Source organism: Eubalaena glacialis, chromosome 2, assembly GCF_028564815.1.
Source record: "Eubalaena glacialis isolate mEubGla1 chromosome 2, mEubGla1.1.hap2.+ XY, whole genome shotgun sequence".
Classification (NCBI taxonomy): domain Eukaryota; kingdom Metazoa; phylum Chordata; class Mammalia; order Artiodactyla; family Balaenidae; genus Eubalaena; species Eubalaena glacialis.
Window position 1 is genome coordinate 166,979,746 of NC_083717.1, and position 121,896 is coordinate 167,101,641.

A 121,896-nucleotide genomic window follows, 5' to 3' on the forward strand; every position below is an offset into this window, starting at 1 on the left:
TTCCATCTAAGAAACAAAGAAAAAAAATAGAATTAGAACATCACAATTTTACAAGCTCTAGGGAAATAATCAATCTAGGTCATGATCATCAACAGCTGCTAACGTTGCAGAAACAGAGCCAGGAAGATATTATATGCCTCCTGTTAGATGGGCACACTGCCTCTTATAAAGTAGTTAGAGATGAACTTCAGATAAATAATAAATAATGTTTAGTATAAATTGGTATCAAATAGTCCATGAGATATACTAAAAATTATTCATTATTTATCTGAAATTCAAATTTAACTGGGAATCCTGTATTTTTATTTGCCAAGCCTGGCAACACTAGAAGTAGTCTAGCCAAAAAAGTCTAAATCTGATTAAGCCTCAAAATCTAACTACCAGGAAACATGATGAGACAGTGAAATATGTTAAAGGACACCACCACGGCAGTGTCATCAGCAATATGCAGACTGTGAGGACAGACTGCCCAATTTTTTTCAACAAATAGGGGAGAAAGGGGGAGGAAGGAGGGAGGCAGGAGAGAAGTTTATTGGATTCTGATTCAAAAATCTAGGGTAGGTGCAGCCACTATAAAAATGATCTGGCTTATGAAGTCCACATTACTCTGACTCCCGGCTTGGTCTCTGGTCTCACGTCCCCTGCCTTACACTTTACAGTCCGGCAGCACCAGACACACTGAATCAAGGCAACAGAAGCAATCTTGAGACACTTGAGATCAAGTCTTGTTTTACTAAGCCAGGTTGCAAGAGGAGGGGTCATGAGGGGAGGAGAGAAAAAGCTAAGATCCTGCTTTGGGGGTGAGACGAGGTGAGAGACGGTTTGGGAAACGAGCAGAGATGCTTTAAAGAGGGGGTGATCAGGAAGTTTCATTGGTGGTGAGTGGTGTATGCCCCTCCTTGGCCTGCTTGTGGAAGGCCTTTGGAGCACGGTGATTTAGATGCTGGCCTAGGTCTTCAAGGTATAGTAGGGTGGCTCAAAGTCCTGGTTACATTCACGCCATATCACACCAGGTTCTGTTTCTATCTCTTTCCCTACCATGAGCCCCTCAAGGGTAGAGACTGTGTTTCCAGCTTTGGCTTTCCCACTGCCTGTCAAAGTGCCTGTCATTTCATACATATCTGGTGAATAAATGAGTGAATGAATGAATGAATGAATGAATGAGTGAATCCCCCTTCACCCTTTGCAGAGATGGTTGTCTTCTTCTGATATACCAAAATGTGGTTAATAGATAAATTGCTTCATGAAACACTGAATTTAATCTTTGCCGTTTCTATACATCATAAAGGAATATTTTATTTTTTATAATAATATTTATTCTTTTTTAAAAATTTATCTTCCTTTTTTTTTTTTTTTTTGGGGGGCTGCATCAGGTCTTAGTTGCGGCGCATGGGATCTTCGTTGAGGCACGCGGGATCTCTTCGTTCCAGCACTCGGGTTTCTATCTAGTTGTGGTGTGCGGGTTTTCTCTCTCTAGTTGTGGCACGCGGGCTCCAGAGTGTGTGGGCTCTGTAGTTTGCAGCACGTGGGCTCTCTTGTTGAGGCTCGCACACTCAATAGTTGTGGCATGCGGGCTTAGTTGCCCCGCGGCATGTGGGATCTTAGTTCCCAGACCAGGGATCAAACCCACGTCCCCTGCATTGGAATGTGGATTCTTTACCACTGGACCACCAGGGAAGTCCCATAAAGGAATATTTTAAACTGAGAGATAAGGGTCAGCTCACCGAGGCAGAAGCTCAGGACATTCTCCCAGACATATTGAGATATTTTTCTCAGTGATGAAAAGCCCAGCTTGCTTCCTGTTTTCACTTGCATCTTCAACTCTGAGCGTTTGCTGTATATATGTCTTGTGACATGTTATGTCAGCTGTGATGAGGCTCACATCACAAGTAGATGACAACCTTGGAAGAAGATCCCTGGACAAGTTCTCACTCTGGGAAGTACTAGCTGTTTTGAAAGTTCTGAGCCCTGAACTAGTCACCATCTATTTACTCAAGAGTAATATCAAGAGAAAGAAAGAAGAGATAAGGAGAAAGAAGAGAGAGAAGATCCTGCTCCTTCACCTGCCCCTTTATCGAGGGCAAAGGAAAGACAAAGAAAAAAGATGAGGGCAAGGCTATTGAGTGTGGACCTTAAGCTTGAGATAAAAGGGTCTCCTTATACGACCATGATGTCATAAGCATTTAAAAAAATATCCAAATAACATTGTTCTTCCACATCATCACCTTCTGAGTTATGAAAATATCCCATTGGTATTGTTAGTAAAAAAAAATTTTTTTCTGAGGTTTTTAGGGGAAAAATAAAGACCTAGACTTTTTTTTTTTTCAGTTTAATCATACACCTCATTCCCCAGACACGGCTGTGAGGACTCTGGGTTGTCCAAAAACTCATCTCTTCCTTCAAGGATAGAGGTTTGTCACCACTGAGGATATGCTATGAGTTAGGTAGGCGTGACTCAGTGAGGAAGCCTGGAAGGGTCAGCAGCAGTGGAGCCATGTGAGGCTGCCCCTGGACAAGCAAAGTCCTCTCTGTCCATCACTGACATGCAGCAGGTATGCAGTAAGGGTTTGATGAATGAATGAGTGACTGAGAAAGACTACTAATGCATATGGAAGTGTAAGTTGGGCAACGTGTGTGAAAAACTAGAAAAAAGAAGCCCAATTTTTTCATTCATTTGGTCTCACGTTGAACCTGAAAATGGCATTTCCAGGTGCTTCTCCAGGAAGCCATACCACGGGAGTAAGAGGATTAGAGCCAGCACCTGACTCTATCCGGACACTCCAGCACTTTCAAAAACAGCACCAGAGTCCAAGTGGATTTGAAAAAAAAATTTAGGGAAAAAAAATGCCAAAATTCTGCCCTTCAAATAAAGACTACAAACTGTTTTTTGTGCACACTGATAAAACCTCAGCCTTGGGAGGTTGTATTAGTTTCCTAGGGTTGCTGTAACCAAGTATCACAAATTTGATGGCTTAAAACAACAGAAATTTATTGTCTTACAGTTCCAGAGTCTAGAAGTCCAAAATCAAGGTCTCAGAAGAGCCACAGTCCCTCTGAAACATGCAGGAAAACCCCTCCTTGTCTCTTCCTAGCTTCTCGTGGTTTTCTGGCAATCCCTGGCACTCCTTGGCTTGCTGCTGCATCTCTCCGATCTCTGTCTTCATCTTCACATCGCCTTCTCCCAGTGTGTCTGTCTTCACATGACCATCCTCGTATAAGGACACCAGTCATATTGGATTAGGGGTCCTTCCTACTCAGCTATTACAACTTAACTAATCACATCTGCAATGACCTCTTTCTAAATAAGGTCAGATTCTGAAGTGCTGGAGTTAAGATTTCAACACATGCTTTTGTGGGGAACATAACACAATTCCTAACAGAGGCATTTTTGGAACATGGTACAAGTAAAACAGGATTCAGTGACTCAATTGACCCAGAGAATCAAATTGTTACCTGCTTGGCCACTACCTTCTGAAAGTCAATACAAATCATCAGGCTCCAGTTGATCCAGTTTCCCAGTATATTAGCCAAGACTGATTGGCCAAACATTTCTGTCCTGCTGGTTTTTAGAACTCTAACCCCAGGGTCATGCTAACTGTGGGTCACTCATTTCCGGGAGACAATATTTCTCTGCCTTTTCTTCCTGAGCAGAAACTCTATGATCAAAGATGCATCACTAGGGCAAAAAAGTCATTTACCTGTCAATTTCTGGCCCTTTGTGGTAAGAAATAGTTTGAGTTCCAGGGTTGGCAATGCCACTGATGCTATATCAATGCTTCCCATTTTTATTTACATCATGGCACACAGTAGGGGTGGGGGGGAAAGGTAGGATTTATAAAGCCTGGGGAAAGGGACAGGGCCCCTCTAGCCACCGCAGGCCCTGCCCAGCTTTCTAAAGACTAAGGAGATCACCACCTCAGGCCACCTGGCACCTAGCTACTCATAGACACTGGGAGGGAAGCCTGGGTCTAGACAATTGTACTCAGATGTCACCTTAGAGGCAGGACTCTGACTCCACCACCACCATTCCCCCCCTCAGTGGATCTTCATTTGGTGTCTCTAGACTTTTTCCTCATATGCACGAACACCTGACTCAACTGAATAAAAGGAAAGAACTGACCTAAATTATATCACCTCCATGAAGAATGACCACAGTTCTAATTCCTTAGGGGAGGAAATTGTTCACAGGTAGAATAGATCTAAGGTGTCTAAGATGACAAAGCAGCCCAGTGCCTGGTCCAGGATCAGAGCTAGAACCCATGACCACAGTCTTCTTCCCCAGGTTGGAGTCCTTCCTCACGGATGATGGAGGTCTCAGCACAGAAGAGATGGCTGGATTGTGAGCAGGGAATGGGCTCTTATGAAGCCTCTATCCTGGATTGTCAGCTTCCCTAGGCTGCAGTTTCCTGAAGTAGCAATATCTCCTGAAAGGCACGGATACCTCTCAAGTGCCTCCTCCCCCAGGCAGCCCTCCTTGACCATCTAGTCTGAATCTGGTGACCCTTCTCTGTACTCTGGAACTCACTTTCACCATGGCACCTATTGTGCTATAGACTGACTGTCTCTCTTCCCAGGCTGCAAGCTCCTGGCTCTTACATTCCTTTTATTGCCTACAGTTAGTCCCAGGTAGGCACACAATCTTACTGAATAAAATGAGTGTCACAAATCACTTTGTGGGCAGTGGATGACTACTTCCACAAGCCAGCCTCCTTAAAAACCACACAGTTTCTGCTTGGTGCCCTTAACCTCTCCCTGTCTGCTCACACCTGGTTCCAGGCAGCTATAAAATTGGCTGTGCTCTTAAACTCAGGAAATACCCTGGCTCCTCCTCCTTCCTGCCAAGCCCTCTTGCTCAATTCAGGTTTCCTCAGTTTCCATGGGTCGCCACCTATCAGGATCTTCCCACTGAGAAGTGACTGTCTTGAAAGGCACCGGTGACACCTCTGCCCATGGGTGTCTCCTCCTGCTCGTTCCTCACTCCTCCCTTGCAGCTTGTATGTGGGCCAAGCCTGGCCACCCCACCCAGGTCAGTACCTGGGGCCTCGGGCTCCTGCTTATCAGGGAGAGGGTATTGGGCTGTCAGTGACCTCCATTCACCTATTCATTCATTTATTTATGTCTCTCCTAATTTATTTATGTATTTACTATAACAGCTTTATTGAGATATAATTCACATAACCATAAAATCCACCCCTTTAAAGTGTGCAATTCAGCAGTTTTAATATATTCACAGAATTGTGCAACTATCACCACTACCTAATTCCAGAATATTTTCCTCAACCCTGAAAAGAATCCCGAAACCCATCCCCTTCCCATTCCCGCCCCCCCCAAGGCCTTGGCAACCACTAATCTACTTTCTATCTCTATGGATTTGCCTATTCTAGACTAGCTATGTCATATAAATGGAATCATATAATACGTGGCCTTTTATATCTGGCTTCTCTCACTAAGCATAATGTTTTCAAGGTTCATTTACCGTAATATTTATCAGTAGTTCATTCCTTTTTAGAGATGAATAATATTCCGCTGTAGAGGCACAACGCATTTTTATTTATTCATTCATTAGTTGGTGGACATTTGAGTTGTTTCCACTTTTTGGCTATTTGAATAATGCTACTATGAACATTCACGTCCAAGTTTTTATGTAAACATATGTTTTCAATTCTCTTGGGTATATACCTAAGAGTGGAATTGCTGGGTCACAAAGTAACTTTTTGTTCAACTTTTTGAGGAACTGCTAGCCTGTTTTCTAAAGAGGCTGTACCATTTCACAGTCCCACTAACAATATATGAGGGTCCAGTTTCTCCATATCATTGCCAATACTTGTGATTATCTGTATTATTTTAACCATTCTAGTGGTATGAAGTGGTATCTCATTGTGGTTTTGATTTGCATTTCCCTGATGGCTAATGATGTGGAGTATCTTTTCATGTGCTTATGGATATGTCTATTTAATTCCTTTGCCTACTTTAAAAATTGAGTTATTTGTTTTTTTATTGTCGAATTGTAAGAATTTTTAGGGACTTCCCTGGTGGTCCAGTGGCTAAGACTCCATGCTCCCAATGCAGGGGGCCCGGGTTCGATCCCTGGCCAGGGAACTAGATCCCACATGCCTCAACTAAAGATCCTGCATGCCACAATGAAGATCCCAAGATCCCGTGTGCTGCAACTAAGACCTGGCACAGCCAAATAAATAAATAAATAAATAAATTTTTTTTAAAAGAGTTTTTATATATTCTGGCTACAAGTCCCTTATCAGATATATGATTTGCAAATATTTCCTTCCATTCTGTGGGTTGTCTTTTCACTTTTGTGATGTTCTTTGAAGCACAGAAGTTTTAATTTTAATGAAATCCAATTTATTCATTTTTTTCTTTTGTCACTTGTGCTTTTGATGTGATATCTGACAAACTATTGCCTAATCCTCAGTCATGAAGATTTACTTCTCTGTTTTCTAGGAGTTTTATAGTTTTTAGCTCTAACATTTAGATTCATGATCCCCTCCCTTCATTGGTTTATCATCTCCCAAAGATAAATGCATTTTACAGCACATTCGTTTGGTGTAATAGTCTCTGCATCATCTGTTGCCTTTATACTGTGATGAGACACTTCCTTAATAAGGTTATTCATATTTAGTTGTTCTGTGAAACTGACATTTACCTTCAACAACCTTTGGCTTCCATTATGTCAAAAACAAACACATATGTAATAAAATACGTTTTCCAGACTCCAATCAGGCTTTGCCCTGCCACAGAACAATACTGGAGACATCCTAGACATTGAAAACTTTGGAGGTAGTTGGAAGCTTGGTAGGTTAAACCAGAACAGATAATCTCCTGTGACCTCAATCCAGAGGAAGAAGGAATATAAGTGCAGAACTCTTCAGCGGGGGGCTTGATGCTTGGCAAGCTGTTACCGCACCACGAGCCCGACCACCCAGGGCCCTTTCTGCGTCTGTGGCTCATTGTTCCAGTGGTTTTGATTATTCAATTCAGCCATTATCTGAGCCATTGTCTGCCAAGATGTTTGGGTTTGGAAATCCCTCATTATGCCTCTGAGCAAATGATAGCACATTTTCTCTCAAATCTTGCATTCGTTGCTCTTTGACAGTTGGTGACAAAATTAGTTTGTTTCCTTGGACGTTAGTTTTGTATGGTTGTTGATCTTCTTCAAATGGTATGTTTGTTCCCCTATTTGTCAGCGAATCCTTCAACTTATTATTTATTTGAATCCCTTCTGAAACAAGAAATAAATTCATTAAAAAAAAAAAATCAAACTCTACTTTTCATCTGGTTAAATTTCCTGGGATTTAGATTTAGCACAACCGGAAGAATAGTGCCAAAAAGAAAGTTTAAATCCAACATATCTTTACTTTACCCTTTTTTGAATCAAATCTCCCCCAAACAATGTAATTAGCAAGGGCTACATTTATAAATTTCTACAATGAGATAATTACCTTCCCTAGGGAGAAGCAGCTAAAATCTGGCCATCCAAAGTCTTCACTTTCTAGTAAGCCAGCCCACACAATATGCAGACAGACAGCTTGGTCATTCTTCCAAGAGAGATTTTGAAGCTGATCTGTGATTATCTTCTGTTATCCAATAAATGGAAATAACATCCATCACCCAGGAAGCCACGTGTGAGGAAACCTACAAAAGACCACAGGACACATAAGCTCTTGGCTGTCAAAACTCCATGCCATTTCGAGGCGTGGATCCAAAGATGGGCTTGGCTTCCTCTGCTGTTGATTTGCTCCTAGAAATGCCAGGCCCTCCTGGTCAGAACAGAACCAGACCTGAATCCCAAACAATAGTATGGAATCTTGTCCCCTCTCACTCGGCATCAGGATGTTCTTTAACAGAAATAACTGGGTTAATAACATGCCTGTAAATATCATTTAATATTGAGTCCTTAAAAGATACCTATGGGGCTTCCCTGGTGGCGCAGTGGTTGAGAATCTGCCTGCCAATGCAGGGGACACGGGTTCGAGCCCTGGTCTGGGAAGATCCCACATGCTGCGGAGTGACTAGGCCCGTGAGCCACAATTGCTGAGCCTGCGCGTCTGGAGCCTGTGCTCCGCAACAAGAGAGGTCGCGATAGTGAGAGGCCCGCGCACCGTGATGAAGAGTGGCCCCCGCTTGCCGCAACTGGAGAAAGCCCTCGTACAGAAACGAAGACCCAACACGGCCATAAATAAATAAATAAATAAAAATTAAAAAAAAAAAAAAAAGATACCTATGAGATATTATTGATCTAATTAAAAGGAGCAGCTATAAAATGGTATGTATATACGATGGCCCTTTTGGTAAAGTGTTTATATATGTTTTTAAAAGTCTAGAAAAGAGATACATTAAAGTATTTTCTCCAGATAAACTACAAGTTTTCCACTTTATACTTCAAAAAAAAATTGTAATGAATACATTTTACTTCCATAATAAAAAAAGTAATTGGACTAAATCTATTTTTTTTAAAAAATAGGTCTTACCCTGAACTCAAATGCATGTTCAGAATTTTTAAAACATGTGGCAAAGATTACATATTCCAATCCGCCACTCTGCAGGAAAACTTAAAAATAATCAGCCTTTAATGGTGGAGAACCAAGCCAAATGTCTGCTGCTCAAGCAGGCAGGGCCCAGCCCTAAATTCCAGGTCACAGGGCAGTTTGCCAGGGCAGCTGGCTCATGGTGCTTCTGCCCCCTGCTGGATAACTTAGGAAAGGGCAGTCTCAGGTCTAGGGAGTTTCTCCAGGGCTCAGGCCATGGAGAGATGAATGTTTAAGAGCCCAGTGACACTTGGAAAAACTGGCCTCATTCCTCAAAACTATTCTGGAAGGTCTTGCCACGGGGAAACTAAGCATGTAGCAACCCATTCATGCTCTCTCCCTCCTTTTTTAACACATATATTTATTTTTTAAATGTCCCAAACCTCATTCTAAGTATTTACATGTGCATAGAACTTAGATTTGTTTTTGTGCCATGCTCTATTTTATAGTATAAATTGTATTGTATTGTACTTTTATTCTTTGACTTGCTTTTTTCACCTATCAGTATATCCTGGCAGGGTCAGGACTAGGGTGAGGCAAGAGAGACCTGTATGACTCTGATAATGGCTTCCACATTTTGGGCCCTTTGTCAGTACATACAGGCCAGCTTCACTCTTTTTGACCCTTAAACAGTATTCTTATGGTATGAATAGGCCATTATTAACCATTTCCCTCTTGATGAACCTTTAGGTCGTTTCCAATTTTTAGCTATTACTGAAATACTATGTTGAAATCCTTATAGATGCCTCCTTGTGGATATAGTCAAAGTTATAATTTTTTACTTTATGGTTTGTGTATTTTATATCTTGTTTAAGAGGCCTCACCTACTTTAAGGTTACATAGTGTCTTCCTATATTTCCTTTTCTTTCTTCTTTTTTTTTTTTTTTCATTTTGGACCTCAGGTGCAGAGTTGAGTTCATCATATTCCTCACCTCTTCAATTCATACTCCACATAGTTGTCATTAGTCTATATAAGACATTTTAAAAAAATTCCTTTTTATCTCCATTTTCCACTCCCATTCCCCCTGCCCACCCTAGACAATCCTTCTGATGTGTTTAATAGTTATGATAGTGTTTGTATGTTTCCTTATAAAATATGTAGTATATATATGGAATATTTATATAAATGATATTGTGCCGTAGACCTTATTCTATTTCTTACTACTGTCCTTCAACACTGTTTTACAGGCTGTCCACATGGCTGTGGTACATGCAATTTCTTTTTTTTTTTTTAATTTTATTTATTTATTTATTTGTTTGTTTATTTATTTATTTATTTTTGGCTGTGTTGGGTCTTCGTTTCTGCGCGAGGGCTTTCTCTAGTTGCGGCAAGTGGGGGCCACTCTTCATCGCAGTGCGCGGGCCTCTCACTATCGCGGCCTCTCTTGTTGCGGAGCACAGGCTCCAGATGCGCAGGCTCAGCAATTGTGGCTCACAATTGCTCACAACGGACCTAGTTGCTCCGCGGCATGTGGGATCTTCCCAGACCAGGGCTCGAACCCGTGTCCCCTGCATTGGCAGGCAGATTCTCAACCACTGCGCCACCAGGGAAGCCCCCACATGCAATTTCTTGCTCCTAATTGCTCTACTCATCCCTTCCCCCAGGAGTGAGCCCCTGGAGCCTTCAGATCCCATTAGCACAAACAGCCCTGCAAGGGACAACCTCATGTATGGTTGGTCTTACGTGAGAAGTTTTCTAGGGTGTATTTCCAGATTGCTTACCTTTTCTTCTAATACGTTTTTATTTATTTTTTTCTTCTATTCACATGTTCATCCACATTTGGTTAGTCTGTCTGAGCACATTTAGCTTTTGCTATGATCTTGACTCAATTCATTCTTGAAATTTTCTTTCAGCAAAAAACATTCCTAATTTCCATTTTGATCATGTTTCTTTGACATTGTTTGAGCTAGGGTTTGGGGTGGGGACGTGTTTGTTTTGTTTGTTTGATTTGTGTTAGATGATAATAATGTGACTTGGTTTGGGTCCCTCCTAAGGCAAAAGTGAAACAAGGACTTTGGTGACAATGGTTTGTTTGGGAGGATATTCCAGGAAGACAATGAGGAAGAGGGGAGAGTGATACAAGGGAGAAGAGAAAGCCAATGAAAGATGCATTACTGAGCTGGTTATCACTGTGGACAATTGGCACAATCTCCCTGGAGACCCTTTGAAGAACCATATAAAAACCACCTAGAATTGTCCCTCTGAAGAATGGGAGGTTGGGACATTTATCCATTAACCTTCATTCTCCACTGGCTGAGAGTTGCCCCTTGGGACAGACAGAGACGCACACACACACACACACACACACACACACACTTTCCTGCTGTGGCCATGCCTGCGAGTAGACTGAGCAAGCTTCCAAGCTAGGAGCAAAGCTGAGTGACTCGCTGGTGCTTGAGACGGGAGGCCATCAGCATTCACAGGAACCTTGACTTTCGGCTGCCCTGTGGGTGTGCACGTCTTTGTCTGCCAACTGCTCTCTGACCCACTTCTTTCCCTGCACTTGCTATTCATGTATTGACTACATCTGACCTCTCTGTCCTGACCCAGCAAGACCCCCTCAAACCTCTCCCTGGGCTGGACCTATTACAGCATTCCCCCTGCCTCCCTGGCTTCAGACCTTCTGCTCACCCCACTGTCTGGCCTTCAGCAGACCCCTCTGAAAATTTGGCACTTTCCTCCCGCCCAGCAGATGTGCCCTTTTCATTTCTCTCTCCGGCTTCACTTTTACTTTCTTTCCCTCCTCTCTCCCCTTTTACACTGTAAGCCTGCCAGGATCCCCAGTAGCATCAGTGAACCCTACTCAGATCATTTGCTTACCTGCTCTCACAGAAAGTGCCCATACTCAGCTTCAAATAATAAAAATAAACAGAACAATATCTAATACTATTTGAGCACTTACTAAGTAGCAAGCACTGTGTGAAATGCAATTTAGTCATTTCCTTATTTTATCTTCACAACAATCTCCTGAAATAAGTACTATCACCATGTTAATTTCACAGACAAGGAAGCTACCTTGGAGAAGACGACTTACCTAGCTGATGGTGATGGTCTTCAAGTGTGGACATCTGGCCTTGAGGATTTCTTTTTGACCACTCCAGTTAGCTCAGCCATTAACTTCCAACTGACCCTGGGAGAAGGGACTTCACTTCCTGTGCCTGGTTTTTGACTTTTCAAATAGAACTGTCTTTATGGTTCCTTTTTTTCCCCTCACAAGATTATTGAAAGTATGAAGTGATATTTTTTAAAATAATCAATATAACAGCTTGGCTTTTTTTTCTTATTTGTTTTGTTTTGATTTTTGTTTGTTTTTTGTTTTGGTTCATGGTGTTACCACCATGTGATACTTTCTTCCCAGGGCCAGTCCTAATGGATTTCTCCCCCAGCCTCCAGATACCTGAAATTCTACAATTAGAAATTTATTCATTTAATGTCAGCACACAGTTCTATGGGAGAGGATAGGGAATAATATTTCTCAGCCATTCCTACCTTAGCATGAGTGAATTTATGACCTTTTCTGAGAGCTAGTTTTGAAAGAGGAGACAGGGAAGAAACATGAATGCACTAAGCCTGGGTTAAAGGGAAGCCACACTAGGTCATCACCCTAGAAAAGCTCTTGCACCTGTGCACCAGGGTTTACATACAAGAATGTTCTTGGCAGCTTTGCTCCTAGTAGTCTCAAATTGGAAACAACCATATCCATCAAGAATAGAATGGAAAAATGCATTGTAGTGTATTCATACGAGGGAATACAATATAGCAATGAAAATGAGTGACCTACAGCTACAAGGCCAGTGACTTGTTTGAATCTCACAGACATAATGTTGAGGGAAAGAATGTTGACCCAGAAGTATGTATTCAGTAGAAATCCATACATGTAAAGCTTAAAGATAGGTGGTAAGATTATAAAGAATAAGAGGGACATTACTATCATGAATGTCAGGATAATAGTAATCAATTCTAATGGGGAGGGAGGGGGTCGTGACTACTCAGGGGACACACAGGGGCTTCTTGGATGCTGATAGTTACTATTTCTTGAACTGACTGTTGGTTACGCAGAGAGTTGCTTTACAGTTATAGTCAGCCCTCCAGTGTCCATGGATGCGGAACCACGATCCAGAGAGCTGACTGTACTACACCATTTTATATAAGGGACTTGTGCATCCGCAGATTCTGGTATCCGTGGCGAGTCCTGGAACCAATCCCCACAAGATACCAAGGGACGACTATTAGTAAACTGTTTTATCTCCCTCTTTTGAAAAACAAAAAGAAAGGAAGGAAGGAGGGAAGGGAGGGAGGGAGGGAGGGAGGAAGTGCAGGAAAGCCAGCCCCCCAAAGCAGACCTCATTTCTTTGTATAGCTAATCCAGACAGGTTCTAGGAGACCTGGAAAAGAAGTGGTCGGGTTTGGGACAGGTGGCAGAAGGCTCTGTACTTAGCATCTGTGGATATTCAACTGCACTAGATACTGCCAAACAGTTTTCCAAAATGATTTAACCAATTTGTTCTCTCACCAGCCAAGAGTTCCCATTGTTTTGCATCTTCACTATCATTTGATATTGTCGATTTTAAAATTTTTGTTTCTTTTGTAAGATGTTTATAGGTATCGCATTATTGTCTGAAGTCGCTTTATTCTAGAAATTAATGTATTTGAGCATCTTTTTGATATTTTTTTTGTCTTTTGTGAAATGCCTATTCAAGTCTTTTGCCCATTTTTTTCTATTGGGTTATTTGTCTTTTTCTTATTGATTGATTGGAATATGTACATTTTAAATATTAGGGCTTTGCTAGTTGAAAATATCTTTTCCCATTCGATGACTTGTTGCCTGTATTTTTCTAGGTGGGAGGGACAGAGGCAGCAAGTGTTTACTGCCTCTGAATTCCTTTGCCTACTGCTTGGGTGCCTCAGGGAGTTTGCTCAGCCTTCATGGGCAGTGGCTGCCATTTCTGATGCAACTTAGAGTTCCTGTTCCCACAACCAGTGGCTCTGCTGTCCCTTCCAGAGGCAAGCTGCCCAGGAAGCAAGTGACCCCTGTGAGAATAACAATGTGAGCCCTGTTTCGTGTTTTCTTTCCTCCTACTCTCTTTCCATTAGCAGAGAAAATGAAGTTTTGGCACTGTCTCCACCGCATAATCCTTTACTTCATACATCAGTGCCAAAGAGAATAAAATAGGAAAGGACTTAGAAGTCAGCCAATTTCTGAAGCCCTTTGTACTGGCCTGGATTTTACTCTCAGGATAATAGGAAATGCTACCTGAGAACAGTGAGCACGGCTGGGCCCGGGCGGATTGAGGTGCTCACACCTTGCCAGGGGGCAATGGGTCACATTACCCGCGTCAGCCTGTGAAGCTGACATAAAGAATGTTACTAATGGGCTAGGAGGTCATTAGCAACCCTCCCCCGCGATACCTATTTGAACTTGGAACTGGCTTCCAGAGAAGTGAGAGGTACTTGAGTGGTAGATGTACTATTATTCTATGCTAATTCTCCCTGAGAGGAGGCCTGACTTTCTGGTGAGGAGTATGTGGTGGATCCTGAATTTATGGTCAATTTAAATCATTAATTTTCACACGTGACAGGGACAAAAATTTTTGAAGTGTAATTCATCAGCCCCCCACCCCTTAGTCCTCTACAACATTACCCCTTCTCTCACCCCAAACTCTTGAGGACAAGTCTTGGTTTATGTGACCTGGAAATCCAGTGCAGACTGTGGGGTGGGGGAGAGTGGAGAGAGGCCATCACAGGCTGCTGCCCTGGAGATCTACTTCGAGTCTGGAGAACTTGCTGTCTTTCAGGCCATATGGACAATGTTAGTCCTTCCTCAACTGACCTCTCTGAGGAGGTTTAGTAAAGGCTTTGCTGACCTCAGAGATATTTAATAAAGGTTTTGTTGCTTTCAAGGCTGTCTAGAGTCATCTTCTTTTTTTTTTAAAATAAGCTTCTTTTTTTTTTGGCCACACTGCGCGCTATGCAGGATCTTAGTTCCCCGACCAGGGATCGAACCCGTGCCCCCTGCAGTGGAAGCGCAGAGTCAACCACTGGACCGCATGGGAAGTCCCTTGGGTTTCTTTTGACCAGGATGTGGCGCTAAGGTAGGACTTAAGGAAGGAAACGGAGGCTCAAATGTATCTGGGTCATACTCAGGTGCCTCCCTTTATCTGCACCAGCAGATCCTCTACACAAACAACATGCATTCTTCTGGTACGGCTGGACAGGATGTAAAATTCTTGGAAACTGGGACCCATGGGCCCCCTTGGACTTCCCCACAGGCACAGCCAGAAGTCTGCTCCAGCTCTGAAACCTGCAGCTGCCCTGCTGGCACCCATGCTGCAGCAACGATTAGACCTGTGGGTCCCCCATACACATGTGAATTGTTTCTGAAACCTTAGGACAGAACTTTACATTGAGCCTTATCAGATTCAGTCCATCGTTCCATCCAATGAGGTCTGTTTTAGGTTGGTTTTTCTCAGAAGCCACCCCTGAGATGAGAATTTGAGTGCAAGTACTTTATTTAGGAAGCATCCTGGGAAGCACCAGCGGGCGCTAGAGGAAGAATGGGCCCAGCTGCTGTCCCTCACCAGTGACGTGAGCCAAGGAGGCCAGCGATGGTGGGTGTGCGCCCAGCGGCACCCAGAGCCCTAAACCGACCTCCAGAGCATCTTGGCCACTGCTTCTCTTCTGCCTTCCAAATCTCTTGTGATTTTTCTGTCATGGCTAAGCCTAACGTGTACAATACAGGGGAGGGAACTCTGGAAAATGTAGCTCCAGCTGAGCTATGTTGACAGGGTACAAAACCCTCCACAATTCTCCCAGTGACTACAAAGAGGATACGGTTCTGAGTCCACAAAGTCTGACTTGAAGAACAGCATTTTCTTTGTTTTCCATATCAGTTGATTTTCTGCCTCTGAGCCCCATTCTGACAGAAAAGCAAAATACAGTCGTCCCTCAGTATCCTCGGGGGATTGGTTCCAGGACCCCCCGCAGAACCAAAACTCTGTGGATGCTCAAGTCCCTTTTATAAAATGGCTAGTACTGTCAGCCCTCAGCATCCACAGTTCCACATGAGGTGAAGATTCCATGATCTGCCCCAATTCCAGTCAGTGACAGTTGAAGGTTAACACGTAGACAGACATTGTGCCTTTCCCAGGACCCTTCGGATCTGGTGACAGCTTTGTTCCCATGCCCCACTTGGGACATGGGACTTGTTTGCACGGCTAAGGGCCCCAGTGCCTTTCCTCTCCAGGGCTTTGCCACCTCCCTGGGGGCCCTACCAGGAAGCCAGGACTAAAGGGGATCAGTTCCCTTCAACTTTCTTATTAAAGACATTCCACTGTAAAATGAAAGACTCTGCCTTCTGCCCTTTCATACACCTTCTCTGAGGTAATAAAGCATAAAGCTCCCTGCTTGATGGGAAAGAGAATACCCAGGGAGAAAAAATTCATCTTTTAAAATGCTATCCAAGCACCTGGGGCTGTGGTGGCTCTTCTTCTGTGTCCGGACAAGGACACTTAAGTGGTAACAGCAACTGGAGCTGGAAGCCAGTGTTCCCCTTGGCTGTCACCACCCTCTCTGCCTTGCCCCCAGCTCAGGACTATTCTCCTGGCTGTGCTGAGGCAATGGGCTGGGAAGGGAGTGGCATCAGAGTGAGGCCTGCAGTGGGTAGGCGACTCCTGGACACCCTGACCCTGAGGGACTGAGAGACACATGCTGTTGAGGAAATGATGCATCTTGCTGCCAGCAGCACTGCTCCTGGTTTCTATGGGCCTGGCAAGCCTGCCCGTTCCCGTGACCCCGCCGTGAGAACTGCTGATCACTTTGGTTTATATTCCCCCCAGCAAAGAAAATGCTGCCACTCAGTCAGCCACCATCGCAGGGCTTGAAAGAAGCAAGATCTGCTAAATGAAACACACTTTCATATGATAACTGATAGAAGCATGGAGATTTTAAAAAATGAATTAAAGGAAAAAGCCCATCTCACTGGATCTCATAAGTGTGGCTACCTGGATGCCTGACCCACACAGGCCAAGCCCTGGGAACCATCAAAGCAGCTGGATATAAGGCAGACCTGTGGGTCTCAGTTAAAGCTGCAGAATTAAAGTTAGTGCAGGGGCTTCCCTGGTGGCGCAGTGGTTGAGAATCTGCCTGCCAATGCAGGGGACACGGGTTCGGGCCCTGGTCTGGGAAGATTCCACATGCCGCGGAGCAACTAGGCCCGTGAGCCACAACTACTGAGCCTGCGCGTCTGGAGCCTGTGCTCCGCAACAAGAGAGGCAGCGATAATGAGAGGCCCGCGCACCGCGATGAAGAGCGGCCCCAGCTTGCCGCAACTAGAGAGAGCCCTCGCACAGAAACGAAGACCCAACCCAGCCAAAAATAAATAAATAAATAAATAAAGTTTAAAAAAAAAAAACAAAAAAGTTAGTGCAGGGAGGCCTCCAGGGGAAAAAAGCAGCAGGTTTCAAGCATTCCAATGATGCTGATATGCAGTGAGCTGGGCCTTATGCTGTTCTTTACAGTAAGAAGTGATGCATTGTATGTACATACATACATACGTGGTATATGGAGACTGTGTGTGCACTGGGGACCTCTGTAGCATTGCATGCACCACAGAGCACAGAGAACAGAGTTGCATGATTCCATCACCTATTGAAACATCTGTCACTAAAGAGCTACTTAATGAGAGTTTCTTCTGGCTGAGCCTTAAACTATAAAATTCTTGTTTTAATTAATTAATTAATTAATTAATTTGGCTGCACCAGGTCTTAGTTGCAGCACTCGGGATTTTCGTTGCAGCATGTGGGGTCTATTCCCTGACCAGGGATCGAACCCGGGCCCCCTGCATTGGGAGCGCGGAGTCCCAATTACTGGACCACCAGGGAAGTCCCTAAAATTCTTAATAATTTACTCAGAGCAATATAACTTCCAACACACAAAAATGCTTACATCTTCCTTCATATGTTCATCTATCCACTTTGACTGCGTAGCTGTCATTTAGCTGTTTCTCAGGGTGATGTTGAGCAGTCTGCTGCTTAGCCATCCTTTTCCAGCTAGTTTCTGAAAATAGTTGCTTAACTGAATGTTCTCTCTGAGAGTAATTTCATACCATTGTCAAGGATTTGGCTGCACACTGTGTTTTAGACTAGTTACACTTGACACCCCTTTCAGTTTAATTCCTGATTTTCTTATACATACCTCTTCCCCCTGCCCTTCCCTAGGTGCATGCTCCACACCCCCCATGCCCCGCACAGGTACTCGGTGGCATTGTGCTGTCAGAAGATACTATTGTAATGTTGGTTTAATGATTTTGTGTTCAGGTTGATGAACTCCACTAAAGGAGGTTTGTTTATAACAATGTTTTTATTAGTGATATCAGAAAAAAATGGAGAACGGCTGTAGTTGTGAAGGGATAACTGATTAAAAACCTGAGTTTGCTGCTCAGGTGACACGTGTGCTATTCACGTGCACACCAGTGAGCATCTCCTGGTTCCAGTACAGCACCATTTGGAGCATAAAGACACCTAACTGGTACCATAAATACAGTCTTTAGCTATTTGTATTTCTATATAATCTGTACATCTCTACATCTTTTATGACACTGTCTCTTGCCATGATAAACGCTGAAGCAGCTGTTGATTGCCTCACCATTGAGTCTGGTTCTGATGAGAATACATGCTGAGGTGTGGATTGGCAGCTCTTAATCCACCAGCTCTTGCCCACTATTTTCCCAGCTGCAAGGAGGAGTAGCTGGGCAGTCCTCTCCAGAGTATCAGAAGGTCCATGAGAGGAGCCTCACAGGATTGGTGGAACAGCTGGGGGAGAAACGAGAACTATTTAAAAGAAGTGTTTGACAAATGAACTAATCTATGAAACAGAAACAGATTCACAGACATAGAGAACAGACTTGTGGTTGCCAAGTTGGGGGGGGGTGTGGGGGAGGGATGGAGTGGGAGTTTGCAATTAGCAGGTGCAAACTATTATGTATAGAATGGATTAAAAAACAAGGTCCTACTGTATGGCACAGGGAACTATATTCAATATCCTGTGATAAACCGTAATGGAAAAAAATATGAAGAAGAATGTATATGCATATGTGTGTGTGTGTGTGTGTGTATATAACTGAATCACTTTGCTGTACAGTAGAAATTACCACAACATTGTAAATCAACTATACTTCAATAAAATAAATTAAAATAGAAAAAGAAACGTCTGAGGCTAAATGATGCTGGGCTTCCTCTTCTCCTGGATTCTCACATATTGAATGTGGAAAAGAAGAGGAAAAAGGAAAAAGCAAAACGACAGCATCTAAAGATGTTCCTGTGGCACATGCTTTTTCTCTGAAGTTCTCTCCTCTAAGCAATAATTCAGCCAAACTCTTTGTTTTAAGATTCTTGTGAAATGACAAGATCACAGTGAGGATGTTATTACTGCAATAATGTATGCTTCATTTTTCTGTTACTGAAGGAGAAAACTCTCTAGGGAGTGAAATTCAACACTTAATTTAACAATAGCATCTCATACTAATTCACATTGAAATGTGAAACCAATCCAGTTAATAAAACGTCCAGATAAAATGAAATGGGCCATGATAATGGTATGGTCTTTCAGTTATGGGTCTCATGTTGTGAGGATTCCAAATTCTGTCCTAAATGTTAAGTAAGGTTCTCAGTATCTCTGGTGGTAAATATAAAGGCAGTCACTTCACAGATGAGAAAATTAAGACAAGGGTCTCTGTGACTGGTTCAAGATGAATGAGAAGTCGCAGAAAGGATGCAGATACTGAATTCCTGGTTTCAGCTCCTAGCCTCAGCTGCTTATCTAATGCTGCAAATTCTGACCACAGAGTTAGGAGATTTGACTGAGACACTGCAGACAAACTGAATTGGGAAAAGAGCCCCTAGACTTTCTGCTAAATCATAAATATATGTCGCACTCTCACTCTTTACATATGTCAAAGATTGTGCTAGCCACTGGGCTTCTAAAAATGAATAAGATCCAATTCTTAGGTTCAAGAAACTCAAGTCTAGTAGTGGGAGAAACATGCAAATAATAATTACTACACCCATCTGCTCACCCTACCCCCACTCCTGGCCTAATTTGGCCTAAGGTCTTTCCGATTTCAGTTGAGATAGCCCTTCCTCCAGGAGGTCTTTCTAGATCCATCCCTCGCACCCAAGTCAAGGATAGGTTGTCCTCCTATATACTCCCATAACATCCTGTACTTCCCCTATATATGTAGCCCTGACAACGCAGTACTGTATCTGCCTGATTACTTGTCCTAGTCCCTTCTAGACTAAGGTTGGTAAAGGGAAAATTTGTGCTGGTCTTTTTCACCATGTATACCACAACACCTGCATGTAATGGACAATAAAGAAGTACTTGCTCAATGAATGAATGAATGAAGGATTTATCACCAATCTCACTCACTCCTTTTGATACTTATCACATATTGCATATATTGTTACTTCCCTGTCTTCCAAACTGGATTGTAAACTTCCTGGGTCAGGAACTCTCACTAACATATGATATACCACTTAGCACCTACTCTGGTGTTAAACACACAATAGGCATCCATTCACTCGCTTTTTAATTTGACAAGTGTATATAGTGTGTTTACAATGAGGAAGATCAATGTGGAGTTTGGGAGAAGGGAGGTTGGAGAGGAGGAAGCTGGAAATGAGTCTGATTGAACCCCGCTAACTACTTAAATTTTTTGTATCATACAGTGGGTATAGATGTGGCCTTAATCACAGAAAAAAAAAACTTATATATTACCTGCTTAGTAAAAGATGTTTGTTGTATTTCCAGTTGCTAAGGGAGCAAAGAATCAACGTTTAAAAATAGATTTTTGCAAAGCATCTACCATGGAGGAGCAAAAAGAAGAGAGCAGGAGAGAAATAATAGCACCAAATAGTTCCAAGGGACCAGCGTCTTAGCAAGGGAGGAGCTGCCTCATGTATTCTGTAATATGTGTGGTTTGGCAGAGATGAGATGAAAGCGTCCTCTTCCCTCCTGTTAAAGGATAATTATTTTTAAAAAGTAAAATCATGACTCATACAAATGGAAAATTAGCGTGTATCCAAGATTTATTTAACTCATTAACTAATGAGGGAACCAGTAAGATACTACAGCTGATTCAAAAGATAATCTGGAGAGTAGACACATATATTTCAGCAACGCTGAAATTAATTTGCTTAATAGACACAGCACTGGTTTCTTAGGTGAGTGGGAGAGAGATCAACTGTACTCCAGGAACAACTTGTATTTATATTTCTGTGGACAAGGATCATTTGCACTGCTATCAGTTTCTTTGCAACACACAGAGTTGTAAATTAGCTCAAAGACAATGAAAGGTGGAGATATTCTGCTAGACTGAGCACCTAGTAATCTTTCCCACCAAGTTCCGAGTCTTTCACAATTTTTCCCGACACTAATAAAGCCTGCAACTTGTCCTCCAACATAAGGCTTCACTGTGTGAAGGCTTAGTGTTCCTCTGAAAAGATTTCAGAAAAATAAAGGGTTTTTAAAGATTAACCATAGGAAGATAAAATCTCTGGGCTACACGGATAAAACCATTGAGTGGAATAAAAATCTCAGTTCTATATAGATGCTTGTGTGTTCCAAAAGCCGACCTGATCTTTTTTGGGGGGAATGTAACTCTCATGTCCTCCTAAGATAATATATCTGGCATTTAATTTTTTTGTTATCATGAAATATTTTATGAATACAAGAAGTTTATAGGATAATATAAGAAATGTCCAGGGAATTCCCTGGTGGTCCAGTGGTTAGGACTCCGAGCTCTCACTGCTGAGGGCCTGGGTCTGGGAGCTAAGATCTGGCAAGCTGCGAGGGGCAGCCAAAAAGAAAAAAAAAAAAAAAAAGAAACATCCAGATACCACTCAGTTTGAGAAATACAGTTGTATTTTCCCACTTCCTGGATCTTATTTCTCTCCCTCCAGAAGTAACCATTCTCAATGTGGATTGGCAGTTTATCATTCCCTTGCATGTTTTTACGCTTTTACAACAGAAGTTGTATCCATAAACAACATACAGTATTGTTTTGCATGTTTTTAAACTTTATATAAATGGAATCATACTGTTGTTTCCTTCTGTAACTTGTTTTTTCTGTTCAACATTATGTTTCCGAGATTTCAGATTTGATATTATTTTTGTTAAAAATGATGGCTTAGGGGGCTTCCCTGGTGGCGCAGTGGTTGAGGGTCTGCTTGCTAATGCAGGGGACACGGGTTCGAGCCCTGGTCTGGGAGGATCCCACATGCCGCGGGGCAACTGGGCCCGTGAGCCACAACTGCTGAGCCTGCGCGTCTGGAGCCTGTGCCCCGCAACGGGAGGGGCCGCGATAGTGAGAGGCCCGCGCACCGCGATGAAGAGTGGCCCCCGCTTGCCGCAACTAGAGAAAGCCCTCGCACGAAACGAAGACCCAACACAGCCAAAAATAAATAAATAAATAAAGTAGCTATTGAAATGCTACCTTTATTAGTTTAAAAAAAAAAAATGATGGCTTAGAAACGAGTGCTTGGTTGGGAACAAGAATGGGAACCAGGTATAATTTTGATCCATTATTCATTATTATAAAAGTCCTGGTCATATAGGCATAGAAACAGTACATGGAAAGGACAGAGGTGATCAACTGATGGCAGTATTTTAAAGAATTTCGAAAAAATGTTCTAGGAAAGGTAACTTTATTCACTACTATTTAAACAAATGGTAGCTTAATTTACTACTATTTTAAAAACTAACCAAGTTATTAGATCTTGGGAAAATCATATAGTTTTTCTTCTTCTGTACAATGAGGGAGCCGAGTTAGATCAGAGTTCCTCAGAAGGTTTTTTTTTTGTTTTTTGTTTTCCCCATGCCTCTTTTGATGCACACAAAAATCTCAAGTCCTTCTCTAAAATTATTTGGAACTAAAAAATAAACTACATAGACTTCCAGTAATGGCCAAGTAAGGAGACTGGCAAATCCACTCCCCCCAAAACCAAACTATAAAGAGGGACAAAATTAACATGAACAACCATTTTACACTCTGGAAATTGACCAAAGGCACATAACTACCTGAGAAGCATTTATGCTTGACATGAACTGCTGAATTTCTGGTAAGAACAAAGGGAATTTGAGATGTTTTGGCCTGGAGCTACTCCTATCCCCCCCACCCCCAAGGGAGACGTGTTTTTTAAAAAAATTTATTTATTTTATTTATTTTTGGCTACGTTGGGTCTTCGTTGCTGCGCTCAGGCTTTCTCTAGTTGCGGCGAGCAGGGGCTACTCTTCATGGTGGTGCGCGGGCTTCTCATTGAGGTAGCTTCTCTTGTTGCGGAGCACGGGCTCTAGGCACACGGGCTTCAGTAGTTGTGGCATGTGGGCTCAGTAGTTGTGGCTCGCGAGCTCTAGAGTGCAGGCTCAGTAGTTGTGGCACACGGGCTTAGTTGCTCCGTGGTATGTGGGATCTTCCCGGACCAGGGCTCGAACCCTTGTCCCCTGCATTGGCAGGTGGATTCTTAACCACTGCGCCACCAGGGAAGCCCAGGGAGACGTTTTATCTGGAGCTTTATCTGGTCCACACTCAGAGGTACTGTCAGTGGAAGCGACATCTCCAGTGCAGGTGAGCAGGAGAAGGTCAACAGCTTGGCCCCACTAGCCTGAGGCTGCAGCTGTGGTTGGAGCAAAGCATAGTCCTAATTGAGGCTGCATACACCCAGAGTGGAGACCAAATTTAGCTCAGGCAGGAAGAAAGCCAGTGAGCAAGAAGGAAGGAAAGGAGGCAGGAAAAAAAGGAAAAACAGGAGAGAAAGAAAGAAGAAAAAGAGAAGGGACGATACAAAGAAATAAAAACGGCAGAAACAACAGCCCCAGGGTGGAAAATTTCAGAATCCATGTTTGTTACAATATATTCTCTAACATGTCAAATTTTCAACAGAAAATTATGGGATCTGCAAAGAAACAGGAAAGTGTAACCCATACTTAAGGGAAAAAAGCAGTTAATAGAAATGGCCTCTCAGTGTTCCCAGAGGTTGAAGTTAGCAAAGACTTTAAATCAGCTTTTATAAACATGTGCAAAGAACTACAGAAAACCTTATTTAAAGAGCATGACAACAATGCATCAACAAATACAGGTTCTCCATAAGGTTACAGAAAATTCTAAAAACAGAACCAAATGAGAATTCTGAAACGGAAGAGTACAATAACTGAAAAATTCACTAGAGGGGCTCAACAGCAGGTTTGAGGTGGCAGAAATGAACTGGAAGATAGATCAATAGAAATAACTCAATCTGAAAACAGAGAGAAAAAAAGACTGAAGAAAAATGAACAGAACTTCAGAGACCTGTGGGATAACATTAAGATACTAACATACATGTAACGGTGATTCCAGAAGGAGAAGGGAGAGAGAAAGGGGCAGAAAAAATTTTTGAAGAAATAATGGCTGAAAACTTCTTAAATTTGATGAATGACATTAATCCACACATCCACAAAGCTCACTAAGGGAATACTAAGACCTTTCAGATTTTTCTACTGTATAATCACTGAGGCAGGAGATAGGTGGGCCCCAATCTGAACAGCTGGTGTCTCTCCCCTGTGGACAGGTACTCAAAAGTAGCAGAAGCTAGAGAGGAGCTGAGCCTGGCCCAGATAAGAGATAAAAGACCACATATTTCTCATTCTCGGAGTCAAGGAGACCTTCCCGACTACACACACGCAGAAAGGCTCCTACTGAAGGTCAAAAAGGGAGGGGGCGCCACCGCATAGTAGGTGATGTAGAGGCCTACCCATAGGCCTCTTTACTAGAATCCATCTTGGCTAAGAGATGCACACGCACACATGGGAGGACCCTGAGATATATCAAATATGGACTCAGAACAAGATGACTGGCCAAAGGAAACCCAGAAGAAATGCCCCATAATAGTGATTCAAACGACCATGAGGGCACGACTCTCTCTCTAAGTCTGCCCATGTGTCTATCCTCACATGCCCATTTTCCTCCTAATAAATATTTTACTTGTTTCACTACTTTCTGTCTCTATGTGTAAATTCACTTCTACACAGCTGATGGGCCAGAGCCTTGTCACTGGCCACTGGTCCCTTGTGGTCTAGTGGCTAGGATTCAGCACTCTCACTGCCACGGCCCGACCTCAGTCTCTGGCTGGGAACCAAAATCCTGCTTCAAGCCACTGCAGGCTGAGGCCACCTGAGATCATCACCACTTTTTTTCCTCACTTGCACTTCATTTCAATACAAGTATTCTGCTCCTCAACACAATATCCCTGTTATATTGTGATTTATAATAACAAATACCTATTTGGTCTTTACCCATTTCTGGCACTAAGCTCCTAAAACCCTTGGAACTTCAAAAGTGATGAGGGAATCAAGGTATCTTTTGTTATGTTCATGAGGTGACTTTTGGAAAGCTCACTGGTAACCTAAAGATGGGAGCCGGTTGCCAGGGTAATCAACCAAGTGATTAGAGGGTTGGAACTTTCAGTTTTCCTACCCTCCCATCTCCAGAGAGGGGAGAGGGGCTGGAGATTCAGTTCAGTCGCAATAGGCAATGACTTAATTGATCGTGCCTATATAATGAAGCCTCCATAAAAATCCAAAAGGACAGGGTTTGGAGAGCTTCCAGGTTAGTGAACACGTGGGGAAGCAGGGAGACTGTCCAGCTTGGAGAGGGCGTGGAAGCTCTGCACCCTTTCCCCATACTTGCCCTATGCATCACTCTTATCTGACTGTTCCTGAGTTATAGCCTTTTATAATAACTGGTAATCTATTAAGTAAAATGTTTCTCTGAATTCTGTGAGCTGCTCTAGAAAACTGATTGAATCCAAGCAGAGGATCATTGGGACTTCCAATCTATAGCCTGTTTCTCAGAAGCACAGGTGGACTTTCGATTGGCATCTAAATGTGTGTGTGTGTGTGTGTGTGTGTGTGTCGGGGGGGCAATCTTATAGGACTGACCACGTAACCTGTGGGATCTGATATTATCTCCAGGTAGATAGTATCAGAATTGAGTTGAATTGTAAGTCACCCAAGCTGGTGTCAGAGCATTGCTTGGTGGTGTGTGGGAAACTCCCCTAACTGGAATTGGGTGCAGAATCCAAATTGGGTGCAGAATCTTAGTCCCCCTAGATTTAGCATCCACTGATAATTCTCATCTGATCCAATCTTTACTACGAAAGCTGTACAATACTCTAATATTTTATATTTAGTATTTATGATACTCTAGTACTTCCTCTACATTTATCAGCTAGCTCTCAGCATCCTACTGTAAGGAAGAACACTCCATTCTCTCTGTTTGCTTATTATTGGTTTAGAGTCATCAATTTCTATGTTTATGATGTTTGTAAAGCATTACTGTAATTAATTATTTTGGTGCTCAAGTTGTCCCAGATTTGGCCAGTAGGATCCCCTTCAAGCTGGCTTCTGTGTCCCTGTGACATACTTCATCATTTTTGGTGGCAAAAAGATGTTCACTGGACTTCCCTTGCCATTCAGTGGTTAAGACTCTGTGCTTCCACTGCAGGGGGCATGGGTTTGCTCCCTGGTTGGGGAACTAAGATTCCACATGCCGTGCAGTGCAGCCAAAAAAAAAGATGTTCAGGCTCATCTGGTTTGGGCTTACCCTGACCCAGCCCTGGAATCTGCCATTTCTCTCCTTTTTTTTTTTTTTTTGGCCACACCATGCAGCTTCATCTCAGTTCCCCAACCAGGGATCGAACCCGGGCACAGCAGTAAAAGCCTGGAATCCCAACCACTAGGCCACCAGGGAACTCCCTTAGTGGACATATTAGGTTATCTACTGCTGCATAACCAAATACCCCAAAACTTAGCAGCTTAAAACAATGAACAATTATTATCTCACACAGTTTCTGAGGTTTAGGATTTGGGGAGAGGTTTAACTAGGTAGTTCTGGAAAAATTTCTCTCCTCTCATGAGGACACAATTAATACACTCATTTCTTGAATTTTTGGAAATAGGAACTCATTCTGGGGAGAAAAATCACACTTGTTACAAGGAGTTCACAGACCCTCTATCAAGAGAGTCAAAACTAATTTAATATTGCAGGGTTTCTTTTCTACTTTGAGAGAGTCTTTTAAAATCAAGTTCTAGACTATATTTTATGCTATTATTTTTAGTCTGTTATTTTCTTTTCCATTAGTTGGTTCAATTTATTACAACAAAACGTTATCGAAGGTCTACCTGTATAAGATAGATAAAAGAAGTTAAGTTTCTCCTCCTGCATGAAAGAGTTTGCACAGTAGTATAATCCTTCTAGTCCTTTCCTGAAGCTTTTCCGAAGAAGTAAAAATTTCAGAGGTGAAGCTACCAGGAACTCCAGGCTGTTTAATGATTCTTACCCACTTGCTCACAATCCCAGTCGCCTTTCAGCTACTGAGTGCTATGATTTATGCTGAGCTATTAGCTCTGACATGAATATAATATAAATAGCAATTATTTCACCTGCCTAATTCAGAATGGTCTCCCTTAGGGTTTGAAGTCCCTGGGGAATCCCAGCTAGCCTAGGAATAAGCCTTGCTCAACCTAGTTCAACACAAAAGGAGGCAATTAACAATTATGAAATTGAGATGCCAGGTCACACTGGGTAATCCATCTTTGAGGAAGTTGGGATTCTTTGCGAAAGAAAAGACAGCCCTGTTGTAAGGGAAGGAGTCCTGGGCCAGCAGTCTGGAGAGACTATGTAACCCCAGCACTTCCCCTAACCAGCTGAAAGGTAGATGGTCCAATCACAGCAGTCCTCCGAGCCTCAGTTTCCTCGTCTATAAAACGAAGGGTAGGCTTGTCGGGCCCCTAACTAACTGTAATTTTCCAACCTGAGGCTCAGGGAGAAATCCATAAAACAAAATTCCTTCAAAGTACTGCTAGAGGTGAACTCACTGGTCAAGGTTGAACGATTTGTTCTTTGGGTCCAGGTAGTACGGGAAGTCATAGGCCACCAATCCCGGTTAACTTATTAATACACTTTGCCCATACATGTGACTAGTCTTTATATCTCCGCACCTTCCCAACCTTCCACGGAAACGCTGTGACGCAGGCAGGTCTGTAGCCTAAACTTCAAAAGCCCGCCCCTGGGAGGGGAGGGGGTGAGGAGACGAGGTCTAGTCGTGCGCCTGCGTACTGAGGTCGGAGGACCGAGGTCGCGCGGCGACCCCTCGCAAGCTCTGCAAACCGCGCGAGATTTCCTCCCGAGTTCCTTGGCGGTGAGTGAAACGCGGGGCTCCGCCGGCCGGGCTTGTTAGGGCTGGGGAGCCCGAGGCTGGGTCGGGTCCTTCAGGTGAGGGAGGATCAAGGAACCAGGGTGACCTTCCGGCTTCCTCCTGGAGCTGCTGGCGACGCTAGCATTATTGCCTACGTCACTGGGATAGGGAATGCTCGAGAAGAAGCAGAAGCAGGGCTTTTTTTTTTTTTTTTTTTTTTAGAATTGGTGGTAAGCAACCTCAAGTTTGGACATAATTGTGTTTAAGGTGTCCTTGGGATGTTCATTTAACACATATTTAATGGGCACCTACCATGTGCCAGGCATAGGGGGTGAACATAAATCACTGAACTAAACAGGCACGAGTCCCTATCTTGGTGTTTACATTCTGGGAAGTCAGTCTGAAATTCTGGGTTGTAGACGCAGATTTTTAGTAATTTACGTATGAGTGGTTGGTAATAGGAGCCATAGAAGGTGAAGCCACTGAGAAATGGAAGAGCCATGCAGGAATCCCCACATACTAGGGGAAAGGAAGGAAAAAAACAGAAGTCTCAAAGGAAAGGAGAGCGACCGTCCAGAAAAAGTGGAGGAAATCCCAGAGATTTACACGTTTTGTAATAAGGCCGTGGGCAACAGTCATTTGTGGCAGAATAATTGAGCAAGATCAGGGTAGAGAAGTTTTGTTTTTTTTTTTAAGATGTTAGGAAGCTCATGTTATGGCAGTGGTGTGTGTTGTGTTTGCCTGTGGGTTCTAGTGTAGTCATTACCAGTTGTGCGACCATGGGCAAGTTATTCAACCTCTCTGTGCCTCGTTTTCCTCCTCTATAAAATGGGAACAGTGACAGTACCATCCTCAGAGTGTTGTTGGGTGGAGGAGTTAAAGGAGACAATGGCTATTAAATCTTTAGCCCAGTTCCTGGCACTTAGGAACATTCAGGAAACAGGCTGAGAGAAGGAACTTTCCCAAGATCCCGCGTGATTAGAAGCAGGACATGTACTCTGCTTTTCCTAGTTGGGTGCCCTACCCCTTATATTAGGCTGCAAGGTAGACATTCAGATAACACACTCTTTTTGACTGGCACTAGAATTTTTCAGTTGATCATTGATCTGGTATTATTTTGGAATATTGCTTACCACCAGTTAGGAACCTACGGGCAAATATGGTCTGCTTGATGTCAGTCAATAAGGACTTGAGTTTTTTTTTCCCTCCCATTTGGGATGAATAACACCACCACCACCACACCTCCTTTCAGATCTAGAGCTGGTGTATCATATTGTATATTTTAATTTTGTGCCTAAATTTCTTTATGTTTTAAATGTGTTGTTTGTTGTGCTATGGAGGGATATTGCACGATTATCCTACATTAGTTAATTGTAGTGTTTGATACTTGAAAACCTTCTAATTTGATACAGAGGGAGAAAACTTTAATAGTGTACTTTTCATGCTGATAAGCAGTATTTGGACAAATCTACAGTGTGCATAATTTCAAGTAATAAAGCATACATTGAAAGTAATTAGGGAAAAGGGTGGCAAATATGAAACTTCATTTTTGGAAAGACTCCTTTGAAAATTTAGCCATCTTGGTGCTGTTAATCACCACTTAAGGTCAGTTATCTTTGGATCCAGTATCAATTTGGAAAACTTTGCCTTTTAACCCTACGTAATTTACACCCATGGTGATTCAATAGGAGATTTTCTTTAAAAAAATACATTTAGCCCTACAAGACATTATGGACTTCTCGCTGTGATGAAATAGGATGCACACAGCACCACCTTTAAAGATTCTTACCTAAAAAGTCTGAACCTGCATCTAATCAAACCTCTAGATCTAACTACCTGTGAAGGATAAGAGGGGAGATAGAAGAATGAAGTAAATGACATTATGAGAAAAAAATAAATAAAAATAGGGACTTCCCTGGCGGTCCAGTGGTTGAGACTCCGTGCTTCCACTGCCGAGGCCACGGATTCCATCCCCTGGTCAGGGAACTAAGATCCTGTATGCTGCTCAGCCAAAAAAAAAAAAAAAGACACTATGAGGATGCAATCAAAGGTCATTCAACAGACAAAGGAATGAAGAAACATGTTTTTTCAACAATCAGTGACATGAAATAAAAAAGGGGAGACTCAAAAATACAGTATATGGACCTTGATTCTAACGAACCAACTGTAAAAAGACGGAATTTGAATGTGCACTAGGTATTAGATAATGTCAAGGAATTACCTGGACTATTAATTTTGTTATGTTAATGGCATAGTGTTTATGTTTAAAACAACCTGTTATTAGAGATGCATAACTGAGGGATTTTTGAATGAAATAGGATGATGTCTGGGATTTTGTTTTAATGGGAAGTTGGGGAACGCAGTCCTTAGCTGGCAACATTGTGTCCGAAAGGACAGAGTGGATATTGGGAGCAACCAGCCATTAAGGTCACAACCAGTGAGATTATAAATATATACATTATAAAAAGTAAGGAAGCAAATAGGATGAATATCCATGTTCTTCATTCTATTTTATGGAATGCCACTAACATCAGACATTTAGTTCTTAATTAGGAGCAGAATTCCTCTCCTCTAGAAAAGGGTACCTACAGAAGAGTTGAACATTATTATGTGGCTATATACGTGAAAACCGTGTTTGGAGGTGATTGCGGGGCAATAGTGGAAAGAGTGAGGACAAGTGAGATCTGGGATGAGGAGATTTATGTTTCAGTCCTGACTCCTCTGCTTAACTGCTATGTGATCTTGGGTACAAACGGTACCTCAATTTCTGTTGTAAAATAAGGATATTACCTATATACTTTGTTTTAAGAAATAAATAAATCTGTGTGAAAGTTCTCCATAAGTTATCTCCATATAAATACTATGTTAAGCAAGATTTGAAAAATACCCCATGATGATTATTTAACATTTTTCTGAGAAGTATACATAAATCTCAGGTCTATATAAGAAACTCAGGTACTATATGGGATATAGAGAAATATGAAGAAATTCAAGAGTCCTGCAAATTTAGAAACTAGATTAGGAGTAGAGTCATGGGTAAATGAAATTACCCAGTGATACAAGGCAAGCATTATTAAATATCAAATGGATCTACAGATGGTTGTCAAATGTCTAAGTGTGCTGCTGTATAAACTTAGAAATGATGCTAAGAGCTAAATATATTGCAACTGTTGATAAGCAACAAGGATATATTGTATAGCATGGGGAATTACAGTCACTATCTTGTAATAACTTTTAGTGGAGTATAAGCTGTAAAAATGTTGAATCACTATGCTGTACACCTGAAACTAATATAATAATGTAAATCAACTATAATTTAATAAAAAATATGTTGCAATTGTAAAAAAATTGTCATTGATATAATTGTTGTTCTTGGGCTTCTCAATGTTATTAGGTACTAAAGAGGATGAAATAAAATATCTAATGAGAGAAGACAACTAGTAAATAATTTTAAAAAGGATAATATTTGCTTAGTAACTTAAAAATCAAACAACTTAGACATATAGGATGGAAATTTTTATGTAGTAGTTAAGTGATTGGAATGTCAGACAGCTTGGGTTTGAATCTCAACTCTGCCACCTTAGGAAAGTGCTTAAACCCTTTAAGGCACATTTCCTCATCTATAAATTGGGGATAATAATAAAATATTTAATAGGGTTGTTAGATTAAATGAAATATATATAAAATATTATTAAATACTAAATGAATATATATGTGCATATATATATATATATATATATGTTTCATAGCACAACAGTCCTTGGTACAGAATAACACTAACGGTCTGTTCTCATTTTTAGGGATGGATAAAGTAAGCATGCCCAAGTCAGATAGTGCTAGCACTGGAACTTCATTTTGCTTCTTTCATTAGCTCAGATTGTAAACCCACAATAAATTGATCCTTTTTTACTCACTTGGCCATTCTATATTACGTAATTTCCTAGAAGGTGAGGATTTTAAAATGCTTTTGATGTATTACTTTTATAATCAGCAGAACTATTAAGAAATTTCCATTTTGATAAATAAATAAAAGAATTTTTGAAAATTTGGTTACATCTCAATTAAACGGCTAGTGTTTTATTTGCTACTAGACTAACCGGCTAACTCTGGAGGAATATATCATATTGTTTTCTTTTAATCAAGCTACAGTAGGAGCCTTAACCATGATGGCTTGAAGATGAATGTGCTTGAATTATGAGGCCAAAAACATTTTGTTCCACTCAATCTTAAGTGAATTTGTTCTTATTAGCCAAATACTCTAATTAGATTTAGTCTTTCTTCATATATTTGCTTTAGGAGGCAAACTCTAACAGGAGAGTACATCTTTTTTGGATCCTAAATATGATTTTTCCTCTCCTTGTTCAGAAACACAAATGTACTTTCTTTTTTAACTTTTAAATTGTTGAATATTTCATAACTTACTTGTGATTTAAAACTTTTCTGTTTATAGGAGTTATTTTATACAGAAGTCTTGTGAGACCACTGTGCAAACAAGGTGATGATTGTACAAAGAGTGGTATTGAATTCCCGACCTGGTATGTATTTGTCTGTGATGAATGAACAGCTGTGGTCTTTAATAATTATTAATGCAAATGGAGGAACAAAAAGTAATATGATGTAAATGTGGTAAATTAGGTAGGAAGATATTAACACTAGTAGAGATATTAGAAGAAACTCTTTAAACAATATAATATTAATTTTAAAATTTTATTTATTTATTCATTCATTCATTCATTCATTCTTGGCTGCGTTGGGTCTTCGTTGCTGTGCGCAGGCTTTCTCTAGTTGAGGTGAGCGGGGGCTACTCTTTGTTGCGGTGTGCGGGCTTCTCATTGCTGTGGCTTCTCTTGTTGCGGAGCACGGGCTCTAGGTGTGCGGGTTTCAGTAGTTGTGGTGCACGGGCTTAGTTGCTCCGTGGCATGTGGGATCTTCCCGGACCAGGGCTCTAACCTGTGTTTCCTGCATTGGCAGGCGGATTCTTGATCACTGCACCACCAGGGAAGTCCCAATATTCATTTTTTTAAATGATAACTTATCAAGGCCACTTGTTGAGGAAATAAGGTATTTTAAAATTATTATAATTTTTAGAAGGTTATATTACAAATATATGTGGCTTTTGTTTTTTCTTTATAATGTGTATCGTTGATTCTTAAGATGTGCTTTTCTGTTTTATGTGAAAAGCACTGACCTATGTCATCCTAGGTCATCTAACCTGACATCTAACCTGTCATAGAAGCGTAGGTATGGAAGTAACCTGAGAGGTTTGGGCCCATGCTGCCTTGGTTTTGGTGCTTACCTAGCATGTGGCCTGGGAAAGACACTTACCTTTTCTCAGTTTTAGTAAAGTGAGCAATTAGATTGAAATGTCTACATTCTGTTTTCACCTTATAAATTTAATGATTCAATGAATATGAAGTTTTAATTATATTCATTTAAGTCTCTCTTTTCATCTTAAAATGAGGAAGGATAGTTTACCTGTTTACTTTGGCTAATGTGGTGTTTCTGCTACCTTGTGAATTTTAATTTTCATAGTTAAAAAAAAAAGCTGGCTGTGCTTTTTCACTTTTTGAAATCCTTCTATAATTTTATAACAGATGAGGTGATTTACCTGTAATCACCTTAAAAAAGAAATTTTTACATTGACAGCAATATGCCAAAGGAAATTCTTGGAGAAAACCAAGAGCAAGTGAAACTATTTGAAGAATTTATGCTGAGTTACAGAAAAAGTACAAAACAATATGGATTTATTCATGTGTGTATTCCAGGAGTGCTCTAAATCTTGGAGTGACCTTTTAAAAATAATAAATAATTCTATGGGAAAGTGACTTTTTGATTTTATATTTTTGCCTAATATTCTAGGAAAAAATGGTAATCCAGTGGCGGAAAATTTCCGAGTAGAAGAAGTAAACTTACCAGATAGTATCAATGAAGGACAAGTACAAGTCAGAACTCTTTACCTTTCTGTGGATCCTTACATGGTAAGAATCGGGATTTTGTGACTTAGTGAAAATAATTTTATTTTCATATTTTTTCACGTTGCATCTGAATTTCATTGTGCAAGCCTCATGATTAATAAATATTTGAGGGACTTCCCTGGTGGCGCAGTGGTTAAGAATTCGCCTGCCAGTGCAGGGGACATGGGTTTGAGCCCTGGTCCGGGAAGATCCCACATGCTGCGGAGCAACTAAGCCCGTGGACCACAACTACTGAGCCTGCCCTCTAGGGCCCGCGAGCCACAACTGAGCCCGCATGCCGCAACTACTGGAGCCTGCGCGCCTAGAGCCCGTGCTCCACAACAAGAGAAGCCACCGCAATGAGAAGCCTGTGCACCGCAACGAAGAGTAGCCCCCGCTCGCTACAACTAGAGAAAGCCCGCGTGCAGCAACGAAGACCCAACGCAGCCAAAAATACATAAATGAATAAATAAATTTATTAAAAAAAAATCACTCTGAACCCTCAGACTAGTCCTTTCTGTTATATTTTCTCAAAACAGTACCTTGACCTTCAGCCTAAATTAATAATTATTTGTGTTGTTATTAGATATTTATTTTCCCTAATAAAAGCTTACTATGACAAAGATCTTATTTATCACTGTATCTCCAGTGACAAGTGTAAGTGCTTATTAAGTATTAAAGGAAGGAAGGAAGAAAATTACTTTGGTTGCTTTCACTTGACACTGTTCTAAAAAAAAAAAAAGGACATAAGCATCTTTAAAGGGGAAAAATGAAATCTGATAAACATTAAATTATTGAAATTTTATATCATTCCAAATTCACAAGTAATTTTAATCACTATGTATGTACTGTACTTTACATGGTTATATTTAATATGTATATACTATTTTGATTTCATATTTGTGATTTTATATTCATACCTTCATATGAAAAACTAGTCCAGATATTATTATTTTGGTGGTTGTATAACATTTTCTTGTGTTGACATCATTCGCTTACCTATGGGGAATTACTCGTTCCCACTTTTTCTATTAGCCTTAAGAATCAGGTTCTTGGTGTGGCCAGTATCCAGTGGCTGCTGCCCTTGCTTTTCAAGAATATATGGGAGGGGCACACAAGCAGAAGTGTAGTGTATTCCCATAGAAGCTTCTGCCTCAATTCCCTATGTGGTCTTTTCCCCTGGTGAACTGAACCAGACCATGGGGGGCCCCTTGATCAAGCAGCCTTCCATCTATTCCATCTCCTGGACCACACTGTAGGCTTGTACATCTTGGCCTTCATGAGAGAGGCAAGAGTGAGCCACAGAGAGGAAGAAAGCCTAGATTACCTCCCAGAGAAATCTTTAGCCCTAGTCCTATGGAAAGGTGTAGTGCTATTGTGACATTATGTCTTTGAGGAATAAAGAACATCCAGCTGAGGTTAGGGGGAGTGTTGTAGTGCTTGGTCTGAAGTTGTGATGAATAACTGTATAAAAATTGTTTCATTTCTCTTTTGGGTTATTTCCATTGAGGAAGCAGTATTGCTTGGCTGAAGAAATGAGCAGTATTATGGTCTATATGTTACTAGTTTGTTTTCTATAAAAAAATAGACAGTTTTATAATGTTATCAGCAACAGTAAGTGTACCTAATTTGCTACAATCCATTGAAACCATTGACACAGTATCTTGTATTATTTTTGCTAGCATAATGTATATAATATTACATAAATTTCTTAAGTAAGAATTTTAACAGCTTTATTGAACTATAATCCACATATACAGTTTACACATTTAACGTGTACAATTCAGTGGTTTTTAGTCTATTCACAAAGTTGTGGAACTATCACCACAATCTAATTTTAGAACATACTTAAATTCCTTTTTAATTTCACTTCTTTACTTGTTAGAGAGGTGATACTTTTTTTTCAGGATAAAAAATAACTGAAAGGAGGAGAGAAATTAAGGTAAGTTTTGTTTGGCTAACACTGTACTTAACATTACTTATTACATACTTTCTTTTAGTCACTGGGTAAATTAGTAAACTGTATCAGTATTATCAGAGAGAATTATCCTAATCTATGTTTTCTTTTCTTAGCGTTGTAGAATGAATGAAGACACTGGCAGTGACTATATATCACCTTGGCAGCTGTCTCAGGTGGTTGATGGTGGAGGTATTGGGATTATAGAAGAAAGCAAACACACAAATTTTACTAAAGGCGATTTTGTGACTTCTTTCTATTGGCCCTGGCAAACCAAGGTTATTCTAGATGGAAATATCCTTGAAAAGGTGATGTATAATATAAAGTATCTGATTTTTTCCCCCCTGTAATTCCTTCTTTATGCATTTGGTGCTCAGTTCTGTTTGTTATCAGGGAAAAAATAAAAGCACATGTTTTCTTTTTAGATAGCTGTCAGAATATGGAAAGCCTTTTATTCCTCTTCCACTGTTGGTTGTAACTATGTATGACAGTTCTTAGATTGCCAATGAATGATGTTGTTTTCCATATTTAATTTCTCAAATTTTACATAAATGTTTTATACTAAGAACTAGAAGGCCCCTTATAGTTGTATGCTTTAAAGTTTCCTAAGAAATTACCACTTGACTTAAGAAATTCATTTGGTTTGTGTTTGAAATTCCATCTTGTGTCAGAAATCTTGAGTTCGGTTTCTACTGTTAGGCTGAGCCATGTGGAATTACCAATTTTTTTTTTTTTTTTTTAAGTATTTGTTTATTTATTTATTTATGGCTGTGTTGGGTCTTCGTTTCTGTGCGAGGGCTTTCTCTAGTTGCGGCAAGCGGGGGCCACTCTTCATCGCGGTGCGCGGGCCTCTCACTATCACGGCCTCTCTTGTTGCGGAGCACAGGCTCCAGATGCGCAGGCTCAGTAATTGTGGCTCACAGGCCCAGCTGCTCCGCAGCACGTGGGATCTTCCCAGACCAGGGCTCGAACCCGTGTCCCCTGCATTGGCAGGCAGATTCTCAACCACTGCGCCACCAGGGAAGCCCTATTTGTCTGTTTTGACCTACAAAAACTGGCAGCCTCATGTAATTCAGCCTAATATTTGTCATCAAGGAAGTTACCTTATATCTCTGAACCTCAGTTTCCTCATGTGCAAAATGAAAACAATGACTACCTCACAAGTGAATGTGAAAATTAAATTAAATTTAGCTATGATAAATGTGATAAAGGCTTTGTAAAAAGCTTTATAAAATTTTAGTATTTTTTATGATTACAAATTATTATAATCAGTTAAAGATGGCTGTTAAGATAAAATGAGATGCGGGAGACATTACACAATCATTTGCCAACTTAATGGTACTAGTAAAATATATTTAACTAGAAATTTCATAGCAGGAAGTGAAAGAGAAACATTCAGCACTTTCTACTTTTCCCTGTCATTGTGCTATAGTGGGAAATTGAGCAACTGGAGAAAGCTTAAAAATGTTTGGGGAGTAGGTATTAGAAATGAGGAAGAGGAATTCAGAAGGGATAGAAAAATGATCTTTGCTAAAAGCAAACTTATCTCACAATGTTTTTATACTGGCTTTATAATAAATGACTATTAACTACAGGATACATTTCTGTGTAGTGTACGGTAGACCTTTCTGTATATTATAGACTTTAATATCTCCATTACCTTTATTCACACACCAGACTTAACTGATAGCCATTTAAAACTGCTGATTACAAACTGCCATTTTCTTTCTTTGTGGCAGAGCAAGGTGGCGAATCTTGATTACATTTGGTGGTTTATTGAGTTTTTACCAAAATTATTCAATTCCTTAAAAACTATTATAAAACCTTTATGGTAGGGAGTCTTTCTATATAATTTTTTTTCAATTCTCCCTAATGTTACAGATAAGAAAACAGGCACAGAAAATGTGAGAGAAGTATAATTAACTATTGATTGGGCCTGGTAAACATATAAACATAAAATGCTAAAAAGCTGACAGAGACCTCATTTAATTCTGTAATTAAACTAGAAGAAATTGTATCACACCTTCCTTACATTTCCATGGACCATTTTAAGCATCAGTAATGAGAACTGTTAGAGTTTGAGCTCATTTTTATATAGATAAATGTTTACTCTGGAATTGCTCAGAGATTTTTAAACCTTCCAGTTTTGCCTAGTGTTTTCCTGTTAAGTGTTTCCTCTCTTTTGAAATATTTGGGACATTGACAAGAAAGAACGTTTGGTATCTCTTATGTGGCAATTCTTTTTTAAAGGTTTTGTAGGTTTTTTTTACTATAAAGAGAAGTAATATTCTTTTTTTTTTTTTTTACTTTGTACAAGTAAATTATAGAATTTTAACAAGACTGAAGAATGGTTTACTGTTCTTGAAACTATGTTGGGTTGTTTATTAGTCCACTTGAACTGCCATTACAAAATACCATAGACTGAAATTTATTTTCTCACAGTTCTGGAGTCTAGAAGTCTGAGGTCAAGGTGCTGGAACATTTGGTTTCCGGTGAAGCCTCTCTTCCTGGCTTAAAGATGGCTGCCTTCTCACTGTGTCCTCACACAGCATCCAGGCTTTCCTCTGTGCGCCTGCATAGAAAGAGATCTCTGGTGCCTCTTCCTCTTTTAAGGACAGAAGTCCTATCAGATTAGGGCCCCACCTTTATGACCTCATTTAACCTTATCTCCTTAAAGGCCCTATCTCCAAATATACTCACACTAAGAGTTAGGTCTTCAATATATGAATTTGGGGGGGACACAATACAGTACTTTACAGGTTGTCTCTACCCTGTTGACTTAAAACGGAAATTCCTAGTATTATTTTTAAAAGGTATGTATATGTTTTTTAGGTAGACCCACAGCTTGTGGATGGACACCTTTCATACTTTCTTGGAGCTATAGGGATGCCTGGTTTGACTTCCTTGATTGGGATACAGGAAAAAGGTCATATAACTGCTGGATCTAATCAGACAATGGTTGTTAGTGGGGCTGCTGGTGCTTGTGGATCCTTAGCTGGGCAGGTAAACTTTTGGAGAATAATCTGATTTTCTAAAAAACTAGTCATAACAATCTCTGGATATGTGTATATAATTTAAAATATAAAATTGAACAAATTTATAATATGAGTATTTTACACATTTTTGGTAGAAATGATGTTATTGCATGCTTAGACTCTCTTCTTAACAATATGAAAAATGTTATAGATTTTTGTATTTTGTTCTCTTTTAACCAAAAATGACATGGTAAATGCTAGAGCATTGCTCTAATCAATATGAAGAAGAAAATCACAGAGTACCTGTCTGGAATTACATGAATTAAAAAACAAATTTATATTTTAAAAAAATCATCTTCAAATAAGAAAGCACTTATTGGGTTCTAGAAGTATAGTAAGTATTATGATAGAAATTTATAAAGTACATTGTTTTATGAATAATAGCCTTTATAGTGTGAAACCGTTGAAACAAAACATTTTATCTTAATAGTGATTTTAGTTGCTCACAGGCCTGAAAAATATTGAATTGCAAGATAGAGATGTTTTGAGTCTGACTATTCCTTTTATGACATCATCTTTAAATTGCGAGATTTTAACATTCAAACTAACTCTAATTTTATTCAATCTTAATTTTTTAAAGAATGCCATTCTATCTGTTCTCAGTTCTTTTGGTTTCAAATTACTTTTAGCTAAAAGCCTTATAATCTAGCCTCAGTTGTGACGAACACTTTCATATATGTACTTGTATTAACTTTCATACTTTCACATTTTTACATTTAAATTGTGACAGTAGAAAGTTGTTTAATTTTCAAAAATTTCCCCCCTAGATTGGCCATTTGATGGGCTGTTCCAGAGTTGTGGGAATTTGTGGAACACCTGAGAAGTGCCTCCTTTTGACCTCAGAACTGGGCTTTGATGCTGCAATTAATTATAAAGAGGGGAGTGTGGCAGAACAACTCCGTGAATTATGCCCCTCTGGAGTGGATGTTTACTTTGACAATGTTGGCGGTGACATCAGCGATACAGTGATAAGTCAGGTTGTTTTCTGATTTGTTTGTTATAAATTTGAATACTACAGTTTATTTGATGTGATATCTTTTTACCTGATACTGAGAGAGAAAAAAAAACTTTATAAAATTGTAGGGTTTATGGTGAAAAACATGATGGTCAGTATTGTAAGTAAGTGATACAGAAGAGCTTGCTGAAGCTACTTCCATTTGTTTGTAGATTTGCACTGTGAGCATCAATTTCAGTTCTTTGCTAGCAATGTTATATTTTCACCTGTAATTTATTTTTGTGAAAAAATACAGTTGTATTATTCAAATGAAATTCTGACCTTTAACTCACTTCTAACCATCAACCAACTTACATCAACCAACTTACAGCCATGACTTTGGGTAAGGAAAGGATTTTCACAGATTGCAGGTATTTACATATTTTAATTGACAGTGTTACAATTTATCAACATTAGCTGTTAACACTGCATTGTCCTTTACTATATGTAAAATTGTTTTCAATTGAGGTTAAATTATTTAAATTCTAAGAAATACTCTACCAATAATAACAAAAGTAGCATCAATGATGACAATGAGAACTAATGCAATTCTTTTGCTGATTACCAAACTCTTATTTACCGCTGTGTTCCTTTGGAGTAGACTTATTTTCTAGCTAATTAAAGCTCTCTAATACATATAATGGGTAAGTCTTCAAAACAAAATCAATTAATTGGCATTATAATTATATAATACTATAATGCCAATTATAATTGGCATTATAGTATTAAATACTATAGGGAATTCCCTGGAGGTGGTCCAGTTGTTAGGACTGCGTGCTTTCACTGCCCAGGGTGCAGGTTCAATCCCTGGTCAGGGAACTAAGATACCACAAACCGAGTGGTGCGGCCATTTGGAAAAAAAAAAAAAAAAGGATTAAATATTACAGTCAAGGAGGCTTTCATTGAGGCAGCCATAAAATTAGTAAACATAGGGAAGGTGTATATCTTAGGTTATAATCATCAATTTTCTCTGAACAGATGAATCAGGACAGCCACATCATCCTATGTGGTCAAATTTCTCAGTACAACAAAGATGTGCCTTATCCTCCTCCACTACCCTCTGCTGTAGAAGCAATCCGGAAGGAAAGAAACATCACAAGGTGTGTTCTATGCTTTCCCCTTATTACCAGATTCAAGGGGTTTAAAGATCATGGATGTATACAAAATATGTTGTTCTTCATATATAATTTTTCTTATTAAATAAAACTTGAAAATGTACATTTTAAGGTGGTCATTTAGGTTTTGGTTAATTAGGTCCCTGGCAGAAAACTTTTTGAAAAATGCATCTGTTCAATCAATCTTTTGCAAATCTTTTTTGCGAGTGTTAGAAATTCAACTCATATTGGCTTAAGTGTGAAGGAAATTTATTGGCTCATGTATCTAAGAAGTTCAATATTAGTACTGGCCTAGATTTGGCTGGATAAAAGGTTTGCATAGTGGTGTCATGACTCAAGTTTTTTTTTTTTTTAATTCTTACTTTTGGCTGTGTTGTATCTTCGTTGCTGCACGCGGGCCTTCTCTAGTTGAGGCGAGTGGGGGCTACTCTTCGTTGCGGTGCATGGGCCTCTCATTGCGGTGGCTTCTCTTGTTACGGAGCATGGGCTCTAGGCGCACAGGCTTCAGTAGTTGTGGCTCGCGGGCTAGAGCACAGGTTCAGTAGTTGTGGCGCACGGGCTCAGTTGCTCCGCGGCACGTGGGATCCTCCCGGACCAGGGCTCGAACCCGTGTCCCCCGCATTGGCAGGTGGAGTCTTAACCACTGTGCCACCAGGGAGGTCCCATGACTCAGTTTTTCTTCACCCCTGGGGTGTGCTTTCTTCTGGATTGTCTTGGCTCCCTCGCAGGCTCTCCTCTTGCAGCAGCAGGAGGATGACTGTTATCTTTACTCTTACATTTTACCAGATTAGCAATCCAAGCAAAAAAGAGAACAGCTCTTTTCTTGCAGTTTTATTACATCTCCAAGCTGATACTTAATGGCTCAGACTGGCCTGGCTTTCTTTCGTCACATGAGGGTGGGGAAAGGATGTCACCCACAAAGTAAAATCACAATGTTACTACCAAATGGGATTGTAGATGCTGGGCAGACAATACAATAGAAGTCCATTATACTTAACGCTTGTAACTACACCTAAAGCTATATCTGACCAGACTCTGTGTGATTAAGTCCTAATGTTTGAAAGATTACAAATTTTAGAGTTCTGGAATGATTTGATTTGGGCTTTCTCACTCCCTCCCTAGTCTCTGATCATTATCCTTTTCTTCCCCACTACAGAGAAAGATTTCTGGTGTTAAATTTTAAGGACAAATTTGAGTCTGGCATTCTCCAGCTGAGTCAGTGGTTTAAAGAAGGAAAGCTAAAGGTAGAACTTGCTTCTGTTCTTTATCAGTATTATTCTTCCTGCTACTTGATATACTTTTGTATTATTTGAATTTAATATTAGTTTCATAATAAATATTTCTACAAAAGAAAAGTATACTGAATATTATAAATAAACTTTACCTCCTGAGTGAGGATAACTCTCCTGATTGAGAAACCCTCTCATTATTCCCTTTATCTAAAATTTTATTAATGTTTACTTTTCTTAGACTATATTACAAGATCAATAGGTTTTTGTTTTTTCCAAATTGTAATATTCATTAACAAATATTTATGGAACGCTACTATGTGTTAGAAGCTGTGCTTTCTCGAAAATCTTATAAGCACCTCCTAGTACCTCTCCACCACCATACATGTTTCCTGCCCTCCCTGGACATTCTGATAGATCTCTTGGCTGTGGCTGAAAATCAGGAATTATCGATCTGGGGTCCAGAGATCCTGACCTAGGATGTTCTTGAAACGTGAAAATGATAGGCAAAGTTGTATGTGTGTGTGCTTATATACTTTGTATTTTGAAAAGAAGGTGTATAGCATGTGATATTACAAACTGAAGATTAGACAATGGGAAAATAGGATTGTACTTAAAAAAATGAATTGATAGGAAACTTTTCTGGACTACCTACACAAAATGAAGAATATCTCTTTTTAGACAGAAAATGCTAAATAGTATTGCTGCCTTTTGCAAAACTGAAAACTGTTAAATAGAAACACTGAAGTCTAAAGAATATAAAATATACCTATTTTGATTTACAGATTAAAGAGACTATGATAAATGGATTGGAAAACATGGGAGGTAAGATGAATGTAGATTTATTTATTATACACATGAGTTCAGCACAAATACTCTCTTTTTTCTTTTAATTCTACTTCTCTGTTGTTTTTTTCTTTTTAAATCATTTCTTTCCTGTAAAGTCTTAATTAAACTTCATGAAGTTCAACTTAGTGGTATTTAAGAGCCATTGTTTTCTCATTTCAAATTGTAAAGTAAGTGTTTCTTTGGTTTTGTAAATAACTTATGAAAAAAAAATGTAAGAATTGTGAAAGTCATTTAGCCTCTAGGTAACTTTTTCAGATTGAATGGTTCTAAGCCGTCATAAGATTACATGAAGCAAATTTTCAATATTTGGGGGTTGTTTTTTTTTTACTAACATACACAGATTTCAACACTCTCTTTTGTTTCAAATAAAGAGGATTAAATAAAACTGATAATTTTTCCTTTTTGAGAAAAAAATTTCATATATTTGGAGATGTATATTTCACTTAGTAAAACTTTATGACTAGATTTCTAATATTTTTAAGTTATTTAAAAATTGTTATTGCTGACATTTATCCTCATATTTATTTGCCTCTAGTCTTCAGACTCTGTAACAGTGAACATGGATGTAGACACCAATTAATAATTTCTAGTTTGGGTAAAAACACATTTTTAAGATGTTAATTGGGTTAGTTTGTCCTGTAACTTTGCCAGTGTTTTACTTGAGGTTTCTTTTCATGACAGTTTCCTTCTGTACTTAAAATCATTGAAGAAATTATTCAAATTAATTGTATGTGTCTGACCTACTGATAAACATGTATGATGGTGACATTTATGTTTTCAGATAACCTAGTTTTTTTTTCTTTCCAGCTGCATTCCAGTCCATGATGACAGGAGGTAACATCGGAAAGCAGATAGTTTGCATTTCAGAAGAAACCTCTTTGTTATCTCTATAAACATCTTCATTAATGAAATACACGGATTGCTTTCCATTTTGCACAAAGATTTCAAGATACATTTAAAAAAACCCTTAAGAGTACAGATAGCTTTTGATTTAAATGTGATCATAGGTGATATTTTCTTAGCTGCATAACATAATTCTTTCCTATATCTTCAATATCATATATGTATTCTTCATCCAATATGATTATTTACAGTAATAGATTAAAGTCAACATGACCTATTTTTCCTTCTTTTGCTGAAACGAATATTACATGAAATTTATATCAGATATTCTGAAACCACTGGAGATTTGATGTAACTGTTTAATAGATCATACAAAATATTTTTTAAATTAATAACTTTTATTAACTTCATAAGTTGTATTTAAAATAGAATACTTGAGAAGGCACTTAGTAAATATTGAACTGGACATGCTTTATGTAATTCTTGAACTGAAGCTTGGTGAAGAATAAATTGGGATGGTCTTTCCATATTATACATGGAAGAGGGACTTAATTGCAGGGTCTGTGTGTGTGTAGGGGTTTGGGGGAATTCAGAGCTTGTGGAACAGTTTTTGGGGTAGGAGAGCAGAGGCTTTGTGTTGGGAGTAGTATGAGAAGTTAAATAACTGAGGTTGGTTCGGTTGATGGAGGGACTAGATTTACTACAGAAGATATGTGTTTTGCCAAGTAGTTCACAGTATAGCCTAAAAACTCAAATATATATTGATAAAAGCCTATGTTTATTTTAGGTTAGCAGGCACATACTGTCAAATAGTTACAAAGATTTCGAGGGCAAATAGATATAGACGTCAATTCAAGTTTTAAGTGATGAAAAAGATTTAAACAACACATACAGCTTCAGAAAATGACAGAACTGACTGAGCAAAGTAACAAATGGTCATAAACATGGCTGTTCAAGACCTATTAATGTACCTCTAAATAAGAGCATTTGTTTTATTAATTGTAATAAACCCTTTAATACAGTAAAATTGAGGATATTTTCTGAGTGTTGTGCTGGCATATGGTCAGCTGTTTACAAATTGCAATATACTTTTGTGTAGATTCGAACTGTGTTAGTAATCAGTCACTCCAGTTGACCTCAGTGGCCTTCATTTCTTTCTTGTTTTATATACTTTTCCAGAGAGAGCTTCATCTCTTGTCTGTGTGTTGATAACTCCCAAATCTGTATCTTATTTCTGACCTCTTGAGCTAGGTAGGGACCTTTACCTCCAAGTAAATATCCCATAGGCACCTGGAATAGATAAACTCGGCTTATCTAAAGAGGAATTATCTTTCTCTGAAACATGTTGCTTCTTTGTTTTCAAATCACCATCGTTTGTGTACTGAACTACTTCCCTGGTTTCTTCAACCTTGTCTCTGTCCTTGAAAATGCCCTTCTTAGAAAACACCTTTAGGGCTTCCCTGGTGGTGCAGTGGTTAAGAATCCGCCTGCCAATGTAGGGGACACGGGTTCGAGCCCTGGTCCAGGAAGATCCCACATGCCGCGGAGCAACTAAGCCCGTGCGCCACAACTACTGAGCCTGCACTCTAGAGCCCTCGAGCCACAGCTACTGAGCCCACGTGCCACAACTACTGAAGCCCGCAGGCCTAGAGTCCGTGCTCTGCAACAAGAGAAGCCACCGCAATGAGAAGCCCGCGCACCGCAACTAAGAGGAGCCCCCGCTTGCCGCAACTAGAGAAAGCCCACGCGCAGCAACGAAGACCCAATGCAGCCAAAATAAATAAATAAAATAAATCTATTAAAAAAAAAAAAAAACCTTTAATTCCCACTGCCACTATCTTAGCTCAGTCCCTCCGTCATCCTTTGGCACGCAGCAAGTATTCAAAAATTAGTAATTTCACAAAGTCAGTCAAACACATAAAGCTCTAACAAGTTGCGGCATCTGGCCTGAAACTCAAGTGTTCTAGCCCCGGTGTGGACATCGGAGAGCTCTTTACATCCTACTGTACTGACGGAACCCAGACTGTAGGGACTTCACCTTCCAAAAAAAAGTTCTACACCGGAGTCTCAATTCTTACCCAACCTGGTATGCAATGCATAACTAGATTCTGCAAGTTCCCTTCTCGGGCAGTGAAGCTTCGAGGTCTTCTTCACTAAGAACTTTGATAAATGTTTAAGTAGTGATCTTTTCTTTCTCGCTTGCCTCCATTGCAACATTTACTGATCTCAGCTGACAGGAGATAACTACCCCATCCGCTGCAGCAGGGAAGCAGTGACGTCACGCCTAGAATTGACTGACCCCGTTTTTCGGGCTTCGCAGACCATGGAGCTACAAAGGCCGAGAGGGAATGAGTGGGAGGCAGGAGACCGCAGTGCCTTCCCTCTCCGAGTCAAGCCTGCCTGGCCCGCGCAGGCCAGCGGCCCCCGGGGCGGAACCTCCTGCGGGACTGCAGCAGCCCGGCTCGGAGGCGAGCGAGTGGGTGTGTGTGTGGGGGGCGGCCAAGCTTCCTGTCCCGCGCTCGAGCTGCTTCCGGCGGGAGCCGGAAGACGCTCTGTGTGGACAGAATTCGGAACCGACTGACGGACGGACGGCTGCTCGGGACGGAAAGGTGAGCTCCGGGGTGGGCCTGACCGACCCGCTCGGCTAGGTGGTCCCCGAGAGGGAGGGAGCCAGTGCTGGCTCCTCGGGGCTCGGGCCGAGTTTGCCCCCGGAGAGGACAGGGAAACCGCCCCGGGGCACCCCACCCGGATCTGGAGCGGCCGGTCTGAAGCCCTACGGCTTCGGCTCTTCTCCTCGCGGGCTTTTGGGGCAGATGTTTCGGCTCCTTCGCTTGGTTTCGGGGCCAGGGGCATGGGGACAAGACCAACCTGGAGAAAGCTAGAGTCAGCGAGTCCCCGCGGCGGGGGCTCTCGGACTGCACCCTCCGCGAGGCCTGCCTGCGGACCTTGGGGCCCTTCACTAGGCTGTTGTAATGGGGGAACGAGGATGCCAAGGCGACTCTGACCTGGACATTTCAGCCCAGATCTACCCTCTTCTTTCATACGTCCACTTACTTTCTCGGTCTAGAAGAAGGAAGGCTGCCGACTCGGAGGGTCTGGGCCACTGGTTTCTCCTTCGCGTGTCATTTCAAGGCGAGGGTGTGGGCTGTGAGAGTCTACAGCCTTTATGCATTTCGCAGGTTGAAGTTTCTTCAGAAAAAAGAATTCAGTTAGTTTATTAAAGTTTATCTCACTTGCTCATGAGGCTCTGAAATGCATTTAGGAACCATTTGGCAGTTAAATATTATTAACTTGGAACTTAAGAATTTGTATTTCTTCCTCACTTTGGCACAAGGACCAACGCAGCGTATTTGCAAAGAGAATAAAAGAAACATTTAAAAATAAAACCAGGGGCATTTTGTTATTGTTAGGGAGTGAGAAATTCCACTTTGTGTTATCTTCGTGTGAGACAAGGTCAACTAAACTCGCAGTCAAAAGATTTAGGTTCTAGTTTTTTAAGTTTTACATCTAAGTAGAGGTCTAATTTTTGGCAAGTTAATCTCTAGCTTTGGACTTTTTTTTCCGTCTGTAAATGAAGGGGGTTACCTATTCATTCAGCAAATATTTCCTGAATGCTTAGTTTGTGCAAAGCATCAGTGGGGAAAGGAGAAGGATGAATAAATTCATTGAACCTTAACCAGTGAGAAAAATATGCAGGTAGACAACTAACTCCCAAGGCAGGCTGAAATAATTGCTAAAGAGAGGTTAAACTGTGTTGTGAGAACAGCAAGGGAAGGACAGATTTGTTCTGACTGGAGGGAAAGGGGTCTTCATGGAGGATGGCGTATGAGTTGGATTTTAAAGACTGGAAAGGATTTCAAAAGATCACAGCTGGATTGGAGGGTTTTCTTACTGGAGGGTCTTATTACTGAAGAACTATCACAAGGGAAAGGGACCTTGAGCACTAAAATAGGTTGGAGTGTTCATTTAGTAGCCAATCCAGTGTGTACTGGAGAAAAGGGTTCATTGAGGTATATAGTGGATGCTGCAGTTGGAACAGTATTTGAGGACATATTGTTGAATATTTAAAATGCCATGCTTAGGGATTTGACTGTTAATTCTGAAGCACTGAACTTTGGGTATGGGAAGTGACGTAAGCATTTTTGTGTTTTGGAAAGATAGCTCGAGTGGCTGCATAAAAGATGGAATGGAAAGGGGAATTTTAAGGGTAAGGTGGCCAATTAGAAGCCTATTTTCATGGTGTAGTTGAAAGATAATGAAAAACCTAAACAGGGCATTATGGTAGGAGTAAATTTGGAGGAATCAGAACCACTGGGATTATTTAAATATGGAGGATGAGAGAGATTGTTCAAGACCTAGAATTTGTAGCTGAGTGGGAGAACAATTGGGCAATAACTGAAATGGATAATACAGGAAGAAGAACAGGTTTGGTGGGGAAGGTGACAGTCTGGATTTTGGACATTGTTAAAATTGAGGTAGATATCCACATGGGGATACCTAGCAAGCAGTTAGAAATGAAAGTTTGGAGTACAGAGAGAGGTCAGAAATAGAGACAAAAATTTGGGTATCATTCACGGAGTCATTCATTCGTTATACAAATATTTGTTCAGTGCCTACTAGCTGCTTACAGGAAGTTTGTATAAAAGCCCTTTAAACTCATAGTAAAGACAATCTCAGAGCTTCACAGTATCAGAAATGACTCTTGGAGACCTGAATTCCTTATGAATTACCTACAATACTTTGCCAGGCACTAGGTGATGGGTTCTGGGTTCTGGGAGTTATAGTAGTGAACAAGGCAGGCTAGTTCTTGCCCTTGTTTATGGAGCTTACAATTTAGGGGGTAGCCAGACAAAAAGTGAATACTCTATCAAAACAAAAGAATTAGAAATTCTGGTAAGTGCTGTAATGGAGACAGCAGAGATAGAAAATAAAAGTGGGGGTATGAGGAACCTTCTTTGGATAAGGTTATCAGGCAGAGCCTTTTTGCATGAGTTGATAGTTAAATAGAGCCCTGAAGAATGAAAAAGAGCTAACCAATGGAAGAGAAAGCATTCCTAAGTAGAGGAAATGATGTGTGCAAATCCCTAACATAGGAAAGAGCTTAATGTGTTCAAGGAACTAAGGGAGAGTCATCTGGCTGGAGCTTGGTGAGCAAGTAATAGAGCACAACTCTGGAATGTTTTTGGAGAGGCAGGAATGGATCACATAGGTCCTTATAGGCCAGGATAAGGAGTTTGGATTTTTTCTAGATGCATTGGGAAGCCACGTGAAAAAAAATGCGAAAATTCACATTTTAAGATGGTATTAAGTGATGTGAAGAGAACAGAATGGAAGGAGGCAAAGTATAGAAGTAGGGAGACCAGTTAGGAGACAGTAACAGTACTTTAAGTCAAGGTTGATGGTGGCCTGGAGCAGAGTAGTAGTAGTAGAGATAGAAGTACGTGGATTTGCGATCTCTTTTGGAGATAGAATCAGGTCCAGACTTGCAGCTGGACTGGATACTGGGAACAAAGGAAAGAAAGTAATAAAAGTGACTTCTAAATGGGGTGAATGGTGATCCCCCCTTGAGCGGAGGGTTGTGGTCAGAGGGGCGGGCAGGGGAGGATGGGAAATAGGCTTGGGAGAGAATTCATTTTGAACATGTTAAATTTGAGATATCAAAACGTGAGGTAGAGATGTCAAATAAGCAATCCTATGTACAAGCTTGCAGCTCAGAGGAGATATCTGGGCTATAGATAAAAATTTTGGAGACCGTATCATTTAAAGCCATGAGTTCACACTAGGAAGAGAGTCTAGCAAGAGAAGAGGGCCTGGCCTGCAAACTGTCCTGAAGAACATTAATATTTAGAGGATGAGTGGAGGAGGAATATAGGAGTTATCGAAGGAAACTGGAGGAATGGCCAATGAGGTAGGATTAAAATAAGGAAGAAGTATCTTAGAAGCAAAAGAGAGTAAGTAAAGTGTTTGAGGAAGGAGGCAGTGCTTCTAAGGGAAAGTATCAGTTATGACTCTGGTTGCAAATGACCAATTTACTTGAGGAGAAGAGGAATTTATGACAAGGATGTGGGCAGCTGACAGGATCAAAGGAAATGCTGAAGGCCTTGGCTTTGAAAAGGACAGGAATCTGAGCAGCCCCAGGGGGAGGCTGCTAATTGCAGTACTGGAGTGAATGGGCTGTTACAGCAGTTTTCACCTTAGTTACTTCTTTTAGAATTCACATTCTGAGGAAAAGTATCTGATTTGTTCATCATGGGTTGAGTGTCCAACAGTTGGTCAGGATAGAAAAGAACACCTTAATCTATAATTGCACTAAGAATATATCCAGTGGGGGAGGGATAGATCCCCAAACAAAATGTGCATCCTGTCACCCAAACGGGGGAATGAATGTGGAACAGTCAAAAATAATAGCTGTCCCTTGCAAAGGTCAAGTAAGATGAGGGCAGCAAAGTATCCATTAAATTTGGCAGCATGAAGATCATTGGCTTAAATTTGTCTCTGAAGGATTGCAGAGAAATGGAGTGGTGACTGGAATAAAAATCAGGGCTGTAGGAATGGAGCACCCCAGAAGATCCTGGGAAGAGAAGAGGGAAGGCCCAGGATGAATGCTACGGTTTCTGAGATTCATTCTGGCTTCACAGTTCTATATTCCAAATGTCTTTTATCAGTACCCGTTACAACTTTATCATTAGAATTTAATTAACTCTCATGCTATATCATATACTAGATATATTATTAAAAAGTTACTTGGTTTTTCTATTCCTTTCACTACCATTTTATGCCAGAACTTAAACTGCTCTTTTTTAAATTTTAATTTTTGGTCTTTGGAATTCACTAACATTAGTAGAATTTTGTTTTCATTTTTTAAGTATTACTGAGTTTTGTTCCTGTCTGTATCTGTGGTCAGCCACAGGTAGAAGTTGGGGGAGCTGAGAAGCAGATTGGCCCATGGTAAGAGAGACTAGTCCTCTTGGTTGAAATTATGTGCTTTATTTTAACCTTTGTGAATAGTGACCAATTGGGGGAGCACAGTGTTTCTCAGTTTCTTCCCTCTTTTTTCTCAAGCCTCCCTCAGTCTTCCCCTTCTTTCCAAAACTGGGTCAAGGTCAAGGCATTTTCTACCTCCCTCAAGAGGATAAGAGCAATACTGGTATTCTGGGCTTTGTATTCTAGGGTGGAATCACATTGCTTTTTGGAGGTTGACACAATGCTGTTCTGTTTCTTTCATGATGCAGAGTATTAAAAGCCCCTGGTCATCTTTCTGTTTGGAATACACTCCCTTCTGTATGGCAGTCAGGACTAAGGCAAGAGACCTGTATCAGCTCTGTTCTCCTTTTGCTTGCTTAGTTTACTTTGGATTGGTTTTTCCCTCCTGGTATTTCTCCATGTAGCCTGCACTGGTTTTAGGCCATACCTACTCTAGGGAAATGGTGTTACCACTAATTCCTGTCTAGTATATGAGAATTCTTCCTTGGGGTGTGGGACCAAAGACTGGTTAATTAGAAAAACTACTTTGTCTTTCTTTGCCTAGTGTGTAGTATTTTGCTTTGCAGACCTCAAGGAGGTTTGAGGTTTAAGTAATCTCAATTTCACCAAGACTTTTATCAATGGTAATTGCTGATTGTTTGTAATATATACTTATAGCAGGTTTATATCTATGGCTTTATATTTTAAGACTGATTCTGTGTTAACATATGTATTTTAGACACTTGAAAATACTTTATAGTGTTTTTCAATCTGTGAGACATAACCTGTTAATAGCTGTGAGAACATTTTCATGGATCTTATCATTTAAAAAAAAATTCAAAGTGCATGAGATTAGTATATGTTAGTATTTTATTGTTTTATGAAAATATGTTATTTGTGTGTATCTCTGTGTGTGTTTCATTCTCTGGGTTATGATGGAAAATGTATCTTACTGTGGGTTGCAGTCAAAAAAGTTTGAAAACCACTGCTCTATAGGAAATTTGGACTCAGTAACAAAAAGCAGATTTCTTAACCTTTTATAGTATACTAAGCATTTGATAGATTTACTTGTTTCTTAAGCACTTATGCAGAACTTTGTGTATGAAGAATTTTGTAATTATTTCTATTGACTGATATATAAATAATCTTAGGGTAGACCTATTTCATTTCTGTATTTCAGATAAGTTTCCCAGGGCCAAGAAGATGAATAGCTTGCCCAGGTCTCAACCAACGAGTCAGAGGCAGAATTTAGATTCCTGCTTAAGAGACCTTGGTTTTTTTTTTGTTTTTTTTTTTAAACATCTCAACTTCTTTATTAAACTTGTTCAGCTCCTTAGTGTTAATGCATAATTTGCTGGATGATGTTGAGTGTACCGTAGAAAAAGAATACAGTTTATCAAACTTCAGTTCCCAGGATTTATTTATTTGGTTAAAAACAGAAAGAGAGTTGTTCTCAGGATGGTCATAGAGATTGCTGTTGTCCTAAATCTACTTTGCTGTTGTTAGGCGTTCTCTCGTTACTTATTCCCAGAACTTTTCAGGGCTTCTTGTGTTCTTTGCTTTGGTTCATTGCAAAGGTTTGTGTTGCCTGCATTTTTTTTAACCCTTAGGCTGACTATGGGGTAATATATTCAATAATAGCAGTGGCAGGGTCAGTGGATTTCTAAAAAATATAATATGTGCTAGACCAAGATTGTTCCTTTAAGCAGTCTAATATGCTTTCGTGGCCTTTCGTGGCCATAGGGAACCATGCACACAGTAAAATTTAGTTGTTGCCAAGGGTAGAGGGAGAAAAGGTCTGAGCAGTATACTTAGACCAGTCCTTGAGTTTCTGAGATCAGTTAGTTTTGTTATGAACTCTTCATCCGGAGCCAAGATTCCTTATTTATGATTTGTGGAAAATAGGATTTGATGTGCCTGGCCTTTGTTGCTGATAGTTAAATATCATTATCTCTTTTATTTTTTATGGAGCTAAATTAGTAATTTTTCTATTTAGAAGGAAATAAGAATACAAATTTTGTCTGGGTAAAGATACAAAATAAAAATGAGCAAATATTACTGTCCACATTAAAGGACTTTCGGTGATGTAGGCGACTGCTTGGTATTGCATCTCTAATCTCTTATCTTAATTAATATAAGAAAGCCTGGGAAGAAATTTCCTCTGAGACCCATAATTATCTTGAAAATAGCTTCCCTTTGAGTAAAGCAGTGCCTTTCACTCTAGTGTCATGTAAATTGCATTTGAAGGAAAGACATTGCATTGGACACTACCCCCCACCCCATACTGGTAAATTATTTTTATTATAAATACTTTAAATATACTCAAACGAAAAGCTAGGTAATCCTTATCCCTCCTGTGTTGAACCCCTATACCTTTTAATCAACTATAAAATCAAAACAAATTTACAAATAATTTAGTACTAGCAATGGTAGGGTCAGTGGAATTTTTAAAAATATATAATATATGCTGAAGCAAGGTTGTTTTCTTAAGCAATCTAATATGTTTTGATGGCCATAGGAACCATGTATATAGTACAATTTAGGTTATCAGTGTTATGTCCGTTGTTACCATGGATTTATATCTTTATGAGTAAGTATATAGATGTAAACCATAGCAAAACCCAAGAAAATTCAAATTAACATTCATATTATGTTGTAGAGGTGTCATTTTACTGAAATGAAATAATGTTGATCTGAATAGTGGAAAGATTTAGTTTTGGATTCACTAATATATAGAATCTGTTTCTATATTTTAACTTTAGTAATAGCAATGTAGAGAATATCATACAAGGTACTATCTGTGATGTGAAGGCATTGTGAAGCAGTTTATGATAATCAGATCTCATATTCAACCAAAACTGGCCAGAAGTCCTTGAATGCCAATTTCAGTGATAACTTTGTAGAGTTAGAGTTACCTTATTCAGAAGAAGATAAGATTTGTGTTGCAAATAAAAAGATAACACAGAAAGGGAGAAAGTTTGGGCAAATCTTATATCTGGTAAGGGACTCGTATCTAGAATATATAAAGAATTCTTACAACTCAATAATAAAAAGACATCTCAATTTAAAAATGGGCCAACGATCTGAATAAGCATTTCTCCAGTAAAGATGTACAAATGGCATATAAGCACATGAAAAGATGCTCAACATCATTAGCCATCAGGTAATGCAACTCAAAACTACAATGAGTTACCACTTCACACTCAATAGGATGGCTGTAATAAAAAAAGGTGTATTTTAAAAGGAGAGGATACGGAGAAATTGGATCCCTCATGCACTACTGGTGAGATTGTAAAATGGTGCAGCCACTTTGGAAAATAGCCTGGTAATTCCTCAAGAGGTTAAACACAGTTACTGTATCACCTATCATTTCCACTCCTAGATGTATACCCTAAAGAGTGAAAACATATGTCCACACAAAAATTTGTACATGGGGCTTCCCTGGTGGCGCAGTGGTTAAGAATCTGCCTGCCAGTGCTGGGGACATGGGTTCGAGCCCTGGTCCGGGAAGATCCCACATGCTGCGGAGCATCTAAGCCCGTGCGCCACAACTACTGAGCCTACGCTCTAGAGCCCGTGAGCCACAACTACTGAGCCTGCATGCCACAACTACTGAAGCCTGCGTGCCTAGAGCCTGTGCTCCACAACAAGAGAAGCCACTGCAATGAGAAGCCTGCGCACCACAACGAAAGAGTAGCCCCCACTAGCCGCAACTAGAGAAAGCCCGCACACAGCAACGAAGACCCAACACAGCCAAAAATAAATAAATTAATTAATTTAAAAAAATTTTTACGTGAATGTTATAGCAGCATTATTCATGATAGCCAAATTGTGGAAACAACCCAAATGACCGTCAACTGATAAATGGACAAATAAAATGTATATCCATGCAATAGAATATTATTTGACAATAAAAAGAAATTAAGTACTGGTACATGCTATAACAAGCATGAACATTGGAAACAGTATGCTACGTGAAAGCAGCCAAGCACAAAAGATTACATATATAATTCCATTTATATGAAATGTCCAGAATAGGGAAATCCATAGAGACAAAAAATAGATTAGTGGTTGCCTAGGCTTGGTCAGGGGAAGGTTTGGGAGGAAATGGGGAGTGATTACTAATAGGTTTCTGTTTTGGGGTGATGAAATTGTTGTAAAATTGATTGTGGTTATGGTCGCATAACTGTGAATATACTAAAAAAATTTAGTTGTACTTTTGAAGTGAGTGAACCGTATGGTGTGTGAATTACGTCTCAGTGAAGCTGTTAATGTAAAAAAATATTTGAATTGTAGTTTTTGAAGTCTGTTAAGTGGGTAACTTGAATTGGGAATAGAAATTTTTAATTGCATATTTGCCATCACACTTCCAGCTAATGTACATAGCAAGTTGCTGTGTTAAAGATGAGATCCACCCAATACACTCGATATGGTACTGAGTGCTCCAACACAGATTCTTTTGAGGTCATCCTGCCTATTCTGCTGCATCCTACTCATCTCTCTTTTGTTTATACAGCAAAGATACAAACCACAAACTGGGCACCAAAACTGTGCGGTAGAACTCAGTTATAATATGGTTACTGATTTGTTCCAGAAAATGCATGTGTTAATTTTTAAAAAATTATCATTGAAATGACTAAAATGAAACATCACATATAACCATGAGCCTGAGAAATGGTGATCTAGAGGTATCTATTAAACTGTAAGAGAGGTGGCAGCTCCCTTCTCTAAATTGTTATTACAGATTTGCAAAAATGTCTAAAATATAGTATATCTGATTTTTTCCCTTGTTTGGTACACATGTTCATATACTTAATTTTTAAAAATTTTCATTAGGTAAGGATATCAGAAATGGAGCCAGTGCCATTAGTTTCTAAGAAAACTAACAAATATAAAGGACAGTAAATAGTTGTCTAGTTTCTTAGAGATTTTACAGTCCTGGAATCTTAAAGTTGGAGGAACCCTAAGGTTAACCTAAACAAACATTTGGTAATTTCTTGGCTTCTTGAAATGAGCTGGAATTGGGGAAAAGGAATTCTTAATTCTTGAATCCTGATGATTCAAGATCAGACCTAGAGACATGTAATTACTATTCATGCCAGCCTGCTCTGTGGGTGGGAATGCTGGCTCTGCAGCTTAATAACTTGAGCAAGTAACTGTACTAAGCCTTGGTTCCTTCCTCTCTGAAAAGAGGTGTGGGTAAACTACATTGAGCAGTTATAGTGCTTGAATAAGAAAAACGTATGTGAAAGGAAAAGTCAGGTATTTATGACAGCTTTATGTGGTAAACTTAAAATGAGCTTTTTCATTTACATCTTATACATTTTTTTTATGATGAAAGTGAGGATTTCTGGAAGCTAGCAGTGGGGAGAGGTTTAACCAACAGGAGAATAAACATTTATTCACGTACTTCTAAATGCCCTTTTTGTAGAGTAAGTCTTTCTTATTCTAACTTTCCACTCTACCTCGGTATGTATTGAAAACTCCCATCCTGGGTATATTTTACACTGTATGCTTACTTTGTATATAATAGTGCTTCCAATTTAAGCAAAAATTGTGCGAAATAAAGTGGACTCATTTGCCAAAATCCTGAAAAAAAAGTTAAGCTTTAAGAAATTAAGAATTTAGAGGATGGGAGGACAAGATGGCAGAGTAGAAAGACCTTGAGCTCACTTCCTCTCATGAGCACAGCAAAATCACAGCTAACTGCTGAACAACCATCGATGAAAAAGACTGGAACCTACCAAAAAGATAATCTATATCCAAAGACATAAAGAAGAAACCACAACGAGATGGTAGGAGGGGCACACTGGCGATATAATCAAATCCCATACTCCCCAGCTGGGTAACCCACAAACTGGAGAATAGTTATATTGCAGAAGTTCTCCCATGGGAGTGAGCGTTCTGAGCCCCATACCGGGCTCCCCAGCCTGGGGGGTCTGACATCTGGAGGAGGAGCCCTCAGAGCATTTGGCTTTGAGGGCCAGTGGGGCTTAATTACAGGAGCTCCACTCTTGGAGGGTGCATACAAGGTCTTGCACGCAATGGGACCCAGGGCAAAAGCAGTGACTTCATAGGAGCCTGGGCCAGACCTATCTGCTGGTCTTGGAGGGTCTCCTGGGGAGGACGGGGGTTGGGGTGGGGGCGGCTGTGGCTCCCCTTGAGGACATTGATACTGGTGGCAGAGATATCGGGGAGTATTCATCAGTGTGAACTCTTGCTGGAGGCTGACATCTTGCTTGGATCATTATCACCAAGACCTGGCCCCACCCAACAGCCTGTAGTGCTGGGATGCCTCAGGCCAAACAGCCAACAGGGCAAGAACACAACCCCACCCATCAGCAGACAGGCTGCCTAAAGACTTCTTGATCCCATAGCCGCCTCTAGACATGCCCCTTGACTCGGCCTTGCCCACCAGAGGGCCAAGACCCAGCCTCACCCACCAGGGGGCAGACACAAGAAGCAAGAAAACTACAGTCCTGCAGCCTGTGGAACTGAGTCTGCAAACACAAGTCAGAACCTACCCTGTGACCAGATGGTCCCTGGCCCTTGGGTGATGAGAGGGGAGTGTACTGCTGGGACACCTGGACACCCCCTACAGAGGGCCACTTCTCCAAGGTTGAGAAATGTAACTAACCTACCACATACATAAAAATACAAATAGAAATTTAGACAAAATGAGACGGCAGAGAAATATGTTCCAGACAAAGGAACAAGATAAAACCCCCAAACAACAACTAAGTGAAGTGGAGATAGGCAGTCTACCCAAGAAAGAGTTCAGAGTAATGATCATAAAGATGAACCAAGAACTCAGGAAAAGAATGGATGCACAGAGTGAGAAGTTACAAGAAGTTTTTAACAAAGAGTTAGAAAATATAAAGAGTGACCAAACAGAGTTGAAGAATACAATAACTAAAATGAAAAATACACTGGAAGAAATCAGTAGCAGAATAAATGAGGCAGAACAGATTGGTGAGCTGGAAGAAAGAATGGTGGAAAGCACTGCCACGGAACAGAATGAAGAAAAAAGAATGAAAAGAAAGGACAGTTTAAGAGACCTCTGGGACATGTAACACACTAACATTTGCATTATAGGGGTCCCAGAAGGAGAAGAGAGAGAGAAAGGGCCTGAGAAAATATTTGAAGAGATAATAGCTGAAAACTTCCCTAATGTGGGAAAGGAAACAGTTACCCAAGTCCAGGAAGTGCAGAGAGTCCCATACAGGATAAACCCAAGGGAAAACGTGCTGAGACACATAGTAATCAAATTGACAAAGATTAAAGATAAAGAGAAAATACTAAAAGCAACAAGGGCAAAGCAACAAATAACATACAAGGGAACTCCCATAAGGTTATCAGCTGATTTTTCAGCAGAAACTCTGCAGGCCAGAAGAGAGTGCCACAGTACATTTTAAGTGACAAAAGGGAAAAACCTACAACCAAGAATCCTCTACCCCGCAAGGCTCTCATTCAGATTTGATGGAGAAATCAAAACCTTTACAGACAAGCAAAAGCTAAAAGGATTCAGCACCACCAAACCAGCTTTACAACAAATGCTAAAGAAACTTCTCTAGGTGGAAAAGAAAAGGCCACAACTAGAAACAAGAAAATTACAAAATGGGAAAGCTCACTGGTAAAGGCAAACATACAGTCAAGGTAGGAAATCATCCACACACAAACTAGTAGGGAGGTTAAAAGGCAAAAGTAATAAAATCATCTCTATCCACAAGAGCAGTTGAGGGATATGCAAAACAATTAGATGTAAAATATATCAAAACCAGTAATCATGAGAGAAGGAGAGTGAAAATGCAGGATATTTAAAATGCATTTGAAATTAAGAGATCAGCAACTTAAAACAATTGTGTATATATAGACTACTATACCAAAATTTCATGGTAGCTGCAAACCAAAAATCTATAATAGATAAATACACACAAAAAAGAAAAAGGAATCCAAACACAACACTAAGGATAGTCATCAAGAAAGTAAGAATTTAAAGTAAGGGGGGGAAACAGCTTCATGAGTGTCCCGAGAATACTACTTTGGGGAAACACTGTTCAAATTTTGACTGTGTAATTACCTTTTATAAAAAATTGGGAAATTAAGAAAAGAAAAACGTCACACCAGCCTACCACCCACCCAGTACAGTGACTATCATGGCTGTGTGAATTTCCTTTTACTTTTTCCTGTGCTTACCTTAACTAGTTTTAATAACAGCAAGTGTATAATTTTGTGTTTTGTTTTTGTAATTTAATGTCATTAGCATTTTTGTTGTTGCATTGTTTTCATAACTATTTTTAAGTCATACAATGTCCTACTATAATCAACCATTACCTAATTGAATATATATGTATATTTATATGTTGCTTACAGTTATTTATTATCACAGATGATAAGGTGAAATTCTTTGGGCATATAGCTTTTTCCATACTTAAGACCTTTTCTTATTTTTTATTTTATTTATTTATTTTTAAATTTATTGAAGTATAGTTGATTTACAGTGTTGTGTTTCTGCTGTACAGCAAAATGATTCAGTTATATCATTACATATATATGTATGTGTATACTTTTTCATATTCTTTTCCATTGTACTTTATTACAGGATATTGAATATAGTTCCCTGTGCTATACAGTAGGACCTTGTTTATCCATTCTATATATAATAGTTTGCATCTGCTAATCCCAAACTCCCAATCCATTTCTCCCCCACCCCCTTCCCCCTTGGCAACCACAAGTCTGTTCTCTATGTTCTTAGAATAGATTGTTAGAAATTCTACATTAAAGTACATCTTTTTATGTGTTTTGATATCTGTTGGGCTTGTTCTATTTTTAAACAAGTGTTTTGGGCTGAATTCTTTATTTGCTTGCTTGTGATTTTTGGATATGTAAAGAAGTGCCTTTGTTTTTTTAGCTACATTTTCCTACTGCTCTGAATTCTCTCTCTCTTTCTTTTTTCCTTTTTTAAGCTAAATTAATTACCCACCCAGCACAGCATCTTACAGGAAAAGCATAGCACTTCCTAGAGGAGTATGAGCATAACAGGAAGGTGTCATTGACTCTGAATTAAAATTTTAACCTGTCCCCTGAACAGCTACAGGATTTGGAAGCTGAATCAATGTTATCAGATGAGTTAGAATCCAAACCAGAGGTGAGCCCAGGCAACTGGTTTCCTTTTCTTTTGGTGGGCTGTATTCCAGAGTTTGTTCTTAGTTCAGGAGTCAGCAAACTTTTTCTGTAATAGTGCCAGGTAATAAATATTTTAGGTTTTGTGGGCCATATGGTTTTGGTTGTAACTACTAGTTTATTATTTTTCTGTTACTAAGTACTTTCTCAAAAATTTAAAAATTCAATTCTTACCTTTTATGACTTTTTATACTTGTTATTTAAATAAGTGCAAATTATTATCCATTTACATAATTATATAATGACAAAATTTATGTATATGACATATATGTAATATTTACTACCACAAACCATTTTTTATTAATTTTGTGTATATCTAAAAGTGTTTTCTTTTTAAATGTGATTGGGGATTTAAACATTTAAAATTTTTATTCATTTTTCTCATTTTAATTTTAGAACATTTGTGTTGCTTAGTGGAAAGATCACTGAATTTGGAATCATGTTACCTAAGTATGAAGACTGACATTGCTCCTAACTAGTGATGTGACCTAGGACTAGTCATTTAGTGTCTTCAACTTGATTCCTTGTCTTTAAAATACATGTTTAATCTTACTAAGTTACAGTGAGGATTAAAAGAGCCAATACACAGAAGAGTGCTTTATAAAATATAATCAGTACAATGCAGTTGAATTTGTAATAGCCACCATTTAAAAATATAATTATTTTTATCATTTCTCTGTTTTGTGGAAGGTGATAGAAGTTAATTATACGATTCAATTTTTATCTAGAACACTTGATAAAAATAATTTAAAATATTATTTTGTAGTTAATCTAGTTTTTCTATGAATAAGGTTGAGACTAGTGAGCAATCAAGACTTAATTACATCATTGCCTTTTGGTAAATTCAGAGGTTTAGATCCATTCATAATAACCTGTATTATTTGTTGTCTCCACATCCCCCCTTTCCCCTTCAGCTGCTGGTACAGTTTGTTCAGAATACGTCTATCCCACTGGGACAGGGGCTAGTAGAATCAGAAGCTAAAGACATTACTTGCTTGTCCCTCCTTCCAGTGACTGAGGCCTCAGAATGCAGTCGGCTAATGTTACCAGGTAAAAATTAAGATCACCAGAGATAAGATAAACAAGTCTTAAGAGCTTAGCCTTCTCTGTGGTACTGGTGGAATGTGATAACTGACTTTATAACTGACTGGTAGAAACTGTAAAAATTAGGACTGTGGAGAAAAAGCAACCATGGGAGTCATAGGTGCATTGTTAGTTTATTTATTTATTTAAAAAAAAAATTTTTTTTTGGGCCATACCACGCAGCTTGTGGGATCTTAGTTCCCCAGCCAGGGATTGAACCCGGGCCCTTGGCAGTGAGAGTGTGGAGTCCCAACCACTGGACCGCCAGGGAATTCCCTGCATTGGTAGTTTAAGTCATAGGAATGGATATGAACACCCATAGAGTGAGAGTGAGAAGAAAAGGAGGCCAAGGCAGAACTGCATGGAACTCCCTATTCAAGGTATGGGGTGAGGCAGGAGAGCCTGTGAAGGAGGGAAGAAAGAAAGGCTAGAGCAATAGGGGGAATACTGGCGTAGAGTGCAGGCATGGAACCCAAGGGAATAGTCAAGTGTGACAAATGCTTCTAAGAGGCCCAGTGAGACAGGGACTGTCCCAATGAGATAGGGTCAATGAGGTCATTGTTGACCTAAGCAGGACCTGTTCCTTGGAGAGGGAGTGGAAAGCCAGGCTGCAGTGGGTTGAGGTATCAGTGCAAGTTGAGGAAGTAACTATACTTTCTAAAGGCTGTCTTGCTATGGGAAGGAAAAAGAGAAGGACATAAAGTACATTAAAGAGTTCTTTTTTAAGATCTGAAATATTAGAGGGTGGTTTTATACCAAGAGGAAAGAGCCCATTAGAGAAGCTGCAAACACAAAGAGTAGATAATTGGTGAGGAGGCTCCAGGAGAGGTAGAAGGAAGTAGAATGCTGAGCATGGGTAGTGAGATTAGCTTTGGATGAGAAGAAGGAGATCCTATCACTTGACTATTAGGAAGGAAAACATTATTTTTGGATGCAATGGATTCTTTATTTTCTGGAAATTGAAATATTTGAAATTTGGAATATTAATGTTAAATCAGGGGAGGGTCACCTGTTGATGACAACTTATTTGTTATAAAGTCTTCTGGTTACTATCCTCTAGTGGTGTTCTTTTTTGATTTTTGAAGTGACTTAAGGGCAGATACATTCAACCAACCAGTGTTGATTTAAGGTTTCTCTATCTAGCTCCTGTCTTTCCCACATCTTCCATCTCTCAAGTCCCATTTTTCTACTGGTGTGTTGGGAATGTTTCCAAATCCATGGATTTTCAATATGTGAAAATTTCCATGTGCTAATAAAATTTGATCTTCATTAGGCTTTTTTTCCTCAATTTTCTCCCCCAATTTTAATTTATTGAATAAATATTTTGACAATAATAAAGGAAATGAAAACAGGAACAAAAGCATCCATCTTCTTTTCTACATTACCTTCTTTTAGTTTTAATTTTGATTTAAAATATTTTAGACAACTGGTTATAGATAATAGTAAATGAAAACCCATGTACTCACTTCCCAGCTCATGAAACGTAGTATTACAAACACAAATGTATCTGTACATACCTCCCTAACCTCATTCCCCTTCCTCCCAAATATGTGTGAATCATTCCATGCATGATCTACATATTTTCTTTTTAGTTGGGATATGTGATAGACACAGAAAAGCACAAAACTATATGGATATACCTTTTGAAGAATTATTATAAAGGAGGTAGCACCACCCAATCAAGAAGTAGAACGTTGCCAGCTTCCAGGCCCTCCATGGGTTCCTCCATGATAAAAGCAACCTCTGTTCTTCCATAGGTCACACTGCCCTCAATTTTTTGAAAATTCGTTCTTTGTTTTCCAAGTTTAATCACCCAAGTCTAATTTTAGCTGATTTTGGACTTTAAATGAGTGTATCTTGTTGTACCTTTTATGTTTGTGAGATTCATCCTTGTGTGTAGCTCTGGTTTGTTTGGTTTCATTGCTGTATAGTATTCTGTTATATGAGTGTACCACAACTTCTTTTTCCATGCCACTGCTGATGAGTATGTAGTTATTTTCCAGTGTTGTATTATGACAAACAGTGCTGCTATGAACTTTAAGAACAGTTTTTTTGTGGTAAAGTGTATATAAAATTTACCGTTTTAACCAGTTAAATTTACCATTTAACCAGTTGTGTGGCATTAAATTCATTCACTTTGTTGTACAACTTCATTAGGCTTTGGAATGGCAATGCTGTCCCTAGGCTTCCACTTTATTTCTGTAATCTTACCTGTTATCTCCTTGAAAGAAGAAAATAATGTAACCTGCCTTCTATAAAGATGAATGAAGCCCCTGAAAACATCAGATGCTTTAGCACTGTAGTGCAATTCTTCATTATATTGCAACTAAAACCTTTGGAAATTCATCCCCTCCCTTAGAATAAAGTTCTAGAAGCAAGTCTTCTGAATTATTTCTTTACATCTGGTGTAAACCCAGAACCATAATGAAACATACTCATGATTCTATACAATTTCAGTTATATCCCAGGCTGTGATTTTTCCCCTAATGACTCACCAGAACTGTCACATACATGTTATAAAAATTAGAGAGAGGTATCTTTTCCCAAGAAAAATAGTTTAAAATTTAGATCCTGTTCTTGAGTTCGTATTCATTCTGTAACTGTATTTTTCAAGGGAAATATACTGATTTGGGGCCTCAAAAGGACAAAGATCTGTAATGTCCAAATGTGGATGGTTCGTTATTAGTTACCACCGACCATCAGAGGAGTCTGCCCCTCACATTTTGGTTGACACCCTTCAGCTGCCTTTCACTCTTTCTTCTTTTCTGAGGCAGATTTTGTATTTATAAAATGAAAATGCTGTCTGCTCCTGTAAGGGTGTTAGATACCACTAAGGGATGTTACAAGGGTGTTAGGTACCATATATCAAAATGGTGAACTCCTTGGTGATAGGTGCTACATAAAGCTGTGGTATTTTCCCTTTACTAGATGATACTCCAAATCATACTAACTCCTCCAAGGAGGTTCCTTCCTCGGCTGTGTTGAGAAGCCTTCAGGTGAATGTGGGTCCAGACGGAGAAGAGACGAGGGCTCAGACCGTACAGAAGTCTCCGGAGTTTTTGTCCACTCCAGAGTCTCCTAGCTTGTTGCAAGATCTACAGCCAAGTGATAGCACTTCTTTTATTCTTCTTAACCTAACAAGAGCAGGTATTCTTTCCCCTTTTCTGACTTCTGCTCATGCTTAAGAAAAAAAACTGGGGAGCAGGGAATAGTTAACTTAGTCATACTTAAAGTGGAAAGAAACTATTATTTTATTATTTTGGAGAATTGGTGTCGTTTGGTGATCAATTGGATATGTAGAGGGAGAAGGCAGACTCTAAGATGACCCCCAAATTTTTTGTTTGGGAAATTTAAGTGTTGTCATTCACCAAGATAGTGCACACAGGAAGAACAGGGCTGCGGGAGAATGATTAGTTCCAGTTTGTGCCTGTTGATATTGAGATTTCACAGGGACATTTAGGAGGAGGTGTCCTTTAGAGAGTTAGAAACAGGAATCCAGAGTTCTAGAGAGGTCTGGTGTGAAATAAGTAGTTTTAGTGCTTATCAGCATTCAGGAAGTGTATGAAACAATGAGCATGGATTATTTGATTCAGGAGTAGTCTGGAGCATAAACAGAAAAGAAGGCAAATCTGGGACCCTGAAAAAAAATTTCAAGAGGGTAACAGAAGAATGGGAAGCAGCTTCTAGAGAGAGGGATCTCAAGAAAACAGAATGAGAATGATGTGGGGGGAGCCAAGGAAGGAAACGTTTTAAAGAAAAGGTACAGAATCATGCCAAATACCACATACTGGGCCAGTGAGATGAGGACTGGGAAGTGTATATCCGGCAAACTTAGCAAGAGCAATTGTTATTGAGATAGTAGAGGTGGAGCTTAGGGTTAAAGAGATAGGGAATGGACAGCAGGTGAGAAAGTAGATACACAAGTTAGAAGTTAAGAAACTTCAAGAAACATGACTTTGAAGGAACAAGTGAGAAGGTGATATTTAGAGACATACTTGGGATTTTTCTATTCTTTAAAAAAAAGATGGGAGAGACTTGAGCTTGGACAGATTGAAAGGCTGAAAGGGAAGCTTTAAGGTGGCCACTAAGGAGGAATGGGTTGAAGTTGGGAGAGAGGAGAAAACTAAAAGATAGGATTGGGATCCTAGAGGTGAGGGTTAGCCTGGTTGCTGGGAAAGACCGTTTTGCCTCTGAAACAGGAGTAGGTAAGATAAAGAGCAGCCTGTCAGCTGGGAGTGGAAAGGTGATAACCTAATCTTGTATGAGAACAGAAGCTTGAGGGGAGAGGTGAAAGTCTGGAATAGCTGATCAGGACACAGAGTTTCTGAGCCAGGGCCAATCAAAGGATTACTTGATGGCTAACTTTCATATATCCTCTTGTTTCTTCCAGGTCTGGGCTCTTCAGCTGAACACTTAGTATTTGTACAAGATGAGGCAGAGGATTCAGGGAATGATTTCCTCTCCAGTGAGAGCACAGACAGTAGCATTCCATGGTTCCTCCGGGTTCAGGAGTTGGCCCATGACAGTTTGATTGCTGCTACTCGTGCACAACTGGCAAAGAATGCAAAAACCAGCAGCAATGGTGAGACCCTGTGGTGTTCTCCTTTCTGGTATTCTGTGCAGAGATTTTGGTAATACAATGGCTATATTTTGAGTTGCATATAATCCAAATTACTTTATTGGTAAGAGCAGAAGGCTAGAAATGTGTAAATTGTTTTTCTTATTCTCTAAAAAATAACTCAGCCATGCCAGATTCATGTGCAGAATCAACTAAACTAGCATTCTCAATTGTCAGCTTTAAATAATACTGAACCCCTTTTAAAGGAAAAAAATTTTTTGCACATCTTGGTGTTATCTTGAATTGTTTTTATTGTGATGGTCCTTATACTTAGAGCTTTTACACCATTATGAAATTAAAACAGTTTTATCGATTAATAGAAATAAAACTACAAAACCAATAAAAATAAAATTAATTTTAAGTCAGTGTGGCAGATGATAATGTTTTGCTGAAACTAAATTGCTGCTCATGGCGATTTAGCAATTAGCAGCTACCATAGTGCTGCTTTTTTGGGGGTTGGGGGTGGGCAGGGCAGGGCAGGGAGGGTGGAACCGATTCACCAGAAGACCTAAATATCCAAATAGGGTATAGTGTGGTTTCTTTTGAGTTCAGCATGCCTGTACTATTTACTCTGTGCCACTTTTTTTCTATCCAGTAATTTTCAAAGTGTGGTCCCTGGATCATCAGCATCACCAGTAATTTAGAAATGCAAATTATCAGGTCTCATCTTACTGAATCAGAAACTTGGAAGTTTTTAGTAAGCCCTCATTGTGGTTATGATGCATGTTAAAGCTTGGGGAACATCGCTCTATTCACACCACTCCTAAACCACTGCAAAACCTTTGCTTGTGTAGCATGCCATAATATTTTTTGTTTTAGGTCTGTCTCTGTATTTTCTCATTAACCTGTGACAGTTAAGGTAATACAAAAAATTATTGAGATAAGGTACATAGTGTCATTACCACAAACATACTATCACTTCCATCTAAGTTGAAATACAGAAATATTTTAATTTTGTGTGTGATGCTGTATATCAGGAGTCAGCAAAGGGCCAAATAACCACCTGTTTTGTAAATAAAGTTATATTGGAACACAGGCGTGCCCTTTAATTACTAATTGTCTATGGCTGATCCTGTGGCAAAGTTGAGTAGTTGTGACAGAGACCATATGGCCCTCAAAGCCAAAAATATCTGCTCTTTGGCCCTTTACAGGAAAAGTTTACTGACCTGCTCTATACAGTACTACTTTCACTGGAAATTATATCCCAAATGCAAAGACCTTGCCCACATAACTGTAGGATCTTTAACGTGTTTACAGTGTTATTCAACATGTACCATATAAGGTGTTGAGTTTCTTTGCCTCTCTTGCTCTCTCTTTTCTTGGGGGGTGAGGGAGGGGGAAACCATTTCATCAGATGACCTCTAAATCTCCAAAACTATCATTGGCTGAGGTCATTTTAAGCTAATCTGTCTTCTGCAAACAGTGCTTTGTTTTCAAAAACGAAGTAATTTAGGGAGCACTTTGAGAAATTTTATAATGACTCAAAATACAAGACAGCTCACTGTTTTCTGAAGGATTTTTTTCCCCCCGTTATATGATTATATCAATGTTCTCATTGTATTGATATCTACAGAATTGAATGCATGAAGCCCCAACTGTCATCAGTTTATACTTTTTTTTTTTTTTTAATTTCATTTATTTTTTGGCTGCTTTGGGTCTTGGTTGCTGCGCGCAGGCTTTCTCTAGTTGCGGCGAGCGGGGGCTACTCTTCGTTGCAGTGCGCGGGCTTCTTATTGCGGTGGCTTCTCTTGTTGCATAGCATGGGCTCTAGGCGCACGGGCTTCAGTAGTTGCAGCACGTGGGCTCAGTAGTTGCGGCATGTGGGTCCTAGAGCGCAGGCTCAGTAGTTGTGGCACACGGGCTTAGTTGTTCTGTGGCATGTGGGATCTTCCCAGACCAGGGCTCGAACCCGTGTCCCCCACATTGGCAGGCGTATTCTTAACCACTTCGCCACCAGGGAAGTCCTGTCACTGGTTTAAATCTCTGGATTAGCATGGGTTTCTACAGACCTTTCATTAGAAATTAATTAGCTGGAGCTCTTGAGTTAGTGGGAAATTTTCCTTACAGTATATGCACTTCTGTGCTGTTTAAAATTTACCCATGTTTCAATTAAACAAACAAACTATGTGGGACAATATTTAAAAAGAACAAGTTAATTAATATTAACTAGCAAAAGGCATCTTAGGTTCCGCTCTGACCTTGGAGCAATTAGTTTTATGATTAGCGTTTGGTGAAGTACAGCAAGGAGAATGTAGGGCAGGAAGAAAGTAAGGTTAATAGATGGGACAGAAACTGCCTTTGACCAACTGTCAGGTTCCCGGGAGTGTGATAGGTATAACATATTATCCTACTCTTGGCTTTTGAGAGGGATATTTGGAAATATGAATCTTATTCCTAAGGTATATGTAGTGGAAAGATAAACTCCATATGTTTATAACAGAATTAAGTGGTTGTGAATGGTTTTCTCTATTGATGTCCAACTATGAATTGAAGAAAATGAAAGAAAGGGTGCACCACCTGCTAATCCGGAATTTATTTAAAGATTCAGTTAACTGATTTCGTTTAAATTTAAGGAAGTCACTGCACCATATGCTCCTCTCCTCCCCTCCTTTTATTCTATTGAACAAAAAACTTGAGCAGGTATTATCTCTAACTTTTAGAAATGTGGTAAGAAATTTGAAAATGAGCTGAGTTTTTGCATTCTTAGATATTTTGTAACTAAGGAGGGGTGGTACAGGAAATTAGAAGGTGATTCTTATTCTCTAGAATGATAGAAACAGCCAAATTGACTTCAGAAGATAGAAATCTAAGAATGGCCATCTACAAAAGAAATTACTACTGTAAGTTCACAACTAAGCCAGACTGGCTGCTTCTCCTTAAAATACAAGTTTTTATTACCTAGAGCTTTAAGTCCTCTTCTGTAGGACCCCGCTCCTGGTGCTGACATACCTGCTTCCTTACCAATCTGTAATGCAAAATAGGTTGAACTCTGCTTTTTGATATGAAACCATTTTGGATATTTCTTACATTTGCCAAAGAGGCCTAGTCTTGTGGCTTTTTGTAGTTCTGTGGATTAAGTAAGGGGATGGGGATATAGAGCCCTCTCACTTCTGTTAAATGAATGCAAAGAGAGCTGGGGAAGATGAAGATCGATATGTGATTAATGATCACTAGGAGTGGCTTTATTGTTTGAACCAAAGTATCTGAGTGGAATCCTTCCCTAGATTACAAATATGTGACTCTGTTACAGGAGAAAATGTCCACCTTGGTTCTGGTGATGGGCAACCGAAAGATTCTGGGCCCCTTCCTCAAATGGAGAAGAAGCTCAAGTGTACAGTTGAAGGCTGTGACCGGACGTTTGTGTGGCCAGCTCACTTTAAGTACCACCTCAAAACTCATCGGTGAGCAAACCTGAGATTCCATACTTGGAGCTTAAGAAAGTTGATGCTTCTGAAGGAACTTGACAGAAGTCCCCCCACTTGACAGATTAAAGGAAAGCAGGGGCTCCAGCTGACTTGTGGTTAAGATGTCTTTTGTTCTTTAATAGAAACATTTGCATTGTCTCATTTACCTTGTTCTTCACAAATATTTAATAAAACATTTGGCACCTAAATATCTTAGAGCAAGAGTTCTCAAATCTCATCATAAAACATAATGTCTTGGAGAACTCAAAAATTATACATAAGCTTAAGCCCACTCTAAACCTGTGAAATCAGTATTTCAAGAAGTAGGGCATCTGTAGCTTTAACAAACTTCAGGTGATTCTGATACATCTAGATTTGGGATTTACTGTCTGCCTTGAGAGTCAGTAGGAGCTTTGACTTGTTCTCTCTAGCAAAGAGCATTTTTAGGCATTGTTGCATATGTGATTTTTTTTTTCCCCCCAGAAACGACCGCTCCTTTATCTGCCCTGCAGCAGGTTGTGGGAAAAGCTTCTATGTACTGCAGAGGCTGAAGGTGCACATGAGGACCCACAATGGGGAGAAGCCCTTTATGTGCCCCGAGTCTAACTGTGGTAAGCAGTTCACTACAGCTGGAAACCTGAAGAACCACCTGCGCATCCACACAGGTGTGTGCCACCCCAGCATTCCCGCAGGCCGTCTACTGCTTGGCTCGGGGCCTGCTGGCTGTCCTTAGGAGACGAAGGTTGGGGTTGTTGCTAGAACTCTGAGGATGAAATTTCTTTTTTTCAAATGCCTCATGGCACTTTTCAGTTCTTTCAATAACATTTATTGTCACCTCTGTGTGAGAATGGACAGTTTGATTTCTGTCTCTGGTAGCCTTAAGTAGGAAGGGATATAAGACCGTCACTGATAACAATGATATGATCATATATGGACAGAAATGAGCCTTTCCAAATATCTTCGAACTTAACACAGTTGTAGTTTTGGTCATTACCATTTATTGAGTTACACAAACCACACAGATTCTGTTCTAGGCACTAAATGGGGGGTAAGGTGAGGGGAAATACAAAAGCTAAGATTAATCCCTGACTTTGAGTTTACTTTCTTGTTAGAGCCTCACAACCTGAGAAACAGAATGGAGAAGTGACTTGTCCTGAGTCAAACAGCATGTTAATATCAACGGAGCAAAAGAAAGATATCCTGATTTCTTAATCTAAAAGCTTAAGGGTGACTTTCCAAGCCACTTGGCCCAGCTGTGCTAAGTCTCTTGCCATAGCTTAATCACTGAACCCAGACTACTACCGTAGGATGTGTAACTATTCTTCCCACTCTCTTTCTCTTCCTTGTTTATCCTTGCATTGCTAAAATGACAGCAGGTACAAATAAATGGCATTTAAAAAGTGAAACCCAAGCTGAAGCCACCTTTGTTCTACGCATGTCCCTATGATTCCCTCTAGATTGACATTACCACTGGATATATTTTAGGGCAGAATAGCTCTGTTCTCAGCTCTTTCTTTCTATTTATTTATTTATTTAATTTTTGGCCGTGTTGGGTCTTTGTTGCTGCACTTGGGCTTTCTTTAGTTGCGGCGTGCGGGGGATACTCTTAGTTGTGGTGCACGGGCTTCTCATTGCGGTGGCTTCTCTTGTTGCAGAGCATGGGCTCTAGGTGCGTGGGCTTCAGTAGTTGTGGCACGCGGGCTCAGTTGCTCCTCAGCATGTGGGATCTTCCCAGAACAGGGCTTGAACCTTTGTCCCCTGCCTTGGCAGGCGGATTCTCAACCACTGTGCCACCAGGGAAGCCCCTCAGCTCTTTCTTGAAAGAGTATTCTTGCTCCAAGAAAGCAGTTTGAATAAAAGAACAGGAAAAACATCTAGCTGAATAGTTAAGGAAAGTAGTAGAATTCACTGTGCCTTATTAAATTCAGTAACCTCTTCATCCTTGTGCCACTTGTCATCTTTGTAGCATTTGATAAAAGTGAACATATTTTAAAATGCTTTCTTTTATTCAGAGTGTGACCTGATTTTCTCTCTTCATTCTGACTCTTGCTAGCTCTGCCTTGTTAATCTAATTGTTGACCAATTTCAGAATTTTGGGTTTCTCCCATTTTACTCGATGTGCTGTCTCATTGCAGTCTCAGGCTTCAATTTAATCATTTCTTCCTGGATGTCTCACAGATCTGAATCTCAATAATTAATATAATAATAAAAGTTAGGACTTCCCTGGTGGTGCAGTGGTTGAGAATCTACCTGCCAATGTAGGGGACACGGGTTCGAGCCCTGGTCCGGGAGGATCCCACATGCCGCGGAGCAACTAAGCCCGTGCACCACAACTACTGAGCCTTCGCTCTAGAGCCCGTGAGCCACAACTACTGAAGCCTACACGCCTAGAGCCCGTGCTCCAGAACAAGAGAAGCCACCGCAATGAGAAGCCCGCGCACCACAATGAAGAGTAGCCCCTGCTCGCCGCAACTAGAGAAAGCCCGCGTGCAGCAACAAAGACCCAACGCAGCCAAAAATAAATAAATTAAAAAAAAAATAATAAAAAGCATTTATTAAGGCAATTTAATATGTATCAAGCACATATACATTATCTCATTTAATCTTCAAGGTACCTTTATGCTTTAGATACTGAGGTTATTGATGGAGAAACAGAAGGTTAGAGGGTTAAGTAACTTGCCCAACATTATGCAGCTAGGAAATGGTAGAACTGGCATTTGAATTCTGATCTGACTCCAAAGCTCTTGCAAGGATTTTATTCAAGTGCTGACAACTCATTTTATCTCAAATGTCAAAATTGACCTCAGATCTTTATTAGTAGTAACGGTAGTAATTAAAGCTGCCAATTTTAATGGCTTACTATGAGGACTTACTGTGTGCCAGGCACTATGCTTAAACATATTTAACTTGTATCATTTCATCTAATCCTCAAAATAATCTTTTGAGGTTGTATTATGTTAATTTTATAGATAAAAAACTGATTCTCATAGGTTTTAAATATCTTCCCCATACTGGTAAGTGGTAGTGCCAAGACTTGAACTCAGGGCTAACTGGCTCATGCTCAACCATTATGTAGCATTGCCTCTTGACTCCTCTTCTTTATCGCAGCAAAATCACCATCCTCTCAGTTTCCAAATAGGAAGGCCATCTAACTTAAGGCAGCTTGATGAGATTCCTGCCACTAGATTCTGATGAATCTTTTTTGAAATCTTTTTCTGAGGTTCTTGAGTTCATCTTGTTAAACATTTAACCTTATCTATTAACTGCAATTTTCTGTTTTCCTGATGTTTATTCTATCATATGTATGAATATATTATTCATTCATTTGGTGACTTTTGGAGTGCCTGGCATTCTGGGGTTAGTGTGAGTATACAGATACGCTTTCCAAAAAGTTACAGACCACTGGAAAATCACAAACATTAAACTGTGTGGTACAGTCTGAAAGAACAGTATCATCTAGAGCTGTGCTCCTCCCTCCTTCAGGGCCCAGCTCCTGTATTGTCAGCATGCCAGCCTTACTTGCTGAGTTTCTGTTTTTCTCCTTTACTCTCTCACACTGTCACACTCATAACAGTTCTGACACCAAATGTGTTTTCCCACACCAAGCAAGTCTCTGTGACACCAGGTGGGTGTCTATAATTTAACTGAATTCTGACACTATCTGGAAACAGCGTCAGATCCCACAGGTTAAGGGCTCAGCCCCACAAGACTGCCACCTACTTCAGATGTCTATTGCAAGTAGCAAGTCCCCAGGTTACTCACAACCTCTGTCTGACTTGGCTACCAATTGGAGTTCCCATGACCCCGCCCCAGATTCAATTATTTGCTAGAACAGCTCACAGAACTCAGGGAAACACGTTTACCAGTTTATTATGTAATAAAGGATATGATAAAGGATACAGGTGAGCAGCCAGACAAAGAGATACACAGGGTGAAGTCTGGAACAGTCCCAAGCACGGGAGCTTCTGTCCCTGTGGAGTTGGGGTATGCCACTCTCTTGGCACATGGACATGTTCACCAGCCCAGAGGCTCTCTGAACCCTGTACTTTTGGAATTTTTATGGAGGTTTCATCACGTAGGCATGATTGATGATTAATCCATTTCCAGGCCCTCTCTCCTCTCTGGAAAATGGGGGTAGGGCTGAAAATCTCAAGCTTCTAATCATGGCTTGGTCTTTCTGGTGACTCGCCCCCATCCAGGAGCCCACCAAGAGTCACCTCATTAGAAGAGACACTGCTGTCACCCAGTAAATTCTAAGGGGTTAGGAACTCTGTGTCAGGAATCACTGTCAAAGACCAAATATTAGAACAACAGATTGTCCTAGTGCTCATGTCACTTAAAAAATTACAAGGGGTTCAGGAGCTCTGCATCGGGAGCTAGGATCCAAGATTAAATGTTAGAACAAAAAATTCTCCTAGCACCCCTGTGTACAAGGGTTTTAAAGCTGTGTGTCAGGAAACTGGGGCAAAGACCAATATATATACTTATTTCACACTTGTCGTTTTCTAAACGTGCTTTGGGCGCTCTCAGTTTCAAGGCTGTGCTCATACTAGTCCTTATGCCTGAAATTTCCTTTCATCCTTGTCATCTTTAAAGAGCAGCTTAAATTCAGCTTCTTTAAAAAGAGAAGTTACCACAGTAAGAATTCCTCCCCTTTATAATTGCATATAGCACTTTTTTATACCAGAATTAAAGTCATTTATGAATATGTTTATCTCTCACTAGGTTGTGACCCTTGGGAGATACGGACTGCATCTCTGATTTTTTTCACTTTTTATTTTGAAACAATTATAGACTCATGAGAAGTCACAAAGCGTACAAAGAGTTCTGTATGTGCTTCACCCAGCTTCCACTCAGAAGTGACATCTTATGTAGCCATAGTACAATATCAAAACCAGAAAGTCAACAGTACTGTCAGTTAGTCTACAGACCTCATTCAGTTTTCACCATGCATCTTTGATTTTTAAAATAACAAAGTAATACTGTAGAAAATGAAAATTACGGAAAAGCACAAGAAGAAAATAAATCATAATACCACTATCAGGATATAACTACTGTTAACATATTGTGAGATTTTTCTGTGTACCTCTCACTAAACAGCTGTTTTTATTTGTTTGCTTTTATAAGATGGGATTATGTAATACCTATTTTATAACCTTTAAAAATCTGTACTCTTAAATGGAACTCAACCTTAAAGAGAATTGATGTAAGGTAAAAATCCTGAGAGCGTATACACTGTTTTCCTGATATCCTCAGAAGGGATGGGATCACCAAAGAAGGTAGCCCAGTGCAGCTGGGGCTCAGCCCGTGAGGAGGGAGAAGGAAGTATTATGCTCAGAGGCAGCTACTCTAAAGAAAAGGGCAGGACTGTCTGCAGGGCTGTGTACTAGGAGATCACTGAGAGGTGACACCTGCTGGATAGTCCGGTTGAAATTATATAGCATGAATTCAGGAAATCAGAGTAAGTCGTTGGAAACAGGAAAAGATTGATGGGAAAAGAGGATAATAGTTCATCAGAAGACTGAGTCTTTACCTTATTTTCTGTCTCTAGGAGAGAAGCCTTTCCTTTGTGAAGCCCAAGGATGTGGCCGTTCCTTTGCTGAGTATTCTAGTCTTCGAAAACATTTGGTGGTTCACTCAGGTACTAGAACCTGTGCCATTCATAGATTTCAGGGAAGATGGAGAGCCAAAAGGGTAAAAGGTTAGGGTAGTGGTATAAAGAAATCTAAAGAGAAACAAACTGTTCACCATAAAGTTTCCTCCCTATCCTGACAAAATCAGAAATCAAGGCCCTTGATGCTTGCATTCAAAGGGTCATATAATCAAGGAGAAAATATCTAATTATTATTATTTTCAGCTGAGCCATTGAACTGCTTTCTAATTGAGACCTTGTTCTGAGGGAATCAACAGATTTATTTGGCACTACACTGGGTACTTTATAAGTTATGTCAGATATGGTCCACGGAGTTATTCAGCGCAGAGACTTGCCAAGGCAGAAGTGAACTCAAAGTGGAGAGAGATTCTAAAATGGAATCTGGTAATTGTTCAAATGGCTAGCCATGGGAAGCAAAGGGAAGCCAGAATGGGAGGAGTGGGGAGAAGGAACTAGAAGTTATTTATCATGAAGACAGCAAAATAGTTCAGTGGGAGCAAGGGAGTTGGAGAGGTATAATCAGTCAGGGATGTGAATTTCAAAGCTGAGATCCTAGGGGTAGAGCAGTTTTTTAATATGATGACAGATTCTAAGCAGAGATAGCAAACTGATAGCCTGTGGGTTAGATGTGGACTTCCAGATGTGTTTTGCTTGGCTTGTAGAGTGTTTTCATTTTACTGTTCTTTATTTTATTATGTAAAATTTTGTCAAACATACATAAAAGAGAAAAATACTTTTTTACATAACAATAATGCTGTTATCATATCTATCAAAATTAACAATAACTCCTTGGTTTTATCTGAGATTCACTCCATGTTTAATTTTTTTCCAATTGTCTCAAAAATGTCTTTTAAAGTGGCTTTGTTTAAATCAGTATCCAACAAGGTCCACTCGTTGCACTTGGCTAGTAAGTCTTCTTGAATCTAGATCTATCTGTACTTTTTGTTTTTCATGCTATAGACTTATTGCACAACAGAGTCAGTTGGTCCTGTAGCTCATCCCACGTTCTGGATTTGTTGGTTTGCCTCCTTTTCTGTCATTTAACTTGTTCCCCTATATTTCCTAAAAGCTTCAAAGGTTCAAAGATTTTGGCAAGGTTTTGTTATAGGTGGTTGTGTTTCATTTTGCATCACATCAGGAGGCATACAGAGCTTAGTTGTCAAAATTGATCAGTTGGTTCAGGTGGTAACACCCTGATCCCCACATTGTAATGTTCCCTAGCAGCCTCATGGTTTCATCTCTGAATGATGCCTGAATTCGTTATTTCAGCAGGGCTGTAAAATGTTATTTTTCTAATTCTATTATTCATTCACATTTGTTAGCCGGAATTCTTCTGTATAATGGGTCTGTATCAACTAGGGCTATTTGGTAATTTGTACACGGAAGGCAGGATAAATGTGTAATTCTTTTAACTGTGAGTTTTCAGAGTAAGAAATTGGTACTCTGGTTACTTCTAGTAGTGTCATTTTCACTGCGTTTTTTCTCTCTCTCTCTCTCATTAGTATTATCTTGAATTCATGTGTTTCTACATATTCACTGTATTTCAATCCATTATAGTTATTTTTTAACAGCTTTTGGACCTATAATGCACATACCTTAAAGTTCACCCATTGTAAGTATACACATCAGTGATTTTTAGAAAATATATAGGATTGTACAATCACCACCACAATCCAGTTTTAGAACACTTGCATCACACCAAAAGTTCCTTTGTGCCCCTTTGCTGTTAGTTCCTGCTCCCACCCCCAGATCCAGGCAGTCATTGACCTGCTTTCAGTCTCTATATATTCTGCCTCTTCTGGAAATTTTCTGGTCATTTCACTTAGTTTTCCTATCTACTAGTTCCCTGTAGGCATAAGGGGTTTTTTTTGTTTTTGTTTTTGTTCTTTGGCATAAGTTTTTGACCCCGCTCTAAGTGTGGTTGTCTGGGTAGGTGGGATAGAAGTTGAGGGTTTCAGACTTGAGGACCTAAGGGACAGTTCAGATCATTGTGTAGAAGAACCACCAGTGTGAACATTGAAGACTGAGAGTTGTGGCAGGAAACGGGATAAAGGTATATTATGAATCCAGGGTTGGAATCCTTGAGGCTAGTGCATGTCCTTGAGGTCCATGGAAGACTGTATCTGAAAAGGGAAGTAAATATTCTGTGTGTCTACCATGATCTTATACCAGAGAAGTTGTTTTGTGGAAGCAGCAGTACAGTGGGTCTAGAGAGTACTGGAGGCTGGGAGCAGTGAGTGTGCTAAGCCCTCCTGGTGTACTTTCCAGCCTTCCCCTGTGTACTGAAGGTTGAGAGGCTGGGGGAAGGTGCGGAATGGGAGAAGGAGTAGCCTCTTGATGTTTAGTTTAACATCCTCTGGGCTTCTCCATCTAGGGCTTGAGTCCATTCTCTTGCTGTCAGAAATGTACCCTGTCTTTTTGGCTCCCCTGTCTTAACCTGGTCTGTGTTTCAGGAGAGAAGCCACATCAGTGTCAAGTCTGTGGGAAGACCTTCTCTCAGAGTGGGAGCAGGAATGTGCACATGAGAAAGCATCACTTGCAGATGGGAGCAGCTGGGAGTCAAGAGCAGGAACAAACTGGTAAGGAGAAGAGGGTATAGTGGAGGGCTATATTTTGGGGGTTCCAAAAGCCAAATAACTGGCCTGTCTGATGTGGAAATTTTCTGATTCTATTTTGGGTAGAGAGATTGGTCTCATTTGATGGACTAGTGGTTTCCAAATGTAGCTGTACAGTAAAATCGTTTGCAAGCTTTTAAAACATGTATTGTGTATTGCTTGTCCACCCCTCTCCCCCAGCAAAACAAAACAACCTGATAAATGAGATTACTTGGTAGTAAAATCCCGGAGTCTATAGTTTTGAAAGTTCCTCTAGTGAGTTTGATTTGATTGTCACTGTGATGAAGATTTCTGTATGACAAGAGTTTAAGCATTTTTTACTTATCAGTCATGACTCCCTTTTTACCCTAGCTTAAATTTCATAATACGTTTTTATTATTATTCCTTTCCATGTCTTTCATTAATCAATTATTTTATTCTAAATACTCCTTTCTAAGGATGCACCCATCCCATTTTATATGTTTGTTATCCAGATGCTGATCACAAGCAAGGGTATTTATCCATGAGGCTCAAACTCTTCCCTTCTAGGTTTATTTTTGCTTCCCAAAAGTAAGTGAAATAGAGGAGGTGGCATCCAAGATACAGGTTAACTTTTAGTTCTGAAAAAAAAAGCCAGCTTCTCCTGAAGGAAAATGGGGACCAGGCACAGCCTTGACTGCTGTATGTCTCTCACATCCTATTCTCTGTGCAGCTGAGCCACTAATGGGCAGTAGTTTGCTTGAAGAGGCTTCAGTAACCAGTAAAAACCTGGTGTCTATGAATTCTCAGCCCAGCCTTGGTGGAGAGTCCTTGAACCTACCAAATACCAATTCTATCCTAGGAGTTGATGATGGTAAGACTTTCAACTCTCCTTTATTTGGGGAAAATGGGCTGCAACTAGGGACTAAGGAATGGGGTTGTCTCCAAAATGGAGGTTTTAATTAAGTTCATTTCTTGTGAGTAGAAATGGTATGATTGAGTAGCATTTGTGTTGTCTCTGGAGTAGATAAGTGAATATTTTAAAAAGTTTTTTCATTGACAAGATAATGTTGCAAAAGAATAAAGAGAAAAAGTTTTAAGAAGAAAATTATCCATAATCCTAGCATCCTAGCCCAACTATTTCTATCTTTCCTATTGCAGTTATGGAAGAACTTAACTTTTAAAATATTTAAACAGAACATAACCAGGTTTTACAGAGGAGAATTAAAGCAATTTCTCCATACCTTCAAAAGCCATATCTTCTGGAGAAAAGAAAGGGCTCTCTAGGAAACAGTTGCTCCTCTCTGGTATAGAAATTTCACCCAAGTTACACAGGCCAGGCCCTCTTCTCTGAAAAACTTAACAGGTGAGGTCAGCATGCATTTATTCAGTGCCTACTGTGTACCTGGCACCATGGGAAAGAAAAGTAGAAGACAGGGACCTTAAAATCTAGTTGAGAAGTCAAAACTTATATATGGGAAACAACATTGAGTGAGAAGAAGATAGTGTATAAGCAAACGTTAAGTTATGTGGTATCCTGGAAGAGCAATATAAGCTAGAAAGCCCCTAGGAGATACTCTTAATTTATTTGAGAGCTAAGTGGTTTATGTGTAAGCAATTTCCAGAAGATCTTCGTGGTGATTCTGCTGATGAACATTTAATAAGTCTGAGATCCTTTGTTTTCGTTACTCATATCGCAGTCAGTCAGTTTTGGGTATAAAGACCATGTTTGTGTAACTTATATATGGAACCTACAAGGCCCAGAGTGTGCTTCCACAATAAGCCTCTTCTGTTTCATAAATGATACTAAGGAGAAAAGTCTCAAGGGAGGAAGAGACAGTGAGAAGGAACTTTGGAGCCAGGTTTAAGCTCTTGACTAGCACGTATTGCACTATTTCCATCACTGGTGACTGCTTTAAGGGTTGGCTCTGGTTCCCTGATTCATAAGCAATTTTAATCCAGTTAATAGTGCTAAAGCCATAGTACTCTAAATTGGCATACTGAAAAATGGTCAGCTGTTATATCAAGATTTCTTGCCTTTTCTTCCCATCCCCCTTTTGTAATACTTTCCAAATTCACTGATAGTGATTATCAGGCAGGAATTAATTTGGAAGAAACACAGGAATGTGGGATTCAGTTTTTCAGGGAACAGTTTTAAGAGTTCTTAATGAGAGATTTGATAATGAAAGTAGGTAGGTAGATCTGTGGATTCACTTTGCATTGAAACATTTTTCTGCTGTTTCAGAGGTGCTTGCTGAAGGATCCCCACGTCCTCTGTCTTCAGTGCCTGATGTGACGCATCATTTGGTGACCATGCAGTCAGGGAGGCAGTCATATGAGGTGTCTGTCTTAACTGCTGTAAATCCACAGGAGGTAAAACTATCTCTTGCCCTTACTTTGTTTCTGTGGAGATTAATGTGGAGAATGATTGGGAATCTATTTCAGAGGATCTGAAAAAATTCTCCAATTTCCCTTTCCTGGAGACTTTGATTAGAATATCTTACCTTAAGCTAAGCATGAGTCCAGGTTTGAAAGGAACCTGAGTATTAGGGTCTGCTGAATTGGGAGATTGGTCATTCACAGCTGGGACTCTGAGCTCTAGTTTCCTTGATACACATGCCCTAATTAATGAGATCGGCTCCTCCTGTTCTTGCCTCACTTGCGATGAAGATGCTGCTTTTATTTTATAAAGAAAATAACATCCTGGGACAAAGTAGTCCTTGAGCAAAAAAGATAGAGACAAAATCGTTAGAAATAATTATCATTCATTTTGCTAGGGCCAGTTGTCTCGGAGATACCAGGCTGAACCAACTGGGCATATGAGAATGTGTCCACTTGCTTGTTGAGTGAGAACCATCAGGTAAATCAAAGGGGCTTTTAGATTGATTCTAAGCACCCCTTACTCTGTTTTTTTGGCTTTGACGCGGAAAACAGAATGAAAACCAGTTGGGCTTCTAGAATCTTAGGATATTTTATTGGCCTTGTGTCGTGGAAGTAGATGACTTCCTCATGAGCTCGTTTCATATGCATAAGCTTTTGCCAAAGCCTGTATATTCTGGCTTTGGTGTTATAGTATCTTTCACTTTTCCTTTCATTATAGCCTGTAGACCACAGTCCGCTGTTACAGCATTCAAATGACTCTGCATCCTATATTGAATGGTCTCAATTTTTCTGTAATATTTCTGAGGATATCCAGGATCAGAAGGCTCTGGGCATGCATGTTAATGTTTCTTCCAGGACCTTTCCTTGTATTCATCATTGCGACCCATTGTCTCAGTCTTGCTTATGTTATATTGAAAGTTTTTGCTATTTGGTATCATTGGTTCTTTCCTAAGTCACCTTCTCCTGGTAACCGTTTTGGAACATGTCTCACCTGTGGAGTCTTCCTTTATTTGTTCCCCTCTTCGTTTATCTATTTAAAATGTTTTATTATGGAAGTTTTCAAAGAGTATAAATACTGAGAATGAGAATAGTATAGTGATCCATGTACTTGTCACCCATCTTCAACAATTAACTGTCTACTGTTCTTATCACTTCCTTCCTACTGTTTGCTGTTGATGTTTTATTTGTACTGCAGTATTTTAAATCATAGACATTTCATCTGTAAATATTTCTCTAACAGATATTTTTTTATATCTTTATCATACCCAACAAAATTAACAATAATTTATTGATATCCTCTGATTCTTAGCCTTCTAAATTTTTTCTCAGAAAGAATCTTTTTATGGTTGGTTGGTTTGAATTAGAATTCAAACAAAGCCTATACATTGCATTTGGTTAATAATTCTCTTTATCTCTAATAGTCCTCCCCCTCTTTTTTTCAGTATGGCTATCTATTTAAGAAATTGGGTTGTTTGTCTTATAGCATTTCCCACATTCTGATTTTGGTTGATTGACTCCTTTTGTTGTTTGATTTCTTTCTCTATCCACAGACTTCCTGAAAACTGGTAATTACATTTAGAGGCTTGATTAGATTACTGTTTGTTTTTCCTCTTGGCAAGAATATTTTATAGGTGGTACTCTTGCTTCCTACTACATCTCATCAGGAGACACATGATATTTGGTTGTTCTCCTCACTGATCTCAAGATTGACCAGTGGGTTATGTAAAAGTTTTGGCAACCATTACTGATCATGGCCTAGATCTGTTTTTTCATTAGGGCTTGCAAAACAGTGATACCTTATTCTCTTTTTCCTTCTGCTTTTATTAACTGTGATTCTTCTATAAAAGAAATACTTTCATTAACTATTGGGTTGCCCTGAAATAGTTCAGGAAAGTCATCCCCTTCTTTTTGTACCTAGTACAAATTATTATCCTGATATACCAATCCACAACACTCAACGTTTTCTTTTTTAAATTTAATTAATTAATTTATTTATTTATTTTTGGCTGTGTTGGGTCTTCATTTCTGTGCGAGGGCTTTCTCTAGTTGCGGCAAGCAGGGGCCACTCTTCATTGCGGTGCGCGGCCTCTCTTGTTGCGGAGCACGGGCTGCAGACGCGCAGGCTCAGTAGTTGTGGCACACGGGCCTAGTTGGTCCGTGGCATGTGGGATCTTCCCAGACCAGGGCTCGAACCCGTGTCCCCTGCATTGGCAGGCAGATTCTCAACCACTGCGCCACCAGGGAAGCCCATTTTCTTTTTTTATATTTGAAACTTTGGAGTTTTTCTCTCCCATACTGCTAAATACCTTTTTTTAATTGAAGCACTCCAGATTACCCCAAATAAATGCCAGATGAATAAAGATAATTCATTCAACAGATATTATGTACCTGATGTGTGCAAGGCACTCCGCTGGGTACTAGTTATACAGTAGTAAACAAAATATAATCTGTGTCTCAAAGAGCTTAGAGTCAGAGTTAGGACCTCTGCCTTTTATAACTCCATAGCTATGTAAATGGTGCCCCTGGAGTTGTGCTGTACAGAGAGTTTAGAATGGGAAGGGCAACAGGTCAATGAACTGGCAATTTTTATACAGGGTAGTAGTGCTAGTCTTGGGGGAAGTCAGGGAATAAGTTTTAGAGTTTAAGTTGAGACCTGAGGGATGAATAGTAATCATCTTGATGGAGAAGTGGGAGGGATTGGAAGAAGTTTAACAGGCGTAAAGGTAGCAATGTGTACAAAGGAGAAGGGAGCATGCCCGACTATGGAACCACAAAGGGTTGAGTGTGATGGACATGGAATGGAGAGATTGGTGTGGGATGGAAAAATGAGAGCATGAAAGACAAGCTGGTTCTTCTCTTTAAGGGCCTTATAGGACATGATTTTATCCTGGGGGCACTGGGGAGCCACTGCATGGTTTTAAATGGGGTATGACATGGTCAGATTTGTGTATGCAGAAAGTCCAGTAGTAGCACATTTGTTCTCTTGAACCTGTAGCTGGCTTCCGAGTGTCCTTGTCTGGGAGATGCTCACTCACAGCCTCAGGCAGACACAATAACACAGACTACCTAAAAAAAAAAACAAAGGAAAACTTGGCCTTCACTCCAGGAGAACACAAAGGGCCTTTAAGTCCTGTGTACCCAGTTTCAGAATGGAAGCCTCAGACACTTAATAGAAAAATATTAACACCACAAGAGGAAAGTGCTGCCCTTAGATGTAGTTGAAAATCCTTCACTATCACTTTTTCCTCATGGATCCTTATGTATTTACAAATACAACTTCTGTCTGAGCCTCACTTCTTTTGTCTTTCCTTTACTATACCATTATTACCTTCCTCCCATCAAGGCATTTTCATTGCTCATCCCCTCCTTTTCCTTCTGAAGGTGGGCTTATCACATCCTCCAATACCTTCATTTTTTTTCAAGCTATAAGCCCCCAAAGGCTCCAGGCTTCATCCTCTTCCTCATCCGGGGTCTAGGTACTAACTGACTGTTCCTCCAGTGAGTGAGGAATATTGACTCCTTAGGGATTATTCTCAGATGCCAGAGAAGGAGAAGGCAATAGCAACCCTTAAAACAACACATGCCCATTCCAAATTGTTTTTTAAAGATCACCGTGCATTGTAGATCAGACCTGTAAGAATCCGCTGATGTACTTCTAATTGGACTCCTGTAAATATGCTCTAAAAATAAAAATAACTTATCAAGAACAAGTGTCAGAAATTATCATGGAAAATATATGAAAAACTACAAGTTAACTCTCACTCAGATGGTTCAAATTGGACAATTCTGATTTTTCCTCAGTGTGGCCAGGTCTTCTGAGAATCAGACAGAGGACTCATTGTGCAGACCCAGCTGAGACCCCAGGGCTTTTGACCTTCTGTGGACTAAAGGTCATCCCAAATGGGGTTCCATAGCCACACTGACTTCACATTCTTGAATTCAAGAACCAGTATAAGTGATTGCCAGTTAGCTTTGACTATATCTTAGATCATTTCCCAAATAAAACAAGGAGGAAAACAGAAATTACAAATTCTTTAACATTTCTCATAAAGTGCCATTGCTAAGTTTGAGTGTAAACATCTGGATCTTGGTCTAGATTAAAAATATACCATTCCTGGGCTTCCCTGGCGGCGCAGTGGTTGAGAATCTGCCTGCCAATGCAGGGGACACGGGTTCAAGCCCTGGTCTGGGAAGATCCCACATGCCGCGGAGCAGCTGGGCCTGTGAGCCACAATTACTGAGCTTGTGCGTCTGGAGCCTGTGCTCTGTAACAAGAGAGGCCGCGATAGTGAGAGGCCCGCGCACCGCGATGAAAAGTGGCCCCCGCTTGCCACAACTAGAGAAAGCCCTCGCACAGAAACAAAGACCCAACACAGCCATAAATAAATAAATAAATATTTAAAAAAAAAAAAAAAATACCATTCCTAATCTCTACCACACAGTATCAACTGAAATCTGTGGTTTCTTTCTCTAAGTTTAAAATTTTTCTTTAAATTTCTTTAAATTCCATACCATTGAATTCTACTATGTAAATTACCTTCATCTAAATTAAGATCACCAAATAAATATATCTCCAGCTCTAGAATTTATCTGATTAGATTTTAACAAACAATGTTTATTCTGTTTTCACTGTATTATTCCCATCTCATTTTCTTTTCATAATAAAATGGAACCCAATTTCATCAATTATTATACAAAAACACCTTTCAACAGGAACCTTGAATGTAGAGTACAATGTCCACGGTAGCTGCCACCCTATTGGAGACTCTCAGGCTTGTCTTCCCTCATCACAGGAAAGGTATTTTAAGCCCAGGAAATCCCTGGATTTTTCATGAGTGGGTTGTAGCTCTCACGTAGAACTCCATTCCTTTTACTTCTTCTTGAGCCTTCAGCCTGTACTTTGGCTAACTGACTGATGTAAGATTTTTGGTTCCACCAGTTCTGATTTTCCTGTGGTTATAGATTCCTCCATCACTGACTAGTGAGTATGTGATTACACAAATAATAGTTTGGCTTATAGGATATTATAATTATTATTATCAGGGTATTTTACTGCTATAGTAGGAATGCCAGCATCATCAAATGGTCAAAGTGCTGTCCCAAGGCCAGTACATAAATGAGATCTATCAGTCTGTGCATGTCTTCTGATTTGGAACTAGCTGTCCCTGACTCACCCCTGCAATGCATTCCCCACCCCCAATTGTAAACCTGTCACTTAGTATGAATTATTTTTCCTGTTATTCACTGGTAACTATTCCAGATTTGTTTTTAATCTCTTACAGTTACTAAACCAAGGAGATTTAACTGAAGGACGGACATGAGCATGGGTGCTGACTCCTGGAAGAGCAGCTCTACCTGAACCCAGAGTGCATGTAGTGGGAACAGGATGCTTATGGCTCACAGTTTGCCAGAACCAAAATGAATCTGTGAAGGACAGGACCCCACTTTTGCCTCTGTTCATCTTTCCTGGCCTAGAAGATGACTGTAGGAGAGCTTCTCTTCAACTACCATCTGATTCAGACAAGGAAGAAAGCAGTGAATATGGGCTGGGTAACTGTACCTACCTCTCTTCCCACTGCACAATTTTGGGATAGACTTCTCCCAAAAGTGAATTTGATTATTTGTTGGCTGAAGTTTCTCAGTAAGACTGTTGAGGGGAGGTTTTCCTTTGAAGAGTTTTCATCCCATACTGAGCTGTCTTTTCACATGGGTGAACTAAATCCTGCCACCAACCATAAAACTTCACCAAGAAGTTAAGCTTTCAAGATGCCTTGTTGCTTTCGAGAAGGGAGTGATGTCAGTTCTGTTGTGACATTCTCCCTTTAGCAACCTGAGTAAGAGACTCTCTGCCACTGGTCTTCAAAAAAATAAATTACTTGAATCCCTGCTTGGCCCAGGCTGAGGTAACTATCTTGTCCTATACACCTCTACTTGGCCACTTTGCTTTCTTTGTTTATGGAACATACAGTAGCATGTTAAGAGGTTGTTTGTTCTTTGCTTTTTGTTTTTTGTTTTTTTTTTTAAGTTAAAAATCACCTGATTCAGAGCTTCAATTGTTTTTCCTTTAAATAAACAAAACAGCCAGTCAGTTCTTTGGCTCCTTGTTTTAAACAAAATTTGTTTCCTTTTGAGAGGAGGTTAAGAAAATAATTCAGTCTTTCCCTTTAAGATGGGGCACTGATTTACCCTCAGGAGTCCATGCAGGTAAAACTGAGCTCAGAAGTCTTGGGGAAGATGACATGAGCATCTTCATCTCCAACTAGCAAACCCACGTGGTAGTTATCAGAGTATCATTCTTGTCACCACCAAAAGGACCATGTTTGAGTCTGGAAAAATGGCAATAATAACAGATATTTTTGAATATTTCCAGAAAGATACTTTAAAAAACATGAGAAAGGTTCTTCTGTCAGAGTAGGCACTCTTGCTACCATCATCCTGTCTTTAGAGTTACTGAGAGAGACTATTTCATTATTATTGGTGAGAAGAAAAGTATCCAGAGATCACCTACTAGAAAATCATGGCTGTCAGAAGTTTCAAATTTATTAAAATGAACCTCATGCTAACATAGTGCACACATGGACAGAGTGACACATTCTAAGCAGATAACAGCAAAGAATTAACTGCTGTTTTAAATAAAGTAATTATAGTTCTTAATTTGTTAATGACATGCATAATTATCCTGTGCTAGATAGACTGAGTTCATATCAATTACTTGTATTCTTAAAATGCCAGTTTTGGCTTCCAGTAGCCTTACTTTTATACTAGAACAGTGGTTTTCAACCAAGGACATTTTGCCACCCAGGGGACTTTTCGTAATATCTGGAGACATTTTTGGTTGTCGTAACTGAGGAGAGGGGTGCTATTGGCATCTAGTAAATAGAGGCCTGGGGTACTGCTAACCATCCTACAATGTATAGCTCCCTCACCCAACACAGACTCATCTGGCCCAAAATGTCAATAGTGCTGAGGCTGAGAAACCCCGTATTTGGGGTTGCAAACTTGTCATCCCCCATGGGCTAATCTGATATACAAACATGTTTTGTTTTTCCCACATATTATTTCCAAATAAATTTTTTTTTTTTGGCTGGGCTGCGCAGCTTGTGGGATCTTAGTTCCCCGATCAGGGATTGAACCCCACGCCCTTGGCAGTGAAAGCGTGGAGTCCTAACCACTGGACGGCCAGGGAATTTCCAGTAAGTTTTAAATTAGTTGCCGACATGCGCATTTCTGGTTTCTGTTGAAAATGTGGTTGATCTGGCAATTCTGGGCCTGTATTCCATCAGGGTTGATATTCTCTAGTCTCTACTACCTCCTACTAATCTGACAGCCAGCCCATTTGACCCATTTGTTTCCTGACTAGCCTCTGTAGGCATTTGGGCTTATGCCCTTTTTTCTGTACCTGTATGCTTAAGTGTGAGGCACAAAGCAAGAACCCTTAATTAGCTCTGATCCCTCTACCCTGAACTTCTCCACTTTGATTTACTTGGACCATTCTCTGTTATCTACTTTTCTTTACCCCATTCTCCAAAAGTAACCATGACTCAAAACCCAAGTTTTGCCTGCCTTGACTCAACCCCAAGGTAGCTGCTTGATACTATTCGAAAGCAGTAGTTTTAAGTATACTGATTAACCAAATGATTTGAGATTATCTGGTAATTCATAAGACAGCTCCTCTAGTTCTTTCTTGGGGCTTGTAGGCTGTTCTAGAGATTCTTCGAAATCCTGCCGTGGATTCCTGATGCCGAGTTTACATAGTTTCATGAGTGCTGCAGAATAAATTAAAGAATTATAAAATTTTAAATTTTAAATCAAAGGAAGCATCGTGTAAGGCTTAAGCATGGTTTCAACATTATCATTATTTTGTATGGGGTATAAAGGCAAATTTCTAGGGGGAAAACTGAGATAGGAATTAGGGGAAGGGCTACTAGGACTTAAAACAAAATTGAGAGTAATAGAAATACTGTGCTTTTCTCCCTTTGACTTATATGATATCAATGGAGGAGGTGGTGCTAATGAGTTGCTTTTAAAAAATGCTAGATTTGGGACTTCCCTGGTGGCGCAGTGGTTAAGACTCTGCCTGCCAATGCAGGGGACACAGGTTCGAGCCCTGGTCTGGGAAGATGCCACATGCCACAGAGCAACTAAGCCTGTGCGCCACAACTACTGAGCCTGTGCTCTACAGTCCACGAGCCACAGCTACTAAAGCCCACGTGCCTAGAGCCTGTGCTCCGCAACAAGAGAAGCCACCGCAGTCAGAAGCCTGTGCACAGCAATGAAGAGCAGCCCCCGCTCACCGCAACTACAGAAAGCCCATGCGCAGCAACGAAGAAGACCTGACGCAGCCATAAATAAATAAACAAATAAATTTATTTTTTAAAAAAAGCTAGATTTGAACAAGCCATGGTGACCAAGCTGAGGGGAAAAGAAAGGCTTTGATTGTACAGGATATTTACAGCTTTTACTGTGGCCTTGTAACGGTTTTTACTTTCACTTATCCAATAAGTAAATAAATGAAGAGTGTAGTTTATCATTTTATAGGAAGTAAAAATATACATGATTTTTCTTCAGAATTGAAGTAGAAGTACTTTTGACTGACGGCATTGGACTGGGATTGGAAAAATGATCTGTTTCAAATTGAAGGAATCTAGACCTAATACACAATAGCTATATTTTATTCACAACTGCACTACTCACCAAATTTAAATGTGTTACTTGGAGATCTCTAGATTAGTATTCTATAAATACAGGATTGTGATCTCAAAATATGAGTGACTGTTCTAAAGCTTCCTCCCAGTGGCATTACTAGGGATGCAACTTGAGAGCTGCAGGATGACAGCAGTATCTCCGATTACCTGGGACAATCACGGACTTCTGATTGCTCCTTCCATTGTAAAGCCCGGTTGCCCTGACCCTTGTTCCTCACAAAGTCTTCATCCAGCCCAGCATGCCTCAGGGTGTCTCGATACCGTTGTTCTGCTTCCTTCCTGGCGAGGTCCTGTGGAATGGAAATTAATCTGCTGTAGCTGAATTACCAGATAATTCTAAATTGCTTGCTTAATCTGTATGCTTATAATACTGCTTTTCCACCCCACCACCCCCCAGTAGTGCTGGACACAGATTTGTATGAAAATTACTTAGAGCCTTATTCTCAAGCTTTGAAGTACATAGGAACTACCTGAAGATCGGGTTAAAATGCAGATTCTTATTAGGTAGTTCTCAGATGGGGCCTGCAATTGTGTATTTCTAATACTCTCAGGAGATGCCAACTGTTGTTTTGGGAACCACACCTTTGTGAGGCAAGGATTTAGATTTTTGGAAGACCAAGTGAGACCCAGATGAAAAAGATGGACTAAAAACATTTTTAACATTTAAAAGCAACCAAACCATCATCAGGAACACTGAAATATAACAAATGGAAAATAAGCTGCACTTGTAACATTCTTAACAGGATGGATGGTATGCATGTAGACCAGAAAAAGGTTATTTTTTGTTTGTTTGTTTAAGTGTTCAAGAGCAAAGTCATATAGAGTACTTTGTATTTTTCCTAGAGTGGTGAAAGATCTTTTGAGATCTGAGAGTGAGCTTGCTAGGAAAAAGCTAACATGAAGAGCAAACGTCATTATGAGAAATTTTTACTTAGCAATGCAAGTTGCTAAGTAAATCCAAGACAGTCCAGTGTGTGTGTAATATGTAGGGGATTGGGGAGGACTGGACCCAGGAAATGCCTAAATGATGCACTGGCTATAAGACAGATAATGCCCAACATTTGGAACCAGGTCACTAGGGAATGCCAACTTTTGTTTGAAACTCTGGAGAGGAGAGAGATCTACAGAGCTTGATGCAGCTTAAAGCTATCTGGGATGGTGGCCTTTCTAAGACTGTTCAAGTAGCCCCAGAGCTTCCTTAGGGAGATCTCAACTGCGTCCAACTTCCCTAGGAGTCTAGAGAACATCTTAAAGTGACTCTTCCAGCCAGAAAGCCACTAAATCTGGAAGAGGCCTTGTGGGGTGCTTGTGAGCATCTCAACCCCTGAAGACCTATAAATGTGCCACAGCTGTAGAGGCTGGGGGTGCCCAGGGCACCAGCACTACAGGAGGAGAGATGACATTAGCAAGTTAAAGATACTCCAACACAGCCAAACTGTCAATTGTATGCCGGGGATCTAACCTCTACTCTGATTCAAGCTGAAGGCTAGACTATAGAGAAAACCCCAGGAAGTGAAATATCCCTTTATAGATGCCTTTGGAATCCAGTCTTGGATGAAATCAGTCCAATGTTCACCAGTGCACTACTTACTTTGGGGAAAGATGGTAGTAATAAAATGAGCCAAACTTAGAATCTTTCTGAGCCTAAAGGAAGTGTTTAATACCCAGATATCAAGCTGTTTCATAATTTCTAAGAGCCCTTTCATCTAAGACAAAAAGAAAGTGAATGACGGTTTAGATTTACCTTGGTAACTTGTTCGAAGAGATAGGGCCTTATTTGTATTCTCTTCTTCATTTCCTCCAATTCTTTCTTATACTCTTTTGCTCTTTTACGGTCATTGTTCCTGGAATTAACAAGATTTTTAGAATGAATTCCAGGTTTTTCCAATCCGGAATACCTTTAATTTCAGTTAAGTGGAATAACTCCCACAGACATTGTAAATTCCTAACTGTGCCTGGCAAAATCCTTGACTCTATGGTTACAGGAGCCTACTGTAATAACCCCATTTTGCCATTTTCAAGGCAAATGGCTCCCAAGATAGTTATCCCTTAGACACACGGAGGACACCGACCGATTCTCTTTCAGCTTTGCTTTGAACACCTCCTCCAGGCTTTTATGGGGATCCATGGCTTTTGCACGCAAGGTCACAGATTTAGATATCGCCTGACACTTCTTTTTGTGCATCTCTGACCACTGAGTACTTTGATCTGCTTTGTCCTTTTTCTCAAGTGAACGTCTAAAGGGAAGAGGCAAAAAAAGAATACAAATGACCAACCTGGGTATACTTAAAAGCAATCTTAGTAACCTCTCTGGAAAGTCAGTTGGTTTTTTCTATGAATGGGTGAGTAATTTACTACACTGGCATTTCAGAAAGAAGAAGATACTGGATTAAATGCACTGGCAGATGAAGCCTTCCCAGCACTATGGACAGTGAGTTTCTACCCCAGGAGAAGTTCATTAATTGAACTGAAAAACATGAGTTAAAATATTCTTAACACTCAGGTGTCTTGCCATCTGGAAACAAAATAATACTAATTGCTACCATTTGCTGAGCTACCTACACTGAACCACGTGCAGACAGGCACCAATAAGTGCTTTATAGCCATTAGCTTTTGTAAATTCTCATAGCTGCCCTGTGAGGTAAGGACTGTAGGTCTCCCTTTTTATAGGCAACAAGATTGAGCCTCAGGGAGGGTAAACCACTTGCTTGAAGCTACCCAGCATGCCAGTGGAAAAGCCAAGATTAGAACCAGGATGTCTGACTCCCAAGCCTCTGCCCTTACCAACTGTGCCGTAAATGGTGGGCTGGAAGGTGCCTGGGTTCATGGTCGTTTGGGAATACAAACCTGCATTTCCACAGAGAACTGGAAATGGGCCTCCCTCAATGCACAATTTGGGGTCAACCTGCAGCACTTAGTTTGTACAAGTATAATTCTACAAGGTACTATGGAGAGTTCTACCAAAAGAAAAAACAGTCAAGACTCTTGCAGTAGGGTGTTCATATTCAAATGGACTTATTAGGAAGGAGGGTATAACAGTTTAATCTGCTAATATGTCAAACTCCCTATTGCCAGAACGCAGATATGGACATTCTCTGCAGGTGGGCCACCGTCTGGTTCATGAGACCTATCGTAGTGGGACCTCAGGATTCTGATGCATTTAGCCTTGATTTAGTAACTCTGTGAAATTTGAGGAAGAAGGGAGTATCCCTTGGATTCTAAATACATTTCTAAAATCCCTGTTGTGGGTCTTAAAGGGCCAAGTAGATTCCATGTACTCCTCTGTGAGCCCCACAGGAAGGCACTGAGATGCCAGTCATCTCCCAGAGCTAAGCCACCAGTTACAGCATGACCTCTCCTGCTGACTTCAGCTCAGAGGCCTAGTGGAGGAACTCCTGCTGGGGTGCTGGCTGGATGAGACTACCATGACAGAGGTCAGTTAAAGAGTTAAAAATAAGGAGGCTCCTGCTTCCCAACCGACTTCTAATAGTTCCCCAAGATGAATCTCAGAGAATCTCAAATCTATGCGATGGATGCCTCATCTTCTTTGTGGCAGGCTCACACACACAGGTTCAGGCTTCTCTGAATTCCTGTTCCTAATGCTTCCTTCCTCTTTCACCAGTGGGTCTTTACGCATGTTATTCTGTTTGGAAACTTGTTTCTTTCCAGCCTTTGTCTGGCTGACTTCTCATTCTTCAGGTTTCACCTTAGGCATCTATTACAAAAGACCCAGGCTGCCCAGTGCCCCTCCCACACACAGTCCCCTGCATTTCCCCATCATTGTGCTACTCACAAGATTTGATAGTTGCTTCTTTGCCTTTCTGTATTTCAGACTAGATATTAAACTATAGGTTCTATAAGGTATCTCCAGCCTTAACGCTGTGCCTGGCACAAAGTAAGTCCCCCAAGAATATTGGCTGAGTGATGGTTAAGTGTTCTCCAGCACTAAGTGTGGAGAGTCACATGAATTCCTGTCCTGATCAAGACTCCCCTTCCACCCCTTTCGGTCTCTCTGATAACAGGAGAGAAGGCCCAGCAGCGGAGTGCTTTCCAGCATTGGGGCCAAGATCTGAGCACTGTGGGTCTCATGCAGGCTGACCACTCACCTGACTGCAGATTCCCTCTTCCTGGTGGCGTCTGTGATGTGCACGGGGAGGGTGTTGGCAGAGAGGGAAGCAAGGCCACTCAGAGAACGACTCCTTGGTAGGGGTGTGCCGGGCGGCTGTGGAGATTCCTAGAAGAAATGAAGGCTAATATTGGTAGGACAGCATGTGCAATTAGTTTCTATCTTAACTAGGAATCGATTTCAGCGGAGGACTAGTTAGAATCTTCACTTCTTTCTTGGGATTAAGGCAAGGGTAATGAGATATTGAGTTTAGTTAAACAGCGCCAAGACTTGGATATCAATCCCAAAGTTTTTAATTAAATGAGAAGAGTTCTTTGGAATTGGTATTGGGACATGGCAATTGACCCCAACTCCCTGCCTTCCAGACTTGTTTGCACTTATTTCTGCAAAATCCCTCTACAGAGAGGTAAGGAAGGGAAGTATTCTTGTGGTCTTAAATTTTTAGGAACTGTGGATCTGCTTACAGCTGAGCCAGTGTTTTAAAAAAATTAAGATAGAAAAGTGTCATGAGAAGTGCCTTCCACTGAGACCTGGCCCCTCCTGTGTTTAGGGCCTCAGCCCTGACCCTCCCGCAGTGGCCTGGGCTCTCACCCTCCTCCCTTCGGAGGCGGCAGCATCACAGGGCCGAGGAGTACGACGCAGACTGGCGGTTCTCAGCAAGAAGGGCTTGTTGCGAGTCACCTCCTGGGTGTCTCTTCTCTTGGCAGCTCTTTTCTGGAAGGCCTTGTAAAGTTCTTCATAGTCAGGGACAGCAGGATTCACCCGAGGCTGGAATCCAAAGTCAGTGTGCAGAAACCCAAGCTTCTCCTCCCGGGTCCGGGTGGCTATTCGAGGCTGTGAGTCAGCCCGGCCACTGGAGAAAGCGATGGGGGAGGATGCCATCTGGAGCATGTCCAGGGCTCTCATCTGGATGCGAATTTTCCTCAAGAGCTCAGCTTCTGTGGAGAAGAAGTCAGGCGAGCGAGGGGTGAGAAGGGACCAAGCCTCAAACCAAAAGGTGTGGTGAGCTTTCCCTCTTAAACACTTGCAGTTAGTGTGCTGGAACTCAGCATTAACTTTTCAGGAATTTTCCGAGCTAGTTGGCATCGTGTGGAAAGCTTGAAATTGGCCAGGATAGGAGTATTTATACCATGAAAATGGCAAACACTGCAAATCAACTTCCTTTTTTTTCCTGGAGAGTGCCTTAATGAATGTTGACTAGGACACCACTGCTGTGTGCCAATCAGGCTGCAGAAGCAGCTACCATTTACACTTACTGAGCACTTTCTACAGTTCCTTCTTCAGAGATGGAGCAGGAGGGATGGGCCAGTCACCTGCTCCTCTCCCAGGTCTCCCTTCTCAGGCAGAGGCCCCACCGTCCACCCAACGGCCCAAGCCCACTGCCCACATTGTTCTCACCTCCTCCTCGCTCATCAGTCCTGCCGCCTCCTCCTCTTTAACCTCTCTCTGGTCCAGCCTCTTTTCATCCTCCCTGCTACTAGTTTCATAATTTCTCAGTTGAATCATTGAAATAGGCTTCTACAGATCAACATCCCTCTGGACTTGCCCGTCCCCCTATAATTATCTCCACAGCAGAGTGAGCTTTCTGAACTTTGTATCTGATCATGAGCCACCCTACTTAAAACCCTTCAGTGGCTCCCCCTGCCCTTGGGATGAAGTCCAAACTCCCTCCCATGGCCTACAAGGCCCCAGGTCTGGCCTGTGCCTGTCCCGCCCCCCGCTCCTCTTCTGTCTCCCCTCTACCTTTCCATGCCTTGAATGTGCTCAGCTTTCTTACCTCCATGCTATTATCTTTGCCTGGTACACTCTTCTTCCCTCTTCATTGAATTCACCATGGCTCCTCCTTCAGGGTCAGCGCTCACTTTCCCTCGGGACTTTCCCTAACTGTTCCCACCGCTCACCACACTCTAAGTCGGGTCCCTCTGTTATAGGTGACATTGGACCCCTAGGCTTCCCCCTTTAACTCCTGCAAGTGACTTATCACATTTGTAATTATCTGTCTGTCTCCCTCCCATGTCCGCAAACTCCACATCTATTTATTCACGCCTGGGACGTGGCACATGCTATGGAATGAGCGAATAAAGCCAGAGTCCTTTAACTGAGCTATGCGTCTTGAAATGAGTACCTCACAGGATGTGGGGGGCTTTCCTCGGGGCAGCTGGCTAGTGGTGGTGCTGGCCTAGGCTGGTACTCAGATGTCTCTGAGTGGTTCTCTGCTCTGGCACCCATGCTGCCACAGAGGCCTTCGTATCCACTCACTGAGCCAGGTGAGGTCAACAGGATGAACCCGGGGCCTCCTACTCCTCTCCCGACTAGGTGGCCCCATTGTACGGGCAGACCCAACCCTACCCCGTGGCCTGCACTGAGCAAGGCCTCTAGCGGGTCCGCCCGAACAGCCCATCTCCGAGCCAGGGTGACCCCTGAGCCCGACTAAATCCCCACAGCACCGCTTGGTACCCCCAGGCAGGAGGCAGGCCGGAGGCAAGGATGTCTTTACCCTGGAGTTTGTCCCCGAGGGCTGGCTCCAGAATGGACTTGGGGATCCTCCTGGTGGCCTTCTGCTTGGGGACTTTGGCCTTAGCTGTGGCGACCAGGTCCCTCTGTTGAATAGCTTTCTTTCGCTGCTCGTCCTTCCCCAGGAAGCTGAAGGGCTTCAAGGAAGAGAGGAGCAGCTCCTTCCTCTTCTGGATCCCTGCCCGCCTGCGTGCCTCGTTGCGCTCCATGATCTCCTGGTAGAGGGGCAGGTAGACGTGTGCAGGCACAGGCTGTGCCCGGAACTGCCGGTGGCACTCGGCCTCCTCCTGGCCCTGCTTCTGGGCCTGCTGCCTCTCATGCTCAAAGGAGGCAGGCGAGGCCAGCCACTGGGCCTTCTTCCCGGCCTCACGCAGCGTCATGCGGAATGGCTGAGGGACGGTGATGGATGATGCCCAGGAGCTGATGCTTCTGTGCTGGGAGAGAGGCCTGGAGCTGGAGGGTGGCTGAGGCTGAGCCTTTGGAAGATCGGAGGGCAGGTTGCTCAAGGAGCTGCAGCGCCTCATGGAGCCACACCTGCGGGAAGAGAGCAGCTCTGTGCGTGGAGGACAGGGGGGCCAGGAGGCCCGGCTCCTCCAAGATCCTCCTCCTTCCCCCTCCCTTCCGAAAGGTCACAGTTAGTTTCTCAGCCTCACATCGCAGCCCCACAGGCCTCTAGGCCTGCGCCTTTCTCAAACAGGCTTCTCTCCTTCCCACAGGCCATCCTAGCAGCCCTAGTAGAAAGTCTCTCCTTAGAATGGACCCAAGAATTGCCACTTTGCACTCTTAATATTTTCATTCGGTAGAGAGAAGAGTGCAGTGGTGCACAGGAAGCCTTTAGAGTCAGGCCCAGGTTCCAATCTTGCTTCAAACAATTACCAGCTGTGTGACCTTGAGCAAGGTTCTCTTGGAACCTCAATTTCTTCATCTGTAGAATGGCAAAAATAGTATCTACTTACAGGGTGATTGGGAGGAGAAAGTAAATATTAAATGAGATAAAGTATATGTGCATATAGCAGGGCTTGGCCAAGGGAAATGAACCTTGTTGCCATTCTCAGGGAGGTAGTATATTTGGGAAAGGCATCTCTTTAATTGATTCCAAACCTTCAGGTGACTCAAGGTTACCCAAAGTGATTCAGGACTGCTGGGTAGGAATCAGAACACGTTTGGCTGATTCTGGGCTGAAGCCTGGGTAGGTGGCACTTACAGGAGTGGTCTTTGTTTTACTGAGGAGGAAGATGAGGCCCAGAGTCATGATGTGACTTGGCCAGAGTTGTGCAGTGAGGCAGCTGTTGAACTGCACTGCCTTACCTCGGAGACGGGGGGAACTGCACCTGCGGCTTCCCCCTGCCTTTGTCTTGGAAGAAACTCTCCAGGTCCTCATCATCTTCAGGGAGGCTTTCATCACTGTCTGGGTCAGACAGATAAAGGGATTCCAACAGGCACCACCTGCCTTTCTGCTTTAGTGCCTGCAGGGTCTCGTAAAAACTCGCAGTTGAGTCAGAAGTAGAATCTGTCTCCTCCTCTGGGCTGATGAACTCACTGAGTTTGCCAGCCCTGGGCAAAACCAGGCCATCCCCACACAGCTCCTCTTCTGCCTCTGTGTCTGAGGAGGATTTGGGGGGAAATATCTGAAATGAAATAGAGTAGACTGTGGGTCAAGCTGTGATTTAAAAACTTAACTACTAATTTCATTTTAAATAAGTATACATTAGGGACTGGGGCGGGGGACAAAGAAAAATGTGTTCCTTGCTTTAAAGAAATTTCACATATTGCTATATGAGGTGTGCTTGGTTGAAGGGCGGGAAAGGGAAACAGAGAGCTGAAGTTGGTTCATGCAGTCCGGTGAGCATTTATGGAGAACCTACCTTCACCATGCACCCCTGCTCTCCAGGAATCCTACCTGTAACTTTGGCCACACTCTGGGACCTGCCCTACTTGGGTTTTACCTACTTGTTGCCAATCTTCCTTTTCCTGCTTCCTTGTCTATACCTCTGCTTTCCTCATATTCTAGCTAATTCCTACCCTGTTACTAGGAATGAGTAATTAACAGGAGAGACAGTGTGGTCTAGCTGAAAGAGTCCTAGAAAGTGGGAAATCCAACTGGGCTTAAATACTCCATTCATTCAGAAAATACTTATTGGGTGCCTAATGTGCATTGAGTATTAGGCTGCGAACAAGACAAACAAGGTCCCTACTCTCATGAGGCTTACATCCTAGTGAAGGGAGAAAGATAATGTAAGATGGTAATAAATTCAATAAAAGCCATGAAACTGTGAGATTATAGAGTGATGGAGTGGCTATGGGACGCTTTTCTGTTGATAAAAGCCCATCAGATAAAGACCACTAGGAATGTACCTGTAATCAGAACTAGGTTTATTAATTTGCTACAGCATACCATGGGAAAGTATAGGGAACTTGGCGCGGGGTGGGGGCTTTTTCTAGGGTTGGCTTGTCCTGAATGATTCTGAGGAGGGTTAGGGGAAGCAAGGATGGATGGATGCCGTCATAAAGAGGGCACAGTTTAGTAAGTGGGTGAATGAGCAATTTTTATTCAAAAGGTGACAAGAGCAAAGTAGGGCTGAGTAAGTAATTGATAAGTAAGCATAATCATTTAGAAGTATGGGGTATTAGTCGTTTTGCAGGTACAGTGTGGCCCTGTGAGAAATACTGATTTCTGCTGATCTTGCTGCTGGCCTCATCTGGGTCTATTACAGTTTGAGTTTTACTTTCCCAGTCCTGGATGATTTGTACTTTCTCACTGTGGAGGACTTTTAGACTGACACCTGATTGGTGAGGAAAACTTTAGCCTTGCTAAGATCTGGGGTAAGAGGGTTTGGGGCTCGAAGAAAAGCAAATACAAAGGCCTTGAGGCAGGGACAAAATTTTGGACTTCTGGAGAGGTAGAAAGAGGGCCAGTGTGCTTGGAGGATAGTAGCAAGAGATATCCTGAAAGAAGCAGGCTGGGGCCATGATGGGACCGCACAGGGTGACTGGTTGGTTGCGGCTGGAAACCAGTTGGGACGGGCCGCTGCAGGCCTCCAAGTGACACTTGGTGATGGTTGAACTGGGTCCAGCTCTAATACTGAAAAGAACACTGGATTCTGAGTCAAAGGTATGTATGTGCTCTAGCCCTCGCTCTGCTACTAAAGAGCGTGTGATTTTAGGAAAATTCCTTTTTTAAAAAACGACTTTATTGATATAATTCGCACCTACTATACAATTCATACAAGGGTACAATTCAGTGGGTTTCAGTATACTCAGAGTTGTGCAACCATCACCACAATCAATTTTAATAACCCCCCAAAAGACTCCATTCCATTTAGCAGTCACTCCCTATTTTCCCTAACCCCCCTCATTCCCCAACCCCTAAGCGACCGCCAATTTACTTTGTCTCTATGAATTTGGGGGCAAATTTCTTAATCTCTCTGTGCCTCATTTTTCTCTTCTACAAAATGGAGACAACAATCGTGCTATTAGTCCTGGGGGGGTTGAGAGGATAAGCGGAAACTGGGGGCCATTTCTATGGTTCTATGAAGAGCCTGACGTAAGGGCTCAAGGGGTTCAGGTCCCGGAGATAAGAGTCCGCCTCCGTAAACACCGCCCGTTTTAATCCCACGCCCCTGTGACACGCCCTTGCCGTCTGTCTCCAAGGCAACTTCAAACAGTTTCCTCTCTTCGGGATTTCTTTCCGGGGCGCAGACACGATCACTCCCCTTCTTTTTCCCCCCCTCACCTGACGGCTCCACTGAGCGTCGCCGGAGGCTCCTGCAGACCTGCCCACGGTCATCTTCTCCCCGGGGAAGAGGCAGAAGCGGCGGAGACAGCGGGGATGACAGCGGCAGTGGAGGTGCAAGCTAAGCGGGTCAGGTTCCGCCCTTTTCTAGCTTGGGCCTCTGATTGGCTCCCAGGCGGATACACGAACCAGTCCCCTTCCCAGGCAGCCTCTAATCTGTCCCGCCCAAGCAGGCAAAGTTCGTTTTCTGATTGGCCTATTCTCTTTGCACGTTATACTTCCGGTTTTGAGGTGGCGGCTCAAGCGGCCTGTGACTGGAGAGCTCTGCTCCGGAAGTGCTAACCCCAGGCGGGCCCAGCGGGACGCCAATTACGGTGCAGGTTAGGACCATGGCGGCCAGGCTGGCCGGGATCCGGTGGGGGACTGCCCCTGCCGCTGCCCGGAGGGTCCCGCTGGTCTCCTGCCGGAGGTGGGCCGGTGCCTCGTTAGACACCGTGTACGATGTGGTGGTGTCCGGGGGAGGCCTGGTGGGCGCCGCTATGGCTTGTGCCTTGGGTAAGCGCATCTCCAGGCCGATAGCGGCGGGGAGCGGGGCCGTAGAGGAACGATGAGGACCGTGTGAGCCCTGGCACTGTTTGCCCAAGGTCTAAGCGTTGTAGATCTTGTGGTCCATTCCCTGCCCAGAGGAACCCCAGGACCCCGGGGGCAAACGTTTGCTCCTTCAGGATTCCGAAGGGTCAAAAGTGGGAGGGACCTCTTAGGAGTCCTTCCAAAGCGTGGGGAAACAGACCCGCCCAGGGTTATTTAGTTCTGGACACAGTTGGAAGTAATCAGGCATTGCCTATTGAGCTAGGCTAGGCAGTTTTTTGTTGATGTTGTTTTTTAAACAGCTTCATTGAGATATAGTTTGCATACCATAAAGTTTACCCATTTAAAGCATAGAATTTAATGATTTTTAGTATAGTCACAGAGTTGTGCAGCCATTGTCACAATAAATTTTAGAACATTTTTATCACCCCCCAAAAGAAACCCAAACCCATTAGTAATCACTGCCCATGTCCCCCCAATCTCCTCAGCTCCTGGCAACCACTCATGTACTTTCTATCTCTACAGATTGGCTTTTTCTGGACATTTCCATAGACATGGAATCTGCTTAATGTTTTCAAAGTTCATCCAGGTTGTAGCATGTGCCAATAGTTCGTTCCTTTTTATGGCTAAGTAATATTTTGTGTGGATATAGCACATTTTGTTTATTAATTCATCAGATGATGGACATTTGAGTCGTTTTCACTTTGGAGCTATAACAAATAATGCTACAATCATTTTCTGTACAAGCTTTTGTGTAAGCATATATTTTTGGTTATCTTGGATATATTCCTAGGAGTGGATTTGCAGGGTCATACGGTAAGCTCTGTGTTTAACATTTTGAAGAACTGCCGGTGTTCCAGAGTGGCTGCACTACTTTACAATCCCACCAGCAATAAATGAGGGGTCTAATTTCTTTCTTTCTTTCTTTTTTTTAAAAATTAATTAATTTATTTATTTATTTTTGGCTGCGTTGGGTCTTCGTTTCTGTGCGAGGCCTTTCTCTAGTTGCGGCGAGCGGGAGCCATTCTTCATCGCGGTGCGCGGGCCTCTCACTGTCGCGGCCTCTCTTGTTGTGGAGCTCGGGCTCCAGACGCGCAGGCTCAGTAGGTGTGGCTCACGGGCCCAGTTGCTCCGCGGCATGTGGGATCCTCCCGGACCAGGGCTCGAACCCGTGTCCCCTGCATTGGCAGGCAGATTCTCAACCACTGCGCCACCAGGGAAGACCCTCTTTTTTTTTTTTTTTTTTTTTTTTTTTTTAGAAAGAAAAGCATTCCTTAATTTTTTTCATTCATTCATTCATTCATTTATTTTTGGCTGCGTTGGGTCTTCGTTGCTGCACGCGGGCTTTCTCTTGTTGTGGCAAGCGGGGGCTACTCTTCGTTGCGGTGCACAGGCTTCTCATTGCGGTGGCTTCTCTTGTTGTGGAGCACGGGCTCTAGGCGCGCGGGCCTCAGTAGTTGTGGCGCACAGGCTCCTCAGCATGTGGGATCTTCCCAGACCAGAGCTCGAAACCGTGTCCCCTGCATTGGCAGGCGGATTCTTAACCACTGCGCCACCAGGGAAGTCCCGAGGGGTCTAATTTCTCCACGTCCCGGACAGCACTGTTACTGTCTTTTTGTTACTAGTTATACTAGTGAGTGTGAGGTGATATCTCCTGGTTTTGATGTGCATTTTTCTAATGACTAATGATGTTGAATATTCTTTCATATGTTTATTGGTCATTTGTATGTCTTCTTTGGAGAAATGTCTCTTCAGAACCTTTGCCCATTTTTAAACTGGGCTATTTGTCTTTTTATTATTGAGTTGTAAGAGTTTTTTATGTATTCTGGGTACAAGCCCCTTATCAGATAAATGATTTGCAGATATGTTCTCCCATTTTGTGGGTGGTTTTTTCACTTTCTTGATGGTGTCCTTTGAATCACAGAAGTTTTTATTTTTGATTAAGTCCAGCTTATCAGTCTCTTACCACTTGTGCTATGGTGTCATATCTAAGAAATCATTATCTAACCCAAAGTCACGAAGTTTCACTCCTGTGTTTTCTTGTAAGAGTTTTATAGTTTTAGCTCTTACATTTAAGGCTATGATCCACTTTGAGTTAAACTTTGTATGCAAGTTAAGGTAAGGACTTTGCTTTTACATGTATAGTTTAGGCTTCTCCACTACCTTGTGGGGTAGATATTTTCATCTTTTATATGAAGAAACAAGGTTAAGTAAGGACCAGAGTCTCACACCAGGCAGAGTCAGAATTTGAACCCAGGCAACCAAATTCTTTTGCTTTTAACAACTGTACGGTGACTTTCAGAAATTGGATTTGAGTTTTCTGGCTTCACAAATTAAAGGTCACTAACAGTGAGAAAGTCTTTTCTGATTTCAGTTCTGGGGTGATAGTCACATCTTCCCTAGGAAGTTCCTCTTCTAGGAAACTGGTGGGAAGCAGTGCTTTGTATGAGCTAATGGGCTTGAGTCTCAAAGTAATTTTGTAAAACATAGTTATCAGTTATTGAGCACTTGCTATAGATAGGCATCTGTTAAAGTATTTTGCATATATATATATACATACATATATATGTATGTATATATATATACTTTTTTTTTTTCTGTGCCAAGTGGCTTGCAGGATCTTAGATCCCAACCAGGGATTGAACCTGGGCCCAGCAGTGAGAGTGCCGAGTCCTAACCACTGGACTGCCAGGGAATTCCCTATATTTTATTTAATTGTCATAATACTCTTGATTGTAGATTGTGCAGATAAGAAAGTTAAAGCTCAGAAAGGTTAAGTAACTTGCTCTCAAAAGTTGGTAATTAGGAAGTACAAATCCTTTTTGAGACTGACAAGACTTTCTGACATATATACCCTTGCTCCCTGACAGCCATTTTGGTTTTACCTATCGGTAAATGGACTGTAATGGTGCTTCTCAAGCTTGAGCGTGATCATCTGGGTTTTTTGGTTTGGTTTTGGTTTTGGGTTTTGAATAACTAAGACAGGGACATAACACATGAGAATTTTGAAATACAAAAGGGCATAGAATATATAGTATAAAGCATGTATAGTAAGACTTCCATTTCTAATTGTTAGCCATCCAATTCTCCTCAAAGGCAATCGTTGTTACCAGTCTGTGGAGCATATTTTTAAAATGAGGATTCCAGGTTCCACTTCCAGTGACTCTGACTCAGTTTGTCCAGGTGGGGCCCAGGAGCCTGTATTTTTAACAAATAATCTCCAGAGATGGATGCAGGAGATCTGAAGACCACACTTTGAGAATGAAAAACACTGGGAAGGCTTAATTGTCTTGTAGTGACTTCACCTCCTAACTTTTTATACAATTTTGTATGATATGTACCTGAAAAATTTTTTAGTTTTACTAAATTTTTGTTAATTTTGTTAAAATTTGGTGTTTTGCTATCTTCTTTCTATAACTTTTTTTCCTTCCTATATTGTTCTTTTTCTCATCCCCATTTACCCACATTTCAAGGAGGGAAAGCAGCAATTCTTTTATAAACTTAGAGAATTCTGTATTGTAATTGTTTATTTTTCTGTCTTTTCCTTAGAAGTATAAATTTTTTTAAAAATTATTTTTGGCTGCGTTGGGTCTTCGTTGCTGTGCACGGGCTTTCTCTAGTTGCGGCGAGCGGGGGCTACTCTTCATTGTGGTGCGCGGGCTTCTCATTGCGGTGGCTTCTCTTGTTGCAGAGCGCGGGCTCTAGGTGCGTGGGCTTCAGTAGTTGCAGCGCGTGGGCTTCAGTAGTTGCAGCACGCGGGCTCAGTAGTTGTGGCGCATGGGCTTAGTTGCTCCGCAGCATGTGGGATCTTCCCGGACCAGCGATTGAACCCGTGTCCCCTGCATTGGCAGGCAGATTCTTAACCACTGCGCCACCAGGGAAGTCCCAAAAGTATAAATTCTTAAAGTCAGGGCTGACTTTAAACAGATACTGGCAATACAGAATTCTCTGTGTAAGTTTACAAAAGAAAGGTCATGGGCCGAGTACACCGGGATGTAAGAATCACTGACTCTAAGTCAGTCAAAACTACCAAGCGTAGGTTTACAAAAGAAACATTCACACACCAGCTAATTTCCTATTTAAAAAGCTCAGAGAAGATACTGAATGTTAAAACATGAAAGTTGAAGCTCTCGGGGGCGGGGGGAGGTTTGGAAATCTTTCATGCAATTTATTCAGTGAGCAAGCCTCTGCTTTTTTCCTATAAAATAGATGGAGCTGAACACTGTGAGGAGTCTCTCTCCTTGGACAGGTGCCTGTGGAGTCAAGTAAACTACCTGCTTGGGATTTTGTGCATGCTACTGTCTCCCCTTGATTATCATGGCATGTATCCCAAAGAATATTCTTTGTGAATAGTTTATATGCTGATCAACCTTTATATTTCAACATCCACTTAATTTTAGACAGCTGCTTTAAAAGTGAAAAATTTCCAGCTGGCTCTTCATATTTCCGTATAGATCAGTTTTAATGTTTTCCTTGATTCTTTTCTTCTTCAAACTCACATTAGTTCATGTTTTATGCTTGAAATACCTATATTTCCCTCTCACATTGTTATTTGTAAGTGATATTCTTTAATATTTTTTCTCCAAGCTAGTTTCCCAAAATGTTACATTATTTTTTAATAAATTTTTTAAATATTTATTTATTTATTTTTGCCTGTGTTGGGTCTTCATTGCTGTGTGCGGGCTTTCTCTAGTTCCGGCGAGCAGGGGATATTCTTCGTTGCGGTGCGCGGGCTTCTCATTGGGTGGCTTCTCTTGTTGTGGAGCACAGGCTCTAGGCGCGCGAGCTTCAGTAATTGTGGCTCACAGGCTCTAGAGCGCAGGCTCAGTAGTTGTGGCAAACGGGCTTAGTTGCTCTGTGGCATGTGGGATCTTCCCGGACCAGGGGTCGAACCCGTGTCCCCTGCTTTGGCAGGCAGACTCTTAACCACTGCGCCACCAGGAAACCCCTAAAATATTATATTAAATAGCTAAAAAATAAAATATTGAAAAATAAAATAAAATATTGAACCTGGCTATATTTTATGTGCTTGGAAATCTAATTTTTTTTAAATTTATTTATTTAATTTATTTATTTTTGGCTGTGTTGGGTCTTCATTGCTGCACGTGGGCTTTCTCTAGTTGTGGCGAGCGGGGGCTGCTCTTCTTTGAGGTGCACGTACTTCTCATTGCAGTGGCTTCTCTTGTTGCGAAGCACAGGCCCTAGAGCACGTGGGCTTCAGTAGTTGTGGCTCTGTGGCATGTGGGATCTTCCCGGACCAGGGCTTGAACCTGTGTCCCCTGCATTGACAGGCGGATTCTTAACCACTGCGCCACCAGGGAAGTCCCTAATTTTTTTTGACTAAAGGAAATTTATAAAATATGTAATGTTATACATGCATTTGTAGGTGATGAACTGATTGTACTATGTCATAAAGCTAGAAACAGTGAGAGCTGGGATTAAAATCCAGAGTTTCTGATTTTCTTTTTTTTTTCCTGTGGTGTTTTTAATCATTTTTTTAAAGCTTCATGTTTTTTTTTTTTTAATTAATCAATTTATTATTTATGGCTGTGTTGGGTCTTCGTTTCTGTGCGAGGACTTTCTTTAGTTGCGGCAAGTGGGGGCCACTCTTCATCGCGGTGCGCGGGCCTCTCACTATCGCGGCCTCTCTTATTGCGGAGCACAGGCTCCAGACGCGCAGGCTCAGTAGTTGTGGCTCACGGGCCTAGTTGCTCCGCGGCATGTGGGATCCTCCCAGACCAGGGCTCGAACCCGTGTCCCCTGCATTTGCAGGCAGATTCCCAACCACTGCGCCACCAGGGAAGCCCCTTCTGTGGTGTTTTGAAATAACAGCCCAGCTGGACTAGAACAGGCAGTGATCACATCATCTCAGTCTACTGAAAACCCTCCAGTGACTCCTACTGTAGTTGGGATATGGTCCAAATTTCCTGCCACTGTCTAGAAGGCACTATTTGATCTGTATATTATCTCTCTCTCCAAATTCACCTTGATCCATTCTCTTCTGTAGGCACCTTCAGAGACAGTGGTCACCCTTCAGTCTCTAGAGCTGCATTGTCTAATATGGTAGCTACCAGTCACACATGACTACCGATCACTTAAAATATGATACCATATTTACCATATGCTAATCTAAATGCAATTGTTCTGTAAGTGTAAAATACATACCACATTTCAAAGGCAGTATAAAAATTAATGTAAAATATCTCATTAATTTTGTCATTGTTAATATTCATAATGCTATTATTTTGGATATATTAGATAAACTAAAGCAAAATTAACATGTAATTAACCACTTTTTTTTACTTTTTAAATGCGGCTTCTAGAAAATTTAAAATTATGTATCACATTATTTTTATTATTTTGCATATTCTATTATTTCTAGTGAACAGCATATTTCTAGAACAGACTAAACTTACTTCCATTTCAGAAACTTTTCTTTTTCTTTTTAGTTCTTGTCTCTTCTGAGTATTCTCTCACCAAGTTTTCTCCTGATTGTTTTGTTTGTTTGTTTTTATTACTTTTTTTTGAATTTTTGAATTTTATTTATTTATTTTTTTATACAGCAGGTTCTTATTACTCATCCATTTTATACACATCAGTGTATACATGTCAATCCCAACCTCCCAGTTCATCACACCACCACCCCCACCCGCCGCTGCTTTCCCCCCTTGGTGTCCATACGTTTGTTCTCCACATCTATGTCTCAATTTCTGCCCTGCAAACCGGTTCATCTGTACCATTCTTCTAGGTTCCACATATATGCGTTAATATACGATATTTGTTTTTCTCTTTCTGACTTACTTCACTCTGTATGACAGTCTCTAGATTTATTCACGTCTCTACAAATGACCCAATATCGTTCCTTTCTATGGCTGAGTAGTATTCCATTGTATATATATACCACATCTTCTTTATCCATTCGTCTGTCGATGGGCATTTAGGTTGCTTCCATGACCTGGCTATTGTAAATAGTGCTGCAGTGAACATTGGGGTGCATGTGTGTTTTTGAATTATGGTTTTCTCTGGGTATATGCCCAGTAGTGGGATTGCTGGGTCATATGGTAATTCTATTTTTAGTTTTTTAAGGAACCTCCATACTGTTCTCCATAGTGGCTGTATCAATTTACATTCCCACCAACAGTGCAAGAGGGTTCCCTTTTCTCCACACCCTCTCCAGCATTTGTTGTTTGTAGATTTTCTGATGACGCCTATTCTAACTGGTGTGAGGTGATACCTCATTGTAGTTTTGATTTGCATTTCTCTAATAATTAGTGATGTTGAGCAGCTTTTCATGTGCTTCTTGGCCATCTGTATGTCCTCTTTGGAGAAATGTCTATTTAGGTCTTCTGCCCATTTTTGGATTGGGTTGTTTGTTTTTTTAATATTGAGCTGCATGAGCTGTTTATATATTTTGGAGATTAATCCTTTGTCCGTTGATTCATTTGGAAATATTTTCTCCCATTCTGAGGGTTGTCTTTTCGTCTTGTTTGTAGTTTCTTTTGCTTTGCAAAAGCTTTTAAGTTTCATTAGGTCCCACTTGTTTATTTTTGTTTTTATTTCCATTACTCTAGGAGGTGGATCAAAGAAGATCTTGCTGTGATTTATGTCAAAGAGCGTTCTTCCTATGTTTTCCTCTAAGAGTTTTATAGTGTCCAGTCTTACATTTAGGTCTCTAATCCATTTTGAGTTTATTTTTGTGTATGGTGTTAGGGAATGTTCTAATATCATTCTTTTACATGTAGCTGTCCAGTTTTCCTAGCACCGCTTATTGAAGAGACTGTCTTTTCTCCATTGTATATCCTTGCCTCCTTTGTCATAGATTAGTTGACCAAAGGTGCGTGGGTTTATCTCTGGGCTTTCTATCTTGTTCCATTGACCTATATTTCTGTTTTTGTGCCAGTGCCATATTGTCTTGATTACTGTAGCTTTGTAGTATAGCCTGAAGTCAGGGAGTCTGATTCCTCCAGCTCCGTTTTTTTCCCTCAAGACTGCTTTGGCTATTTGGGGTCTTTGTGTCTCCATACAAATTTTAAGATTTTTTGTTCTAGTTCTGTAAAAAATGCCATTGGTAATTTGATAGGGATTGCATTGAATCTGTAGATTGCTTTGGGTAGTACAGTCATTTTCACAATATTGATTCTTCCAATCCAAGAACATGGTATATCTCTCCATCTGTTGGTATCATCTTTAATTTCTTTCAACAGTGTCTTATAGTTTTCTGCATACAGGTCTTTTGTCTCCCTAGGTAGGTATATTCCTAGGTATTTTATTCTTTTTGTTGCAGTGGTAAATGGGAGTGTTTCCTTAATTTCTCTTTCGGAATTTTCATCATTAGTGTATAGGAATGCAAGAGATTTCTGTGCATTAATTTTGTATTCTGCAACTTTACCAAATTCATTGATTAGCTCTAGTAGTTTTCTGGTGGCATCTTTAGGAGTTTCTGTGTATAGTATCATGTCATCTGCAGACAGTGACAGTTTTACTTCTTCTTTTCCAATTTGTATTCCTTTTATTTTTTTCTTCTCTGATTGCCGTGGCTAGGACTTCCAAAACTATGTTGAATAATGGTGGTGAGAGTGGACATCCTTGTCTTGTTCCTGATCTTAGAGGAAATGCTTTCAGTTTTTCACCATTGAGAATGATGTTTGCTGTGGGTTTGTTGTATATGGCCTTTATTATGTTGAGGTAGGTTCCCTCTATGCCCACTTTCTGGAGAGTTTTTATCATAAATGGGTGTTGAATTGTGTCGAAAGCTTTTTTTGCATCTATTGAGATGATCATATGGTTTTTATTCTTCAGTTTGTTAATATGGTGTATCACATTGATTGATTTGCGTATATTGAAGAATCCTTGCATCCCTGGGATAAATCCCACTTGATCGTGGTGTATGATCCTTTTAATGTGTTGTTGGATTCTGTTTGCTAGTATTTTGTTGAGGATTTTTGCATCTATATTCATCAGTGATATTGGTCTGTAATTTTCTTTTTTTGTAGTGTCTTTGTCTGGTTTTGGTATCAGGGTGTTGGTGGCCTCATAGAATGAGATTGGGAGTGTTCCTTCCCCTGCAATTTTTTGGAAGAGTTTGAGAAGGATGGGTGTTAGCTCTTCTCTAAATGTTTGATAGAATTCACCTGTGAAGCCATCTGGTCCTGGACTTTTGTTTGTTGGAAGATTTTTAATCACAGTTTCAATTTCATTACTTGTGATAGGCCTGTTCATATTTTCTATTTCTTCCTGGTTCAGTCTTGGAAGGTTATACCTTTCTAAGAATTTGTCCATTTCTTCCAGGTTGTCCATTTTATTGGCATAGAGTTGTTTGTAGTAGTCTCTTAGGATGCTTTGTATTTCTGCGGTGTCTGTTGTAACTTCTCCTTCTTCATTTCTAATTTTATTGATTTGAGTCCTCTCCCTCTTTTTCTTGATGGGTCTGGCTAATGGTTGATCAATTTTGTTTATCTTCTCAAAGAACCAGCTTTTAGTTTTATTGATCTTTGCTATTGTTTTCTTTGTTTCTATTTCATTTATTTCTGCTCTGATCTTTATGATTTCTTTCCTTCTGCTAACTTTGGGTTTTGTTTGTTCTTCTTTCTCTAGTTCCTTTAGGTGTAAGGTTAGATTTTTTATTTGAGATTTTTCTTGTTTCTTGAGGTAGGCCTGTATAGCTATAAACTTCCCTCTTAGAACTGCTTTTGCTGCATCCCATAGATTTTGAATCGTATTGTTTTCATTATCATTGTCTCTAGGTATTTTTTGATTTCCTCTTTGATTTCTTCAGTGGTCTCTTGGTTATTTAGTAACGTATTGTTTAGCCTCCATGTGTTTGTGTTTTTTACATTTTTTTCCCTGTAATTGATTTCTAATCTCATAGCGTTGTGGTCAGAAAAGATGCTTGATATGATTTCAGTTTTCTTAAATTTACTGAGGCTTGATTTGTGACCCAAGATGTGATCTATCCTGGAGAATGTACCATGCGCACTTAAGAAGAGAGTGTAATCTGCTGTTTTTGGATGGAATGTCCTACAAATATCAATTAAATCTGTCTGGTCTATTGTGTCATTTAAAGCTTTTGTTTCCTTATTAATTTTCTGTTTGGATGATCTGTCCATTGGTGTAAGTGAGGTGTTAAAGTCCCTCACTATTATTGTGTTACTTTTGATTTCCTCTTTTATAGCTGTTAGCAGTTGCTTTATGTATTGTGGTGCTCCTATGCTGGGTGCATATATAGTTATAATTGTTATATCTTCTTCTTCGATTGATGCCTTGATGATTATGTAGTGTCCTTCCTTGTCTCTTGTAACATTCTTTATTTTAAAGTCTATTTTATCTGATATGAATATTGCTACTCCAGCTTTCTTTTGATTTCCATTTGCATGGAATATCTTTCTCCATCCCCTCACTTTCAATCTGAATGTGTCCCTAGGTCTGAAGTGGGTCTCTTGTAGACAGCATATTTATGGGTCTTGTTTTTGTATCCATTCAGCAAGGCTGTGTCTTTTGGTTGGAGCATTTAATTCATTCACGTTTAAGGTAATTATCGATGTATAGGTTTCTATTATCATTTTCTTTATTGTTATGAGTTTGTTTTTGTAGGTCCTTTTCTTCTCTTGTGTCTCCCACTTAGAGAAGTTCCTTTAGCATTTGTTGGTTTGGTGGTGCTGAATTCTCTTAGCTTTTGCTTGTCTGTAAAGCTTTTGCTTGTCTGTAAAGCTTTAGATTTCTCCATCGAATCTGAATTTGATCCTCGTGGGGTAGAGTAATCTTGGTTGCAAGTACTTCCCTTTCATCACTTTAAGTATATCATGCCACTCCCTTCTGGCTTGTAGAGTTTCTGCTGAGAAATCAGCTGTTAACCTTATGGGAGTTCCCTTGTATGTTATTTGTTGTTTTTCTGTTGCTGCTTTCAATAATTTTTCTTTGTCTTTAATTTTTGTCAATTTGATTACTATGTGTCTCGGCATGTTTCTCCTTGGGTTTACCCTGTATGGGACTCTCTGCACTTCCTGGACTTGGGTGGCTATTTCCTTTCCCATGTTAGGGAAGTTTTCCACTATAATCTCTTCAAATATTTTCTCAGGTCCTTTCTCTCTCTCTTCTCCTTCTGGGACCCCTATAATGTGAATGTTGCTGCATTTAATGTTGTTCCAGAGGTCTCTTAGGCTGTCTGCATTTCTTTTCATTCTTTTTTATTTATTCTGGTCCGCAGCAGTGAATTCCACCATTTTGTCTTCCAGGTCACTTATCCGTTCTTCTGCCTCAGTTATTCTGCTATTGATTCCTTCTAGTGTAGTTTTCATTTCAGTTATTGTGTTGTTCATCTCTGTTTGTTTGTTCTTTAATTCTTCTAGATCTTTGTTAAACATTTCTTGCATCTTTTCGACCTTTGCCTCCATTCTTTTTCCGAGGTCCTGGATCATCTTCACTGTCATTATTCTGAATTCTTTTTCTGGAAGATTGCCTATCTCCACTTCATTTAGTTCTTTTTCTGGGGTTTTATCTTGTTCCTTCATCTGGGTACAAAGCCCTCTGCCTTTTCATCTTGTCTGTCTTTCTGTGAATGTGGTTTTTGTTCCACAGGCTGCAGGATTATAGTTCTTCTTGCTTCTGCTGTCTGCCCTCTGGTGGATGAGGCTATCTAAAAGGCTTGTGAAGTTTCCTGATGGGAGGGACTGGTGGTGGGTAGAGCTGGCTGTTGCTCTGGTGGGCATATATAATTGTACCTGGCATATAGGTGTTAATAAACGTTAGCAGTGATGATGATAATGATAATAGTGATTCTATGGAACTTTCCTTTTAGATATACAGGAAAAAAGTAAACATTATTAATATAATAATCTACTGTTATTCATAAAAGAGTGGCAGGTTATTAATTTATGGCACTAGGTTGTTATTTGATAAATCAAAATTAACTTGGATTCTATATAGAGTGAAGTGATTTCAAGGTTAAAGTTTAGATAGTCACCTACAATTTATAATTTCATTTAATTCAGTCAATAGCTAAGTCATATATATGTTTGTGCCTTTAGCTGTAATGGTATTATAGCCTAAAATAGATATTTTTATAATTTTTCTATTTCTACTCACCAGGGCAAATATGGGATGGAAATCTAACTGTTTTCCTATATATTTCCTGGTTTCTCATTTAACAAAAATGTCTGTTAAGACATTGAGTATCTATTTTATGGATTGAGGAGATAACAGCAATTTGCTGCTGGGGACGTACAGTGATAGGAAAAGAAATGATTCCTGGCCTCCAAGGAATTTAGAATCTAGCAAAGGAGAATGATTTGTAAATAACGAACAGAAGGAAGAATGAAATGAAAGCTACCCTAGAGGAACAAGCAACTGACCTATCCTGGGGTGGAGGTGTGCAGGTGTGGTACAAAGAACACTGCTGGGGAGGTGAGGCTTCAGGGAGTAGGATCCGTAGGGAGCAGGTGGCAGGGAGCATTCGGTTGGAGTGGCTACTGTTAGATCAAAGCCTAGCGATGTGATGGACCAGGAAGTAGTCCTGTTTGCGGGGCATGGCCCCTCTCCCATCCTCCATGGCAGAACTGCTGCTCAGGTGCTGCCGCACGACAGGGAGCGCCATGCTGACCTGGTGGGTTCAGCACAATTCACTCCTTTTTGACTGGAGCCAGCCTTGATTTTCACACTTTCTTTGTTGTATGTAATAATAGTGCCTTTCTTCTCATTTAGATTCCAAAATAAAAAGAGGGGTCAAGGTCTGTGGGGTTTCTCTCAACGTTACTACGTAAAACCTGCAGTGTTTCTTCTCTGGTAAATTCCGTCACATGCAACTCACTGCTTATCTTTTACCTGTATCTTTCTCTGAGACACTGTGGAAGGACTTGTGTTTGTGCTACAGTGACCCAGTAACAGAGTCTCCAAGTCCTCTTTTTACTTCACTATACAGATGTTTTAGAACCAGATTTTTAGGCACAGTTGATGTTATTTTTTGGCCCCCTTTTCTATCACAAGCTCTGTATCTTTGACTTAATCTTGAGGCCACAATGAATTTTGCTTATTAACCCCATTTTTCTATTGAACAGGATTTGTAATTTTTAGTGACTTAATACTTCGTAGATTGTAAATATCTGGTGTCTAAATACTACAGCCTTCCTTTCTTCATTTTTCCTTTCTAGGGCAGTCTATTCACTTGTTATGGGTTTTGCCATTATTTGTGTCTTTGCACATGGCAGGTGTTGGACTGTCTGGAGAGGCCTTACCACCATGGGCAGGGTGCTTTGCGTGACTGAAATGGTAGTATCTGTTATTGCTTAGGACGCCACATGATGTTTTCCTTTTTATGTGTGTAAGAAATTTGTATCCAGAGGGCTAAGGGTTTAGTTAATATGTTGCTTCTCTTGGAAATGAGAAAGAGAATAAATTCCGATTTTTCTAAAATGATATAACATTTTGTTCTTTTTTTTTTTTAGGATATGATATTCACTTTTGTGACAAGAAAATCCTGTTGCTAGAAGCAGGTCCAAAGAAAGTACTGGGGAAATTGCCAGAAACCTACAGCAACAGGGTCAGCTCCATTTCTCCTGGCTCCGCAACCCTTCTCAGTAGTGAGTAGAAGATCCTCTGTCATAGAACCAATCTCCTGTCTCTCTTGACTTCCCAGTGTGTCCCATAGGGCAGAGTCAGCAGAGCATCTGGCGAGGAGGGAGCTCACTGAGACGGGTGGGAAGAGGAGGGTGGGGTTGGTAAGTCTAGTACATAGTTGAAGATGAGGACCCCTGGAATTGTTCATGTGTCAACTCCCAGTCTGAGAAAGACATCCCTGGGACATGTGGGTCCATGTAGACATCATTTGTGATGTTGGGTCATTATGAATTGGTGGAATTGAAACTATATGAACTAATTACGATCATTCACTTCTAGTAACAGCATACTCTTCATTTCCAGAGTCAGCCCTATAGGGGGCTGGGGAGCCTGAATGCTAAGTGCTTGTAGGGTATAGATGGATGTGTACACATGGAACCAGTTAGCAAATGGTCTTAAGGTCTTTGTCAAATGTTACTCCCTCAAGCCATCCTATCTAGAAACACCCCATCTAAAATTAAACTCTTGCATGACTCTCTAACTCCTTATACTGCTTTATTTTTCTTTATAACACTACCTGACATTTTATTATGAATTTTTTTTTAATTGTCTATCTCTCCAACTAGAATGTCAGCTGCTGAAGGGCAGAGATTTGTCTGTTTGGTTTCCCGCTTTATGCTCAGTACCTAGAAGTGTATCTGGCACATAGTAAGTGCTCAATAAATATTTCCTCAATGAATGAATCGGTTTAGTGCTCTGGAATTAAGCAAAAAATAGTCTTTGTCCAGGGAGTTTGTATCCTCAATAGGATGATGAAGGAAAAGAAAATATGGATTTGGTTTATTTCCCCCACTTTATTATTTCCCCCACCTTAATGTGATTTGACCTTTGATCATGAAAGCTGGGTCTTTTTCATGCTGTATAATCTGAACTGGGGAACAGAGTAGCTTAGCTCCTAGTATCAAACAGGATAGAAGTGAAGAGTATTTCCCTATTGTTGGAGAACACTGAAAACAACCTCTTACTTAACAGGAAGGAGAGAGAAAGGGGAACCCAGGAGGGATGCCGGTCCCATCAGGTTGCTCTGGTCTATATATAACTCCTTTCTTTTGTAGGTTTTGGTGCCTGGGACCACATCTGCAACATGAGATACAGAGCCTTTCGGAGAATGCAGGTGCCTCCTTTATCACCTTTGGCTTGTCTTGGTCTATCTTGAGTTAAGATATTGGAGTTCACATTCTCCAGGTTTTCTGTAAATGTGGGAGGAATTCAGACAGAGTTTACACTCAGTCGAAGGAAGTAGGAGGGAAGCATTCATGAGATAATTTTCTTCCCACCTTATACTTCCTGCCAGAGGGACTGACAAACTGGTTTTTCTGCTTCAGTCAATGCTCAGTTTGACTGGAGTAATATTTCCTTTTCCTTGGGTTGTAATACAAACTTTCCCTTTGTGTTTCCAGGTGTGGGATGCCTGCTCAGAGGCCCTGATAATGTTCGATAAGGATAATTTAGACGACATGGGCTGTATAGTGGAGAACGATGTCATCATGCATGCTCTCACTAAGCAGCTGGAGGCTGTGTCAGGTGAGGTATCTATCTCTTCCATCTTCCACTCACTTTCTGGAAGATGAACTATCTTAGAGTTATTCTGGGACTTACTGGAAGGATCCCTTCTACAGATACTGATGTCCACCATAAAGAAGCCCTCTAACAGTTATCTCAGGGATGTTCTTTCTCTCTCTCTTTTTTTTAAACAGCTTTATTCAGGTATAACTTACATACCAATAATTCACTGATTTTAAGTGTACAATTCAGTGATTTTTCAATATATTTATAGAGTTGTGCCACTATCACCACAATAAGATTATAGAACATTCCTATTACTCAAAAGGAAACCTCATGCCTGTTTACAGTCATCCCCCATTCCCACTCCTAGCCCCTGGCACCACTAATCTACTTTCTGTTTTTTGAGATTTGCCTATTCTGGACATTTCATATAGATAGAATCATACAATATGTATTTTTTAATGTCTGACTTCTCTCACTAAATGCATTTTTGAGATTCATTCATGTTGTAGTATGTATCAGTACTCCCTTCTTTTTTAGTGCCCAATAGTATTTCATTGTGTGGATATATCACATTTTGTTTATCCATTCATCAGCTGATGCACATTTTGGGTTGTTTCCACTTTTTGGTGATTGTGAATAAAGCTATGAACATTTATGGACAAGTTTTTGTGTGGACATGTTTCATTTCTTCTGGGTGGATACTTAGGAGTAGAATTGCTGGGTCATGTAATAATTCTATGTTTAACATTTTCATAAACTGCCAAACTTTAAAGAGGCTGTACCATGTCCCTTTCCCACCAACAATATATAAGGGTTCCAATTTCTCCACCAACACTTTATTCCCCTCAACCTGTTTTTTTTTTTTTAATAGCCATCCTAGTAACTGAAGTGGTATCTCATTGTACTTTTTTAATTTATTTTGTTTGGCCACACCACACAGCATGCGGGATCTCAGTTCCCCAACCAGGGAGTGAACCTGTGCCCCCTGCATTGGGAGCACAGAATCTTAACCACTACTGCCAGGGAAGTCCCATCTTGTAGTTTGATTGTATTTACCTGATGACTAATAATGTTGAGTGTCTTTTCATGTACTTGGCGGCTATTTTGTATATCTTTTTTTTTTTTTTTTTTTTTTTTGGCTGTATCGGGTCTTAGTTGTGGCATGTGGGATCTTTCGTTGCGGTGCTCGGGCTTCTCTCGAGTTGTGGTGTGTGGGCTTAGTTGCCCTGCGGCATGTGGGATCTTAGTTCCTCAACCAGAGATTGAACCTGCATCCCCTGCATTGGCAGGTGGATTCTTAAACACTGGACCACGAGGGAAGTCCCTATTTGTATATCTTCTTTGGAGAAGTGTCTATTTAAAATCTTTTGCTCATTTTAAAACTAGATTGTCTTTCTTTTTTTTTTTTTTTTTTAATTTATTTGTTTAAAAAATTTTTTTGGCTGTGTTGGGTCTTTGTTGCTGTGCACGGGCTTTCTCTGGTTGCAGCGAGTGGGAGCTACTGTTCATTGCAGTCCACAGACTTCTCATTGCGGTGGCTTCTCTTGTTGCGGAGCACGGGCTCTAGGCGTGCGGGCTCAGTAGTTGTGGCTTGCGGGCTGTAGAGCACAGGCTCAGTAGTTGTGGCGCATGGGCTTAGTTGCTCCGTGGCATGTGGGATCTTCCCGGACCAGGGATTGAACCCGTGTCCCCTGCATTGGCAGGCGGATTCTTAACCACTGCGCCACCAGGGAGGTCCTAAAGATAATTTAGATCTAATAGTCACTTAGAAACATGTCCCATAATATATTGGTGAAAAAAAGTGTGTGTCATATGATCCCACTTGTGTGTGTGAGTGTGTGTGGGGGGGTGTGTACATATACACACATAGGAAATTGTTTGGAAAGCTATACAACAAAGCTTTAACTAGCTGTCTCTGAGTGGTATGATTAAAGGTGATTTTTTCCCCTTTTTTAAACCTTTTTTTGTGGTTCAGACTTTTACACAAAGTAAAAGTAGTAAGCATGTACTTTTTATGATCAGAAAAGTAAAATGACTTCCAGTGGGAAGAAAAATCTTATGAAATCTAAAACTTGTTTGAGTCTGTGGTATTCCCCACCCTATTTGCTTTGAAAACACATGTGGGTTCATGTAGGCATAGAGTGAAACTAGAGCAGGATCATGAAGATGGGAAGAGTGCCTCATGCAGGTGACAGTTCAGTGAGCTTACTTTTTTTTGTCCGTGTTTTCCTCACACTGATTCATCCCTGTGGCCTCTGTCATTTATTAGCTCTTAGACCATAGCATAGATCACATGAGTTATTTTTGAGATCTTTACTTTTCTTGTTTAGGAGTAAATGATAAGATAAAGATAAGCTGTCTTGGGACTTTGTTTTAGTTTTTTCCTCAACTGTCTAATGTTTTGTTTTTTCTCTTTTGACCTCCCTAGACCGAGTGACTGTTCTCTACAAGAGCAAAGCAGTCAGCTATACCTGGCCTTATCCATTTTCCATGGCAGACTCCAGCCCTTGGGTTCATATTACCCTAGGTGATGGCAGCATCCTCCAGACCAAATTGTTGGTAGTTGAAGATTTCTTATTTTGCCAGGGGTCTTGCATATCCACATCTTGTTAGATTCTAGGGTCTCTAGTTTTAGATCTAAGCTATAGTTAAAGTTAATTTTAGGCAAAGCTTTTGGTTATAAGGACCCATACCCACTCAAACCAGCTCCAGTTAAGATGGTTCTGTTGTAAATCCTGTACAAGAAGCAATCTCTTGGACCATCATAGGTCTTGAAATAAAGGATAGCTGGCCTTACAGGGACAGGAATCAGAGGGTCAGAAATTGAGGCTGTTCCTTCCCTCTCAGGAGTCCTGTAGTCGTTCATCTCCTCGCATCTCCCATTTTTTTCTCTTTCTGCCCATCAGCTTCCCCTTTTCCATGGCAGCCGTTCCCAACCTTACTTCAGGATTCTTCAGCTCCAGCGCCTGCCTTATTGCTTTCTAGTTCAAATATCAAGAGACTTTGGCTCAGTTTAACCTACGGCTTGCACCTCTTGGATCAGATGTCCAGCTTTGGTCTGTTAATTGAAGCTGGGATCGCATATGTAGGGTTACCCCTCTAGGGGCTGGGAGTGAGGCAGGCATGATAAAGAGTTACCTGCCACAGATGGGCTTGCCACCAGTGGGAACTAGAGAAAACTTTTAGGAGGCAGAGACAAAGTTCTGGAACAGTTTCGTTAATTAAAAGGTTTTCAGACTCAGCAGGCTCTTGTCTCCATGCAGATTGGTGCAGATGGCCACAACTCAGGAGTACGGCAGGCCGCTGGAATCCAAAATGTTAGCTGGAACTATGACCAGTCTGCTGTTGTGGCTACTCTGCATTTATCGGAGGTAAGATCCTGAGCCCACCATCTGGGGGCCTTGCTCGGGTTTAATTGGTACTGGGGAGATACGGGGATATGTATATCTATAGCTGAGTCACTGTGTTATAAAGCAGAAACTAACACACCATTGTAAAGCAATTATACTCCAATAAAGATGTTAAAAAAAAATAAAAAATAAAATACATATAGATATCTTATGACCTAGAAAAAAAAACAATAATAATTGGTACTGGGCACTTCTCACAAGAACTCTTCTCCTCTCCGTTGTAGGCCACAGAAAACAATGTAGCTTGGCAGAGATTTCTCCCCTCCGGGCCCATTGCTCTGCTTCCGGTAAGAAGTCCTTCTGGCTAGTCTGCTTAAACATGTCAAGCCTTCCTCTTTTGGAACTTCATTTTCTCTCAGCCTTTTTCTGGTTTCAAGGGAATATGCCCAGGCTAGCTTTGTTACCCCTTCTTGTCTTCCTTCGTGCTTGAGAGCTCTTAAGAACAGAAGTTTTAGCCCTTGGTATTGATGTTCTTTTGACACAGCTCTCAGACACTTTGAGTTCCTTGGTTTGGTCCACATCCCATGAACATGCAGCAGAGCTGGTCAGCATGGATGAGGAAAAGTTTGTGGATGCCGTTAACTCTGCCTTTGTGAGTATCACCAGCTGACGATATGTTGCTGGGATAGATACAGAAAGGTGGTTTTGAGTAAGAAAAGAGGAACAACCAACCAGCTGCCCCTTTGAACCTGTAACACTTGATGTGGATTATGTGGAGGAGGGGACTCAGGAAAATGTAAAACAAAGAAATTAATTTGTGTGCTCTTCTGAGGGTTGTGGGCTGCTGCTATGATGACTGAAACAGCTGCCTGGGTGGTAGTTACTTGGATAAGTAACTTTTTTTGAAGCTGTAATACTTAGATAATTTTTAACAGATGCCAAGTACCTGAACCATTGAAGCCTGATTCATCAGAAGTGTTCCTGGGGAGGGGCTGAGCACATAGCCATAGTGAGCTTAAGAGTAAGCTTTGTAGAGAGATGTGGGTTCAATATTGGTTCTACCTGTTAATCTCCTGAAAAATGGAAATAGTATCACCAACCTCTTAGGGTTTAATAGTAATAAAAGTCTAAAGACTTAGAAAGAGAGAATTTATGTAAAATGCTTGGAACATACCTAGTACATTATAGGGTACTCAACAAATGGTAATTATTACTGGAGTAGACATAGCCCTTAGATAATAGACACCAATAGTTTTGGAGTTTTAATGTCACATTATCTAAATTCACTAATGATAATGATGGATAACATTTATCCAGCACTTACTATGTGCCAGGTACAGGTGAAGAGTTTTTTTTACGTGTATTTATGTATTTAATTCAGTGAACCGTTGAGGTAGGTACTATTATCCTGCTCACTTAGAGATAGGTAACTTGCCTGAGGTCATACAGCTGGCAGCAAAGCTGGATTCTGAAATCAGGCTGGCCCTTGAGCCTATGCTTTTAACCACCAAACTCTACTGCCTCGCTAATGACTCCACACTGGTTTACAGTGAAGAACTTAAGCTCCACTGCTCTGTAGTAACAACAAGAATAAAAAGAACTGAACGCACTGAAGTGGCTTCCAAGATAAATGGTGACCCTTTATGGGTCATTTAGTATATATTCCTGGCATAGACCTTTGCAGTACATTCATTCAGCAAGAGTTATGAGTGCTTCTATATAGAAGGCTCTGGAGTTGGACAAATGAGACATAGTCCCTGCTTTCAGGAAGCTCACAGTCAAGTGAGGGAGAAAGATATAGAAATGACAGTTTTGGTACAGTGGTAGAGTATGCATAGGATACTGTGGGAGCATGGAGGAGAAAGACACAGAAGAAGGTTTGGAGGGAGGTTTACAAAAAGGGGTGACAGCTTCTGCATGCTCTGAGGTGTTATCCTGGAGAACCAGAAGTGGGAGGACATTCTAAGTAGAGGGGTGTGTGGAGGCAAGAGCATGTTGTCGAGTGAGCTACTTTGTGGCTGGCATGTGCATTTTGAGGGTAGCATTAGTGAAAGGTGAAGCTCAGAGGTAGGTAGGGGCAGCTCATGAGCAGTTTGGCTTGATCCTAAAGCCTGTGGGAAGTGATGGGAAGTTGCATTTTGCATTTGTTTGAGGGGCTTGTCACTTGTCTGAATCAGTTTAGGCGTGTTAGGTACCACTACCCTTGGCTGTGGTTATAAAATGGTTGCCTTGTTGAATTTTTAATTCCCTGCTGGAGTCGCTGATGAAATTTCACTTTGTTTTGTGGCTGGTGCTACTCAGTGGAGTGACGCCAACCACACAGACTTCATCGACTCGGCTGGCTCCATGCTGCAGTATGCGGTTGCCTTTCTGAAGCCCACTAAGATCTCAGCTCGCCAGCTGCCCCCAAGTGTAGCCAGGGTGGATGCCAAAAGCCGAGTACTGTTTCCTCTTGGGTTGGGACATGCTGCTGAGTACGTCCGGCCTCGGCTGGCGCTCATTGGGTAAGATAATAACAGAGCAGGGCCACTCCTTTTCACTCTACGCTGGAGGCTACACCTGAACTCTGCTTTATTCTTAGGGATGCAGCCCACAGAGTCCATCCACTTGCAGGACAAGGTGTCAACATGGGCTTTGGGGATATCTCCAGCTTGCTCCATCACCTCAGGACTGCAGCCTTCAATGGGAAAGACTTAGGTAAGGATTCAGGTACCTTAGAGAGGTATCCCAAGGTCCTATAATACGGGAAGATCAGGAAAATGGCCCTCAGTAGCTAGATGTAGTGGACATAAATGCATCTGGTTTGCTAGGAAGGAAAACTTCACTACTGAATTAGGGATTTAACCTTTCCTTTTCCCTTCAGGCTCCATGAGCCACCTCACAGCTTATGAAACAGACAGACAGCGTCACAACACTGCTCTTCTGGCTGCTACTGACCTACTAAAACGGCTGTATTCTACCAGTGCCACCCCACTGGTGCTGCTCAGGACGTGGGGCTTGCAGGCTACAAATGCAGTATCTCCGCTCAAAGTAAGAGAGTTCTCCCAGATCTCCAAGAGTCTTGCTCACTGAGGAATGACTTCGCCAATGACTCGGTTTCTTTGAATTAATTTTCTTGGCTGTAAAATTATCATCTTTATCTGAATACCTTCCCCAGTGGTTATGAGCAGAAATATCCCTTCCGGGGTTTTTGGTGCTAGGGCCCACATCTAAGCAGTAACTTTATATAAGTTAAAATAGTGAATAAGGACTTGTAAAGATAAAGATGCTTAAACTCCTTTTGCTGCTTGGCCAGCTTCTTTCCCGAGAAACTTGCATTAAAAGACACTTTGGAGGGACTCAGGAGGAGAATCTATCTGGGACTTTTGCCAAATTTTTGCTTTAATCACTTTAGATATTTTAAAGTATTTTCACCTGCCCACATACTTTACAATGTCAGAGTATCACTCACTTTGTTTCATTTTTTTCCTCCAGGAACAGATTATGGCCTTTGCAAGCAAATGAATGCTCCTCTTCTGGATCTTTTCCCAAGACCATCACGTATTTTCAAGATTTAATTTAATAAATTTACATTAGAATTCTGCAGTCTCTTTTTCTCCTCTGCTTAATGGACCTGTGGAGCTCAAATAATGAGTGATAATTTGCTGTTAGGAGGGCATATTAACCAAGCCAAGAAAAAAACTCCAAAGGAAGACTATAATTTGGTTGAAAAGAACTTTTTATTACTAAAAAATTGCTAAGGTGCTGTCTCATTCATTTTTACTTGTTAGCAGTCCTTTCTAAAAAGAAGATTTATACAATTTAAAAAAAATGCTGGTTGTAAATTTATACAATTGTTTTTTGATAAAGATAAGAATTAGAAATAGTCGATGAATTTTTGTTAGAATTGCTGTTTTAAAATTAGTAACACTAGAATGCAAAATAAACACAAATTGCTTTAACTTTTATTATAGGTATATTAGACTTTCTGAAAAGAAAACCAAATCTTAAAATGCTAGTTATTATTTCCTCATCACAGCACCATATTTCATTTACGGTTCCTCTGTGGGACACCACTGTCTATTCTGTAATAAAACAATAAATAATTTCATTGCACAGGTTTAAAGACCTCAGGAACCAGGTCAAAAGGAAAAATCTGATTAGCAGCAGAATTTGTTC

The 121,896-nt window shown here is 40.7% G+C and overlaps 4 protein-coding genes across 10 annotated transcripts; 3 read left to right on the top strand and 1 right to left on the bottom strand.

Annotated features, from left to right (window-relative positions):
- Positions 1–27,593: 27,593 nt before the first annotated feature.
- On the top strand, positions 27,594–44,852 carry PTGR2 (prostaglandin reductase 2). Of its 3 annotated transcripts, none has more exons than XM_061182716.1 (10): positions 27,594–27,773; positions 32,221–32,305; positions 33,630–33,748; positions 35,798–35,989; positions 38,514–38,684; positions 39,484–39,693; positions 40,689–40,810; positions 41,982–42,069; positions 42,840–42,879; positions 43,711–44,852. In XM_061182716.1, exons 2-10 carry the CDS (start codon positions 32,269–32,271, stop codon positions 43,794–43,796), a joined length of 1,065 nt encoding a protein of 354 aa, XP_061038699.1. In that variant the 5' UTR covers positions 27,594–27,773; positions 32,221–32,268; the 3' UTR covers positions 43,797–44,852. The 3 variants fall into 3 exon arrangements, with proteins under 3 accessions (XP_061038699.1, XP_061038701.1, XP_061038700.1); XM_061182717.1 differs by lacking the exon at positions 27,594–27,773 and adding an exon at positions 32,742–32,831 and having other exon boundaries at positions 32,220–32,305; XM_061182718.1 differs by lacking the exons at positions 27,594–27,773; positions 33,630–33,748 and having other exon boundaries at positions 32,219–32,305.
- Positions 44,853–46,195: 1,343 nt separating this feature from the next.
- ZNF410 (zinc finger protein 410) lies at positions 46,196–85,586 on the top strand. 3 transcript variants are annotated; one of them, XM_061181029.1, is made up of 12 exons: positions 46,196–46,355; positions 59,676–59,857; positions 60,807–60,942; positions 63,904–64,122; positions 65,366–65,557; positions 68,844–68,994; positions 69,481–69,608; positions 74,549–74,638; positions 77,104–77,229; positions 77,957–78,097; positions 79,469–79,596; positions 84,888–85,586. In XM_061181029.1, the coding sequence occupies exons 2-12, from the start codon at positions 59,825–59,827 to the stop codon at positions 84,924–84,926; spliced, it is 1,383 nt and encodes a 460-aa protein (XP_061037012.1). In that variant the 5' UTR covers positions 46,196–46,355; positions 59,676–59,824; the 3' UTR covers positions 84,927–85,586. The 3 variants fall into 3 exon arrangements, with proteins under 3 accessions (XP_061037012.1, XP_061037010.1, XP_061037011.1); XM_061181027.1 differs by having other exon boundaries at positions 46,198–46,355; positions 69,481–69,662; XM_061181028.1 differs by having other exon boundaries at positions 46,198–46,355; positions 59,801–59,857; positions 69,481–69,662.
- A 671-nt stretch (positions 85,587–86,257) lies between these two features.
- FAM161B (FAM161 centrosomal protein B) lies at positions 86,258–98,822 on the bottom strand. The gene is given in 10 exon segments (XM_061181026.1): positions 86,258–87,357; positions 87,359–87,371; positions 88,458–88,600; positions 90,055–90,154; positions 90,383–90,547; positions 92,417–92,544; positions 93,028–93,374; positions 94,934–95,484; positions 96,259–96,578; positions 98,684–98,822. Coding segments are annotated over 10 exon segments (1,947 nt in total). The 5' UTR covers positions 98,738–98,822; the 3' UTR covers positions 86,258–87,231.
- Positions 98,823–99,043: 221 nt separating this feature from the next.
- Positions 99,044–121,549, top strand: COQ6 (coenzyme Q6, monooxygenase). 3 transcript variants are annotated; one of them, XM_061181038.1, is made up of 12 exons: positions 99,102–99,179; positions 112,708–112,842; positions 113,935–113,993; positions 114,280–114,403; positions 116,817–116,947; positions 117,652–117,759; positions 118,023–118,085; positions 118,283–118,390; positions 120,040–120,242; positions 120,320–120,435; positions 120,602–120,768; positions 121,213–121,547. In XM_061181038.1, the coding sequence occupies exons 3-12, from the start codon at positions 113,964–113,966 to the stop codon at positions 121,240–121,242; spliced, it is 1,080 nt and encodes a 359-aa protein (XP_061037021.1). In that variant the 5' UTR covers positions 99,102–99,179; positions 112,708–112,842; positions 113,935–113,963; the 3' UTR covers positions 121,243–121,547. The 3 variants fall into 3 exon arrangements, with proteins under 3 accessions (XP_061037023.1, XP_061037021.1, XP_061037022.1); XM_061181039.1 differs by lacking the exons at positions 99,102–99,179; positions 112,708–112,842 and adding an exon at positions 113,451–113,527 and having other exon boundaries at positions 121,213–121,549; XM_061181040.1 differs by lacking the exons at positions 120,040–120,242; positions 121,213–121,547 and having other exon boundaries at positions 99,044–99,238; positions 120,602–120,716.
- Positions 121,550–121,896: the final 347 nt, after the last annotated feature.

What these genes read in the sequence shown, in the direction of transcription:
- PTGR2 (XM_061182716.1), top strand. Translation starts at nt 32,269, where the DNA reads ATGATTGTACAAAGAGTGGTATTGAATTCCCGACCTG. An exon ending in TTAAAGAAGGAAAGCTAAAG is followed by an intron (nt 42,070 to 42,839) that starts GTAGAACTTGCT and finishes TTTGATTTACAG; the next exon opens with ATTAAAGAGACTATGATAAA. An exon ending in TGGATTGGAAAACATGGGAG is followed by an intron (nt 42,880 to 43,710) that starts GTAAGATGAATG and finishes TTTTCTTTCCAG; the next exon opens with CTGCATTCCAGTCCATGATG.
- ZNF410 (XM_061181027.1), top strand. Translation starts at nt 59,825, where the DNA reads ATGTTATCAGATGAGTTAGAATCCAAACCAGAG. An exon ending in TACCACCTCAAAACTCATCG is followed by an intron (nt 68,995 to 69,480) that starts GTGAGCAAACCT and finishes TTTTCCCCCCAG; the next exon opens with AAACGACCGCTCCTTTATCT. An exon ending in CCACCTGCGCATCCACACAG is followed by an intron (nt 69,663 to 74,548) that starts GTGTGTGCCACC and finishes TTCTGTCTCTAG; the next exon opens with GAGAGAAGCCTTTCCTTTGT.
- COQ6 (XM_061181038.1), top strand. Translation starts at nt 113,964, where the DNA reads ATGAGATACAGAGCCTTTCGGAGAATGCAG. An exon ending in ATGCCGTTAACTCTGCCTTT is followed by an intron (nt 118,391 to 120,039) that starts GTGAGTATCACC and finishes GGTGCTACTCAG; the next exon opens with TGGAGTGACGCCAACCACAC. An exon ending in CCTCGGCTGGCGCTCATTGG is followed by an intron (nt 120,243 to 120,319) that starts GTAAGATAATAA and finishes CTTTATTCTTAG; the next exon opens with GGATGCAGCCCACAGAGTCC.